This window comes from Ovis canadensis, chromosome 2 (assembly GCF_042477335.2).
Source record: "Ovis canadensis isolate MfBH-ARS-UI-01 breed Bighorn chromosome 2, ARS-UI_OviCan_v2, whole genome shotgun sequence".
In the NCBI taxonomy this organism is placed as follows: domain Eukaryota; kingdom Metazoa; phylum Chordata; class Mammalia; order Artiodactyla; family Bovidae; genus Ovis; species Ovis canadensis.
This window is the reverse complement of record NC_091246.1, coordinates 90,117,492-90,249,917: the sequence shown is the minus strand read 5'-3', so window position 1 is coordinate 90,249,917 and position 132,426 is coordinate 90,117,492. Positions and strand designations below refer to the sequence as shown.

At 43.5% G+C, this 132,426-nt stretch overlaps 13 protein-coding genes and 1 pseudogene across 13 annotated transcripts; all 14 read left to right on the top strand.

The window, feature by feature from the left end:
• Positions 1-17,974: 17,974 nt before the first annotated feature.
• On the top strand, positions 17,975-18,535 carry LOC138433654 (interferon beta-2-like). Its single transcript, XM_069576678.1, has one exon. It carries the CDS (start codon positions 17,975-17,977, stop codon positions 18,533-18,535), a length of 561 nt encoding a protein of 186 aa, XP_069432779.1.
• Positions 18,536-22,882: 4,347 nt separating this feature from the next.
• Positions 22,883-29,453, top strand: LOC138432381 (interferon alpha-2-like). Its single transcript, XM_069573728.1, has 2 exons — positions 22,883-23,083; positions 28,821-29,453. The coding sequence occupies exons 1-2, from the start codon at positions 22,883-22,885 to the stop codon at positions 29,451-29,453; spliced, it is 834 nt and encodes a 277-aa protein (XP_069429829.1).
• A 5,570-nt stretch (positions 29,454-35,023) lies between these two features.
• LOC138433653 (interferon beta-2-like) lies at positions 35,024-36,416 on the top strand. The gene has a single exon (XM_069576677.1). The coding sequence runs from the start codon at positions 35,856-35,858 to the stop codon at positions 36,414-36,416; it is 561 nt and encodes a 186-aa protein (XP_069432778.1). The 5' UTR covers positions 35,024-35,855.
• A 3,727-nt stretch (positions 36,417-40,143) lies between these two features.
• On the top strand, positions 40,144-40,455 carry LOC138432380 (interferon tau-11-like). Its single transcript, XM_069573727.1, has one exon. The coding sequence runs from the start codon at positions 40,144-40,146 to the stop codon at positions 40,453-40,455; it is 312 nt and encodes a 103-aa protein (XP_069429828.1).
• Positions 40,456-46,180: 5,725 nt separating this feature from the next.
• On the top strand, positions 46,181-51,422 carry LOC138432379 (interferon alpha-2-like; annotated as a pseudogene).
• Positions 51,423-54,248: 2,826 nt separating this feature from the next.
• LOC138434592 (interferon omega-1-like) lies at positions 54,249-54,836 on the top strand. Its single transcript, XM_069579405.1, has one exon. The coding sequence runs from the start codon at positions 54,249-54,251 to the stop codon at positions 54,834-54,836; it is 588 nt and encodes a 195-aa protein (XP_069435506.1).
• Positions 54,837-64,724: 9,888 nt separating this feature from the next.
• On the top strand, positions 64,725-65,312 carry LOC138434591 (interferon omega-1-like). The gene has a single exon (XM_069579404.1). It carries the CDS (start codon positions 64,725-64,727, stop codon positions 65,310-65,312), a length of 588 nt encoding a protein of 195 aa, XP_069435505.1.
• A 6,733-nt stretch (positions 65,313-72,045) lies between these two features.
• LOC138432674 (interferon beta-2-like) lies at positions 72,046-72,606 on the top strand. Its single transcript, XM_069574129.1, has one exon. The coding sequence runs from the start codon at positions 72,046-72,048 to the stop codon at positions 72,604-72,606; it is 561 nt and encodes a 186-aa protein (XP_069430230.1).
• A 10,348-nt stretch (positions 72,607-82,954) lies between these two features.
• Positions 82,955-83,506, top strand: LOC138432672 (interferon alpha-1-like). Its single transcript, XM_069574128.1, has one exon. It carries the CDS (start codon positions 82,955-82,957, stop codon positions 83,504-83,506), a length of 552 nt encoding a protein of 183 aa, XP_069430229.1.
• A 963-nt stretch (positions 83,507-84,469) lies between these two features.
• LOC138432666 (interferon omega-1-like) lies at positions 84,470-87,224 on the top strand. Its single transcript, XM_069574122.1, has one exon. The coding sequence runs from the start codon at positions 86,279-86,281 to the stop codon at positions 86,897-86,899; it is 621 nt and encodes a 206-aa protein (XP_069430223.1). The 5' UTR covers positions 84,470-86,278; the 3' UTR covers positions 86,900-87,224.
• A 9,606-nt stretch (positions 87,225-96,830) lies between these two features.
• Positions 96,831-97,418, top strand: LOC138432667 (interferon omega-1-like). Its single transcript, XM_069574123.1, has one exon. It carries the CDS (start codon positions 96,831-96,833, stop codon positions 97,416-97,418), a length of 588 nt encoding a protein of 195 aa, XP_069430224.1.
• Positions 97,419-103,420: 6,002 nt separating this feature from the next.
• LOC138432670 (interferon beta-2-like) lies at positions 103,421-104,706 on the top strand. The gene has a single exon (XM_069574126.1). It carries the CDS (start codon positions 104,146-104,148, stop codon positions 104,704-104,706), a length of 561 nt encoding a protein of 186 aa, XP_069430227.1. The 5' UTR covers positions 103,421-104,145.
• Positions 104,707-123,619: 18,913 nt separating this feature from the next.
• Positions 123,620-124,171, top strand: LOC138434590 (interferon alpha-2-like). Its single transcript, XM_069579403.1, has one exon. The coding sequence runs from the start codon at positions 123,620-123,622 to the stop codon at positions 124,169-124,171; it is 552 nt and encodes a 183-aa protein (XP_069435504.1).
• Positions 124,172-126,727: 2,556 nt separating this feature from the next.
• LOC138432378 (interferon omega-1-like) lies at positions 126,728-127,348 on the top strand. Its single transcript, XM_069573726.1, has one exon. It carries the CDS (start codon positions 126,728-126,730, stop codon positions 127,346-127,348), a length of 621 nt encoding a protein of 206 aa, XP_069429827.1.
• The last annotated feature ends 5,078 nt before the right edge of the window (positions 127,349-132,426 follow it).

The following is a 132,426-nucleotide window of genomic DNA, read 5'->3' as shown; positions in this document are numbered from 1 at the left end:
CTTGTCATATTTACATTTTCATATAAGGATATTTGCCTTCACATTGTATTAGGATTTAGGAAATATGTTCAGCTTTCCATTTCATTAAAGATGATTTTTTATTTATTAAATTCTTATCAAACTTTTAGTTTTCTTTTTGTGTGTGTGAGATCAAATTTATTCTCCTCTCTTTTAGTGGATGGCATTTCCAAACATATTTTTACTGAATGATTGAATAAACCCAAAAATGAACTAATCCAGCAATGAGTATTTAAGTAGAAAATCCTGTGTTTTGATGAAAGAAATCTCCACAGGCGAAGATCTCCACTGCCTCACTGGAAACATATTTGTGCAGTGGTCTCTGTGTAAAAATCCAGACACTGAGTCTGTTTATTCTTAACAACTAAATTCAATCTTCAGTATTCTAAACAAAAGTGAGTAACTCATGGTAACACTTATCTACTCATTCATTCATTCAGTTCATGTCACATGTATTAATTGAGTATCAAAGTGGCAGATGGTGGAATTACCTTTAAGAAACACTGGTAAATAAATCTAATTCAGAATCCCCTATGTTGAAACTTTCAGTCTCATAGAGAACGATACATAAAAATAATGTATTTTTTTAAAATATCAATTATATTAAAAAATACAAAAAGAAGTAATGGAAAACTGGGTTCTCACATCAGAAAATACTTGCAGGTAATTTTTCCAGGTAATTTTCAGGGGAAAAAAGAGGGATACCTTTGCTATGGTACCCGCTGCTGCTGCTAAGTCGCTTCAGTCGTGTCCGACTCTGTATGACCCCAGAGACGGCAGCCCACCAGGCTCCGTCGTCCCTGGGATTCTCCAGGCAAGAACACTGGAGTGGGTTGCTATTTCCATCTCCAAAGCATGAAAGTGAAAAGTGAAAATGAAGTCATTCAGTTGTGTCAGACCCTCAGCGACACCATGGACTGCAGCACTCCAGGCTCCTTCGTCCATGAGATTTTCCAGGCACGAGGACTGGAGGGGGTGCCATCGCCTTCTCCAACCATCACGCTAAGCACATTCAAAATTAACACGTTTTTATTTTCTTAAATAAACCATCAATTTATTTTCACTAGTCTTTTAGACCCTCTTGTCTGTTTATCAGTTCAGTTCAGTCCAGTCGCTCAGTCGTGTCCAACTCTTTGCGACCCCATGAATCGCAGCACGCCAGGCCTCCCTGTCCATCACCAACTCCCAGAGTTCACTCAGATTCATGTCCATCGAGTCGGTGATGCCATCCAGCCATCTCATCCTCTTTCGTCCTCTTCTCCTCCTGCCCCGAATCCCTCCCAGCAGCAGAGTCTTTTCCAATGAGTCAACTCTTCGCATGAGGTGGCCAAAGTACTGGAGTTTCAGCTTCAGCATCATTCCTTCCAAAGAAATCCCAGGGCTGACCTCCTTCAGAATGGACTGGGTGGATCTCCTTGCAGTCCAAGGGACTCTCAAGAGTCTTCTACAACACCACAGGTCAAAAGTACCAATTCTTTGGTGCTCAGCCTTCTTCACAGTCCAACTCTCACATCCATACATGACCACAGGAAAAATGATAGCCTTGACTAGATGGACCTTAGTCGGCAAAGTAATGTGTCTGCTTTTGAATATACTGTCTAGGTTGGTCATAACTTTTCTTCCAAAGGAGTAAGCAGCTTTTAATTTCGTGGCTGCAGTCACCATCTGCAGTGATTTTGGAGCCCCCAAAAATAAAGTCTGACACTGTTTCCACTGTTTCCCCATCTATTTGCCATGAAGTGATGGGACCAGATGCCATGATCTTCATTTTATGAATGCCCAGTTTTAAGCCAACTTTTTCACTCCTCTTTCACTTTCCTCAAGAGGCTCTTTAGTTCCTCTTCACTTTCTGCCATAAGGGTGGTGTCATCTGCATATCTGAGGTTATTGATATTTCTCCCAGCAATCTTGATTCCAGCTTGTGTTTCTTCCAGTCCAGCGTTTCTCATGATGTACTCTGCCTATAAGTTATATAAGCAGGGTGACAATATACAACCTTGACATACTTCTTTTCCTATTTGGAACCAGTCTGTTGTTCCATGTCCAGTTCTAACTGTTGCTTCCTGACCTGCATACAGATACTTGAACATAAATTCATGTGCATACCCATTCCCATCATGTCTCCTATGAACACTTACTCTATTGGCTAAAAGCAAGAGCCCCAATAAGAACTAGAAGGGAACAGTAAAATCGGTTAAAATTACTTTTAAAAATGTATTTATTTATCTTTGGCTGTGCTATGCAGGTGGTGGGATTTTAGCTTCATGACTAGGGATTGAACCCAGGCCCACAGCAGTGGAAGTCCTAACAACTGGACCACCAGTTCAATTCAGTTCAGTTCAGTTGCTCAGTCATGTCTGAATCTTTGTGACCCCATGAATTGCAGCATGCCAGGCCTCCCTGTCCATCACCAACTCCCGGAGTTCTCTCAAACTCATATCCATCAAGTCAGTGATGCCATCCAGCAATCTAATCCTGTGTCATCCCCTTCTCCTCCTGCCCCCAATCCCTCCCAGCATCAGAGTCTTCTCCAATGAGTCAACTCTTTGAAACAGGTGGCCAAAGTATTGGAATTTCAGCTTCAACATCAGTCCTTCTAATGAACACCCAGGACTGATCTCCTTTAGGATGGACTGTTTTGATCTCCTTGCAGACCAAGGGACTATCAAGAGTCTTCTCCAACACCACAGTTCAAAAGCGTCACTTCTTCAGCACTTAGCTTTCTTGACAGTCCAACACTTTCATCCATACATGACCATGGGAAAGACCACAGCCTTCACTAAATGGACCTTTGTTGGCAAAGTAATGTCTCTGCTTTTGAGTATGCTATCTAGGTTGGTCATAACTTTCCTTCTGAGGAGTAAGCATCTTTTAATTTCATGGCTGCAATCACCATCTGCAGTGATTTTGGACCACCAGGGAACTCCCCCAATAGGTTAATTTTTGCAGTTTTAATTTTGCAATTTTTCACTCAAAACTTAAGAGAAACTCTAAATTGCTTTCAAAAGTATACTGGGTTTAAATCAACAGTAATGGAGAATTGAAAGGAGTATGACAAGTGTCAAAAAAAATATGTAAAAGGGCTTCCCTGGTGGTCCAGTGCTTAAGAATCTGCCTTGTAATGCAAGGGACACTGGTTTGATCCCTGGTCCAAGAAGATCTCACATGCCTCAGAGCCACTAAGCACGTAAGCCACAAGTACTGAGCCTGTGCTCTAGAGTCTGGGAGTCGCACTTACTCAGCCCATGAGCTGCAACTACTGAAGCCTGTGCACCTGGAGCCCCTGCTCCTCAACTAGAGAAGCTGCTGCAATGAGAAGCCCAAGCACCACAACTAGAGAAACCTCGCACAGCAACAGAGACCCAGCACAGCCAGATACATAATAAAACAAATTAATTCAGTAGCTTTAAGAATATGTAAAAGTAATATTAACAGTAAAGCAGAAATCAATGCACTTAAGACCCAGATATACAGCACTCAAGATAATAAATACAAGCTACTTATGAATGAAAACATCTGTTGATTGCTTTAAACATAAACCCTACTATTACCTTAAAGAGGAAGAAAAGCCGAAATTCAAATAATACTAAATACTTATTAATACTAAAACTACAACAACAAAAAAGATGGGCAAATACAGAGCAAGAAAATATAATGAAGGATGTAATTAGAGGTGGCAATGTTAACGTCAATGAGATCTTGATAAAGAATTAATATCAATAGTAATGTCATTAACATCCAGGACAATTCAATAAAAACATGTTTCATTTGAGAAACAAGGTCAATATACATGGAAATACAGTTGGATCTATAATTAAATTTTAAGAGCATGGAACTAAATTTCAAATATTATAGGAGGTTTAGTGGGAAAATGCAGCATATGTAGTAACGCAAACAGAAACATGGTAGCACTGACATTTAGTCCAGTGCTGTAAGCTGGTAAAAAAATACAGAAAAATAATAGAGGAAAGAAGGCCTGAAATATGATGTAAAAGACTAAAACCAGAGGTTTATATATAGGGCCACTATCACCTAGACTAGGAAATACAACTTCTATCAAATATTTATAAATCACCCATGAAAGTTATCATATATTAGACTACCCAGAAAATACCTATAATTCCTCCAGAGCAAACATATTATAAGTTGCATGCTCACATCACAATGCCTGCAATTAATATGAAAATAGGTGGCGCTAGTGGTAAAGACCTGCCTACCAATGCAGATAGACATAAAAGACCTGGATTCCATCCCTAGGTCGGGAAGATCCCCTGGAGGAGGGCACAGCAACCCACTCCAGTAGTCTTGCCTGGAGAATCCCTTGGACAAAGGAGCCTGGCGGTCCATATGGTCGCAAAGAGTCAGACACAACTGAAGCAACGTAGCACAAAAGCAATCATTTAGAGATTTGAAATCATCCTGATAAATTATGGTCAAGTCAGAATTAAAAAATGAAATGAGAAATATAGTAAGTAATGGAAATTCAGTCACTATTCTTCAAAGTTGCAGGAGCAAAGTTGCATACTGAGGTAAATTCACAGCCTCGAGTGTGTGCATGCTGAGCTTCTTCAGCTGTGTCTGACTCTTTTGCAATCCCATGGACTATAGCCTGCCAGTCTAGCTAGTCCTTGCCACTAGCGCCATCTGGGAAGCCCGAATTAACAGGTTTAGGAAACATGAACTGAAAATAGATTGGCCTCACTCATTAAAGGGCTTCCCAGGTGACTCATCAGTAAAGAACTAGCCTGACAATACTAGAGATAAAGCAGACGCCAGTTCCATCCCTGGGTTGGGAAAATCCCCTGGAGGAGGAAATGGCAACCCATTTCAGCATTCTTGCCTGGACAATTCCATAGACAGAGGAGCCTGGCAAACTACAGTCCATGGGGTTGCAAAGAGTAGGACACTACTGAGCAACTGAGCAGGCACGCACACACTCGTTCAAGTCAGTAAGAGAACTCAAAAAACAGTAAAAGAAATAGGAAAAGGTAACATTCATTAAACGTTCCCTCTGCACCTGGGACTGTGCTAAACACTTTACAGGAAGTATTTCTATCTTCTGAACAACCACCCAAGCCATTAAACAATAACTGGTTCTCTTCAGTGTGTCCTTTGATACCCTCATTTACTGAGTGCCTACTATGTGCAAGAACAACAGACCATAGGTGCTATGAAGTAGCAGAAATGTGATTCAATTACAGTCAGAATTTTCCCGAATCTATACACATTCCAGTGTGACAGAATTCAAAATCAGATTAATAAACTAATTCATCATGATTAAAAGCAGGAGAACTCCAGAAAAATATTTTTCTACTTTATTGACTACGCCAAAGACTTTGACTGTGTGGATCACAATAAACTGGAAAATCTGAAAGAGATGGGAATACCAGACCACCTGACATGCCCCCTGAGAAATCTATATGCAGGTCAAGAAACAACAGAACTGGACATGGAACAACAGACTGCTTCCAAATAGGAAAAGGAGTACATCATGCTGTATATTGTCACCCTGCTTATTTAACTTCTATGCAGAGTACATCATGAGAAATGCAGGGCTGGAAGAAGCACAAGCTGGAATCAAGATTACCAGGAGAAATATCAATAACCTCAGATATGCAGATGACACCACCCTCATGGCAGAAAATGAAGAACTAAAGAGCCTCTTGATGAAAGTGAAAGAGGAGAGTGAAAAAGTTGGCTTAAAGCTCAACATTCAGAAAATGAAGATCATGGCATCAGGTCCCATCATTTCATGGCAAATAGATGGGGAAACAGTGGAAAGAGTGTCAGACTTTATTTTGGGGGGCTCCAAAATCACTGCAGATGGTGATTGCAGCTATGAAATTAAAAGACGCTTACTCCTTGGAAGGAAAGTTATGACCAACCTAGATAGCATATTCAAAAGCAGAGATATTACTTTGCCAACAAAAGTCTGTCTAGTCAAGGCTATGGTTTTTCCAGTGGTCATGTATGGATGTGAGAGTTGGACTGTGGAGAAAGCTGAGCATCGAAGAATTGATGCTTTTGAACTGTGGTGTTGGAGAAGACTCTTGAGAGTCCCTTGGACTGCAAGGAGATCCAACCAGTCCATCCTAAAGGAGACCAATCCTGGCTGCTCATTGGAGGACTGATGCTGAGGCTGAAACGCGAATACTTTGGCCACCTGATGCGAAGACTTGACTCATTGGAAAAGACCCTGATGCTGGGAGGGATTGGAGGCAGGAGGAGAAGGGGATGACAGAGGATGAGATGGCTGGATGGCGTCACCAACTTGATGCACATGAGTTTGGGTGAACTCTGGGAGTTGGTGATGGACAGGGAGGCCTGGCATGCTGCGATTCATGGGGTCGCAAAGAGTCAGACACGACTGAGTAACTGACCTGAACTAATCTGGATCTTACTTCCTGATAAGAGCAACTTTGAAGGAAGCTTTGCTAGGCTTCTTTTAAAAGGTCTTCTTTCTCCTGCCTCTAGATAGCCTCTTGGAAAAGCTAATTAGGCGTGAAAGATACCTGAGCTTTATATGCATGGATCTCACATTTGGCTCTGCTGCAGAATTTATAATTTGTCATATTTGGTTTCATTTGCCCTCTTCAATTGAGAAAATTTCTGAGCACTTACTCTGTGCCAATCATTATGCTGAACTCAGGCTATATCAAGATGATTAAACCTCCAATGTTACCCTCAAGAAGAGTAAAGTGTAGCCACCACTCCTGTCCAGGTGTTCAAGTGGTTAGAATGACTTGCTGCTTTTTGGGCACCTCTTTGTCTTAGCCAGTACCATTGTCCTAGCTGTGTCCATGCAATGGCTGTTGCTGTCTTTCAGTCACCGAGTCGTGTCCGACTCCTTGGGATCCCATGGACTGCAGTCTGCCAGGCTCCTCTGTCCATAGGCTTCTCACAGCAACAGTACTGGAGTGGATTGTCATTTCCTTCTCCAGGGGATCTTTCCAATGGTTAAGCCACCATTTTTTTATGTGCTACATTTATATAATTTTCATATTGTTACCTCTTGCTTGGCATTTGTAGTTTCAACTTGTAAAAGTGGTCCTAAGGATCCTGCAATCTTTTCTATTTCCACTTTGAGGTTTGTTAACCAAAAAAGGGAAGAGAAAATGTAAGTGAAAAGAAGAGGTAATATATTTCCTCTGTGATTTTTCAAGATATCAAATCTTTCCTCCTTCATTGAACATTCCTGGAAAGTAAAACTAAGTTGTGATCAAATTGCCAACATCTGATGGATCATCGAAAAAGCAGGAGAGTTCCAGAAGGACACCTATTTCTGCTTTCTTGATTATGCCAAAGCCTAATGGCACAGTCAATGTGTGGATCACAATAAACTGTGGAAAATTCTGAAAGAGATGGGCACCTGACCTGCCTCTTGAGAAACCTGTATGCAGGTCAGGAAGCAACAGTTAGAACTGGACATAGAACAACAGACTGGTTCCAAATAGGAAAAGGAGTACATCATGCTGTATATTGTCACCCTGCTTATTTAACTTCTATGCAGAGTACATCATGAGAAATGCAGGGCTGGAAGAAGCACAAGCTGGAATCAAGATTGCCAGGAGAAATATCAATAACCTCAGATATGCAGATGACACCACCCTTATGGCAGAAAATGAAGAACTAAAGAGCCTCTTGATGAGAGTGAAAGAGGAGAGTGAAAAAGTTGACTTAAAGCTCAACATTCAGAAAACGAAGATCATGGCATCCAGTCCCATCACTTCATGGGAGATAGATGGGGAAACAGTGGAAACAGTGGGTGACAATTTTCTGGGCTGCAAAATCACTGCAGATGGTGACTGCAGCCATGGAATAAAAAGCTTACTCCTTGGAAGGAAAGTTATGACCAACCTAGACAGCATATTCAAAAGCAGAGACATTACTTTGCCAACAAAGGTCCATCTAGTCAAGGCTATGGTTTTTCCAGTGGTCATGTATGGATGTGAGAGTTGGACTATAAAGAAAGCTGAGCACCGAAGAATTGATGCTTTTGAACTGTGGTGTTGGAGAAGACTCTTGACAGTCCCTTGGACTACAAGGAGATCCAACCAATCCATCCTAAAGGTGATCAGTCCTTGGTGTTCATTGGAAGCATTGATGTTGAATTGAAACTCCAATACTTTGGGCACCTGATGTGAAGAACTGACTCATTGGAAAAGATACTGATGCTGGGTAAGACTGAGGGTAGGAGGAGAGGGGACGACAGAGGATAAGATGGTTGGATGGTATCATCAGCTCGATGGACATGGGTTTGGGTGGACTCTGGGAATTGGTGATGGACAGGGAGGCCTGGTGTGCTGCAGTTTATGGGGTCACAAAGAGTCGGACACAACTGAGCGACTGAACTGAATGCACAAAGGCAAATGGAAAGTAAACACTGATATTGGGGGAAAAGTGATATAGTCTTCTCCGTGCAAATGACAAAATGTCACTTAACTACAAATCAGGGATGAAGAGCTCTACAGTGTAACAGATTTTAGACCACCCCATGTTGTCACGGTCTTTGTAGACCGGGACCTGGGGACTAGAGTCAACGAGAAGAAGGATGCAGGGAACCCAAGTCTCGAGTGAAACAAGGGTGCTTTATTTGCAGAAATGCATGTTTATATATCTTCATACAAGGCAGATTTAGGTAGTAAAAAATTGAGCAAAAACAAAGCCAAGCAAATAACAATCTTCAAAGGGCCAGAAAGCATTCAATATCCTGAGTAAGAGGGGCATAACTGAATAGATTACGTTTAATTAAGGTCACTGAAGGGAGTCACTGAAGGGATCCAAGCACGTGCCTGCTCTCATGATCTCAGTTGTGAGAACTGCGCACAGCTCTGCTCGCTCCTGTTTTCCAGGAACTAATAAGGGATAGAGAATCCTTGAGCAACGGCACACAAAAGAAAAGAATAACATATTGGATCCCATAAAGCTGAATGTCCCCCAATACCAAGTGAGACTGTTTAGCTGCAGACAGAGCCAGAGCAGGGCAGCAGGCTCCAAGGCAGAGTGTTCACCTAAAAGGCTAGTTGTCAGCTTTGCTGAATCTAAGCATCTATTTATTTGTCTCTGGTTTTCACTCCCTATGGAGGCTATCAGATTCTGAGGATGTAGTCCTATTAACTCACACTGAAAAGAGACTGGGGTACAGCCTGGACAGCCACTTCATTCATGTGTGAGAGGTCAGCTGTTATCTGGAAACTACTAGATGTTAGTTGCTTGGACAGGGCGCCAGGTTCGAGTAAGAGATGAGACAGAAGTGAGCTGAGAATTAAAGGAAGGGAAGAGGTCATCTCAGGGAAATTCTATCCAATGCCCATAGCTGGATGTGTGAATTTTGCCCACAGGGGAACGGCTAAATAATGCCTGCTTATTTGTCCAGGCATTGTTAGAAATACGTGAGGCCATTCAATCATCACGACAAGCCAGTGGAATAGACAGGATTATCACTTCCATGTAACTGGGGAGAAAGCTGAGGTGCTGAAGGTCATAGAACCAATGCAGACTGGAGCTGGGACATCACCCAGGCAGTCCTGCCCCCGTGCCCACTGTCTCAAGCCCTGGATCCAGCCCTCTCCTCTGACAATGTGCCCTCTGTCTTAGAGAAATACTCAGCAAGTTCTTACTTCCCAATTCCCATTCTTCTCTATCACAAAAGTGCCATTCACCATTCCAAAGACATTACAATCATTACAACACTATAATTGAAGAGGATGCAGTTCCCCTTACACTTGCTTATTTCCAGTCTTATCTTTTAGATGGTGTTGTGTTGAGCTCTACACAATCTGTAGAGCTCCTGGTCTGTAGGAGCTCTGGATGTAGGAGATCCTGGTTTGAGACCAAGGTCAGGAACATCTGCTGGAGAAGGGATAGGCTACCCATTCCAGTATTCTTGGGCTTGCCTGGTGGCTCAGCTGGTAAAGAATCTGCCCGCAATGCAGGAGACCTGGGTTTGATCCCTGGGCTGGAAGGCTCCCCTGGAGAAGGGAAAGGCTACCCACTCCAGTACTCTAGCCTGGAGCATTCCATGGACTGTATATATAGTCCATGGGGTCCCAAGCAGTAAGACACAACTGAGCAGTTTTCACTTTCACTTAAACTGGACCTCTGGTCACTTTCACTGGAGCTGTTCCCACCCGAGATATTATTTTTAGAAATTATCCTGAAGGATAAAGCTTCCATTTAAAATTTACTCTTACTACCTTTGTTTTCTAAGATCATCATTTTCTGACACAGTCTTCAAATCCTACATCTACTCACTCTTAGAACTGGCTCTGGGACAGAGGGAGGACTTCCCTGGAGGCTCAATGATAAAGAATCCTCCTGCCAATGCAGGAGACACGGCTTTGATCCCTGATTTCGGAAGATCCCTTGGAGAAGAAAATGGCAACCTACTCCAGTATTCTTGCCTGGAAATTCCCGTGGACAAAGGAGCCTGGTAGGCTACAACAGTCCATGGGGTCGCAAAGAGTTGGACATGACTTAGTGACCGAACAACAACTTGCTGGACACTCCAGATGTGGCATTACTGCCTTATAGTCTATCAGGGCAATCAGGTGTCACATAATTAAATAAGTTACTTAATTCCATTGTACAGAGTATAGCTAAAGGAGATGCTTAAGATTAATGAGAAGTAACAAGGACACGGAACAGTACAGTGGTAAAATACCACTTATATAATTAATCATGACTTAGTAAATTAGGTAACCTCTCTGAGTTTTCAGTTTCCTTATTTGCAAGTAAGTCCATCAGTTGTGTCCAACTCTTTGCAACCCCATGTACTGTCTGTCTCCTGACAGGCCCCTTGGTCCATGGAATTCTCCAGGCAAGAATACTAGACTGGGTAGCCATTTCCTTCTCCAGGGTATCTTCCCAAATCAGGGATTAAACTCGGGTCTCTTGCATTGCAGGCAGATTATTTCCCATCTGAGCCACTAGGGAAGCCCTCCTTAGTTGCAATCATATTAATACTTATAGTAATTACCTCAAAGGGAAGTTGTAGAGATGAAATGAAGTGTTTGTAAAACACTTCCCTGAGAGGTTATGTATAATTAAAGGTTGCTACCATTAATATTATTAAAAATAATCTGTATCTTACAGAGTCAATAAAGATGTATCATTACAAAGTTTGAAAATCATTCAGCCTCATTCTGCCTGAATATGTGGCAGGATACCACCTCTCAGGGAATATATAAGGAGATGAGATTGTACTGCACAATGACGGAGGCAACTGTAGTTGGTAGAGAAGAGTGAGACTCACATACACAGGCAAACTCAAAACTTTTAGGGAAACCAGCACCTAAATGAGTGGCCAGAAGATTATAGGTGCACCATACTTTCCTTTTAACAGATCATCTCAGTGATATTGTTCTCCAACAATGTCTGCAGTGAACTTTAGAACAATTCAGTTGATATTTTTAAGGTATATACATAATTAAAATTTTTACAGAAGGGAGAAAAGGGTCAATAGAGAAAAAGAAGAAAAATCAAAAGTCTTTTATATTGAATATTTCCTTCTGACCCAGAAAATCCACCATATATTGTATGAATGTTTCTCCCTTCTCTGACCTTAACTAGACTCTCCTCTCCAGGAACAACACAGGAGGTGGGAGAAAAGTGTTACACTGCTGTGTAGATATCTCAGTGGCACACGTGATTTGGAGTCCCCCACCTAGGCACTCATGGCAATAAATGCACATTTTTCATTGGCTTCATAAAAAAAAAGTAGAAAAGAAAAGGGGAAAAAATGGCAAAACACAGAAAATCAGTTTCAATACTCAATGTTTAAAATGCACCCAACTCCCAAAGTCCTCAGAACTTGCTGATACCTCTGCTTCAGGCAATCCTGCAGAGCTCCCCAACTTTCCAATGGTCCTCCCAGTTTCTGTGCTTTAATTTACAGAACGTGCTCAGAATGGTACCAGACACTTCCTAAGTGCTCCTTACGTATTAGCTCTTCATTTGAATCTGGTTAGAAGATTATTTTCCGATGTGGTCAGGAAGATAAGGCAGTTCCCAGAGAGCTGTTCAGAGACAGATTCCTGCAGCTCACCCACCACACAGTGAGGGGAGAAATAGCCATTCACTGGGATGAGGAGGCCAAGCCTGTTGCAACAATACCAAGTTCTAGACGGAAACATTCCTACATGGCACACAGGCCAGCTGTCTACAAGGACTCACCCCCACCCTCACTGGATTCTTGGTTCTCCTGGACTTTAGGAGCTCAGAGAATCAACCAGGAAGGAACAGGCATCTGGCAGGCAGTCAGGAGGATCCTCTGCTCTGAGCACTCAACTCAGCCGAGATTCCAGGCCAGAAGGCATTCCCAGGCTGGATCCTGAAATCCCTTTTGGCAGCTTGCATTTAGTTTCCTTTTCACTTGTTGCATCAACTTCGTTGCTATTTTTGCCTTCTGGGGTTCATGACCCAACCTCTGATGATGGAACAAAATTCAAGTCTCTTGTCGGTTTTGAAGTATGTAGAGGGCTTTGCTTTGGGCTATTTCACTTTAAAGATTCGGAAACTGCCTCAGAGACAGGAATCTCACCCAGAACCCACACCAGGAGACCTGCCCTCATGTCAGCAGCGTGGGGCAGGGGCCCAAGGAGGCTTGTTCAGCAGCTGCAGCCAATGTGTTGTCCTTTTAACTCTCTTCTCAACCTTAGGTTGGCCCGACTTAATGCAGCCCTGACAATGATTGTGAGAATTAAATGAGTCCAACTCATAAGATGGCCTGGGATCTGAAGGGAAAAGTAGATGCAAGCTTGATGCAGACGGGCAGGTTGTGAAAGGGCCAGTCTGAGTGTCCAGCAGCAGTGGGTCTGGCAGCAAATACTGAGACAAGGTGTGGGCTACTCCTGCCTGTTCTGGGCCGTCGACCCTCTGATGGGAGCATTCTGAGGGTGACGGGATGCAGAGTGTAGGATCCTCTGGTTGGTTATGTTCTGGAGGAATTAGAAGAGTTAGGCAGAGAGGGTCCCCAGCAAAGTACCTAGTTCCAGCTTGATCCTCAAGTGAGAAGGACAAACACTGGGCAAAGAGTCTAGTCCAAGGCATATGAAAGACGTGCAGAGCGTGAGTAAAGGGAAAACAAAGTGAAAGTGAAAGGCAATCAGCTGTGTCCTGCTCTTTGTGACCCCATGGACTGTATACTGTATAGTCCATGGAATTCTCCAGGCTCGCAGAATACTGGAGGGGGTAGCTGTTCCCTTCTCCAGGGAATCTTCCCAACCCAGGGATCGAACCCAGGTTTCCCACATTGCAGGTGGATTCTTTACCAGCTGAGCCATCAGGGAAGCCCAAAGGGAAGGGAGAAGAGGCTGCAACCAGAGGCACTTAGATCCCTCTGCATGCTGTCCCTCTCCACACCAGATGGGAGGCCTGAGGAGGGGCTCTGGGCCCACCAGCTGTTGGCTGTGAGCACAGGGCAACCCCCGCCTGGGCAGAGTCAGCCTCAGGTGCTGAGAGAGGGCGAGAGCAAGGCCGCAGCTGGAAGGCAGGAAGACACGCTCTTCCCTCAAGCTGGAGACGGACTTTCCATCGTGGTCCTGAAGCTTCACAGGAGCTCTCTAGGTTGCCAGGCAAAATGTCTCAGTCCAGTTTGGCCTATTTTTAAATTTGTATAAATGGTTTATGTTTTTTTTTTTTTTGAGTTTAGGTTCTTTTACTCACTACTATGTGCATTTAGTTGTGTTTCTTACATTTTATTGTTAGTAACAACTGTAGTGTAAGCATAGGTAACGTATTTATTCACGAAATTTTAAGGGATATTCGGGTTGTTTCTAGTTTGCCACTGTTATGAATATTGTTGGTCTTAATATTCTTTACTTATATCCTGATGCAGATTTACATGATTTTTTTAGGTTAATTAAGAGTGGATTTACTGGGTCATAGGCCATGCATATTTTCAGCTTTCCTAGATAATGTTTTTGAAAGTAGTTGTACAAATTAACACACCAAACAGCAGTTGCTACATATAGTCATTACACTTGATATTTTAGGTCCTTTAAATTTATGATTTATAGGCAATGTACTTGTTTATCTAAAAATTTTAAAAATCAAACCCAAAATGTTTATATAGTGTTTCTAAAACTGGCCAGAGGGGAAAAAAAAAACAAAATTAGTTATTTTCATATGTGTGTATATGAAAATGCAAGGAAAACTTAATAGCAAAGTTTTCTATCTATACTTTCTATTTAAAGTTGCTATTTAAAAAGTAGCAAACATCATGAAAAAATTTCATTAATACTTGCAACAATAATAAAGCATAAGTATATTGGAATAAACCTCAGAAAGAATGTGCAAGACACATAATCAAACTAGCAGCAAAAATTTATTGGGAGACAGTTTTAAAATAGTTCAAGAAAATGGAAACATTTGTTTTTCTTTATGACATGGTTAAGAAATGTTTGCTAAGTAAAACTTGTTCACTAAATAACTGTTGTTTCTCAGGAGGAGGTGGCCTTGGCAGTCTCCTATTGCATGCTCTGATTTCCCTCCTCACTGAGGGAGATATGAATAAATAGCTGCTTTCCACCTCATCACATGCTGACATGCCCCCTGCTCCCATGCCCCTTGCTCCCTTACAAAAAGAGAAGTTGCTTAATCCTCATTAGTGATCAAGATTTAAAACATACTGTCTCAATATAAGTGGAAAAACTGTTATATTTTTCACTGGCTTCTGGGCATCTAATATGAATCACAAATGAAATTATGGACTTGTCAGTTCAGTTGCTCACTCATGTCCTAGTCTTTGTGACCCCATGGACTGCAGCACACAGGCTTCCCTGTCCATCATCAACTCCCGGAGCGTGCTCAAACTCAAGTCCATCGAGTCGGTGATGCCATCCTCTGGTGTCCCCTTCTCCTCCTGCCTTCAATCTTTCCCAGCATCAGGGTGTTTCCAATGAGTCAGTTCTTTGCATCAAGTGGCCAAAGTATTGGAATTTTAGCTGAGGTTAAATATGAAGATAAAGTGACCTGTCAAAGCTACTTAAAAAAAAAAAAACCTGAAATCTACACTTTATTCAGATTTCCTTATTCCACCACCTACCCATTCACCCCCGTTGGTTGGAGTAACTTCATTTTTATTTATTTATTTAAGGCTATGAGAACTGTGGGATCTTATTAACTAGATTCTCAACGAGAGATCCAACCTGGGTGCCCTGCAGTGAAAGCATGGAGTTCCAGCCACTGAAACTCAAGGGAATTCCAGATGGCCTTAGTTTCTACCCAATATTGTTTTTCTGTTCTGGTATGCTATTTAGATTGGCACATTTTATTAATTTCCATGTTTCCTTAGGCACCTCGAGGCTGTGACAATTTCTCAGTAATAGACTTTTTATGTTCTTATCAGTGGTATCATTTTGAAATGTCAATTTCCAAGTTTTTATTGCTAGTGTAAAAAGAGGTGATTGATTTTAAAGTTGAACTTCTTTTTGGTGACTTGTTAAATTTATTTTAAAATTCTAATAGTTTATATATTCTTTTGTATTTTTGTATATACACAATTATATCATCTTTAGATAGAAAAAAATTACCTGAGACAGTCAGCAAGGTATTGGAACAGGCCTCTCACAAAGAAAATATCCAAAATGGTCAATAAACATATGAAAATTGTATGGAACCTTAGAAACAATTAGGCAATATGAGTTACATGATGTCTTGATGTAATAAGACATCACTATGCTTCACTAGAATGGCTAAAATTAAGAAGACAGGCAACACCAAGTGTTGAAAAGAAAGTAATGCAACTAACATCCCATTCTCAGATACTGAGACTATAAATCGGTGCAAACCTTTGGAAAATATGTTCGTTATCATCTACTAACTCTGAACATATGTACATTCTGTTACCCAGTTACTTCATCCTAGGCCATATACCCAACAGAAGGCTATAAAAATGTGCACCAAAGGAGAGAAACAAGCATTTTCACAGCAAAATTAATTATACTGACAAAAATCAGTATAAACTCCATGAAGGCAATTGAAAGGTGATATAAACTCCATAAAGGCAATTGAAAGAGACTGATTAAGAAGCAGTTCATAAACACAATAGCAGGGCATGGGAGGAGGACAAAGGGAAGAAAGCCGAAAAGAGAATTCTTATTTACAATTCTGCACCCATCCCCTTCTTCCAGTTCCTCACTCTGGTCTTTCTTTTCAGTCTCTGAGAGATGAGAGCACCTGGGCAGGATTTCTCCCTGCTTCAGTTCCCAACAACATCTGTGCCCATTCTTCTGGCCAGGGCACAACCTAGCAGCCACTCTGCCTGAAGACTTCTCGAATTAACTACAAAGCCACACTCTAGAATTCATGACTGTCCCGAATACATTCTGAGCTGATTTTCCACCATTGATCCCCTTGATTCTTAGCACATAACTCGTCCACAACTTGAAGCTCCTTCTGTGTGGTCCCTGCAAACTCGGGAATTCTCCTGGCTCTCTGATCAAGCTGCTCCCTCCATCTTGAGCTGTGCTGGACACCATGACATCAACCACAAGAGGCCAAATGACCACTTGACTAGTCCAGTCTCAGCTGTACTATGACTGTAAAAGTATGCACTGTATTTTGAAGGAACTATGAAAAAGATGAATGTAGCTATCTCATTATTGATTTTATATTGGTATGTGTTGAAATGATAACATTTGGATATTTCATGTTCAATAAAATACACTGTTAAAATTAACCTCACTTGTTTCTTTTTCCTCTTCTGATGTGGCTACTAGAAAATTTTAAATTAAGAAATTTAAAATTTTTTTTAAAATTTGAAGAAATTATATTTCTTCTGAGCAGTGCTGAATACATTCTCTGGTAGCATATTGGAAAATCACATAAAGGATAAAAATAATGTTAGCCTTAGTTTCACAAGTCAAACTTAATTCCTATTAAAATGTTAGTATATTTCCTTTAGTTTATTTTTTTCCTATATACTGTTACATAGTTGCAGTGTATCTACAATTTTATGCCCTGCTTTTGAATATAACTAGGTGCTTTTTATTTTCTAATAATACCAAAAAATAAATTCCTTATAGAAAAATTTAAATGTGAAAAAAGAAAGGGTAAAAATTACAGGAACATTTATTCAATTCTTTCAAACTAAATTATGAAAATCCCTAAGAATCCTATCTCAGAGATATTCTTTCATTATGAGGAAAAGTTCATGTACAAGCAGTTCCAAAGGTACAAAGTGAGGAGCAAAGAATTTTCCTGCTTGCTGCATCCTTACCCTAGCGTACAAAATCAGATATTTAGATTATTTGAAGTATCTACAAAATAAATATGCATCGGGCCTCAGCAATTGTCACAAAGGATCCCTATAAGAGGAATCATGGACTTTAATGCATGGTCTGTGTAACATTCATTTGCCTGCATAGAGATATTCCTTAATCTTTACTTTTTAGTTATATCTGGAATAGTTTGAGATTGTCAATAAAGCAATAGATTTTGGCTGATAAAGTTATGCAATATCTTGCTGCTTATGGCTGAGGCCTACAAAATATTTCATCAACTTAGCTTATATCATTCTATTTTAGATATAAAAATATATTTTTTCTAAAATTATAAACTCTTAGAAATAAAGACACTTTCACAGAATCTAATAATATGAAAAAACAAAGACAAAGATCTTTTCCCAATGAAAGAAACCTGCTGTAATTCAAATTGACTAAGCTATTTTTTTTAGCATTTAGCAATTCACTGAAAATCTACAGAAACATTAGAAATTCTTCCAGACTGTATGAAAAGCTAGGAGCTTAAAAGAACAAGAGTTTTAAAGGTAACTGATCATTTAAATGACACAGGGGAAAAAAAAGGAGACATGAAACTGGGAAATTCCTCTCAGGAGAGCCATCCTGTATAGGTAGCCCACACTCAAGGAGGAAGGACATTCACTCTGCAAACACTTGAAGACTCAGCTTCAGCACCTACTAGCAGAACAGGCAGACCTGGGCCTGATTTCACCATGACCTACCGGTGCCTCCTCCAGATGGTTCTCCTGCTGTGTCTTTCCACCACAGCTCTTTGCAGGAGCTACAGCTTGCTTCAATTCCAACAAGAGCGGAGCCTTGAGGTGTGTCAGAACCTCTTGTGGCAGTTACCTTCAACTCCTCAACATTGCCTGGAGGCCAGGATGGACTTCCAGGTCCCCGAGGAGATGATGCAAGAACAGCAGTTCCGGAAGGAAGATGCCGTATTGGTCATGTATGAGATGCTCCAGCAGATCTTCAATATTCTCACCAGAGACTTCTCCAGCACTGGCTGGTCTGACGCCATCATTGAGCACCTCCGTGAGGAACTCTATGGGCAGATGAATCGTCTGGAGCCAATCCAGAAGGAAATAATGCAGAAGCAAAACTCCACTATGGGAGACACGACCGATCTTCACCTGCAGAAATATTACTTCAACCACAGGCAGTACCTCAAGTCCAAGGAATACAACAGGTGTGCCTGGACAGTCGTGCAAATGCAATTGCTCAGGAACTTTTCTTTCCTGAAGAGCCTAACAGGTTACCTCCGTGACTGAACATCTCCCACCTGTGGCTCTGGGAAGGGACAATGTGACTTTGAGGTGAGCCTCTTCAGCAGCAGAGGCTCTTGAAGTAAATGACAATGCAATGCACTGATTTCAATGGACAGTTAAAGACTAAGCTGTTTTTAAATTGATTTATGCATTATTTATTTATTTAAACTTTTATATGAGAAATAAACTATGAAACAAAAGTCAACGTTGCAGTTTCAATGTCAACTTGATTTTTGTGACAACACATATTAAAAATTGCAGAGTACCTTGGAGACATTCATTGCAAAACAAGCCTGCAGAGTAGTAGCGTTTCTGGCCCCTGCCTTTGAGGAATTTAAAATACAAGGAAGCCCTGTGGGATGTCCGAGTTATATGCATGCTCTCCATGTATCCACACAGTCTACCCATGCTTGTCTTGTTCACATCTTTAAATGTACCAGACAGCTCATGCCGGAGGGCCCCTCTATATGATGTGGGGCTTTTGTCCTCTCTTTTCTTTTTCAGTTGGGGGAAAATGTACACCACTTTACATTTGAGAGTCTTACAAAGTAAGCCTTCTTAAGCCAATAAAATTTGGCAAATTCCACCTAATTTATAAAATCCTTACTAAAGTAAATGAAAAATTCTGACCTTCTAACTGTCCTCAGTTGCTTGTACACTCCAACCATTATTTCCAACAAGGTAGTCCTCAGAGGTTTCAGGAACATGAGTCAAAAATTACTTAAGACTGTCTTGCGAGTCGTTAGAAATTGTCAAACATGCTAATTCACTCAATTAAAAATAAGTGAAAAGTCATCTAGAAAACATTTAGTTTACATCCATGAAAGATAGAAAAGTAAAACGATATTAAATACTTGTTTTAGTACACAGAAAATATAGTTTAAATAAAGTTTAATAAAATGCTAGTGTTATATACAAAATATATTTTAATATTCTATGCTTAATAGTTAAAATATCTTCTATCAACTTATTACAAAATTGGAAACGTGAAATATTTCATTTAAAATAAGTATATAGTTCAATATAAAATTAATTCAAAAAAATAAAGTGCTGCGCTTTTTAAAATATTCCTAGTTTTCAGCTATTCAACACTTACTCCCCACACTTCAAGGCCGAATCCTTGAAAGACCCTGAAAATTCCAGAGCATTCCAGGGGCGCACACTTCTTTGGTCCCTGACCCAGGTGGTGGCCGCGCTCCTTCTCACCCCCAGAAAGTCCCCCAAACCGTCCCATGCTTGTCTCCTGGCCACCGCTGACTTCTCCTCTGGCTGCAACGCACTCCCAGGGTCCCATGGCCAGTCCCATCGCCTTGGCTGTTTCTCACGTTGTCCAAAATGGCTCTAAGCCTATAGCCTCACTGACTCCCCCTGGCCCCGTTTTGTGCTCAAGGTCCTCCCATCGTCCCATCTCTCACAGTCTCACCCCCACCGCCCGGTTTAACTCTGTCCACACCGCGGTGCCACCGCCCCAAGCCGATTGTCTCATCACCTGTGCTCGCTTTCACTTTGCCCGCAAAGCCGTCCCGTCAACTCGAAGCCAAAAGCCTCAGCGCTGCCACCGTGTTTCATTGTGTGCCCAACGCCTTTCCATCCTGCCTCAGCGAATAGTCTCGTCGCCACTTCCAGGGTCCCCTGTGTGGACCACACCCATCCATCGTCCGGTGGTCTCATCCCTCCGCAGGGTTTGACTTTGTCTCAAAGCTGTCCAATCGTCCCAAGACCAGTACTTTTTCGCCACCGTCCGGTTTCACTTTGTCCGCAACGCGGACTCCTCGTCTCAGAGCCAAGCCGGGCTCCCCTGTGTGAGAAACGCCCTCCCATCGCCCCACAGCCAATGGTCTCATCGCTCCCGCTGTGCTTCGCTTTCAGCGCAAAGCCCTCCCATCGTCCCACAGCGAATAATCTTGGCCACCGAGGCATCTCAAGTGAGGCAACGCCGCCCCCAGTGCCCCACAGCCTCTCGTCTTGTCGGGAAGTCAGCTTTCACTCTGTCCGCAACACTTTCCAACCGTCTTATCTGCAACAGCCTCACCCACTCCCCACCCCCGCCGGATTTCACGTGTTGCAGGACTCTGTCCAAGCGTCCTGTCGCCAATATTCTCATCGCCTCCGCTGTTCTATACTTGTCGCAAGCCCTCTGACTTCTCAGCGCAAACATGGATAGTTTCATCGCCATGCCAGGGTCCTCCTTTGTCCGGAACGCCGTCCGACGGTCCCATCGGCCAAGGTCTCATCTCCCCTGCCGGGCTGAAATGCACTCTGTTTGCAACGCCTTCCCATCGTGCCATAGGGAATGCTCTGCAAGCCACCGCCGAATTCTCTCTTTTTCTGCGATGTTCTGACATGGTCTCATCGCCCATAGGCATCGTCCCAAAGCCAATAGTCTCAAAGCTGTCTATCTCAACGCCCCTGCTGGCTTTCGTTTTGTCCCCAACGCTATCTATCCTCTGAAAACCAAGACTCCTTGCCACCGCCGACTTCCCCTTTTTGCCCAACGACCTCCCATGGTCCCAGCGCCTATAGGCTCATCGGCAAAGCGGTGTTTCACTTCAGCTCCAAGGACATCGCCCAAGGTCTCATCCCACCGCCCTGATTCACTTTGTGGATAACGCCTTCCTCTCTTGCCATAGGGAAGAGTCTCCTGGCCAGCGCCAGGCTCCCCTACATGAGCAACGCCCTCGCATAGTCCCCGTAGACAAATGTCTCATCGCCGATGCTGGCTTTCACTTTGTCCGCAACGCCGTCCACTCTTCTCAGAGCCACCACCACTTTCCCCTTTATGCCCAACGTCCGCCCGTGGTCCCATCGCCTGTAGGCTCACGGCCGCCTCCGGTTTCCCCTTTGTGCACCACATCGCTGTCCTGCCTTCCCATCGCCAAGAATCCCATCTCCCCCGCGGTGGTTCACTTTTCCTCAAAGCTGTCCCATACGCAGATCACCCAAGGCCTCATCCCCACAGCCCGGTTTAAATTGGACCTCAACTCTTGCCATTGTCCCAGGGCAAATAGGCTCATCGCCACCGCCGGGTATCGCCCCGTAGCTAATCCTGTCATTGTAGCCACTGTGTTTCATTTTGTTCCAAACTCCCTCCCATAGTCCCACAGCGAATAGTCTCGGCTCCACCGCGAAATTCGACCGTCCATTCCGGCCCTCACTACGCCCCCCAATCGTGGTAAAGACAATAGTCTCATCGCGGCCACTGTGTTCCACTTGGTGCCGAACGCTCTGCCATCATCCCACAGCAGAGCGCCTCCTAGCCACCGCGGGATTCGACCGTGTGAGCAACGCCCCAGCAGGTCCCACAGCGAATAGTCTCTGAGCCGCCGCGCTCCGTGTGCGCAACGCCCACTCCCCCGTGTTTCACCTGGTGCACGACCCCCTCCCATCCTTCCTCAGCTTATCCTCTTTAAGCCAACGCGGGATTCCAAGATGTTCGCCACGCTCCCTCCCACCCCCCATCAATTGCGGCACAGCTGGTTGTCTCATCCCAGACACTGGGTTTCACTAGGTCAGCAACGGCCCATATGAGCCGGCACCAGGAGTGTCTTGCTCACCCTCTAGTTTCACTTTGGGCACAAGGCTCTCCATCCTCTCATCGCCAATAATCCCATCACCGCTGCTGGTCCCTTTGAGCTGTGGGTTCCCTCGCGCCTGAAGGGAGCGCCAATCTGTAAAATCAGCCTCATCTCGCTCGAACCCCTACCTTGGGGGTTCTGTTCCTCAAACATGGTCAGTTCCGGTTGACATCTGGAAAGAAAGCCCACTATTCATGCGATCTTTCCGGAAATGCAAGATTCTGGCTCCTGACTCAGGACAGGGGAAACCAGACCTTTTCCACAAAAGGGCTAATGATATGCGCACCCTTGAATTAGTGCTCCTGTTAAAAGCTCTGTGGAACCTTTGCGTCCTGTCTCTCCAGCAGCCACACGAGAGTCAACTGAAAACTCTCCCACGATTGCGATTCGAAAGCAAAAACGACGGATACACAGCTTTCGCGCTCTCGCGCTCGCCTGGAGAAGCAGGCGGTCTGCGGGTCCATCTCAGGGCTCTTTCTCATCGTTTCGCGGTGCTCGCGCGCCCCCTGCCGGCCGTCTGCAGAAGCACTGACATTCTCTATGGCCCACATCCACTTGCTGGTGGAAGGAGCTGCTGCATCCCTGCTTGCTCTCTTCGCTGGAACGAGCCTGGGATCCACTGCTAGAAACACAGGGAAATCTTCAAACTCCTGAAATAGATGCAAAGGATCCGCTCTCAGTCGCGCCTAAAGGACAGAGCCGACTTCAGATCTCCTCGGAAAAGAGAGATGATCACTCCAGTGCAGATGACTCAGGGCCCCTGAACCACTATCTGATGCTCCAGCAGAGCTTTCAACTCTTCACCACGGAGGACAGCCGTGCTACTCTGCAGCCCGGATCAGAGCCTGAAACAACTGGAAGGAGATGGAAGGAGACAATCTGTGCTGTTCTCACGGGACTTCCTGCCCGGGAGTATTTCCATGGCATCCATCTCTACCTCAGGGAGCTGGAATACAGCCACTTTGCCTGGGAGGCTGTCAGAGTGGAAGTGAAAAGTGCCTTTCCCTCATGTACGAATCCTGAAAGAAATGGCAACGATAAGGGTGTTTATATTTGTAACACTCGCTAATGAATTCCATTATTGTTTGCTTCCTGTTCCAAAGTGATTGCAGCTCATACTTCCTCAGCCACTGAAAACTGGAATGAAAATCATGATTTTTCAGAAGCAGCTGTGGACAGCAGAGCAGAATGTCTTTTCTTGTATAAAGATCTTTTGATCATCATTGGAAAGATCTCTTGATGTCTGTGGGGCTGGTATTTTCTCTACTCAGTGTTCAGAGTTTCTTTCTCATGGACAGGTTTCTAGGATCCTCTGTTCTTCAATATATTTCTCAGTTAAGTCTAGGTGCTATAGAGATAAAGAATAAACTGTGCAGATTTTCACCATAATAGAAATGTATGTTTCCTTCTCTGAAGAGCACAATGCAGGCCTTCCGGATGAGGTGAATCTTCTGGTTTGCTTGCATTCAAAGGGTAATTCAGGGACATGGGTACCTTCTGTTCTGTGGCTTTTGCCATCATCAATATGTGACTCCAAGTTTGTCTGTGGTACTTGGATCTAGTACACATGGCACTAAAGGGATGAAGTCTGGTAGCTCACAGGGGATGCTTCGAAGCGCCAGGACTATGCAGGGTGAGAGCACTTCCTCTCATGTTCCATGGCCTGGATTTATCCTCATGGGAATCTCAGTGCAAGCAAGCTGGGAAACTATTGGGTGATGAATGGATAAAGAGATAAGTTCAGAGTGCTGACTTTCAAAAATGCCCAACACGAAAGTTGAAAGTTAGTGTCTGGGGGGCAAAATGAGGACTGCAGCCCAGGAGACAGCACCTCAGATAGCTCTGAGAACCTGTTCCAAAGACACACAGAGGGATATGTGTGATTTTGGTGAAGGGGCAATACGTGCAATCAGGTGCCTAGTTTTTGTGGAAGTTTTCTGCCAGTATCGTGAAGGTTTCTTGGAGTCACAAGAAGCAGTCGTCAGTCACCATGAAGGGTTTCCATGCTTTTCTAGATGTGAGGAGATAGAAGAACAATTGAGTTAAAATGGGCTCCTGAAAATAGCTCACCTTCTGAAGACTTGTTCTGCCAGTTTTCCCTGCACACAGAATGCCTCACTTCTGCTTTCCACCCGAGATTCCTTTCCAGGGGTGTTGAAACGCAGCAGCTGCAAGAGCACATGATTTAATCCTTGTAAGGAGATGGCAAGTGCCAATGGCACGTGCTAGTTTGTACTTGACAGGGCATGAGGCCAGGTTTCACGTTTGCACTATTTGTTCAAATGAAGTTCTGGTAGGGGTCGAGGGGAACAAGGATTGTTCTTGCTTGCACACACTTCCTTAAAATACAGTCTGACCCAAATGCTTTTCTCCAAGTTCAGCTTTGGGGAGATGACAAGAATGCCTGTCACAGTTCACAGTATCGTCAGCTGTTTGGAAGAAACGTCCAAGCTGATCCCCGAAGGCGTTGCCTGCAGGGAAATATCCACAGTGTAGACACATTACAGGCTGTTTCCTTACTACCTGAGGGAGACAAGAAAAGAATAATCAGGCAGTTCCTTTCAACTACTTGAGGATGATTGAAGAAAACGTGGTGGAGTGAGTCTTCCATCTGGGTCCAGGCCCAAGAGCCTCATCCTGATCTCCTACATATTGGAAATGGAAAGTTGAAGACAGTCTTCCTAATAATGATCTTCAAAAAATAACTCACACATGCTGTGTGCGAGGACAAAAAAACAAAAGCAAATTTTTGTATCCACAAAGAGTTAAGCGATAAATTTAATCGCAACTGATGAAACACTATATAAAACATTTGACACATTACTCTGCTTAGTCTATTAATACCACTAATAGTCAGTTAATTCGCCTTGCTGTTATCCTGCTGATGAGGTAACATTTATGGTTCTGGAAAATAAATAGTACAAGATAAGATAGTAATTCAATAAACATTTGCTGTTCACCCTATTATGTTAAAGTAGCAGCACACATGTGTATACTTATTTAATATATATTGTACAAGTGTGTGTGTTTATATATGTGTATATATTTTTGTTCAGTCGCTTAGTTGTATCTGACTGTCTGTGACCCCATGAACTGTAGCATGCCAGGCATGCCCGTACTTCACTATCTCCCAAGTTTGCTCAAACTCATGTCCGTTGAGTCAGTAATGCCAATCTCATCCTCCGTTGCCCCCTTCTCCTCCTGCCCTCAATCTTCCACAGCATCAGGGTCATTTTCAAAGGGTCGGTTTCTTCTCAGAAGGTGGCCAAAGTATTAGAGCTTCAGCTTCAGCATCAGTCCTTTCAATGCGTATTCAGGGTTGATGTCCTTTAGGATTGACTGGTTTGAGCTCCCTGCAGTCCAAGGGACTCTCAAAGACTCTTCTTCAGGACCACAATTCAAAAACATCAATTCTTCGGCGCGCACTTTCTTAATGATGCAAATCGCATCCGTACATGACCACTGGGAAAACCATAGCCTCGACTAGACGGCCCCTTGTTGGCAACGTGGCATCTCTGCTGTCTAGCATGCGGTCTAGGTTTCTCACATAATCTCTTCCAGGAGAAGAGCCTTTAATTTTGTGGCTGCAGGCACCATCCGTGGTAAGTTTGGACCCCAAGAAAATGAAATCTGACAGGGTTGCCACTTTTTCCCCATTTATTTGCCATGAAGTGATAGCACTGTTATGCCATGATCTTTGTTTTTTGAATGTTGATGCAACTATATATGCATATGTACATGTATTTTTTTTGCGGGGTCTGGTTTAGCTGTGCCTCAAATTGGTTCTCTAAAAAGGTGGTTAAGTTAGGTCAGGGAAACAATAGTTCTTACAGAGATTCTGTTTTACATGATGGCTGAAGATTTTCAAAATTTGAATTTTTGAAATTGCTATTATAATGGAAAATTTATTTATTGAGATTGGCATATTCATTCCAAAGAATCCTCTCTGTTTTGTTTTCCATGCATACAATCTGAATTGTGATACACAGAATGAAATATTCTAAATACAAAAGAAATGTTTCAACAATTAGAACATTTAAATAGAATTTGGGACTACAACATTTCCATCTTTAATCCTGATGCTTTTCTAAGTTCAAATTAATAAAATAAAGTTTAACCACTACTCCTGTCCAAGTGTTCAAGTGATTAGAATCTGCCTTTCTTAGCCCAGACCATTGTCCTTGCCATGTCCAAGCAACCCACTTTGTTTTAGGTACTTTTATACAGTTTTCATATTGCTGCCTCTTCTTTGTCATTTGTATTTCAGTTTGTAAAAGCTGTGCTAATGCCCCTACAATCTTTTCTATTTCCACTTTGAGGTTTATTGCAAAAGCAGGAACAGAAAACAGACATGAATAGAACAGTTAATGTATTTCCTCTGTGATTTTTCAAGAGATCAAAACTTTCCACTCACTGAACATTCCTAGAAAATAATAGTAAGCCATGAATGAAGAAGTAATGCACCTAGGTAAAGAGAAAGTAAATGATGTAGTTGAAAAACGTACAGTGACATCTCTGCCAAATGACAAAATATCACTTAACTACACAAACAGGGATGCAGAGCTCTACAGATGACAGATTTCAGAGCAGCTTATGTGACACTGTTTAGCTGCAGACAGAGCCAAGGAGGGTGGCAGGCTCTTAGGCACAGTGTTGCCTAAAAGGATAGTGGACCGCTCTGCTAACTCCCAGTATCTATTTATTTATCTTTATTTGTATCTTTATTTGTCTGTTTACATTTCTCACTCTTTGTGGAGGTTATGGGATTCTGAGAATATAGACCCATTAACTCACCCTGAAGAGAGACTTCGGTACAGACTGGACGGTCACCCTATTCATGTGTGAGAGGTCAGCTGTTCCCTGGAAGCTACTAGATGTAGTGTTTGGACAGCACATCATGTTCACACAGAGATGAGATTAGATGTAATAATGTTGACCAGTGAGCTGAGCATTAAGGGAAGGGAGGCAGGTCATCTCAGGGAAATTCTATCCAGTTTCCATAAATGGACGTGTGAATTTTCTGCCTCGTGGGAACAGTTAACAGATACTGAATGCTTATATGTCCAAGCATTGTCAGAAGTACGTTACATCATACAACCTTCAGAAAAATCCAGTGAAACTTCTGTGATGATCAGTTCCATTTAAGAGGAGAAACCGTAGTGCCGCAGGTCACACAGGCAGTGCAGGCTGGAGCTGTGACATCAACCCAGGGATCTTGCCCCATGTCCACTGTCTCATGCACTGGACCGAGCTGTCTGCTCTGACAATGTGCTTCCTATTTTAGAGGAACACTTAGTAAGGTCTTCCTTTCCAATTCCTATTCTTCATTATCACAAAAGTGCCATTCTCTCGTTCCAGGGACGATACAATCATTAGACGAAAGCTGAGTACACAGTTCCCTTTGCACCTGATAAGTTCCAATCGTTAAGTGTTATTTTGTTGAGCTCTACAGAGGAGCCTGGAAGATTATGGCAACTAAACAACAACTCTGAGAGTCTCGGTCTCCACCTGAGATAATATTTTGAGAAATTATCCATAAAGTTGAAAAATCCATTTAAATTTCTCTTACTCTCTTTGTTTTCAGAAGATTCTCATTTTCTGAAACAGTCTTCAAATACTAGGTCTACTCAAACTTTGGTGTGGATAGTTCTCTTAGAACTACTTCTGGGACAGAGTTGAAACTCCAATACTTCGGCCGCCTGATGGGAAGAGCCCACTCACTGGAAAAGACCCTGATGCTGGGAAAGATTGAGGGCAGGACGAGAAGGGATCAACAGAGGATAAGATGATTCGATCGCTTTGGATCAACTCAATGAACATGAATTTTAACGAACTCTGAGAGATAGAGAAGGACAGGGAAGCCTGGCGTGCTGTAGTCCATGGGATCAAAGAGAGTCAGACATGCCTTAGTGACAAACAACAATGGGACAGAAACCCCTTTGTGCACTTCCTCTGGGACAGACACCTTCCTGGATTCTCCACATGTGCCATTACTACCTTTAGGGGGCTTACAATCTCTCAGGGCAGTCAAATGTTGCATAATTAGATGGATTATATAGTTCACTTTCCAGTGAAATATTTAAGGGGATAAGATTATCTGACTATCACACAAAGACTGAAGCAAAGTATCCTGTGAAATATTGCAGTGGTAGAGGAGAAAGAAATAAACACAGGCAAACATGAGTTGTTTAGGACAACCAGCACCTTAAAAAGTGCCTTGTGGATTATAGTTGCAAAATAACTCACTTTTAACAAATGATATCAGTGATATTGTTCCCTATAATGTCTCCAGGGAGCTTAAGGCCTACTCAGGTGATATCGTAAAGGTACATACACAACCGAAACCTTTTAAAGAAGGGAGAAAAGGGTAAATGAGGGACAAATGAGAAAAATCAAAAGCTTCTCTCATAAGCTCTTTTCAGACTAAACATTTCTTGGTGACCTGGAAAAGCCACATTTGTATGAATATTTCTTCCTTCCCCGACTTTGACCAGGCTCTTCTCCCAGGAACAAATAAGGAGGTGTGAAAAGCATAATATACGGCTGTGTAGATATCAACCACAGCGGCACGCATGATTTGATGTTCCCCACCTAGGCACTCATGGCAAAAGTTAGCACTTTTATTGATTTCATTAGAAAGAGTAGAAAAAGAAAGGAAAGGGAAAAATGGAAAAACCCAGGAAATGAAAGTTTCTCGACTCACTCTTTAAGAGCCACTCATCACCCCAAGCACTCAGAACTTGCCTAGACCTCCCCTGCAGGCAGTCCTGCAAGCCCCCAGCATCGCAGTGGCCCTCCCCATCTCTGTGCTGCTGGCCCTGGGGATGCTCTGCTCCAGCCCCACGTGCTCCCTGGGCTGTGAGCTGCCTGCCAGCCGCAGCAATCTGGAAAGCTTCACACGTTCGAATCAGATGGAGAGAGTGCCCACTGTGTCCTGTCTGAGGGACAGGACTGATTTCAGATTTCCTCAGACCCTGGTGCACGGGACCAGGCCTGAGAAGACAGAAGCCACAGCTGTTGTGCATGAGTTGCTCCAGCAGACCTTCCAGCTCTTCAGCACCACGGGCTCTTCTGCAGGTCGAAACGAGAGCCTCCTGGACAGACTCCTCGTGGGACTTGATCAGCAGCTGGAGGACCTGGACGCGTGTCTGAGGGAGGGAAGGACCCTGGAACAGTCACCTCTAGGCAGTGAGAACTCCCGATTGGCTGTGAAGAGTTACTTCCAGCGAATCAGTGTGTATTTCAAAGAGAAAGAATACAGCCGCTGTGCCTGGGAGGTTGTCAGCGTGGAAATCAGAAGGTGCTTGGTCTTTGCCAACAAGCTCATCAGAAAACTCAGGATATAAAAATGACATTGATTCTGAAAACAGTGCATCTGGTCAGCTAAATGGCTATTTTCTAAGAATCAGTGCAACCTTTAACTCTATTTTTGTGTCAGATGAAACATAAATAATAGCTAATATATGGGATTATTTAAATGTTTGTTAAATGTTTTGTAACTGTGCAAAACAGATTTAAGAATCCATTTTCCATGTCTTAAAAACCTGTAATATTTATTTAAATTATAGGAAATACTTAGGCTGTGCATAGCATTTAAACATTTATCTTTCATAAAATATTTGCTTTGTACTATATTTTGTATAAGGCTACTCTTGCTTTTCAGTAGAGAAAATAAAAGTAATTTGAAAAAAGCAAATTGACTTGCACACACCATTGAGTAAAATCTAACCCAAAGCCTGATCCTAGAAGATAAACCTGTACTGAAGTCACCTGAATAAAGAGGGAATGGGGTCACCTACCCTGGGTCATAGAAGGAACAAGGGACAATGTGAGGAGGGACTGAATGTGATTCTTGAGACATAGACTAGAGGTGGGAGGGAGATGAGTGGAGAAAAGGCCAGGTCATGGACTCAGGTGCCAGCTTGGGGCCTGTGAGAACCGGAGCGCCTTCAAGGGTTAGTGGAGAGCCACATACATCATGTGGGGAAGGAAATGGTACCCCACTCCAGTGTTCTTGCCTGGAGAATCCCAGTGACAGTGGAGACTAGTGGGCTGCCGTCTATGGAGTAGCACACAGTCGGACACGACTGAAGCGACTTAGCAGCAGCTGTAGCAGCACATACATCATGGGAGGTCAATCTGCATATGTGGAATCTAGGATCCTGGAGTAGGATGAGGAAGGGAGAGTAATTTTTCTACACTTGGCCATTCCTGAGAAAAGAGTCTTCCTGAACTGTTCAAATGGAGGCAAGAAGAACAAGGCAGGCTGGGGACTGCAGAGACAGCTAAGAGAGGCCATGTGGAACCAGTAGCTACCATGATAAATGTGACTCTAAAGAAGTAAAAGGGTTTCTTGAGCTTATTTATATATCTTAAACACGCATGTCATCGCTAAACTTTTAAATAAATCATACAAAGGAATGCCTACCCTTGACTTCTAGGAAGATGCACTCGAATACTATACTGTTAACAATTTAATGGGTATCCTTCTAGATATTTTCATATGTAGTTAATAAATCTATACATATGGACATACTAATGTATATCACATAAATATCAATTTTTCATATACTTCAGCTTCTCATTTATTTATATTCTTAGCAAATAGGTCTTTGGGATTTTTCTTCATTAGTACATAAATATAGATTGCCTAAGTATAAATTGCTGCATTATGTCTTAACTGCAAAACTAAGATAATCATAAAAGCTTATCTTGAAAGTGTGCTAAGATTAATTGCCTTAATTTATAGCACATGCTCAGCATGGTACCAGACACTTCCCAAGTGCTCCTTATGTATTAACTCTTTTATTTGAATCTGGTTAGAAGATTATTTCCTGAGGTTCTGGGTCTGTGGTCTGGAAGATGAGGCAGTTCCCAGAGAGCTGTTCTGAGACAGATTGCTGCAGCTCACCCACCACACAGTGAGGGGAGAACTAGCCATTCACTGGGATGAGGAGGCCAAGCCTGTTGCAACAATCCCCAGAGTTCTAGACAGAAACATTCCTATGTGGCACACAGGCCAGCTGTCTACAAGGACTCACCCCCACCCTCACTGGATTCTTGGTTCTCCTGGACTTTAGGAGCTCAGAGAATCAGTCAGGAAGACACAGGCGTCTGGCAGGCAGTCAGGAGGATCCTCTGCTCTGAGCACTCAACTCAGCCAGGAGGCCAGGCCAGAGGGGATTCCCAGGCTGGATCCTGAAATCCCTTTTGGCAGCCTGCATTTAGTTTCCTTTTCACTTGTTGCATCAACTTCCTTGCTATTTTTGCCTTCTGGGGTTCATGACGCAATCTCTGAGGATGTAACAAAATTCAAGGTACTTGTTGGTTTTGAGTATGTAGATGGCTTTGCTTTGGGCTGTTTCACTTTAAGGAAGATTCAGAAACTGCCTCAGAGACAGGAAACTAACCCAGAACCCACACAGTGGGACTTGCTCATGTGTCAGCAGAGGGGGGCCTCTAAGGCTTGTTCAGCAGCTGCAGCCAATATGTTGTCCCTTTTAACCATTTTCTCAACCTTGAGGGGCCTGACTCACTGCACCCCTGATAGTGATTCTGAGAATTAAAGTCCAGCTCAGAGAACGGCCTGGGATCTGAAGTAAATGCAGGCTTGATGCAGACGGGCATGTTCTGAAAGGGCCAGTCTGAGTGTCCAGCAGCAGTGGGTCCTGGCAGGAAACAGTGAAAACAAGGCTTGCCCTGTTCCTGCCTGTTCCTGGGCCATCGACCCTCTGATGGGAGCATTCTGAGAGTGACAGGGGTGCAGAGTGTGGGATCTTCTGGTTGGGTATGTTCTGGAGGAGTTAGAAGAGCTAGGCATAGAGGCCTTCAGCCAAGTACCTAGTTCCAGCTGCATCCTGATTGAGCTAGAAAAAAATCGCACAATGAGTCTATCCAAGGCCTGTCACAAGATGTCCAGGCTGTGAGAAAGGGCAAGAGAGGACTGCAACCAGGAGCACTTACATCTCTGTGCACATTGTCCCTCTCCACACCAGGTGGGAGGCCTGAGGAGGGGCTCTGGGCCCACCAGCTGTTGGCTGTGAGCACAGGGCAACGCCAACCTGGGCACAGTCAGCCTCAGGTGCTGAGAGGGCGAGAGCGAGGCCACAGCTGGAAGGTGGGAAGACACGCTCTTCTCTCAAGCTGGAGACAGACTTTCCATTGTGGTCCTGAAGCTTCACAGGAGCTCTCTAGGTTGCTGAGCCAAATGTCTCCAGTTTAGGTTGGCCTATTTTTAAATGCTGTATATATTTATACAAATGGTTTGTGTTTTCTTTTGAACTGAGTTTCTCTTACTCACTACTATGTTTGTGCATTTATTGTGCTTCTTATATCTTATTAACAACCCTATCATAAGCATAGATAACAACTTATCTATTTATGCCATTTTAAGGGATTTTATGTCATTTGGTGTTTAGTACTGTTATAAATAGTGCTGGTATACATGTTCTTTACTCACATCCTGATGCATAATGACTTGATTTTTTTCCCAGGGTGATTGCTGGAGTTACTAGATCATAGGCTATGCATATTTCAACTATGCTACAAAATGTTTTGTAAAGTACAAATTTATACAACAGATAACAGTTGCTCTATATGATCATCACCCTTGACACATTCAGTCCTTTAAAATTTTTATTTGCAGACAATATACTGCTGCTGCTGCTAAGTCACTTCAGTCGTGTCCGACTTTGTGTGACCCCAGAGACGGCAGCCCACCAGGCTCCCCCACCCCTGGGATTCTGCAGGCAAGAACACTGGAGTGGGTTGCCATTTCCTTCTCCAATGCATGAAAGTGAAAAGTGAAAGTGAAGTCACTCAGTCCTGTCTGACTCTTCAGGACCCCATGGACTGCAGCCTACCAGGCTCCTCTATCCATGGGATTTTGCAGACAATATACATTTATTTAAAAATTTGAAAATCCAACCAAATACTTTTAGATATAGTGTTTGTAAAGTTAGCCAGATTAAAAACCAAAATTATTTCAATACGTTTGTGTATGAAAATGCAAGGAAAACCCAGTCCATTAAAAAGTAAAAATGTAATGAAAAAACTGTTTCATTCATTCTTGCAACAACAGTAAATAATAAATATGTTGGGAAAAAACCCTCAGAAAGAATGTGAAAAATATGTAATCAAGCCAGTAGCAAAACTTTATTGAGAGCCATTTTTAAAAATAGTCCAATAAATTGGCAGCATTTGCTTCTTTTGTTTATGAAGTGGTTAAGAAACATTTGCTAACTATTTGCTCACTAAATGACAGTGTGAGCCTCAGTAGGAGGTGGCCTTGGCAGTCTCCTATTATAGACTCTGTATTCCCTTCTCAAGGATGCTGACCACCTCATCACATGTTCACATGTCTTTCACTCACTCAGAAGAATTAGTTGGGAAAGTTGCTTAATCCTTATTGATGATCAAGATGAAAAAAAAGACAATCTCAATGTAACAGAGAAAGCTTCGATTCTTCATTAGTTTCTGGCCATCGAATTTTAATCAAATTTCAATTATACACTTGTACTTAGAGGCCAAAAGTGAAGGTAATTGGGCCTGTCAATGCTACATTGAAAAGGATTAAAGTCTAGGGCTTCCCTGGTGGGCCAGTGGTTAAGAACCACCTGCCAGTGCAGGGGACCTGGGTCCCAGCCCCGCTCAGGGAGGATGACATGTGCTGAGAGGCCCCTGCGCCTGTGCACCACAACTACTGAGCTGGGCCCTGGAGTCTGTGCTCTGCAGCAGGAGAGAGCTCTGTAGGGAGAAGCCTGAGCAGCTCAGCCAGAGAGCAGCCCATGCTTGCTCCAACTGGAGAAAGCCCGCCTGCTGCCACAAAGAGCCAGTCCAGTCATAAACTGATTAATTAAAAATTAGTCTACACTTTATGAAGAGCTCCTAATGCCTCTCCCTCCCCCGGCCCCCTCCCACACACACTCTGGTTGTAGCAACTTTTTATTTAGTTTCTTATTTTTGGTTCTGAGACTTGTGGGATCTTACTTCTCTGACCAGGCATGGAACTCGGGCCTCCTGCCCTGAAAGCATAGAGTCCCACCCACTAGATCTCCAGGGAATTCCCAGATCTCCTTCGTTTTTTACCTAATTTTTTTTTTTCTCTTCTGGGATGTCATTTAGGATGCCCCATTACCTGTAATTGCCACGTTTTCTCAGGCACCTCTGGTATGACAGTTTCTCAGTAGTAGACATTTTATATTATTGTCAATGGTATCATCTTTAAATGTCATTTTGCAAGTTTTAATTGCTCATATAAAAAGAAGTGGTTGAATTTTAGTGTTGATCTTGTTTTCCTATTGCTCCCTCCATCTTGAGCTGTGTTGGTCACCGTGGAGCCGACAGCCCCATGTGGCCAGCTGAGCGCTTGACTAGTCCAGCCTGAGCTGTACTGTGACTAACAGCATGTACTGTCTTTTGAAGGCACTATGAAAAAGAAGAAAGTAACTATCTCACTACTAATATTGTATTGCTTTATGTTGAAATGATAACATTTAGATATATTGTTAAATAAAATATACTGTTAAAATTAACCTTTCTTTTTACTCTTTTGATGTGGCCTCCAGAGAAATTTAAATTGCACATTCATATAAAAAGAAGTGGCCATTTTTAATTTCCTAGCTGCAGTTGCTATCTGCACTGATTTTGGAGCCGAAGCAAAGAAAGTCTGTCACTGTTTCCATTGTTTCCCCATCTATTTACCATGAAGTGATAATGAGTTTGAACAAACTCCGGGAGGTACTGAAGGACAGGGAAGCCTGGCATTCTGCATCCCACGGGGTCACAAAAAGTCGGACCCGATTTAGTGACTGATAGACAACAACAAGGTTGATAAAGTTATGTGATGTCTTGCTCCTTATGGCTAAGGCCTCCAAAACAATTCAGAACAACTTAGTTTAACAACATTCTATTTTGTTTTTTATATACATTTCTTTTAATTAAATATTTTTAGTTTTAATTCAATGATAATTGCTTTACAATATTGTGTTGGTTTCTGCCATACAGCAACATGAATCAGCCACAGGTATACATATCTCCCCTCCCTCTGGAACCTCTCCCACCCCTCTAGGAACATCACTCTATTTTAGAGAGAAAAAAATAGGTGCCTTTTAAAAAATCATAAACTGCATGTATTATATTTAAATCATACGTATATCATGTGATTATTGTTCATCAACTTAGTTTAATATTATTCTCTTTCAGATAGAAAAAAAATGGTATCTTTTTAAAAATCATTAACTGCAAGTATTATTGTTTGGTAATAGCAGATTTGATAATGAAACCTAATTCTTATGAAAAAGAAAACTCTTACAAACAAGGCCTCCTCTCCAAAAATGTCATACTATGAAAAGAAAAAAAAGAAAAATATTTTCAAAATGAAAGAATCCTATAACAATCTAGTTCAAAATATTTGGCTTATATTTTTCTTTAACATTCAGCAATTCAGAGAAACTTTAAATAATGTTAGAAATTCTCAGGTTCTATATCTTTTTTCCCCATGGTATATATAAATTAAAATAGCAAGGGGCTTAACGAAAGCGTTTTAGAGGCAACTAATAATTCAAATGACATGGGAAAACTGAAAGGGAGACCTGAAAGTGGGAAATTCCTCTCAAATAGAAAGAATGGAGAGCCACCCTGTATAAGTAGCCCACACTCAAGGAGGAAGGACACTCACTCTGCAAACTCTTGAAGACTCAGCTTCAGCACCTACTAGCAGAACAGGCAGCCCTGGGCCTGATTTCACCATGACCTACCGGTGCCTCCTCCAGATGGTTCTCCTGCTGTGTCTCTCCACCACAGCTCTTTGCAGGAGCTACAGCTTGCTTCGATTCCAACAAGGGCGGAGCCTTGAGGTGTGTCAGAACCTCCTGTGGCAGTTACCTTCAACTCCTCAACATTGCCTCGAGTTCAGGATGGACTTCCAGATGCCTGAGGAGATGAAGCAAGCACAGCAGTTCCGGAAGGAAGATGCCGTATTGGTCATGTATGAGATGCTCCAGCACATCTTCAATATTCTCACCAGAGACTTCTCCAGCACTGGCTGGTCTGACACCATCATTGAGCACCTCCGTGAGGAACTCTATGGGCAGATGAATCGTCTGGAGCCAATCCAGAAGGAAATAATGCAGAAGCAAACCTCCACTATGGGAGACACGACCGATCTTCACCTGCGGAAATATTACTTCAACCTCGGGCAGTACCTGAAGGCCAAGGAGCACAACAGGTGTGCCTGGACAGTCGTGCAAGTGCAATTGCTCAGGAACTTTTCTTTCCTGAAGAGCCTAACAGGTTACCTCCGTGACTGAACATCTCCCACCTGTGGCTCTGGGAAGGGACAATGTGACTTTGAGGTGAGACTCTTCAGCAGCCGAGGCTCTTGAAGTAACTGACATGCAAGGCACTGATTTCAATGGACAGTTAAAGACTAACCTATTTTTAAATTGATTTATGCACTATTTATTTAAACTTTTATATGAGAAATAAATTATTTATGAAACAAAAGTCAATGTGGCAGTTTCAATGTCAACTTGATTTTCGTGACAACACAGATTAAAAATTGCAGAGCACCTTGGAGACATTCATTGCAAAACAAGCCTGCAGAGTAGTCGAGTTTCTGGCCCCTGCCTTTGAGGAATTTAAACTACAAGGAAGCTGTGTGGGATGTCCGAGTTATATGCACGCTCTCCATGTATCCACACAGTCTACATGCTCTTGTCTTGTTCACTCGTTTAAATATACCATATAGCTCATGCCGGAGGGCCTCTCTATATGATGTGAGGGTTTCTTCCTCTCTTTTTTTTTTTTCCACTGGGGTAAACTGTACACCACCTTATATTTGAGAGTCTTACAAAATAAGTCTTCTTTAAACCAATAAAATTTGGGGAAATTTTACTCTATTTATCAAATTCTTAGTAAAGTAAATGAAAAATTCTGACCTTCTAAATGTCCTCAGTTGCTCGTACACTCCAACCCTTATTTCCAACAACGTAATCCTCAGAAAGAGGTTTCAGGAACGTGAGTCGAAAATTACTTAAGACTGTCTTGGGGGTCATTAGAAATTGTCAAACATGCTAATTCACTCAATTAAAAATAAGAGAAAAGCCATCTTGAAAATATTAAGTTTATATTCATGAAAGATAGAAAAGTAAAACGATATTAAATACTTGTTTTAGTACACAGAAAATATAGTTTAAATAAAGTTTAATAAAATGCTACTGTTATATACTAAATATATTTTAATATTCTATGCTTAATATTTAAAATACCTTCCATAAATTTATTATAAAATTGGAAACGTGAGATATTTCTTTTAAATAAGTATACAATTCAATATAAAATTAATTCAAAAAATAAAGTGCTGTGCTTTTAAAAATATTACTAGTTTTCCGCTATTCAATACTTACTTCCCAACTACAAGGCCGAATCCTTGAGAGACCCTGAAAATTCCAGAGCATTCCAGGGCGCACACTTCTTTGGTCCCTGACCCAGGTGGTGGCCGCGTTCCTCCTCAGCCCCAGAAAGTCCCCCAAACCGTCCCATGCTTGTTTGTGTCCTGGCCACCGCTGACTTCTCCTCTGGCTGAAACGCGCTCCCAGGGTCCCATGGCCAGTCTCATCGCCTTGGCTGTTTCTCACGTTGTCCAAAATGGCTCTAAGCCTATAGCCTCACTGACTCCCCCTGGCTCCGCCTGGTGCTCAAGGTCCTCCCATCGTCCCATCTCTCACAGTCTCACCCCCACCGCCGGGTTTAACTCTGTCCACACCGCGGTGCCACCGCCCCAAGCCGCTTGTCTCATCACCTGTGCTCGCTTTCACTTGGTCCGCGAAGCCGTCCCATCAACTCGAAGCCAAAAGCCTCAGCGCTGCCACCGTGTTTCATTGTGTGCCCAACGCCTTTCCATCCTGCCTCAGCGAATAGTCTCGTCGCCACTTCCAGGGTCCCCTGTGTGGACCACACCCATCGATCGTCCGGTGGTCTCATCCCTCCGCGGGGTTTAACTTTGTCTCAGAGCTGTCCATAGTCCCACCACCAGCAGTTTTCCGCCACCGTCCGGTTTCACTTTGTCCGCAACGCGGACTCCTCGTCTCAAAGCCAAGCAGGGTTCCCCTGTGTGAGAAACGCCCTCCCATCACCCCATAGCCAATAGTCTGCGATGTTCTGACAAGGTCTTCCCAAAGCCAATAGTCTCAAAGCTGTCTATCTCAACCCCCACGCTGGCTTTCATTTTGTCCGCAACTGCTATGTATCCGCTGAAAACCAAGACTCCTTGCCACCGCCGACTTCCCCTTTTTGCCCAACGACCTCCCATGGTCCCTGCGCCTATAGGCTCATCGGCAAAGCGGTGTTTCAATTCAACCCCAAGGACATCGCCCAAGGTCTCATCCCACCGCCCTATTTCACTTTGTCCATAACGCCCTCCCATCGTGCCATAGGGAAGAGTCTCCTGGCCAGCGCCAGGCTCCCCTAAGTGACCAACGCCCTCGCATAGTTCCCGTAACAAATGGCTCATCGCCGATGCTGGCTTTCACTTTGTTCGCAGCGCCGTCCACTCTTCTCAGAGCCACCACCACTTTCCCCTTTATGCCCAACGTCCGCCCGTGGTCCCATCGCCTGTAGGCTCCTGGCCGCCGCCGGTTTCCCCTTTGTGCACCACATCGCTGTCCTGCCTTCCCATCGCCAAGAATCCCATCCCCCCCGCGGTGGTTCACTTTTCCTCCAAGCTGCCCGGTACTCAGATCACCCAAGGCCTCATCCCCACCGCCGAGTTTAAATTTCACCTCAACTCTTGCCATTGTCCCATAGCAAATGGGCTCATCGCCACCGCCGGGTACCGCCCCATAGCCGATATTGTCATTGAGGCCCCTGTGTTTCATTTTGTTCTGAACTCCCTCCCATAGTCCCACAACGAATAGTCTCGGCTCCACCGCGGGATTCGACCGTCCATCCTGGCCCCTATTCCGCCCCCCAATCGCGGTAAAGCCAACAGTCTCATCGCGGCCACTGTGTTCCCGTTTGTGCCAAACGCTCTGCCATCGACCCACAGCAGAGCGCCTCCTAGCCACCGCGGGATTCGACCGTGTGAGCAACGCCCCAGCAGGTCCCACAGAGAATAGTCTCTGAGCCGCCGCGCTCCGTGTGCGCAACGCCCACTGCCCCGTGTTTCACCTGGTGCACGACCCCCTCCCATCCTTCTGCAGCTTATCCTCTTTAAGCCAACGCGGGATTCATGCGTGATCGCCACGCTCCCCTCCCATCCCCCATCAACGCGGCACAGCTGGTTGTCTCCTCCCGAATACCGTGTTTCACTAGGTCAGCAACAGCCCATATGAGTCGGCAGCCAGTAGTGTCTTGCTCACCCTCTAGTTTCACTTTAGGACTCAGCGCTGTCCATCCTCGCATCGCCAATAATCCCATCACCGCTGCGGGTCCCTTTCTCTGAGCTGCGGGTTCCGGAAGTGAGCCCCAATCTGTAAAATCAGCCTCATCTCGCTCAGAAACCCCACCTTGGGGGTTCTTTTCCTCTAACACGGCCAGTTCGAGTTGACATGTGGAAGAAAGCCCACTACTCAGGGGATCTTTCCGAAAAGGCAATATTCTCTCTCCCTACTCAGGACAGCGGAAACCAGGCTTTTTCCACGTAAGAGCTAATGATATGCGCACCCTTGAATCAGTGCTCCTATTAAAAGCTCTGTGGAACCTTTGCGTCCTGTCTCTCCAGCAGCCCCACGAGAGTCAACTGTAAACTCTCCTACGACTGCGATTCGAAAGCAAAAACGATGGATCCACAGCGTGCGCGCTCTCGCGGTCGCCTGGAGAAGCAGGCGGTCTGCGGGTCCATCTCCTCGCTCTTTCTCACCGTTCGCGGTGCTCGCGCGCCCCCTGCCGGCCGTCTGCAGAAGCACTGACATTCTCTATGGCCCACATCCACTTGCTGGTGGAAGGAGCTGCTGCATCCCAGCTTGCTCTCTTCGCTGGAACGAGCCTGGGATCCACCGCCAGAAACACAAGGATATCTTCAAACACCTGAAATAGATGCAAAGGATCCGCTCTCAGTCGCGCCTAAAGGACAAAGCCGACTTCAGATTTCCTTGGAAAAGAGAGATGATCACTCCAGTGCAGATGACTCAGGGCCCCTGCAACCACTATCTGATGCTCCAGCAGAGCTTTCAACTCTTCACCACGGAGGACAGCCGTGCTACCCTGCAGCCAGGATCAGAGCCTGAAACAACTGGAGCCGATGGAAGGAGACAGTCTGTGCTGTTCTCATTGGGACTTCCTGCCCGGAAGTATTTCCAGGGCATCCATCTCTACCTCAGGGAGCTGGAATACAGCCACTTTGCCTGAGAGGCTGTCAGAGTGGAAATGAAAAGTGCCTTTCCCTCATGTACAAATCTTCAAAGAAATGGCAACAATAAGGGTGTTTATATTTGTAACATTCGCTAATGGATTCCATGATTGTTTGCTGCCTGTTCCAAAGCGATTGCAACTCATACTTCCTCAGGCACTGAAAACTAAAATAAAAATCATGATTTTTCAGAAGCAGGTTGTGGACAGCAGAGCAGAATGTCTTTTCTTGGATAAAGATCTTGTGATCATCATTGAAAAGATCTCTTGATGTCTGCGGGGGGGTATTTTCTATACTCAGAATTCAGAGTTTCTTTCCCATGGACAGGTTTCCAGAATCCTCTGTTCTTAAATATCTTTCTCAGTTAAGTCTAGGTGCTATAGAGATAAAGAATAAACTGTGTGGATTTTCATCATCATAGAAAGTTGTCTTTCCTTCTCTGAGGAGCACAATGCAGGCCTTCCGGATGAGGTGAATCTTCTGGTTTGCTTGCATTCAAAGGGTAATTCAGGGACATGGGTACCTTCTGTTCTGTGGCTTTTTCCATCATCAATATGTGACACGTTTGTCTGTGGTACTTGGATCTAGTACAGGTGGCAGTAAAGGGATGAAGTCTGGTGACTCACAGGGGATGCTTCGAAGCGCCAGGACTATACAGGGTGAGAGCACTTCCTCTCATGTTCCATGGCCTGGATTTATCCTCATGGGAATCACACTGCAAGCAAGTTGGGAAACTATTGGGTGATGAATGGATGAAGAGATAAGTTCAGGGTGCTGACTTTCAAAAATGCACAACACGAAAGTTGCAGGTTAAGTGTTCGGGGGGCAAAATGAGGACTGCAGTCCAGGAGACAGCACCTCAGATAGCACTGAGAAGCTGTTCCAAAGACACACAGAGGGATATATGTGATTTTGGTGAAGGGGCAATACATGCAATCATGTGCCTATTTTTTTGTGGAAGTTTTATAACAGTGTCGTGGAGGTTTTTTGGAGTCACAAGATCAGTTGTCACCATGAAGGGTTTCCATGCTTTTCTAGATATGAGGAGATAGACGAACCATTGAGTTAAAATAGGCTCCTGAAAACAGCTCACCTTCTGAAGACTTGTTCTGCCAGTTTTCCCTGAACACAGCCTCCCTCACTTCTGCTTTCCACCCGAGATTCCTTTCCAGGGTTGTTGAAAATCAGCAGCTGCAAGAGCACATGATTTAATTCTTGTAGGGAGATGGCAAGTGCCAATGGCACATGCTAGTTTGTACTTGACAGGGCATGAGGCCAGGTTTCACGTTTGCACTATTTGTTCAAATGAAGGTCTGGTAGGGGTCGAGGGGAACAAGGATTGTTCTTGCTTGCACACACTTCCTTAAAATACAGTCTGACCCAAATGCTTTTTCTCCAAGTTCAGCTTTGGGGAGAATGACAAGAATGCCTGTCATAGTTCACAGTATCATCAGCTGTTTGAAAGAAACTTCCAAGCTGATCCCCGGAGGCATTGCCTGCAGGGAAATATCCACAGGGTAGACACATTACAGGCTGTTTCCTTACTACCTGAGGGAGACAAGAAAAGAATAATCAGGCAGTTCCTTGCAACTAGGTGAGGATGACTGAAGAAAAAGTGATGAGTGAGTCTTCCATTTGGGTCCAGGCCCAAGAGCCTCATCCTGATCTTCTACATACTGCAAATGGAAAGTTGAAGACAGTCTTCCTAATAATGATCTTCAAAAAACAACTCACACATGCTGTGTGCGAGGACAAAAAAACAAAAACAAGTTTTTGTATCCACAAAGAGTTAAGCGATAAATTTAACCGCAATTGATGAAACACTATATAAAATATTTGACACATTACTCTGCTTAGTCTATTAATACCACAAATAGTCACTGAATTAGTCTTGCTGTTATCCTGCTGATGAGGTAACATTTATGGTGCAGGAAAATAAATAATATAGGATAAGACAGCAATTCAAGTAAACATTTGCTGTTCACCCTTTTATGTTAAAGTAGCAACACACGTGTGTACTTATTTAACATATATTGTAATACATATTGTGTGTGTTTATATATGTGTATATATTTTTGTTCAGTCGCTTAGTTATATCCGACTGTCTGTGACCCCATGAACTGCAGCATGCCAGGCTTCCCTGTCTTTCACTATCTCCCAAGTTTGCTCAAACTCATGTCCATTGAGTCAGTGATGCCAAGCAACCATCTCATCCTCTGTTGCCCCCTTCTTCACCTGCCCTCAATCTTCCACAGCATCAGGGTCATTTTCAAAGGGTCAGTTTCTTCTCAGAAGGTGGTCAAATTATTAGAGCTTCAGCTTTAGCACCAGTCCTTTCAATGCATATTCAGGGTTGATGTCCTTTAGGAGTGACTGGTTTGATCTCCTTGCAGTCCAAGGGACTCTCAAGACTCTTCCTTAGTACCACAGTTCAAAAACTCAATTCTTCGGCGCTCAGCTTTCTTTATGGTCCAAATCACATCCATACATGACTACTAGAAAAACCATAACTTTGACTACATGAAGTTTTGTTGGCAACATGGTATCTCTGCTTTTTAACACACTGTATATTTCTCATATAATTTCTTCCAAGGAGAGAGAGTCTTTTAAATTTGTGGCTGCAGTCACCGTCCATAGTAATTTTGGGCCCCAAGAAAATGAAATCTAACAGTGTTTCCACTGTTTCCCTATCTATTTGCCATGAAGTGATGGGACTATATGCCATGATCTTTGTTTTCTGAATGTTGGTGCAACTATCTATGTATATGTATTTGGGGGATGGGGGGTCTGGTTTAGCTGTGCCTCAAATTGGTTCTCTAGAAAGGTGGTTAATTTTGGTCAGGGAAGCAATAGATGTTATAGAGATTCTGTTTTACATGATGGCTGAAGATTTTCAAAATTTGAATTTTTGAAATTGCTATTATAATGGAAAATTTATTTACTGAGATTAGCATATTCATTCCAAAAATCCTCTTTGTTTTGTTTTCCATGCATGCAATCTGAATCGTGATACACAGAATGAAATATTCTAAATACAAAAGAAATATTTCAACAATTAGAACATTTAAATAGAATTTGGGACTACAACATTTCCATGTTAAATCCTGATGCTTTCCTAGTTAAAATTAATGAAACTCTTGTGAACTTCCGGTTTAACAGATGAGACGGCACTAATGGTAAAGAATCTGCCTGCCGCTGCAGGAGACAGGGATGCGGGCTCCATCTCTAGGTTGGGAAGATCCCCTCTACAAGGAAATGACAACCCACTCCAGGATTCTTGCCAGAGGACCCTGAGTCAGAAACGACTGATGGACTAAACAACAACAACCCTGCAGAAAACCATAAAACTAGAGAAACACAAAGGAACGTTTGTGTGTGATTTTAGATGTTCTTATGTTTCACATAAGAAAACAGTATACCTCTTGGAGTTCACAAGTTATCACTGGAAGTCCCAATGCTGGAATGTTTCTACATTTATTTAAAATATAACGATGAAAATGAATCAGTGTCTTATATGTGTAATAAAACTCAAAAAACTTATACTCCTGCGTGGAAACCATGTTAGATCTGAAATACTATCAAGAACATGAGAAAAGTACTTTACCCTATTTTTAAAATTATACATCATTTGTAGCTCATCAAAAACAAATATATGAGTCAAGTATGTTTCATCAAGAAAAATAATAGAACAATAAAATAAATTAATTCACTACATGGAAGTGAAAAATTGGATAGGTGTAATATTCATGAGGTCGCAAAGAGTCGGACACGACTGAGTGACTAAACTGAAATGAACTGAACTGAATGTGTGAAATTGATATATTGGGAAAACGATATGGTCATAAAGTGTCCATGGCTAAGTATATAAAAATAGAGGGAAAATGGCAAATGCATGTAAGAATGAAAGTCCATTTTTTCCCATTACTGAAAAAGAAGATGAATATGTGGGTCTAAGCACATACATTTCACATTACCAGAATCACCACTGTGAATGAGAATTGGTTTTTCTTCACTTCTGTATTTGCTACTTTGTGTTTAAATTGGCAGGTTGGCTAACTGTTCTTTGATTTCTAATTTCTTGCCTTCTACCAGCTGGAATTCACAGGAAACCAATATAGCCAATCTCTAACTTCAATATGCCAGGAAATTTGAAAAACTCAGCAGGGGCCACAGGACTGGAAAAGGTCCGTTTTCATTCCAGTCCCTAAGAAAGACAATGCCAAAGAATGCTCAAACTACTGAACAATTGCATTTATCTTACATGCTAGCAAATTAAGGCTCAAAATTCTCCAAGCCAGGCTTCAACAATATGTGAACCGTGAACTTCCTGATGTTCGAGCTGGTTTTAGAAAAGGCAGAGGAACCAGAGAATAAATTGCCAACATCCACTGGATCATCAAAAAAGCAAGAGAGTTCCAGAAAAAAATATCTTTTTCTGCTTTATTGACTATGCCAAAGCCTTTGACTGTGTGTATCACAATAAACTGTGGAAAATTCTGAAAGAGATGGGACTACCAGACCACCTGACTGCCTCTTGAGAAATATGTATGCAGCTCAGGAAGCAGCAGTTAGAACTGGACATGGAACAACAGACTGGTTCCAAATAGGAAAAGGAGTACGTCAAGGCTCTAAATTATCACCCTGCTCATTTAACTTATACATAGAGTACATCATGAGAAACACTGGGCCAGATGAAGTACAAGCTGGAATCAAGATCGCCGGGAGAAATACCAATAACCTCAATATGCAGATGTCACCACCCTTAAGGCAGAAAGTGAAGAAGAACTGAAGAGCCTCTTGATGAAAGTGAAAGAGGAGAGTGAAAAAGTTGGCTTAAACCTCAACATTCAGAAAACTAAGATCATGGCATCCAGTCTCGTCACTTCATGGCACATAGATAGAGAAACAGTGGAAACAGTGGCAGACTTTCTTTTTTGGCTCCAAAATCACTGCAGATGGTGACTGCAGCCATGGAATAAAAAGCTTACTCCTTGGAAGAAAAGTTATGACCAACCTGGAAAGCATATTATAAAGCACAGACATAATTTGCCAACAAAGGTCCATTTAGTCAAACTATGGTTTTTCCAGTAGTCATGTATGAATGTGAGAGTTGGACTATAAAGAAAGCTGAGTGCTGAAGAATTGATGGTCTTGAATTGTGGTGTTGGAGAAGATTCTTGAGAGTCCCTTGGACTGCAAGGAGTTCCAACCAGTCCATCCTAAAGGAGATCAGTCCTGAAGGTTCATTGGAAGGACTGATATTGAAGCTGAAACTCCAAGACTTCGGCCACCTGATGTGAAGGGTTGACTCATTTGAAAAGACCTTGATTCTTGGGGAAATTTATGGAGGGAGGGGAAGGGGACAACAGAAGATGAGATGGTTGGATGGCATCACCGACTCAATGGACATGAGTTTGCATAAACTCCGGGAGTTGGTGATGGACAGGGAAGCCTGGAGTGCTGCCGTCCATGGGATTGCAAAGAGTCGGATACAACTGAGCTGATGACTGAACTGAACTGAAGCCAGTATTTGACCACAGCCCATAGGTGGAAGTGTAACTCCAGCTCCTGTTTGTTCATGACGGCATCACTCATAGTCCACCAAGACCGCAAGCCTGAGGACCTAGAGCGCAGACGGAGCTGCCGCAGATCCTCATTCTTTCAGTCCTGTAGCTTGCTCCTTCTCTAGTCCAACGCTGGATAATGGATCCCTGAAGAAAGGCCATGAGAGACTTCCAGGAACAGGTGGAGAGCCTGGTGTCATGAAGGAAGCCCTGCCGCTAGCTCTCCTCTCAGACCTCACCTGGTTCACCTGCTTCCTTGGTTAAAGCTTGTGGGGTAGTTTTATGAGAGAGTCTATGTGACACTGAGTGTAGATTTTCCCGTTGTTTCCTTAGTTGTACGTGTACCTGGATGCAGCCTCGATAGAAGTCTTGAAGAACAGGTCAGGAGACGTGATGTCTAATGATGGCAACAGCATCGTCATCACTCAAAAAGATTTTGACTCCCAGGATGAGAACGCCTTCAGAGCAAGTTTACAAGCTAGATAAGAATATGAAACTCATTGCTACATTCTCATATGCTTCACCTTAGAGTGAGAATTGTTTCATTCAAGTTGATTAGGGCCTTACTAACCACAGGACTCCAAAATTTCCAATCATCACATTTGGAATACATGGCACTCGTTTTGCAGACTGCATCCAACTTCCATCATTCTAACAGCATCAAAATTAATGTGTTTTCATTTTCTTAAATGAATAATGTGTTTTCCTTTAAGTTTTAGACATTCCCCTATGTTTACACTTGAACATAGCTTCACATGCATCTCTGTTCCTATCAAGTCTCTTGGGAGCATTTACTGTGTTGATTAAAAGCAACAGTCCTAGTAAGAACTAGAAGTGACTAGTCACATCAGTGGAAGTTACTTTAAAGGGTTTGTTATTATTTTGGCTGTGCCACGTGGCTTAAGAGGCATTAGTTTCCTGACTGGGGATTGAACCCAGGCCCACAGCACTGAAAATATTGAGTTCTAACCACTGAACGGCCAAGGAAGTCTCAAATTACTCTAAATTTTGCAGTTTTAGTTGTTCAGTTTTTCATTCAAGGATTCAGAGAAATGCTAAATTGTTTTAACATTATATATTTACTAAAAGAAATGACTGTTGGAGAACTGAATGGAGTATGACAAGGGTCAAAACCCATGTAAAAGTCATCAGAAAGTAACGCATAAATCCAATACATTTGAGACCCAAACTGATAAAGGTTAAATTAATTTTAAAAATTAATATAATCTGCTTAAACATAAAAGATTCTATCGATTGATTTAATACACAAACTCCATTATTACTTGGAAGAGGAAGAAAAACCTAAAATCAAATAATACTAAATACTCAATACCAAAACAAGGGCAACACAGAAGGGGACCAATACAGAGCATGAAAATATAATGTAGGAAATAATTAGAGGTGGCAATGTTAATATCAACGAGATCTTTGTCATTAATATCAATAGTCATACACTTGAGAATTCCAGAAATAAACACATGAGAAAGAAATTATTCTTCGTGAGAAAGAAGTTCAAAACACGTAAGAAACACTTTGAATCTATAATTAAATTTTTAAAATGCTTGAGCTAAATTTCAAATGGTATGAAACAATGAGTAAAAATACAACATCACATAGCCATGTGAACAGAAACACGGGAGCACTGAAGTTTCCCCTCAATGCTGTGCTTTTGAGCTGAGTCGCTTCAGTCGTGTCTGACTCTTTGGGACTCTGTGGACCATAGGCTGCCAGGCTCTTCTGTCCATGGGATTCTCCAGGCAAGAATACTGGAGTGGGTTGCCATGCCCTCCTCCAGGGGATCGTCCTGACCCAGGCATCAAACTGGTGTCTCCTGAATTGGCAGGCAAGTTCTCTACCATTAGCGCCGCCTGGGAAGCCCAGTACGATGCTACTAGTCTGTAAAAAACCATATATAAACTTCTAAAGAGAAGAACTGAAACTATGATTTAGAGGAGGAAATTCGTGATTAACACTCTTGGGCCCTTAACCTACAATAAGAAATATAACTTGCTTCAAATATCTATAAACCATCCATGAAAATTACCATACATTAGACTTCACAAAAAATATACATAATTCCTCCAGGGAAAAAATATTTGTATAAGTTGTGTGCCCAGATCACAATGCCTGCAATTAATTTTAATATTATTTTAAAGCATCATTTCAAGATGAACATCATCCTGATAATTTATGTAAAGTCAAAATTAAACCATAAATTTAGAAATTTTGTAAGTAATGGAAATTAAATCACTACTCCTCAAATTTTCAGAAGCAAAGACACACACCGAGGTGAATTCATATCCTGGAAATGTGAATTGAAAATAGATTGGCCTCATTCATTAAAGTCAACAAGAATATTCATATACATGAATAGAAATAGTATAAGAAAATATCTGTCAAATGCCCACTTCTGAGTGACCGTGATTTGACTGTCATTCTCTAGAGTAAAGCTTGATTTTATCAAGAGAGTGGTAGATTAGCTTGTAACTCAAATAATCGTCATCCAAGGGCTTCTCCTGAGAACAGTCACCATGCGTGCAGCGGACGTGCTTGCCACACAACATGTCAACAAGACTACAACAGAGAGGATTTTTCAAATGTGTACTCCAAAGTGAAGATTTCATAAAATTCATCATCTTGCTGTCTCACTAGGGATCTTCTTACGGAAAACTGTCCTTTTTTCAAACTTCAAGTATATTATACGTAAGAACAGGACAATCACTAGGCACTGAGGTGCCCCTGCTTTGACCCACACCACAGCACTGGAGCCTTACCCAGCGCTGCATCTGTACCACCAGGAGAAGTTGTTCCCGTGGTGAAAAAGACAGATAAGATCTTGATATCACTATAATAATTATTGTACCTCATGAATCCCTGTAGAGTGTCCTGGGGATCTGCAGGGGCCCACAGACCACACTTTGCGAACTGCTGGTTTCAGGAATTTCCCTGCATCTGCTTTGGTCCCAGTGGCTCTGTAGCTTTAAATTCGCAAGTAATTTCCTTGGTTCCTGAGATAAAATCTGACATCATTCAAAAGTCTATCGCTGGGCCCTTTTCCATGTCTCCAGGGCCAAGCCATGCTATCCCCTGCAGGCATCAATACAGTCTACCTCCGGGCTTGTTCTTGCCTTTAAAGCACCAGAGCCATTCCTGCTGCAGGGACACTCTACGTGCTGCACTTGGTTGTGTATTATTGTTTGCTTATTTTGCTCTTCATGAGTTACTTGACAAATTCATGCTCATTCTTCAAGTCTCATACTTCGGATTACTTCCCTGGGGAGACGGCTGCTGCTGCTGCTGCTAAGTCGCTTAAACGTGGTCCTAATGAGCTTCCCAGGATACTCACTGCCATCAGCATCTGATACTTCTTCTGTGTAGCCCAGGGCCCAGATGTAAACACCTAATTATCTTATGCCCACTTCTTTCATGGCAGTGTCCTTGCTCCAGTGTGAGCTCTGTGCGGTTGGGGCCTCTGCCTCTCGCACTCGAGACTCTCTGCACAAGGCCCGCAGACAAAGGAAGGAGCACACAGCACCTTCTCTCTGTCGCTTCACAGCATTCGGGCCCTGGGAAGAGACCCAAAAGGAAGAGGAGGAAACGTGTCTTCAGATAATGTCATGAGTAAATAAAAGGTACATTTTTATTAAAGAAGATTACATATTCTTATGGAATAAATTGGAGAAAGGAAATGACAACCCACTCCAGTATTCCTGCCTAGAGAATCCTGTGGACAGAGGAGCCTGCTGGGCTGCTGTCCAGAGGGTCGCATAGAGTCAGACACGACTGAAGCAACTTAGCATGCATAGCACGCATGCACGTAATAAACAGAACATAGAAATGCAACTGCCATGAAAATAAATGAATTAAGATAAATAAATGAGTTACATTCGTACAAAAACATGTTATTCCATAAGTTTCAGCCACAGGGCATCAGATATATTTCCTCTAATTATAAAAGCAGCTGGTATTGATATTCTCAACATTAATGTCAATATCAATTGTCACTCAAACTCTTTCATCGCTGAGGCAGAAATCAGAGTTTAGGAAATGACTGAACCTTGAAGTGTCTGAGCTAGGACATGAGTCACTGAGGATCAGGTTCCTTCTAACTTCCTGAGTTTTCTTAGGAACTTGTTGACACAGAAAGCAACTCGTGATTTCCACTCTGACAGTTTCCCAGGCGCAGTCGCTGTATTCCCTTCTCTTGCAGGTAGACATGGATGCCCTGGAAGTACCTCTTCAGTCCAGTCTGAGGTTGTCCTTCCCAGGGCAGAGTCTTCCTCTCCCGTCACCTGCCCCAGGCAGGCATCCAGGTGGTCCAGCTGCTGATGGAGTCCAGTGTGGAGCTGCTCCAGGAGGGTGGTGTCCCAAACAGCAGAGGAGCGCTTTGTGTGGAAGAGGTTGAAGCTCTGCTGGAGCATCTCATGGAGCACAGAGATGGCCTGGGCCTCCTGGAGCTGGCTGCCCTCCACCATCTTTTCATACTGAACATTTCTTGGTGACCTGGAAACGCCACAATTGTATGAATACTTGTCCCTTCTCTGACTTTGATCAGACTCTTCTCCCAGAAACAACTAAGGAGGTGTGAAAAGCATAATATATGTCTGTGTAGCTATCAACCACAGTGGCACGCATGATTTGATGTCCCCCACCTAGGCACTCATGGCAAAAATTAGCACTTTTATTGATTTCATTACAAAGAGTAGAAAAAGAAAGGAAAGGGAAAAATGTGGAAAAACCCAGAAAATGAAAGTTTCTCGACTCACTCTTTAAGAGCCACCCATCACCCCAAGCCCTCAGAACTTGCCTAGACCTCCCCTGCAGGCGGTCCTGCAAGCCCCCAGCATCCCAGTGGCCCTCCCTGTCTCTGTGCTGCTGGCCCTGGGGATGCTCTGCTCCAGCCCCACGTGCTCCCTGGGCTGTGAGCTGCCTGCCAGCCACGGCTATCTGGAAAGCTTCATACATTGGAGTCAGATGGAGAGAGTGCCCATTGTGTCCTGTCTGAGGGACAGGACTGACTTCAGATTCCTCAGACCCTGGTGCACGGGACCAGGCCTGAGAAGACAGAAGCCACAGCTGTTGTGCACGAGTTGCTCCAGCAGACCTTCCAGCTCTTCAGCACCACGGGCTCTTCTGCAGGTCGAAACGAGAGCCTCCTGGACAGACTCCTCGTGGGACTTGATCAGCAGCTGGAGGACCTGGATGCGTGTCTGAGGGAGGGACGGACACTGGAACAGTCACCTCTAGGGAGTGAGAACTCCAGATTGGCTGTGAAGAGTTACTTCCAGCGAATCAGTGTGTATCTCAAAGAATACAGCCACTGTGCCTGGGAGGTTGTCAGCATGGAAATCAGAAGGTGTTTGGTCTCAGCCAAGAAGCTCATCAGAAAACTCAGGAAATAAAGAAGGCGTTGAATCTGAAAACAGTTCATCTGGTCAACTAAACGGCTATTTTCTAAGACTCTAAGTGCAACTTTTAACTCTAATTTTGTGTCCGATGACATATAAATAATAGCTAATATATGGGCTTATTTAAATGTATGTTAAAGGTTTAGTTACCATAATTGTTTAAAACAGATTTAAGAATCCATTTTTCATATCATAAAAAGTTGTAATATTTATTTATTTATTTAAATTATAGAAATATCTAGGCTGTTCATAGTTTAAATCTTTATCATTCATAAGATACTTGCCTTCTACTATATTTTGTACAAGACTACTCTTGTTTTTTAGTAGAGAAAATAAAAGTAATTCTAAAAAAACAAACGGGCTTGCACACATCTTTGAATAAAACCTGACCCAAAGCCTGATCCTACAGGATAAACCTATACTGAATTCACCTTAATAAAGAGGGAACGGGGTCACCCACGCTGGGTCATTGAAGGAACAATGGACAATTTGACGGGGGATTGAATGTGATTCTTGAGACATAGACTAGAGGTGGGAGGCAGATGGGTGGAGAAAAGCCCAGGTCATGGACTCAGGTGCCTGCTTGGGGGCTGGAAGAACCGGAGCACCTTCAAGGGTTAGTGGAGAACCACATACATCATGCAGAGAAGGCAATGGCACCCCACTCCAGTACTCTTGCCTGGAGAATCCCAGTGACAGGCGAGCCTGGTAGGCTACAGTCCATGGGTCGCTAAGAGTCTGATACGACTGAGTGGCTTCACTTTCACTTTTCATTTTCATTCATTGGAGAAGGAAATGGCAACCCACTCCACTGTGCATGCCTGGAGAATCCCAGTGACGGTGGAGACTAGTGGGCTGCCGTCTATGGAGTAGCACAGAGTCAGACAGGACTGAAGCAACTTAGCAGCAGCAGCAGCACATACATCATGGGAGGTCAATCTGCATATGTGGAGTCTAGGATCCTGGAGTAGGATGAGGAAGGGAGAGGAAGTTTTCTACACTTGGCCATTCCTGAGAAAAGAGTCTTCCTGAACTCTTCAAATGGAGGCAAGGAGAACAAGGCAGGCTGGGGACTGCAGAGACAACTAAGAGAGGCCATGCAGAACCAGTAGCTGCCATGAGAAACGTGACTCTAAGGAAGTAAGAGGGTTTCTCAAGCTTATTTATATATATTAAACACACATGTCATCGCTAAACTTTGAATAATTCATTCAAAGGAGTGGCTACCCTTGACTTCTAGGAGGATGCACCGGAATCCTCAGCACTTCCTCCCAGTGTAGAAATCCCCAGCGTGCTCTCCTCACTCACTCTGCATGAAGGCGTCCTCTCCATTCATACAGCTGTGTCCTTCTCCATTACGGTTTCTGGTTGTCAATTTCCCCTTACGACTGCAAACCACCAACTCAAAGCAGAACCAGAGTGAAAGTTCTGGCTCTGTCAGACACTCTCCTATGACTTCACCTGCTCTGCCTGCCAAGCACTGCAGGTCCAGACTGTCCAGCCTCCCAGAGAAACACAGTAAATAGAGGGAACCCTGCCCCACAGTGAGCAATGGTGGAGACACCAGGGGCTCCTCTGACCGTGCACCTAGGTTATTTCATGTGCAGGGCTTTTAATACATTTAATACATTTAGCAACAGGGGGACAGAGCTTTCCTCACAGGACATATGTTAGTAAAGTGAACACTGGAAGAATACAATTTCTCAAAGCAACAAAGATCTTTGTGGGAATTCATGTATTTAATGTAGGCAATCTTCAGGACATTGATGGATCAATCATCTTTCTCTTCCTTCCAGTTGGGACATACCGCACTCAGTAGCTATATGTAAAGTCAGAGGGACTTTTGAAATAATTTTATTCATTTATTCATTTCTCACTGTGCTGTGTCTTCACTGCCGCATGGACTTCTCTCTAGTTGTGGCAAAGGTGGGTTCTCTCTAGTTGTGGGGCACAGGCTTCTCACTGTGGGAGCCTCTCTTGTTGGGGAGCTCAGGCTCCAGTGCACTTGGCTTCGGTGGTGAGGGCCCGGGGTCTAGAGCACAGGGCGGTAGCTGTGCCCCCGGGCTCACTGTCCTGCAGCACACGCAGCCTCTAGGACCACATGTGGTCCTGTTGGCAGGTGGACTCCTCACCACTGAGCCTCCAGGGAAGCCCCTAAGGGAACGTTTAAGTACATTGAGAGGTTTGGAAACCTTCTTGAGGATTAGGGTCCTAAAGAAGTAAAAAACATTCCAATATTACTGTTAAAAATACCATTTCATTAACAGATTATTTTCTAAATAACCTTTCATTCAATACTATAGTATCACCTGAACGGTAGCCTGGTTCTCACCGTCCTTTGTTCTCACAGGAAGAAAGAGACAGAGGAACAGAGATGCCCAGTGGAAGCAACTGCCCGAATGAATGACTGAAACTCACTAGATTCTGTGACATAAGTTTCCAGTGAGAGACACCATCACTGAATGTCCTTCCTCCAGCTCTGAACCTCTGAGCAGAAACGTGCTGAACAGTGTAAATAAAAGTGATGAATAATAAAAACATTCTCATTTAATTGACATATACAATCGGATGGGTACATTTGAAATTATTGGGAAATAGGTAAAATTAATACTTTAAACTGATGACACTTTCTTTGATCATATTGTGAATACATAAATGAAAATCAAAAAAGGAAATGAAAGTGTATTAAAACAATTAGAAAATGAAAATTACCATGTTCACTATTTAAAGGCCTCGCTTAGAAAGCATGGCATCAGAGAACCTACCTCAAGTTTCCCCCAGACGCCGTCTCAGCAGCCCAGCAGCAGCTGCATCTTCCCCATGGCCTTCGTGCTCTCTCTACTCATGGCCCTCGTGTTGGTCAGCTACAGCCAGGGAGGATCCCTGGGCTGTGACCTGTCTCAGAACCACGTGCTGCTTGGCAGGAAGAACCTCAGGCTCCTGGGCCAAATGAGGAGAATCTCCCCTCGCTTCTGTCTGCAGGACAGAAAAGACTTCGATTTCCCCCAGGAGATGGTGGAGGGCGGCCAGCTCCAGGAGGCCCAGGCCATCTCTGTGCTCCATGAGATGCTCCAACAGAGCTTCAACCTCTTCCACACAGAGCGCGCCTCTGCTGCCTGGGACACCACTCTCCTGGAGCAGCTCCGCACTGGACTCCATCAGCAGCTGGATGACCTGGACGCCTGCCTGGGGCAGGTGATGGGAGAGGAAGACTCTGCCCTGGGAAGGACGTGCCCCACACTGGCTGTGAAGAGGTACTTCCAGGGCATCCATGTCTACCTGCAAGAGAAGGAATACAGCGACTGCGCCTGGGAAACTGTCAGAGTGGAAATCATGAGATCCTTGTCTTCATCAGTCAGCTTGCAAGAAAGGTTAAGAATGATGGATGGAGACCTAAACTCATCTTGATATGACTCTCACTGACTAAGAGGCCACATCACCCTTGTATGCTCCCCTGAAGTCATTTTAGAAGACTCTGATTTCTGATTCAGCCACCATGTTTCCTGAATTCAATCAATAGTACTTTCTCAGTAGCAATAAGCAAGTAGATAATAAAAAGAATTCAACTGCACAGGGATCAGTCCATAAGGGATGACTGTCATGATGTTATTTATGTTTATTTATGTTTTTATTTTATCTCATCATATTTATATTTTCATGTAAAAATGTTTTTCTGCATTGTAATAAAATTTAGAAAATATGTTCATTTCCTTAATCTTCTAATTTGTTTTATTTATTAATTTCTTATGAAAGTAATTACTGTTTTCATTATGAAGATCTAAATACATATTTGGTCTACATAAACCTATCATAGAATAGCATTTGTCCATTTATACTACAGAATAGTTGTATCACTTTTCAGGAAATGATTGTCAAAAGGTAGAATTTCTGGATCCCTGGCAGTCCAGTAGAATGGACTCCATGCTTCCAGTGTGAGACGCTCAGGTGCCATGGATACCTGGTCAGGGAACTAAGATCCTGCAAGCTGTGCAGTGCAGCCCCCTCCACCCAAAAGAAACAGGTAGAAAGGAGTCTCTGAAATGGTGGTAGATGAGCAGTCCTGAAGTCACAAGTATAACTAGTTTATACCCAATCAACAGAGAATGGTTGGTGTCAGGATGTGGGGGGAGGACTCCCCTCCTCCAGGGAAGCTGAGAACATGTGGTGCTGACTGGCTGAGCCTGACGCCTGTTACTCTTCCTCCCGCCTTCTCCTCATTCCTGCTTTACTGAACAATCCACTCCCTTACACTATATCTTCACTGCCTCCAACACAGGAGCTCTGTTCTGTGATGGTTTCTGGCTTCAAAGTTTCTCTGAGTGGAAATCACTGGAAGAGAGCACAAGTGAAAGGAGAGTTCTAGAAGTGTCAAAACCTTTGAATGCAGCTCTGCTATTTAACAGCAGTGTGACCCTGAAAAATATCACAAACACTGAGGAGATGGATATGGCAACCCCCTCCAGTATTCTTTCTTGACAATCCCATGGACAGAGGAGCCTGGTGGGCTACAGTCCATGGGTCACAGGAGCTGGACCTGTCTGAACCAACTTAGCATGCATGCAGGCATGCATTCTGTCTTGATCTTCTCAAATATGGGGAAAATAACAGTAGTTTTTCATAGGACTACTGTTTGGATCAATAAGTCCATATTACAAGAAGCAAAAAAGTGTGCTTGGCACAAATAATCAGGACAGTGAGAGTCCCAGAGTAGCTGCCCACAGGGAGCAGACTGGTCAGCTGGCCTGAGGCAGTGACTGAAAGGCAATACCGGAAAGATACTAGGTCTTTGGTAAAAATATTTAACTTGGGGGCTAGTTTCACGGTATATTCAGTGAGTGAACTCTCCTGTGCTCAATGCTGAAGACAATTCCAATTTCTGTGTTTCAGACTTCTAGAAGTATTCTTAGGAAGTCACAGAAATTCTTTGAGAAAGAAGTATTAGTAGAAAATGCTTTGATCTATCATAAAAATGAATAATAGGGAAATCATAGAGATTTCTGCATTCCCATGAATGCAGAAAATCACACACATTACTCCTTAATCATGTTTCTTGCTTCTTTAGTGTGAGTACTACTCTACTACTTCTTGAAGACATTTCTAAAATCACCTTCTCAACTCTCTGTTGGGTTTCCATCTTTCAGCAGCAAGGCAGAGGCAGGAAGAAAAGAGCAAGGGCCATGCAGTGTGAGGTTCTGCTCTCCAGCCCTGGGCTGGCCTGGGTTTGATCCTCGTTGTTTTCCATAAAGACTTCAGTCCCTAAGTGCTGGCAGGGTCACCTCCTAGAGTCGGTCCTTCTCAGAAATCAGTGCCTTTGAGGAGAGACTGCTACAAGTGTATGCAGGTGTCTTATAACGGAAGCGAGAGTCTTTCTCTGAACAAGGGGCCACGAAGTCAATATTATTGGTCAAAACACATAAACCTTGCACATGCATACTGCCAGCTGTCCATGAAAACAATGGATACATTAATCTATATTCAAGACCATATAAGTTCCTATATGTTCTCACACATTGACCAAAACAGGATCTTTTCATCCTTTTTAGTTTTTGCCAATCTGACTGGTGACACAGAGCATCTAGCAGCAATCATTAGTTTTCCTTTTCCTAATTGATGGTGGTTGTCATCAGTCATACACCAGTCTTCTTGTCCATCTCTTGGAATAGGTCTGGAGAACTCTGAAAGAAAAGCAATCTGCAGGCAAAGGAGAAATGTACTGAAAACAACTGGAGCCCCAGCATCCCAGAGTAGAGGTGCGAAGAGCTGTGGAGCTGAGACTTTCATTTTAAGACCAGTATGCTAGAGGAGGTGACAGCATTTCTCCGTCATATCCACTGGAAATGCAGGTTTCTTCTGTGAATTTCTGATCCATAGACAACGAACCCTCTGCTCTTGCATTGTCACTTTACCCAGGTAAGTTCAGTTCAGTTTAGTTCAGTCGCTCAGTCGTGTCTGACTCTCTGCGACCCCATGAATAGCAGCACGCCAGGCCTCCCTGTCCATCACCAAATCCCAGAGTTCATACACACTCACTTCCATCGAGTCATTGATGTCATCCAGCCATCTCATCCTCTGTCGTCCCCTTCTCCTCCTGCCCCCAATCCCTCCCAGCATCAGAGTCTTTGCCAATGAGTCACCCCTTCACATGAGGTGGCCAAAGTACTGGAGTTTCACTTTACCATCTTACCTTCCAAAGAAATCCCAGGGCTGATCTCCTTTAGAATGGACTGGTTGGATCTCCTTGCAGTCCAAGGGACTCTCAAGAGTCTTCTCCAATACCACAGTTCAAAAGCATCAATTTTTTGGTGCTCAGCCTTCTTCACAGTCCAACTTTCACATCCATACATGACCACAGGAAAAACCATAGCCTTGACTAGATGGACCTTAGTCGGCAAAGTAATGTCTCCGCTTTTGAATATGCTATCTAGGTTGGTCATAACTTTCCTTCCAAGGAGTAAGTGTCTTTTAATTTCATGGTTGCAGTCACCATCTGCAGTGATTTTGGAGCCCAAAAAAAAAATAAAGTCTGACACTGTTTCTACTGTTTCCCCATCTATTTCCCATGAAGTGATGGGACTAGATGCCATGATCTTCTTTTTCTGAATATTGAGCTTTAAGCCAACTTTTTCACTCTCCTCTTTCACTTTCATCAAGAGGCTTTTTAGTTCCTCTTCACTTTCTGCCATAAGGGTGGTGTCATGCATACCTGAGGTTATTGATATTTCTCCTGGCAATTTTGATTCCAGCTTGTGCTTCTTCCAGTCCAGCGTTTCTCATGATGAAACTCTGCATATAAGTTAAATAAGAAGGGTGAAAATATACATAGAGCCTTGACGTACTCCTTTTCCTATTTGGAACCAGTCTCTTGTTCCATGTCCAGTTCTAACTGTTGCTTCCTGACCTGCATAGAGATTTCTCAAGAGGCAGGTCAGGTGGTCTGGTATTCCAATCTCTCTCAGAATTTTCCACAGTTTATTGTGATCCACACAGTCAAAGGCTTTGGCATAGTCAATAAAACAGAAATAGATGTTTTTTTGGAACTCTCTTGCTTTTTCGATGATCCAGTGTATGTTCGCAATTTGATCTCTGGTTCCTCTGCCTTTTCTAAAACCAGGTTGAACATCAGGAAGTTCACAGTTCACATATTGTTGAAGCCTGGATTGGAGAATTTTGAGTATTAATTTACTAGCGTGTGAGATGAGTAAAACTGTTTGGTAGTTTGAACATTCTTTGGCATTGCCTTTCTTTGGGATTGGAATGAAAACTGACCTTTTCAGTTCCATGCCCACTGCTGAGTTTTCCCAATTTGCTGGCATATTGAGTGCAGCACTTTCACAGATTCATCTTTCAGGACTTGAAATAGCCAAGGAGTTCATAGTTCATTTCTGTTCAAACTCCGTGATCTCCAGCTAGAAACACACAGATTGCAATGTCCTCAAGCAGATCCCAGGCTCCACACTCACCCTGCACTCCTGCCATCTGGTTGGTATCCAGTCTGAGTTTCATTTGTGACAAAGACACTTGTAGTTTCCTGTGTTCAGGGCCCAGAAGTGTTTTCCGGTCAAACTCATGAAGTAGGTCATGACCTGCTCTAGTTTTCAGGGCTTTAAAAATCTGTCTTGATGCTGATGCCTTTTGAAGATGCATGCTGGAATCATATCCCCAACTGCCTATTTCACAGCTGGTACCTACTGAGCACACATTATGCTGAAATCAAAAGCATTTTGATTGCACGTGTTTAAGCAACTAATCCATATGATTTGACATTTCAAAAAAGTTCATGAAACTCTCCAATGAAAAACTGGCTACATAAAAAAATGGATGTTTGATAGATGATTCCTGATGAAAAGACATGAGAGGAAAAAGGAATTTGTTAGTTGAGATTTGTTATTTGAGAGAAATATCAATAACCTCACATACGCAGATGACACCACCCTTATGGCAGAAAGTGAAGAGGAACTAAAAAGCCTATTGATGAAAGTGAAAGAGGAGAGTGAAAAAGTTGGCTTAAAACTCAACATTCAGAAAACAAAGATCAGGGCATCTGGTCACATCACTTCCTGGGAATAGATGGGGAAACAGTGGAAAGAGTGTCAGACTTTACATTTTTGGGCTCCAAAATCACTGCAGATGGTGACTGCAGCCATGAAATTAAAAGATGCTTACTCCTCAGAAGGAAAGTTATGACCAACCTAGATGGCATATTCAAAAGCAGAGACATTACTTTGCCAACAAAGGTCCGTCTACTCAAGGCTATGGTTTTTCCAGTTGTCATGTATGGATGTGAGAGCTGGACTGTGAACAAACCTGAGTGCTGGAGAACTGATGCTTTTGAACTGTGGTGCTGGAGAAGACTCTTGAGAGTCCCATGGACTGCAAGGAGATCCAACCAGTCCATTCTAAAGGAGATCAGCCCTGGGTGTTCTTTGGAAGGAATGATGCTAAATGCTCCAGTACTTTGGCCATCTCATGGGAAGAGCTGACTCATTGGAAAAGACTCTGATGCTGGGAGGGATTGGGGGCAGGAGGAGAAGGGGACGACAGAGGATAAGATGGCTGGATGGCATCAAGGCTCAATGGACGTGAGTCTGAGTGAACTCCAGGAGTTGGTGATGGACAGGGAGGCCTGGAGTGCTGCAATTCATGGGGTCGCAAAGAGTCAGACACAACTGAGCAACTGAACTGAACTGAACTGAACTGACTGAGTCATAATTTGTCAAATATGGCATTCCCTCAGTGAAGAGAGATATATACGAAGTAGCAATTTTGAAAACATTACTGAGGATTTTGCTTCCGTTAAAGCCAGCAACTTACAAGTTCTGTTGTGGCATAAGGAAAATATTTCAACTTGATGTGAGTTTAAGACGTATATATTTTAAAAGATTTTTCAGACAATTAACATTACAGGAGAAATTTACCTTTTATATTAATAGTGAATGAAATAATTTTCTCTTTCCCTTGGGGCGCCTTTAAGTCTCAGTCTTGTCCCCATGTCTTCCTTCCCACTGGAAGGTCACAGTATCAGGCAGATTTCTGTCTGGACGTCGTCTTCTATTCTTCCACTCATTTCCCATATTCAGGTAATTTGGTAGCAGCAAGTATGCTTTACCTATAGCCACAAGTACCATCAGCTTGGAGTTTTCTACACAGGATTCACTGAATCGTTTGTAATCCAATCTGAGCAGGGGTCATCACTCTCAAGGATCTTGTCCATCATGTATCTCAATTTTATGGTGAGGATCACTTAACAATCTATGAGTCATCTTGGACAGTTAAATGCGATTCTTTTATAATTATTAGAATTATTAATTTTGTCAAGCAGAGTTAGACTCTCAGTAATAACTACCACTTGATAATTTCAGTTTGCTTCTTATACAAAATAATCAGGACACTTTGTAAATCGCTCAGCTTATCGAGAATTTGGAGGGAGACATTAATGGAAATAAGAGATTTGTAACATTGAGGTATGAAATAACAAAGGGACAGCTTGTGTTAAAAGCAAAAGAGGGAAATAAGTGAGAGTTCAGGACATGCAGTGGGCTCAGGTGTTTATGCTGTGGATGGGAGTGTGGAATCTGACCTTCATTATTAGATTAATTCATTCACATAAAGTCTTAGCAGGGGGCTCTTGGAAAGGAGAATATTAACTCATTTCCCTATGTTGGAAGGATTAAGTGAGTCCCTTTAGAGGCTGAGGAATTTGTAGCTGTTGTCACTGTCATTTTTGATGAAGACTGAGTGTCTGGGGAATTTGTCTGGTGAAAGTGTTAGTGGCTCAGTCGAGTCTGACATTTGGTGACCCCCATGAACTGTAGCCTGTCAGGCTCCTCTGCCCATGGGATTCTCCAAGCAAGAATACTGGAGTGGGTTACCATTTCCTTCTCCAGGGGATCTTCCCGACTCAGGGATTGAACCCTGGTCTCCTGCATTGCAGGCAGATTCTTTACCATCTGAGCCACTAGGGAAGCCTGGTAGGTCCTTGGTAATTAGGTTCACAGTATAACATTTATAACATTTAATGAGTAAACAATCCAGGATGGATATGCCATAAAAAGTGAGGGTAGCATCAGGGAATGTGTTCTTTCTCCTCAAATAAATACCAAGAATGAAATAGATCCTAAGGAATCCTTGCCATAAACACAATACCTTGGTATCTTCTTATTACCATGTCACAGACTGAATGTGTGTATGTTCCCCAAAATCACATATTGAAACCCTCCCCCTCGAGACTCCCTGAGGGTCCAGTGGCCAGGACTCCATGCTCCCACAGCAGGGAGCCTGAGTTGGATCTCTGGTCAGGGAACTAGATCCTGCATGTGGCAAGCAAGACTTCCCATGGCCCAAGTAAAAACCCTGGATGAAGCAAGGAAGATCCAAGATCCAGCATGCTTCAACTAAGACGTGGCCCCGTCAAATAAGGACATAAAATAAGTATTTTTAAAATTCTTAAAAAACCTGCAGAAACCCAACCCATCAATATGATCCTATCACAAACTGGAATATTAGGGAGATTGTTAGGGTACAGCTCAGTTCAGTTCAGTCACTCAGTCGTGTCCGACTCTTTGCGACCCAATGAACTGCAGCACGCCAGGTCTCCCTTTCCATCACCAACTCCCAGAGTTCACTCAAACTCGTGTCCATCGAGTCAGTGATGCCATCCAGCCATCTCATCTTCTGTCGTCCCCTTCTCCTCCTGCTCCCAATCCCTCCCAGCATCAGAGTCTTCTCCAATGAGTCAAATCTTCGCATGAGTTGGCCAAAGTATTAGAGTTTCAGCTTTAGCATCATTCCTTCCAAAGAACACCCAGGAATGATCTCCTTTAGAATGGACTTGTTGGATCTCCTTGCAGGCCATGAGACTCTCAAGAGTCTTCTCCAACACCACAGTTCAAAAGTATCAGTTCTTCAGCGCTCAGCTTTCTTCACACTCCAACTCTCACATCCATACATGACTACTGGAAAAACCATAGCCTTGACTAGATGGACCTTTGTTGATGAAGTAACGTCTCTGCTTTTCAATATGCTATATAGGTTGCTCATAACTTTCCTTCCAAGGAGTAAGCGCTTTTAATTTTTGCAATCAATAAAATTCAGCTATTACTTTTAATGTCATAATTTTACTGTTACCCACATTAAGATCAGGATCTTTTGGAATTATTTCATTCCCTGTCATTCTAGTTTTTTCGAAGCATCTTCTCATTACCCAAATGGATTTATCAACTACACAGATGCTAGGCAAGGCTGGTCTCCTAAACCCTGCCAGAAAGGGTTTGTGTTCTAGCAAATGGGGTTCTGAGTGCCCATCTCTCTTCCTTCTCCGCTTATACTGATGACATGTGGATTAAAGAAAAGGAAAATCAGCTAGCTGGTCTTACAAAGCTGAGGGCAGGCAACTGACCCAGGACTTGGCCTTCATTGAGCTTCTGTAAGAAGCAGCCCTGTCCCAGTCTTTCTGTTGTTCATGTTGGCCTCATCCTTCCCCTCTGCCACAGCCTGCTCCCCAGCTGTGCTGCACTGCAGTTTGCTAACTCAGAATAATACATCATTACCTCAGGGGAAAAGCCCTTCCCTTCTTTCATACTCAGGACATTGAGACTTTCCCTTGTTTTCTTCTTGCCCACAAAACAACTGTGGAAGTTTACTTTCTAGGAAAGTTGCAAAGAGAAACAAAAAAGAAATCTAACGTCTTGAAAGTGAAAGAGATGCGGCCTCTCTGGCTTCTTTACTTCCCTTTCTTGTTCTCACCTCATCATGAAATAGAACCAGAGCAGAGGCAGGAATACCAACATTGTCCAATAAGTCACTAAGTGTGTATAAATGTATAAACGAAAAATTACACTCGAGTAAAGGAAAGAAGGCTATTTCTTCTGATCTAGTGCCCCGGATCTCACTGCCCTGCAATCTCAGAGGAGACAGAAACAGAGGAACAGAGATGCCCAGTAGAATCAAGTGCCTGAATCAATGACCGAATCTCATTAGATTCTGAGACATAAGCTTCCAAAAAGAGACAACCCCATCACTGAATCTCCTTCCGCCAGCTCAGAAACTCTGAGCAGAACAAGAGTTGAAGAGTTTAAGTAAAAGTCTTGAATAATGAAACCTATACCTGGCAAAGTAAATATTATTTATCTATTAAATGGAAAATAATTGTAGTTGGAAACTCCTCCACTAACTTGCACAAACACACTTTTGCCCTCAGCATCTGAGCACTGCTGACACTTTAGACACCTGGGGACACGGGTCAGGAGAAGAGGAGGTCACCACTGAGCACTAGGGTCCTTCACACAAAAACTCCAGGGGAGAGGTTGGGGTTTCGGGAAGACAATTCATTTTCCCAACCAGTCAATAAGCCCTCCACAGAAAGGAGGTTTTCGAGTCCTCAGGATGTGGTGAGCCTGCCCTCAGGGAGGGAGAGAGTCCAGCAGGTGAGGAAGGGGACTCAGTCACTCCAGAGGACAGGGGTGGCTCCATGTGATCTCTCCCTTGTGAGTGAGGTGCTGCTGGGAAAATACAATTATCCTGGATGTAGAGTCTCCTCACCCATGTTCCCTGAGAAGAACCAGGATTCTGGTGGGGGTATTGGTCCAGTCTGTGGAGGACGACAGGTCTCCAGCAAGAAAAAGGTGGAAAGAAGGGTGATGTCTGTAATAGTCCTGCCCTCATGGTTCCCTGAAGGGCAGGGATCTGCAGGACATGTTCTAGAAAGAAGAGGAATGTGGGAGGAATTCAAGGACTGATAATAATCAGCCTCTTCTCTAAATCAAACACTAAAGAAAACTCATCATTTGTTTCCAAGAGCTTAACTGCCAGACTGATCTGGTAAATCCCTTATGTACGGAATCCATAGAGCAGACAGAGCCTGGCTTCCTAAGGAACCAAAGAGGGAAAAATGGAGCTTCAGAGCAAGCCAAAAATACATTCTTGGATGAGGGGAGAGCAACACTTATGCATGAGAGATAAAGGGCAATGAAGTGTGTAATTACAGATGTCCATCAATTCTGACTTAAGAGAAAGACTTTCTCATTTGATTGAAAAACATCCATTTGGATGGGCACATCTGAAGTGACTAGGAAAAGGCAAAATTAATAGTCTAGAAGGAAGAACATTTCTTTGACTGTCTTGAGAATACATAACAGAAAACCAAAAAAGGAAGTAAAAGTGCATAGAAATGATTAGAAAATGAAAATTACCATGTCCCCTATTTAATGGCCTCACTTAGAAAGCATGGCATCAGAGAACCCACCTCAAGGTTCCACCAGACACCGTCTCAGCCAGGCCAGCAGCAGCCGCATCTTCCCCATGGCCTTCGTGCTCTCTCTACTCATGGCCCTGGTGCTGGTCAGTTATGGCCCGGGAGGATCCCTGGGCTGTGACCTGTCTCAGAACCATGTTCTCATTGGCAGGAAGAACCTCAGGCTCCTGGGCCAAATGAGGAGACTCTCCCCTCGCTTCTGTCTGCAGGACAGAAAAGACTTCGCTTTCCCCCAGGAGATGGTGGAGGGGGGCCAGCTCCAGGAGGCCCAGGCCGTCTCTGTGCTCCATGAGATGCTCCAGCAGAGCTTCAACCTCTTCCACACAGAGAGCTCCTCTGCTGCCTGGGACACCACTCTCCTGGAGCAGCTCCGCACTGGACTCCATCAGCAGCTGGATGACCTGGACACCTGCCTGGGGCAGGTGATGGGAGAGGAAGACTCTGCCCTGGGAAGGACGGGACCCACCCTGGCTGTGAAGAGGTACTTCCAGGACGTCCATGTCTACCTGAAAGAGAAGGAATACAGCGACTGTGCCTGGGAAACCGTCAGAGTGGAAATCATGAGATCCTTGTCTTCATCAGTCAGCTTGCAAGAAAGGTTAAGAATGATGGATGGAGACCTGAGCTCACCTTGACATGACTCTTTCTGATGAAGATGCCCCGTCATCCTTGGAAACTCACCTGGGGTCATTTCAGAAGACTCTGAATTCTGCTTTAGCCACCAAATTTGTTGAATTAACTCAGCCAATACATGTCTGTAGTAATAAGCATGTAGATATAAAAGAAATCAAGTGCAGGGGTATCAATCCATAAGCGATGACCTCCCTGATGTTATTTATTTATTCTTTATTTATTTAGGTAATGGAATGTTTTATCTTATCATATTTATATTTTCATATAAAAATGTGTATGTTTACATTGTATTAAAATTTAGAAGATATATTTCTCTATTTTATTAAAATTGTCATTTGGTTTATTTATTAAATAGTTATCAAGATAAATTTCTTGAGTTTTTATTTTGAAAACCTAAATTCTTATTTTGTCTTCAAATACCTATCACAAAATGGTATTTCTTCACTTTATACGGTGAAACAGTTCTATCACTTTCTAACAAATGTCTGTGAAAAGGAGGAATTCTGAGACTCTTCTGTGGTGCAGTTCTTAGGACTCTGAGTTTTTCATCCAGGGAGCCTGGTTGAGGAACTGACATCCTATAAGCTGTGGAGGGTGCCCAAAAGAAAAAAGGTAGAAAGGAGATTATGAATCGTAGAAAATGGCTAGTCTCCATGTCATAGGCATAACTAATTTATACCCACTCGTTAAAGACTGGTTGATGTACGTATCTGAGGGAAGCAGTCACCTCCTGTGGGAAAGCTGAGGACACACCCTGGTGACTGGCTGCTCCTGACTCCTGTTGCTCTCTCTCCCGCCTTCTCCTCAGGACTGCCTTACTGAGCAATTCACTCCCTTCCACAGTAACTTCACTGCCTCCACACGGGAGCTCTGTTCTGTGCTGGTTTCTAGCTGCATGGTGTAGTCAGAGTGGAAGCCCCAGGAAGAGAGCCCAAGTGAGAGGAGAGTTCTAGAAATTCCAAAACCTCTGAATCCCAGCTCTGCTAGTTACCAATACTGTAACCCTGAAAAGTCTCACAAACACAACAGGTCAGTTTCCTCATCTTTAATATGAGGACAGTAAGAGTGGTTTTCATACAATTACTGTTTGGATTCAATGAGTCCAAATCACACAAGAGGCATCACGCGCTCCTGGCAGAAATCATCAGGACAGTGAGAATCACTGGCGATGGGGGAGCCTGGTGGGCTGCCGTCTACGGGGTCGCACAGAGTCGGACACAACTGAAGTGACTTAGCAGCAGCAGCAGCAGCAGCACATACATCATGGGAGGTCAATCTGCATATGTGGAGTCTAGGATCCTGGAGTAGGGTGAGGAAGGGAGAGGAAGTTTTCTACACTTGGCCACTCCTGAGAAAAGAGTCTTCCTAAACTGTTCAAATGGAGGCAAGAAGACCAAGGCAGGCTGGGGAATGCAGAGACAGCTAAGAGATGTGAGAACCAGTAGCTGCCATGATCAATATGACTCTAAAGAAGTAAAAGGGTTTCTTAAGCTTATTTATATATATTAAACACACATGTCATCGCTAAACTTTTAAATAATTCATACAAAGGAATGCCTAACCTTTTCTTCTAGGAGGATTCACTGTAATCCTATACCGTTAACAATTTAATGGGTATCCTTCTAGACATTTGATACGTAGTTAACAAATCTATACATATGAACATACTAATGTATACCATATAAACATACATTTACATCCATTTGTCATATACTTCAGTTTCTCATTTATTTATCAGTTCAGTTCAGTCGCTCAGTCGTGTCCGACTCTTTGCAATCCCATGAATCACAGCATGGCAGGCCTCCCTGTCCATCACCAACTCCAGGAGTTCACTCAAACTCATGTCCATTGAGTCAGTGATGCCATCTAGCAATCTCATCCTCTGTCATCCCCTTCTCCTCCTGCCCCCAATCGCTCCCAGCATCAGAGTCTTTTCCAATGAGTCAACTCTTTGCATGAGGTGGCCAAAGTACTAGAGTTTCAGCTTCAGCATCATTCCCTCCAAAGAAATTCCAGGGCTGATCTCCTTCAGAATGGACTGGTTGGATCTTCTTGCAGTCCAAGGGACTCTCAAGAGTCTTCTCCAACACCACAGTTCAAAAGCACAAATTCTTTAGCGCTCAGCCTTCTTCACAGTCCAACTCTCACATTCATACATGACCCCAGGAAAAACCATAGCCTTGACTAGACGGACCTTTGTTGGCAAAGTAATGTCTCTGCTTTTGAATATGCTATCTAGGTTGGTCATAACTTTACTTCCAAGGCGTAAGCATCTTTTAATTTCATGGCTGCAGTCACCATCTGCAGTGATTTTGGAGCCCCTCAAAAATAAAGTCTGACAGTTTCCACTGTTTCCCCATCTATTTCCCATGAAGTGATGGGACAAGATGCCATGATCTTCATTCTCTGAATGCTGAGCTTTAAGCCAACATTTTCACTCTCCTCTTTCACTTTCATCAAGAGGCTTTTGAGTTCCTCTTCACCTTCTGCCATAAGGGTGGTGTCATCTGCATATCTGAGGTTATTGATGTTTCTCCCGGGAATCTTGATTCCAGCTTGTGCTTCTTCCAGCCCAGCGTTTCTCATGATGTTCTCTGCATATAAGTTAAATGAGCAGGGTGACAATATACAGCCTTGATGCACTCCTTTTCCTATTTGGAACCAGTCTGTTGTTTCATGTCCAGTTCTAACTGTTACTTCCTGACCTGCATATATGTTTCTCAAGAGGCAGGTCACTTGCAAATAGATCTTTGAGATTTTTCTTCATTAGCAGCAGCAGTACATAAAAATGGATTGCTAGTTATAAATTGCTGCCTTATGTGTTTACTGCAAAACTAAGATAATCATAATAACTTGTCTTGAAAGTGTAGTAAGATTAATTGCCTTAATTTATAGCACATGCTCAGAATGGTACCAGACACTTCCCAAGTGCTCCTGACATATTAACTGTTTTATTTGAATCTGGTTAGAAGATTATTTCCTGAGGTTCTGGATCTGTGGTCAGGAAGATGAAGCAGTTCCCAGAGAGCTGTTCAGAGACACATTTCTGCAGCTCACCCACCCCCGAGTGAGAAGAGAAATAGCCATTCACTGGGATGAGGAGGCCAAGAAGGTTGCAACAATACCCAGAGTTCTAGACAGAAACATTCCTGTGTGGCACACAGGCCAGCTGTCCACAAGACTGACCCCCACCCTCACTGGATTCTTGGTCCTCCTAGAGTTTAGGACCTCAGAGAATCAGTCAGGAAGACACCGGCATCTGGCAGGCAGTCAGGAGGATCCTCTGCTCTGAGCACTCAACTCAGCCAGGAGGCCAGGCCAGAGGGGATTCCCAGGCTGGATCCTGAAATCCCTTTTGGCAGCTTGCATTTAGTTTCCTTTTCACTTGTTGCATCAACTCCCTTGCTATTTTTGCCTTCTGGGGTTCATGACGCAATCTCTGAGGATGTAACAAAACTCAAGGCACTTGTTGGTTTTGAGTATGTAGATGGCTTTGCTTTGGGCTGTTTCACTTTAAGGAAGATTCAGAAACTGCCTCAGAGACAGGAAACTAACCCAGCACCCACACAGTGGGACTTGGTCACATGTCAGCAGAGGGGGACCTCTAAGGCTTGTTCAGCAGCTGCAGCCAATGTGTTGTCCCTTTTAACCATTTTCTCAACCTTGGGTTAGCCTGACTCACTGCACCCCTGATAGTGATTTTGACAATTAAAGTCCAGCTCAGAGAAAGGCCTGGGATCTGAAGTAAATGCAGGCTTGATGCAGATGGGCATGTTCTGAAAGGGCCAGTCTGAGTGTCCAGCAGCAGCGGGTCCTGGCAGGAAACAGTGAAAACAAGGCCTGCGCTGTTCTTGCCTGGTCCTGGGCCACTGACCCTCTGATGGGAGCATTCTGAGAGTGACAGGGGTGCAGAGTGTGGGATCTTCTGGTTGGGTATGTTCTGGAGGTGTTAGGAGAGCTAGGCAGAGAGGCCTTCAGCCAAGGTCCTAGTTCCAGCTGCATCCTGAAGTGAGCTAGAAAAAAACTGTATGAGTCAATCCAAGACTTGTGACAAGATGTCCAGGGTATGAGAAAGGGCAAGAGAGAAGACTGCAACCAGAAGCACTTAGATGCTCTGCACATTGTCCCTCTCCACACCAGGTGGGAGGCCTGAGAAGGGGCTCTGGGCCCACCAGCTCTTGGCTGTGAGCACAGGGCAGCCCCAGCCTGGATGGATTCAGCCTCAGGTGCTGAGAGAGGTTGAAAGCGAGGCCGCAGCTCGAAGGTGGGAAGACACGTTCTAAATTGGCAGCATTTGCTTCTTTTGTTCATGAAGTGGTTAAGAAATATTTGCTAAATACTTGCTCACTAAATGACAGATAGTGTGAGTCTCAGTAGCAGGTGGCCTTGGCAGTCTCCTATTGTAGACTCTGTATTCCCTTCTCACGGATGCTGACCACCTCATCACATGCTTACGTGTCTTTTGCTCACTCAGAAGAAGAATTAGTTGGGCAAGTTGCTTAATCCTTATTGATGATCAAGAGGGAAAAAAAGACAATCTCAATGTAACAGAGAAACCTTTGATTCTTCATTAGTTTCTGGCCATCTAATCTGAATCAAATTTCAATTCTACACTTGTCCTTAGAGGCCAAAAGGCAAGGTAATTGGGCCTGTCAATGCTATATTCAAAAGGATTAAAGTCTAGGACTTCCCTGGCGGGCCAGTGGTTAAGAACTCACCTGCCAGTGCAGGGGACCAGGGTTCCAGCCCCACTCAGGGAGGATGACGTGTGCTGTGAGGTCCCTGCGCCTGTGCCCCACAACTACTGAGCTGGGCCCTGGAGTCTGTGCTCTGCAGCAGGAGAGAGCTCTGCAGGGAGAAGCCCGAGCAGCTCAGCTAGAGAGCAGCCCACGCTTGCTCCAACTGGAGAAAGCCCGCCTGCTGCCACAAAGAGCCAGTCCAGTCACAAACTATTATTAAAAATTACCCAGTCTACACTTTATGAAGAGCTCCTAATGCCTCTCCCTCCCCCCACCCTGCCCCCTCCCACACACACTCTGGTTGTAGCAACTTTTTATTTAGTTTCTTATTTTTGGTTCTGAGACTTGTGGGATCTTAGTTCTCTGACCAGGGATGGAACTCTGGGCTCCTGCCCTGAAAGCATAGAGTCCCAACCACTAGATCTCCAGGGAATTCCCAGATCTCCTTCATCTTTTACCTAATGTTCTTTTTCTCTTCTGGGATGTCATTTAGGATGCCCCGTTACCTTTAACTGCCACATCTTCTTAGCCACCTCTGGCTATGACAGTTTCTCAGTAGTAGACACTTTATGTTATTGTCAATGGTATCATTTTTAAATGTCATTTTCCAACTTTTAATTGCTCATATAAAAAAAGTGGTTGATTTTTAATGTTAGTCTTGTTTTCGTACTGCTCCCTCCAGCTTGAGCTGTGTTGGTCACCATGGAGCTGACAACCCCATGTGGCCAGCTGAGCGCTTGACTAGTCCAGCCTGAGCTGTACTATGACTAACACCATGTACTCTATTTTGAAGGCACTATGAAAAAGAAGAATGTAACTATCTCATTACTAATTTTGTATTGGTTTATGTTGAAATGCTAACATTTAGAAATATTGTTAAGTAAAATATACTGTTAAAATTATCTTTTTTCTGTTTACTCTTTTGATGTGGCTGCCAGAAAATTGTAAATTGCACATTCATATAAAAAGAAGTGATCTTTTAATTTCCTAGCTGCAGTCACCATCTGCACTGATTTTGGAGCCCAAGCAAAGAAAGTCTGTCACTGTTTCCATTGTTTCCCCATCTATTTACCATGAAGTGATAATGAGTTTGAACAAACTCCAGGAGGTACTGAAGGACAGGGAAGCCTGGCATTCTGCATTTCATGGGGTCGCAAAAAGTCAGAGCCGACTTAGCGACTGAAAAACAACAAGGTTGATAACGTTATGTGATGTCTTGCTCCTTATGGCTAAGGCCTCCAAAACAATTCAGAACAGCTTAGTTTAACAACATTCTATTTTGTTTTTTATATACATTATTTTTTCTTTTTATTTAAATATATTTAGTTAAGTGAATGATAATTGCTTTACAATATTGTGTTGGATTCTGCCATACAGCAACATGAATCAGCCACAGATATACATATCTCCCCTCCCTCTGGAACCTCTCCCACCCTTCTAGGAACATCACTCTATTGTAGATAGAAAAAAATAGGTGCCTTTGTTAAAATCATAAACTGCAAGTATTAATGTTTGGTAATAGCAGATTTGAGAATGAAACCTAATTCTTATGAGAAAGAAAACTCTTACAAACAAGCCCCCCTCTCCACAAATCTCATAATATGAAAAGAAAAATCTTTCGAAATGAACGAATCCTGTAATAATCAAGTTGAAAAGATGTGGCTTATATTTTTCTTTAACATTCAGCAATTCAGAGAAACTTTACAAACATTAGAAATTCTCAGTTTCTATATCTTTTTTCCCCATGGTATATATAAATTAAAATAGCAAGGAGCTTAAAGAAAAAGAGTTTTAGAGGCAACTAATAATTCAAATGACATGGGAAAACTGAAAGGGAGACCTGAAAGTGGGAAATTCCTCTCAAATAGTAAGAATGGAGGGCCACCCTCTATAAGTAGCCCACACTCAAGGAGGAAGGACATTCACTCTGCAAACTCTTGAAGACTCAGCTTCAGCATCTACTAGCAGAACAGGCAGCCCTGGGCCTGATTTCACCATGACCTACCAGTGCCTCCTCCAGATGGTTCTCCTGCTGTGTCTCTCCACCACAGCTCTTTGCAGGAGCTACAGCTTGCTTCGATTCCAACAAGGGCGGAGCCTTGAGGTGTGCCAGAACCTCCTGTGGCAGTTACCTTCAACTCCTCAACATTGCCTCGAGTTCAGGATGGACTTCCAGATGCCTGAGGAGATGAAGCAAGCACAGCAGTTCCGGAAGGAAGATGCCGTATTGGTCATGTATGAGATGCTCCAGCACATCTTCAATATTCTCACCAGAGACTTCTCCAGCACTGGCTGGTCTGAGACCATCATTGAGCACCTCTGTGAGGAACTCTATGGGCAGATGAATCGTCTGGAGCCAATCCAGAAGGAAATAATGCAGAAGCAAAACTCCACTATGGGAGACACGACCGATCTTCACCTGAGGAAATATTACTTCAACCTCGGGCAGTACCTGAAGTCCAAGGAGCACAACAGGTGTGCCTGGGCAGTCGTGCAAGTGCAATTGCTCAGGAACTTTTCTTTCCTGAAGAGCCTAACAGGTTACCTCCATGACTGAACATCTCCCACCTGTGGCTCTGGGAAGGGACAATGTGACTTTGAGGTGAGCCTCTTCAGCAGCAGAGGCTCTTGAAGTAACTGACATGCAAGGCACTGATTTCAATGGACAGTTAAAGACTAAGTTGTTTTTAAATTGATTTATGCATTATTTATTTATTTAAACTTTTATATGAGAAATAAATTATTTATGAAACAAAAGTCAATGTTGCAGTTTCAATGTCAATTTGATTTTTGTGACAACATATATTAAAAATTGCAGAGCACCTTGGAGACATTCATTGCCAAACAAGCCTGCAGAGTAGTAGCGTTTCTGGCCCCTGCCTTTGAGGAATTTAAAATACATGGCAGCCCTGTGGAATGTCCGAGTTATATGCACGCTCTCCATGTATCCACACAGTCTACCTGCGCTTGTCTTGTTCACTTCTTTAAATGTACCAAAGAGCTCAGGCCAGAGGGCCCATCTATATGATGTGGGCGTTTTTTCCTCTCTTTTTTTTTTCCAATTGGGGTAAAACATACACCACCTTACATTTGAGAGCCTTACAAAGTAAGACTTCTTTAAACCAATAAAGTTTGGGCAAATGCCAATTAATTTATAAAATTCTTACTAAAGTAAATGAAAAATTCTGACCTTCTAAATGTCCTCAGTTGCTTGTATACTCCAACCCTTATTTCCAACAACGCAGTCCTCAGAAAGAGGTTTCAGGAACATGAGTCGAAATTACTTAAGACTGTCTTGGGGGTCATTAGAAATTGTCAAAGATGGTAATTCACTCAATTAAAAATAAGTGAAAAGTGATCTTGGAAATATTAAATTTACATCCGTAAAAGAAAAGTAAAACGATATTAAATACTTGTTTTAGTACACAGAAAATATAGTTTAAATAAAGTTTAATAAAATGTACTGTTATATACAAAATATATTTTAATATTCTATGCTTAATATTTAAATGCCTTCTATAAATTTATTATAAAATTGGAAACGTGAGATATTTCTTTTAAAATAAGTATATAATTCAATATAAAATTAATTCAAACAAATAAAGTCTCTGCTTTTTCAAATATTCCTAGTTTTCAGCTATTCAAGACTTACTCCCCCACTTCAACGCGGAATCCTTGAGAGACCCTGAAAATTCCAGAGCATTCCAGGGGCGCACACTTCTTTGATCCCTGACCCAGGTGGTGGCCGCGCTCCTTCTCACCCCCAGAAAGTCCCCCAAACCGTCCCATGCTTGTTTGTGTCCTGGCCACCGCTGACTTCTCCTCTGGCTGCAACGCACTCCCAAGGTCCCATAGCCAGTCTCATCGCCTTGGCTGTTTCTCACGTTGTCCAAAATGGCTCTAAGCCCATAGCCTCACTGACTCCCCCTGGCTCCGCCTGGTGCTCAAGGTCCTCCCATCGTCCCATCTCTCACAGTCTCACCCCCACCGCCGGGTTTAACTCTGTCCACACCGCGGTGCCACCGCCCCAAGCCGATTGTCTCATCACCTGTGCTCGCTTTCACTTTGCCCGCAAAGCCGTCCCGTCAACTCGAAGCCAAAAGCCTCAGCGCTGCCACCGTGTTTCATTGTGTGCCCAACGCCTTTCCATCCTGCCTCAGCGAATAGTCTCGTCGCCACTTCCAGGGTCCCCTGTGTGGACCACACCCATCCATCGTCCGGTGGTCTCATCCCTCCGCAGGGTTTAACTTTGTCTCAAAGCTGTCCAATCGTCCCACCACCAGCAGTTTTTCGCCACCGTCCAGGTCACTTTGTCCGCCGCGGACTCCTCGTCTCACAGCCAAGCCGGGCTCCCCTGTGTGAGAAACGCCCTCCCATCACCCCGTAGCCAATAGTCTGCGATGTTCTGACAAGGTCTCATCGCCCATAGGCATCGTCCCAAAGCCAATAGTCTCAAAGCTGTCTAACCCAACGCCCACGCTGGCTTTCGTTTTGTCCCCAACGCTATGCATCCTCTGAAAACCAAGACTCCTTGCCACCGCCGACTTCCCCTTTTTGCCCAACGACCTCCCATGGTCCCAGCGCCTATAGGCTCATCGGCAAAGCGGTGTTTCAATTCAACTCCAAGGACATAGCCCAAGGTCTCATCCCACCGCCCTATTTCACTTTGTCCATAACGCCCTCCCAACGTGCCATAGGGAAGAGTCTCCTGGCCAGCGCCAGGATCCCCTAAGTGACCAACGCCCTCGCATAGTTCCCGTAACAAATGTCTCATCGCCGATGCTGCCTTTCACTTTGTCCGCAGCGCCGTCCACTCTTCTCAGAGCCACCACCACTTTCCCCTTTATGCCCAACGTCCGCCCGTGGTCCCATCGCCTGTAGGCTCACGGCCGCCTGCGGTTTCCCCTTTGTGCACCACATCGCTGTCCTGCCTTCCCATCGCCAAGAATCCCATCTCCCCCGCGGTGGTTCACTTTTCCTCAAAGCTGTCCCATACGCAGATCACCCAAGGCCTCATCCCCACCGCCCGGTTTAAATTGGACCTCAACTCTTGACACTGTCCCATAGCAAATGGGCTCATCGCCACCGCCGGGTATCGCCCCGTAGCCGATAGTATCATTGCCGCAACTGTGTTTCATTTTGTTCCAAACTCCCTCCCATAGTCCCACAGGGAATAGTCTTGGCTCCACCGCGGGATCGACCGTCCATTCCGGCCCCCACTCCGCCCCGCAATCGTGGTAAAGACAATAGTCTCATCGCGGCCACTGTGTTCCACTTGGTGCCGAACGCTCTCCCATCGACCCACAGCAGAGCGCCTCCTAGCCACCGCGGGATTCGACCGTGTGAGCAACGCCCCAGCAGGTCCCACAGCGAATAGTCTCTGAGCCGCCGCGCTCCGTGTGCGCAACGCCCACTCCCCCGTGTTTCACCTGGTGCACGACCCCCTCCCATCCTTCCTCAGCTTATCCTCTTTAAGCCAACGCGGGATTCCAGCGTGTTCGCCGCGCTCCCCCCACCCTCCATCAACGCGGCACGGCTGGTTGTCTTATCCCAGACACTGTGTTTCACTAGGTCAGCAACGGCCCATATGAGTTGGCAGCCAGTAGTGTCTTGCTCACCCTCTAGTTTCACTTTAGGGCACAGCGCTGAACATCCTCCCATCGCCAATAATCCCACCACCGCTGCCGGGTACCTTTCTCTGAGCTGCGGGTTCCCTTCGCCGGAAGTGAGCCCCAATCTGTAAAATCAGCCTCATCTCACTCAGAAACCCCACCTTGGGGGTTCCTTTCCTCAAACATGGCCAGTTCGAGCTGACATGTGGAAGAAAGGCCACTACTCAGGGGATCTTTCCGAAAATGCAATATTCTCTCTCCCTACTCAGGACAGCGGAAACCAGGCCATTCCCACAAAAGAGCTAATGATATGCGCACCCTGAATCAGTGCTCCTATTAAAAGCTCTGTGGAAACATTGCGTCCTGTCTCTCTAGCAGCCCCACGAGAGTCAACTGCAAACTCTGCCACGACTGCGATTCGAAAGCAAAAACGATCGATCCACAGAGTGCGCGCTCTCGCGCTCGCCTGGAGAAGCAGGCGGTCTGCGGGTCCATCTCAGCGCTCTTTCTCATCGTTTCGCGGTGCTCGCGCGCCCCCTGCCGGCCGTCAGCAGAAGCGCTGACATTCTCTATGGCCCACATCCACTTGCTGGTGGAAGGAGCTGCTGCATCCCTGCTTGCTCTCTTCGCTGGAACGAGCCTGGGATCCACCGCCAGAAACACAGGGAAATCTTCAAACACCTGAAACAGATGCAAAGGATCCGCTCTCAGTCGGGCCTGAAGGACAAAGCCACTTCACATTTCCTCGGAAAAGAGAGATGATCACTCCAGTGCAGATGACTCAGGGCCCCTGCAACCACTATCTGATGCTCCAGCAAAGCTTCCAACTCTTCACCACGGAGGACAGCCGTGCTACCCTGAAGCCAGGATCAGAGCCTGAAACAACTGGAGCCCATGGAAGGAGACAGTCTGTGCAGTTCTCACGGGACTTCCTGCCCGGGAGTATTTCCAGGGCATCCATCTCTATTCAGGAGCTGGAATACAGCCACTTTGCCTGAGAGGCTGTCAGAGTGGAAATGAAAAGTGCCTTTCCCTCATGTACGAATCCTGAAAGAAATGGCAACAATAAGGGTGTTTATATTTGTAACACTCGCTAATGAATTCCATTATTGTTTGCTTCCTGTTCCAAAGCAATTGCAGCTTGTACTTTCTCAGGCACTGAAAACCGAAATGAAAATCATGATTTTTCAGAAGCAGGTGTGGACAGCAGAACAGAATGTCTTTTCTTGCATAAAGATCTTTTGATCATCATTGAAAAGATCTCTTGATGTCTGTGGGGCTGGTATTTTCTATACTCAGAGTCCAGTTTCTTTCCATGGACAGGTTTCCAGGATCCACTGTTCTTCAATATCTTTTTCAGTTAAGTCTAGGTGCTATAGAGATAAAGAATAAACTGTGTGGATTTTCATCATCATAGAAACTTATCTTTCCTTCTCTGAAGAACACAATGCAGGCCTTCCGGATCAGGCGAATCTTCTGGTTTGCTCTCATTCAAAGGGTGATTCAGGGACATGGGTACCTTCTGTTCTGTGGCTTCTTCCATCATCAATATATGACTTCATGTTTGTCTGTGGTACTTAGATCTAGTACACGCGGCAGTAAAGACATGAAGTCTGGTGGCTCACAGGGGATGCTTCCAAGCGCCAAGACTATGCAGGGTGAGAGCCCTTCCTCTCACGTTCCCTGGCCTGGATTTATCCTCATGGGAATCTCACTGCAAGCAAGTTGGGAAACTGTTGGGTGATGAATGGATGAAGAGATAAGTTCAGGGTGCTGACTTTCAAAAATGCACAACACGAAAGTTGCAGGTTAAGTGTTTGGGGAGCAAAATGAGGACTGCAGCCCAGGAGACAGCACCTCAGATAGTTCTGAGAAGCTGTTCCAAAGACACACAGAGGGATATATGTGATTTTGGTGAAGAGGCAATACATGCAATCATGTGCCTATTTTTTGTGGATGTTTTCTGCCAGTGTCGTGAAGGTTTCTTGGAGTTACAAGAAGCAGTTGTCACCATGAAGGGTTTCCATGCTTTTCTAGCTATGAGGAGACAGAAGAACAATTGAGTTAAAATGGGCTCCTGAAAATAGCTCACCTTCTGAAGACTTGCTCTGCCAGTTTTCCCTGCACACAGAATGCCTCACTTCTGCTTTCCACCCGAGATTCCTTTCCAGGGTTGTTGAAAACCAGCAGCTGCAAGAGCACATGATTTAATCCTTGTAGGTAGGTGGCAAGTGCCAATGGAACGTGCTAGTTTGTACTTGACAGGGCATGAGGCCAGGTTTCACATTTGCACTATTTGTTCAAATGAAGGTCTGGTAGGGGTCGAGGGGAACAAGGATTGTTCTTGCTTTCACACACTTCCTTAAAATACAGTCTGACCCAAATGCTTTCTCTCCAAGTTCAGCTTTGGTGAGAATGACAAGAATGCCTGTCATAGTTCACAGTATCATCAGCTGTTTGAAAGAAACTTCCAAGCTGATCCCTGAAGTCATTGCCTGCAGGGAAATATCCACAGTGCAGACACATTACAGGCTGTTTCCTTACTACCTGAGGGAGACAAGAAAAGAATAATCAGGCAGTTCCTTGCAACTAGGTGAGGATGACTGAAGAAAAAGTGATGAGTGAGTCTTCCATTTGGGTCCAGGCCCAAGAGCCTCATCCTGATCTTCTACATATTGCAAATGGAAAGTTGAAGACAGTCTTCCTAATAATGATCTTCAAAAAATAACTCACACATGCTGTGTGCGAGGACAAAAAAAACAAAAGCAAATTTTTGTATCCACAAAGAGTTAAGAGATAAAATTAATCGCAATTGATGGAACAGTATATAAAGGATTTGACACATTACTATGCTCAGTCTATTAATACCACAGTCACTTAATTAGTCTAGCCGTTATCCTGCTGATGAGGTAACATTTATGGTGCAGCAAAATAAATAATACAGGATACAGTAGCAATTCAATAAACATTTGCTGTTCACCCTTTTATGTTAAAGTAGCAACACATATGTATATACTTATTTAATATATATTGTACAAGTGTGTGTATTTATATACGTGTATGTGTTTTTGTTCAGTCGCTTAGTTATATCCGACTGTCTGTGACCCTGTGAACTGTAGCATGCCAGGTATCCCCGTACTTCACTATCTCCCAAGTTTGCTCAAACTCATATCAATTGAGTCAGTCATCCTCTGTTGCCCCCTTCTCCTCCTGCCCTCAATCTTCGACAGCATCAGAGTCATTTTCAAAGGGTCGGTTTCTTCTCAGAAGGTGGCCAAAGTATTAGAGCTTCAGCTTCAGCATCAGTCCTTTCAATGCGTAGTCAGGGTTGATGTCCTTTAGGATTGACTGGTTTGATCTCCCTGCAGTCCAAGGGACTCTCAAGACTCTTCCTCAGTACCACAGTTCAAAAACATGAATTCTTCGGCGCTCACTTTCTTTATGGTCCAAATCGCATCCGTACATGACCACTGGGAAAACCATAGCCTCGACTACATGGCCCCTTGTTGGCAACGTGGCATCTCTGCTGTTTAGCACGCGGTCTAGGTTTCTCACATAATTTCTTCCAGGAGAAGAGTCTTTAATTTTGTGGCTGCAGGCACCGTCCGTGGTAAGTTTGGACCCCAAGAAAATGGAATCTGACAGGGTTGCCACTTCTTCCCCATCTATTTGCCATGAAGAGATGGGACTGTGTGCCATGATCTTTGTTTTTTGAATGCTGATGCAACTATATATGTATATGTATTTTTATGGGGGAGGTCTGGTTTAGCTGTGCCTCAAATTGTTTCCCTAAAAAGGTGGTTAATTTAGGTCAGGGAAACAATAGATGTTCTAGAGAGTCTGTTTTACATGATGGCTGAAGATTTTCAAAATTTGAATTTTTGAAATTGCTATTATCATGGAAAATTTATTTATTGAGATTGGCATATTCATTCCAAAAAATCCTCTCTGTTTTGTTTTCCATGCATACAATCTGAATTGTGATACACAAAATGAAATATTCTAAATACAAAAGAAATGTTTCAACAATTAGAACATTTAAATAGAATTTGGGACTACAACACTTCCATCTTAAATCCTGATGCTCGTCTAAGTTCAAATTAATAAAATCAAGTGTAACCACCGCTCCTGTCCAAGTGTTCAAGTGGTTAGAATGTGCCTTCTTAGCCCAGGCCAGTGTCCTGTCATGTCCAAGCAACCCACTTTTTGTTAGGTACTTTTATACAGTTTTCATATTGCTGCCTCTTCTTTGTCATTTGTATTTCAGTTTGTAAAAGCTGTGCTAATGCTCCTACAATCTTTTCTATTTCCATTTTGAGGTTTATTGCAAAAACAGGAACAGAAAATGGAAATGAATAGAACAGTTAATGTATTTCCTCCATGATTTTTCAAGAGATCCAACTTTCCACTTATTCAACATTCCTAGAAAGTAAAAGTAAGCAGTGAATGAAGAAGTAATGCACCTAGGTAAAGAGAAAGTAAATGATGTAGTTGAAAAACCTACAGTGACATCTCTGGCAACTGACAAAATGTCACTTAACTACACAAACAGGGATGCAGAGCTCTACAGATGACAGATTTCAGAGCAGCTTATGTGACACTGTTTAGCTGCAGACAGAGCCAAGGAGGGTGGCAGGCTCTTAGGCACAGTGTTACCTAAAAGGATAGTGGACCGCTCTGCTAACTCCCAGTATCTATTTATTTATCTTTATTTGTCTGTTCACATTTCTCCCTCTTCGTGGAGGTTATTGGATTCTGAGGATATAGACCTATTAACTCACCCTGAAAAGAGACTGGGGAACAGACCGCACAGTCCCCCTATTCATGTGTGAGAAGTCAGCTGTTCCCTGGAAGCTACTAGATGTAGTGTTTGGACAGCACATCATGTTCACACAGAGATGAGATTAGATGTGATAATGTTGACCAGTGAGCTGAGCATTAAGGGAAGGGAAACAGGTCATCTCAGGGAAATTCTATCCAGTTTCCATAGATGGATGTGTGAATTTTCTGCCTCGTGGAAACAGTTAACAGACACTGAAAGCTTATATGTCCAAGCATTGTCAGAAGTACGTTATGTCCTACAATCTTCAGAAAAATCCAGTGAAACTTCTGTGATGATCAGTTCCATTTAAGAGGAGAAACCGTAGTGCCGCAGGTCACACAGGCAGTGCAGGCTGGAGCTGTGACATCAACCCAGGGATCTTGCCCCATGTCCACTGTCTCATGCACTGGACCAAGCTGTCTGCTCTGACAAGGTGCTTCCTTCTTTAGAGGAACACTAAGTAAGGTCTTCCTCTCCAATTCCTATTACTCAATGTCACAAAAGTGCCATTCACTCATTCCTGGGACATTACAATCATTAGACAACAGTTGAGTACACAGTTCCCTTTGCACCTGATAAGTTCCAATCCTGTATTTCAAGTGGTGGTTTTTTTTTGTTTTTTTTTTTTTGAGACCTACAGAGGAGCCTGGCCGACTATGGCAACTAAACCACAACTCTGACAGTCTCTGTTTCCACCTGAGATAATATTTTGAGAAACTATTCAGAAAGTTAAAAAACCCATTTAAATTTACTCTTACAATCTTTGTTTTCAGAAGATTCTCATTTTCTCTTCAAATACTAGGTCTACTCAAACTTTGGTGTGGATAGTTCTCTTAGAACTACTTCTGGAACAGAGCTGAAGCTCCAATAATTCGGCCGCCTGATGGGAAGAGCCCACTCACTGGAAAAGACGCTGATGCTGGGAATGATTGAGGGCAGGACGAGAAGGGATCAACAGAGGATGAGATGATTCGATCACTTTGGGTCAAATCAATGAACAGGTATTTTAACAAACTCTGAGAGATAGAGAAGGACAGGGAAGCCTGGTGTGCTGTAGTCCATGGGATCAAAGAGAGTCAGACATGCCTTAGTGACAAACAACAATGGGACAGAGACCCCTCTGTCCAGGGACACACACTTTCCTAGGTTCTCCACTTGTGCCATTACTGCCTTTAGGAAGCTTACAATCTCTCAGGGAAGTCAAATGTTACATAATTCGAGGGATTACTTAATTACAACTGTATGTTATGTAGCTAAAGGAGAATGCTTAAGGTTAATGAGGAATAATGTGGAGGCTGAAGAGTACAGTGGTCAAGTACTACTTATACAGTTAATCCTGACTGTTAGCAAGTTAAGTAATCGCTCTGAGTTTTCAGTTTCCTTATTTGCAAACTGGAGAAGGCAATGGCAACCCACTCCAGTACTCTTGCCTGGAAAATCCCAGGGATGGGGGAGCCTGGTGGGCTGCCGTCTATGGGGTTGCTCTGAGTCAGACACGACTGAAGCGACTTAGCAGCAGTAGCAGCAGTATTTGCAGACATGTCAATAATTATAGTAATTATCTCATAGGAAAGCTGTGAAGACTAATTCATGTTTATTAAAAACACTTTGTTGAGAGGCTGCATGCAAAAATTTCTGTCATTAATATTATTAAAAATTATCTGTACCTTACAGAATTGGTAGAGACATGCATTACAAGGAGAAATGTAATTGCAACCTCAGTATCCCTGAATGTATGGTAGATTATCACTTCCCTGTGAAATATCTAAGGAGATGAGATTATCTGCACGATCACACAAAGACTGAAGCAAAATATCCTCTGAAATATTGCAGTGGTGGAGGAGAAAGAGAAATAAACACAGGCAAACATGAAGTGTTTAGGACAACCAGCACCGTAAAAAGTGCCTTGTGGATTATACTTGCAAAATAACTCATTTTTAACAAATGATATCAGTGATATTGTTCCCTATAATGTCTCCAGGGAGCTTAAGGCCTACTCAGGTGACATCATAAAGGTACATAGAGAACCAAAATTTTTTAAAGAAGGGAGAAAAGTGTAAGTGAGGGAAAAATGAGAAAAATCCAAAGCTTCTCTCATAAGCTCTTTTCATACTGAACATTTCTTGGTGACCTGGAAAAGCCACAATTGTATGAATATTTGTCCCTTCTCTGACTTTGATCAGACTCTTCTCCGAGGAGCAACAAAGGAGGTGTGAAAAGCATAATATACGGCTGTGCAGCTATCAACCACAGTGGCACGCATGATTTGATGTCCCCCACCTAGGCACTCATGGCAAAAATTAGCACTTTTATTGATTTCATTACAAAGAGTAGAAAAAGAAAGGAAAGGGAAAATGTGGAAAAAACCAGAAAATGAAAGTTTCACTCTTTAAGAGCCACCTATCACCCCAAGCCCTCAGAACTTGCCTAGACCTCCCCTGCAGGCAGTCCTGCAAGCCCCCAGCATCCCAATGGCCCTCCCCGTCTCTGTGCTGCTGGCCCTGGTGATGCTCTGCTCCAGCCCCATGTGCTCCCTGGGCTGTGAGCTGCCTGCCAGCCACGGCAATCTGGAAAGCTTCATACATTGGAGTCAGATGGAGAGAGTGCCCACTGTGTCCTGTCTGAGGGACAGGACTGACTTCAGATTTCCTCAGACCCTGGTGCCCGGGACCAGGCTTGAGAAGACAGAAGCCACAGCTGTTGTGCATGAGTTGCTCCAGCAGACCTTCCAGCTCTTCAGCACCACGGGCTCTTCTGCAGGTCGGGATGAGAGCCTCCTGGACAGATTCCTCGTGGGACTTGATCAGCAGCTGGAGGACCTGGACGCGTGTCTGAGGGAGGGACGGACACTGGAACAGTCACCTCTGGGGAGTGAGAACTCCAGATTGGCTGTGAAGGGTTACTTCCAGCGAACCAGTGTGTATCTCAAAGAATACAGCCGCTGTGCCTGGGAGGTTGTCAGCATGGAAATCAGAAGGCGCTTGGTCTTTGCCAACAAGCTCATCAGAAAACTCAGGAAATAAAGAAGGCGTTGAATCTGAAAACAGTTCATCTGGTCAACTAAATGGCTATTTTCTAAGACTCAACGTGCAACATTTAACTCTATTTTTGTGTCCGATGAAATATAAGTAATAGCTAATGTATGGGATTATTTAAATATATGTTAAAGGTTTTGTTACTATAACTGTTTAAAACAGATTTAAGAATCCATTTTCCATATCTTAAAAAGTTGTCACATTTATTTATTTCTTTAAATTATTGGAAATATTTAGGCTGTTCATAGAATTTAAATCTTTATCATTCATAAGATACTTGCTTTGTACTATATTTTGTACAAGACTACTCTTGTTTTTCAGTAGAGAAAATAATTCAAAAAAAAAACAAACGGGCTTGCACACATCTTTGAATAAAACCTGACCCAAAGCCTGATCCTACAAGATAAGCCTGTACTGAGTTCTTCTTAATGAAGAGGGAACGGGGTTACCCACCCTGGGTCATAGAAGGAACAATGGAAACTTGAGTGGGGATTGAATGTGATTCTTGAGACACAGACTAGAGGAGGGAGGGAGATGGGTGGAGAAAAGCCCACGTCATGAACTCAGGTACCTGCCTGGGGCCTGTGAAAACCGGAGTGCCTTCAAGGATTAGTGGAGAACCACATACATCATGCTGGGAAGGCAATGGCGACCCCACTCCAGTACTCGTGCCTGGAGAATCCCAGCAACGCGGGAGCCTGGTAGGCTGCAGTCCATGGGTCACTAAGAGTTGGACACGACTGAGTGGCTTCACTTTCACTTTTCATTTTCATGCATTGGAGAAGGAAATGGCGACCCACTCTAGTGTTCTTGCCTGGAGAATCCCAGTGACGGTGGAGACTAGTGGGCTGCCGTCTATGGAGTAGCACAGAGTCAGACACGACTGAAGCAACTTAGCAGCAGCAGCAGCAGCACTTACATCATGAGAGGTCAATCTGCATATGTGGAATCTAGGATCCTGGAGTAGGATGAGGAAGGGGGAGTAAGTTTTCTACACTTGGCCATTCCTGAGTAAAGAATCTTCCTGAACTCTTCAAATGGAGGCAAGAAGAACAAGGCAGGCTGGGGACTGCAGAGACAGCTGAGAGAGGCCATGCAGAAACAGTAGCTGCCATGAGAAATGTGACTCTAAGGAAGTAAAAGGGTTTCTCAAGCTTATTTATATATATTAAACACACATGCCATCACTAAACTTTGAATAATTCATTCAAAGGAGTGCCTTCCCTTGACTTCTAGGAGGATGCACTGTAATCCTCAGCACTTCCTCCCAGTGTAGAAATCTCCAGCGTGCTCTCCTCATTCGCTCTGCATGAAGGCGTCCTCTCCACTCATACAGCTGTGTCCTTCTCCATTACAGTTTCTGGTTGTCAATTTCCCCTTATGACTGCAAACCACCAACTCAAAGCAGAACCAGAGTGAAAGTTCTAGCTCTGTCAGACACTCTCCTATGACTTCACCTGCTCTGCCTGCCAAGCACTGCAGGTCCAGACTGTCCAGCCTCCCAGAGAAACACAGTAAATAGAGGGAACCCCGCCCCACAGTGAGCAATGGAGGAGACACAGGAGCTCCTCTGTGCACGCACCTAAGTTATTCCATGTGCAGGGCTTTTAATACATTTAATATATTTAGCAACATATAATATAATATATTTAGGGGGACAGAGCTTTCCTCGCAGGACATATGTTAGTAAAGTGAACACTGGAAGAATACAATTTCTCAAAGCAACAAAGATCTTTGTGGAAATTCATGTATTTAATGTAGGCAATCTTCAGGACATTGATGGATCAATCATCTTTCTCTTCTTTCCAGTTGGGACATACCGCACTCAGTAGCTATATGTAAAGTCAGAGGGACTTTTGAGATAATTTTATTCATTTATTCATTTCTCACTGTGCTGTGTCTTCACTGCCGCATGGACTTCTCTCTAGTTGTGGCAGAGGTGGGTCCTCTCTAGTTGTGGGGCACAGGCTTCTCACTGTGGGAGCCTCTCTTGTTGGGGAGCTCAGGCTCCAGTGCACTTGGCTTCGGTGGTGAGGGCCCGGGGTCTAGAGCACAGTGCGGTAGCTGTGCCCCCGGGCTCACTGTCCTGCAGCACGTGCATCCTCTAGGACCGCATGGGGTCCTGTTGGCAGGTGGACTCCTCACCACTGAGCCTCCAGGGAAGCCCCTCAGGGAACGTTTAAGTACATTGAGAGGTTTGTAAACCTTCCTGAGGATTAGGGTCCTAAACAAGTAAAAAACATTCCGATATTACTGTTAAAAATACCATTTTATTAACAAATTATTTTCTAAATAACCTTTCATTCAATACTATAGTATCACCTAAATGAGTAGCCTGGTTCTCACCGTCCTTCGTTCTCACAGGAAGAAAGAGACAGAGGAACAGAGATGCCCAGTGGAAGCAACTGCCTGAATGAATGACTGAAACTCACTAGATTCTGTGACATAAGTTTCCAATGAGACACACCATCACTGAATGTCCTTCCTCCAGCTCTGAAACTCTGAGCAGAAAAGTGCTGAACAGTGTAAATAAAAGTGATGAATAATAAGAACATTCTCATTTAATTGACATATACAATCAGATGGGTACATTTGAAATTATTGGGAAATAGGTAAAATTAATGCTTTAAACTGATGACACTTTCTTTGATCATATTGTCAATACATAAATGAAAATCAAAAACGGAAGTGAAAGTGTATTAAAACAATTAGAAAATGAAAGTTACCATGTTCACTATTTAATGGCCTCGCTTAGAAAGCATGGCATCAGAGAACCTACCTCAAGTTTCCACCAGACACCGTCTCAGCCAGCCCAGCAGCAGCCGCATCTTCCCCATGGCCTTCGTGCTCTCTCTACTCATGGCCCTGGTGCTGGTCAGCTACGGCCCAGGAGGATCACTGGGCTGTCACCTGTCTCAGAACCACGTGCTGTTTGGCAAGAAGAACCTCAGACTCCTGGGCCAAATGAGGAGAATCTCCCCTCGCTTCTGTCTGCAGGACAGAAAAGACTTCGATTTCCCCCAGGAGATGGTGGAGGGCGGCCAGCTCCAGGAGGCCCAGGCCATCTCTGTGCTCCACGAGATGCTCCAGCAGAGCTTCAACCTCTTCCACACAGAGCGCTCCTCTGCTGCCTGGGACACCACCCTCCTGGAGCAGCTCCGCACTGGACTCCATCAGCAGCTGGACGACCTGGACGCCTGCCTGGGGCAGGTGATGGGAGAGGAAGACTCTGCCCTGGGAAGGACAGGCCCCACCCTGGCTGTGAAGAAGTACTTCCAGGGCATCCATGTCTACCTGCAAGAAAAGGGATACAGCGACTGTGCCTGGGAAACCATCAGAGTGGAAATCATGAGATCCTTGTCTTCATCAACCAGCTTGTAAGAAAGGTTAAGAATGATGGATGGAGGCCTAAACTCATCTTGATATGACTCTCAGTGACTAAGATGCCACATCACCCTTGTACGCTCCCCTGAAGTCATTTTAGAAGACTCTGATTTCTGCTTTAGCCACCATGTTTCCTGAATTCAATCAATAGTACTTTCTCAGTAGCAATAAGCAAGTAGATATAAAAAGTATTCAACTGCACAGGGATCAGTCCATAAGGGATGACTGCCATGATGTTATTTATGTTTATTTATGTATTTATTTTATCTCATCATATTTATATTTTCATGTACAAATGTTTTTCTGCATTGTAATAAAATTTAGAAAATATGTTCATTTCCTTAATCTTCTAATTTGTTTTATTTATTAATTTCTTATGAAAGTAATTACTGTTTTCATTATGAAGAACTAAATACATATTTGGTCTACATAAACCTATCATAGAATAGGATTTGTCCATTTATACTACAGAATAGTTGTATCACTTTTCAGGAAATGATTGTCAAAAGGTACAATTTCTGGATCCCTGGCAGTGCAGTGGAATGGACTCCATGCTTCCAGTGTGAGACGCTCAGGTGCCATGGATACCTGGTCAGGGAACTAAGATCCTGCAAGCTGTGCAGTGCAGCCCCCTCCACCCAAAAGAAACAGGTAGAAAGGAGTCTCTGAAACGGTGGTAGATGAGTAGTCCTGAAGTCACAAGTATAACTAGTTTATACCCAATCAACAGAGAATGGTTGGTGTCAGGATGTGGGGGGAGGACTCCCCTCCTCCAGGGAAGCTGAGAACATGTGGTGCTGAGTGGCTGAGCCTGACACCTGTTACTCTTCCTCCCGCCTTCTCCTCGGTCCTGCTTTACTGAACAATCCACTCCCTTATACTGTATCTTCACTGCCTCCAACACAGGAGCTCTGTTCTGTGATGGTTTCTGGCTTCAAAGTTTCTCTGAGTGGAAATCACTGGAAGAGAGCACAAGTGAAAGGAGAGCTCTAGAAGTTTCAAAACCTTTGAATGCAGCTCTGCTATTTAACAGCAGTGTGACCCTGAAAAATATCACAAACACTAAGGAGACGGATATGGCAACCCCCTCCAGTATTCTTTCTTGACAATCCCATGGACAGAGGCGCCTGGTGGGCCACAGTCCATGGGTCACAGGAGCTGGACCTGTCTGAACCAACTTAGCATGCATGCAGGCATGCATTCTGTCTTGATCTTCTCAAATATGGGGAAAATAACAGTAGTTTTTCGTAGGACTACTGTTTGGATCAATAAGTCCGTATTACAAGGAGCAAAAAAGTGTGCTTGGCACAAATAATCAGGACAGTGAGAATCCCAGAGTAGCTGCCCATGGGGAGCAGACTGGTCAGCTGGCCTGAGGCAGTGACTGAAAGGCAATACCGGAAAGATACTAGGTCTTTGGTAAAAATATTTAACTTGGGGGCTAGTTTCACAGTATATTCAGTGAGTGAACTCTCCTGTGCTCAGTGCTGAAGACAATTCCAATTTCTGTGTTTCAGATTTCTAGAAGTATTCTTAGGAAGTCACAGAAATTCTTTGAGAAAGAAGGATTAGTAGAAAATGCTTTGATCTACCATAAAAATGAATAATAGGGAAATCATAGAGATTTCTGCATTCCCATGAATGCAGAAAATCACACACATTACTCCTTAATCATGTTTCTTGCTTCTTTAGTGTGAGTACTACTCTACTACTTCTTGAAGACATTTCTAAAATTACCTTCTAAACTCTCTGTTGGGTTTCCATCTTTCAGCAGCAAGGCACAGGCAGGAAGAAAAGAGCAAGGGCCATGCAGTGTGAGGTTCTGCTCTCCAGCCCTGGGCTGGCCTGGGTTTGATCCTCGTTGTTTTCCATAAAGACTTCAGTCCCTAAGTGCTGGCAGGGTCACCTCCTAGAGTCGGTCCTTCTCAGAAATCAGTGCCTTTGAGGAGAGACTGCTACAAGTGTATGCAGGTGTCTTATAACAGAAGCGAGAGTCTTTCTCTGAACAAGGGGCCATGAAGTCAATATTATTGGTCAAAACACATAAACCTTGCACATGCATACTGCCAGCTGTCCCTGATAACAATGGCTACATTAATCTATATTCAAGACCATATAAGTCCCTATATGTTCTCACACATTGACCAAAACAGGATCTTATCATCCTTTTTAGTTTTTGCCAATCTGACTGGTGACACAGAGCATCTAGCAGCAATCATTAGTTTTCCTTTTCCTAACTGATGGTGGTTGTCATCAGTCATACTCCAGCCTTCTCGTCCATCTCTTGGAATTGGTTTGGAGAACTCTGAAAGAAAAGCAATCTGCAGGCAGGGAGAATTGTACTGAAAACAACTGGAGCCCCAGCATCCCAGAGTAGAGCTGAGAAGAGCTGTGGAGTTGAGACTTTCATTTTAAGACCAGGACGCTAGAGGAGGTGACAGCCTTTCTCTGTCATATCCACTGGAAATGCAGGTTTCTTCTGTGAATTTCTGATCCATAGGCAATGAACCCTCTGCTCTTGCATTGTCACTTTACCCAGGTAAGTTCAGTTCAGTTTAGTTCAGTCGCTCAGTCGTGTCCTAATCTCTGCGACCCCATGAATAGCAGCACGCCAGGCCTCCCCGTCCATCACCAAATCCCAGAGTTCACACACACTTATTTCCATCGAGTCATTGATGTCATCCAGCCATCTCATCCTCTGTCGTCCCCTTCTCCTCCTGCCCCCAATCCCTCCCAGCATCAGAGTCTTTGCCAATGAGTCACCCCTTCACATGAGGTGGCCAAAGTACTGGAGTTTCACTTTAGCATCTTACCTTCCAAAGAAATCCCAGGGCTGATCTCCTTCAGAATGGACTGGTTGGATCTCCTTGCAGTCCGAGGGACTCTCAAGAGTCTTCTCCAATACCACAGTTCAAAAACATCAATTTTTTGGTGCTCAGCTTTCTTCACAGTCCAACTTTCACATCCATACATGACCACAGGAAAAACCATAGCCTTGACTAGATGGACCTTAGTCGGCAAAGTAATGTCTCTGCTTTTGAATATGCTATCTAGGTTGGTCATAACTTTCCTTCCAAGGAGTAAGCGTCTTTTAATTTCATGGTTGCAGTCACCATCTGCACTGATTTTGGAGCCCCCAAAAATAAAGTCTGACACTGTTTCTACTGTTTCCCCATCTATTTCCCATGAAGTGATGGGACTGGATGCCATGATCTTCTTTTTCTGAATGTTGAGCTTTAAGCCAACTTTTTCACTCTCCTCTTTCACTTTCATCAAGAGGCTTTTTAGTTCCTCTTCACTTTCTGCCATAAGGGTGGTGTCATGCATACCTGAGGTTATTGATATTTCTCCTGGCAATCTTGATTCCAGCTTGTGTTTCTTCCAGTCCAGCGTTTCTCATGATGAAACTCTGCATATAAGTTAAATAAGAAGGGTGACAATATACATAGAGCCTTGACGTACTCCTTTTCCTATTTGGAACCAGTCTCTTGTTCCATGTCCAGTTCTAACTGTTCTTCCTGACCTGCATACAGATTTCTCAGGAGGCAGGTCAGGTGGTCTGGTATTCCAATCTCTCTCAGAATTTTCCACAGTTTATTGTGATCCACACAGTCAAAGGCTTTGGCATAGTCAATAAAACAGACATAGATGTTTTTCTGGAATTCTCTTGCTTTTTCGATGATCCAGTGGATGCTGGCAATTTGATCTCTGGTTCCTCTGCCTTTTCTAAAACCAGCTTGAACATCAGGAAGCTCACAGTTCACATATTGTTGAAGCCTAGATTGGAGAATTTTGAGTATTACTTTACTAGCATGTGAGATGAGTAAAACTGTTTGGTACTTTGAACATTCTTTGGCATTGCCTTTCTTTGGGATTAGAATGAAAACTGACCTTTTCAGTCCTGTGCCCACTGCTGAGTTTTCCCAATTTGCTGGCATATTGAATGCAGCACTTTCACAGATTCATCTTTCAGGACTTGAAATAGCCAAGGAGTTCATAGTTCATTTCTGTTCAAACTCCGTGATCTCCAGCTAGAAACACACAGATTGCAATGTCCTCAAGCAGTTCCCAGGCTCCACACTCACACTGCACTCCTGCCATCTGGCTGGTATCCAGTCTGAGTTTCATTTGTGACAAAGACACTTGTAGTTTTCCTGTGTTCAGGGCGCAGAACTGTTTTCCGGTCAAACTCATGAGGTAGGTCATGACCTGCTCTAGTTTTCAGGGCTTTAAAAATCTGTCTTGATGGTGATGCCTTTCGAAGATGCATGCTGGAATCATATCCCCAACTGCCTATTTCACAGCTGGTACCTACTGAGCACACATTATGCTGAAATCAAAAGCATTTTGATTGCACGTGTTTAAGCAACTAATCCATATGATTTGACATTTCAAAAAAGTTCATGAAACTCTCCAATGAAAAACTGACCACATAAAAAAATGGATGTTTAATAGATGATTCCTGATGAAAAGACATGAGAGGAAAAAGGAATTTGTTAGTTGAGATTTGTTATTTGAGAGAAATATCAATAACCTCAGATATGCAGATGACACCACCCTTATGGCAGAAAGTGAAGAGGAACTAAAAAGTCTCTTGATGAAAGTGAAAGAGGAGAGTGAAAAAGTTGGCTTAAAACTCAACATTCAGAAAACAAAGATCATGGCATCTGGTCAGATCACTTCATGGGAAATAGATGGGGAAACAGTGGAAAGAGTGTCAGACTTTACATTTTTGGGCTCCAAAATCACTGCAGATGGTGATTGCAGCCATGAAATTAAAAGATGCTTACTCCTTGGAAGGAAAGTTATGACCAACCTAGATGGCATATTCAAAAGCAGAGACATTACTTTGCCAACAAAGGTCCGTCTAGGCAAGGCTATGGTTTTTCCAGTTGTCATGTATGGATGTGAGAGCTGGACTGTGAACAAACCTGAGTGCTGGAGAACTGATGCTTTTGAACTGTGGTGCTGGAGAAGACTCTTGAGAGTCCCATGGACTGCAAGGAGATCCAACCAGTCCATTCTAAAGGAGATCAGCCCTGGGTGTTCTTTGGAAGGAATGATGCTAAATGCTCCAGTACTTTGGCCACCTCATGAGAAGAGCTGACTCATTGGAAAAGACTCTGATGCTGGGAGGGATTGGGGGCAGGAGGAGAAGGGGACGACAGAGGATAAGATGGCTGGATGGCATCACTGACTCGATGGACGTGAGTTTGAGTGAACTCTGGGAGTTGGTGATGGACAGGGAGGCCTGGAGTGCTGCAATTCATGGGGTCGCAAAGAGTCAGACACAACTGAGCAACTGAACTGAACTGAACTGAACTGACTGGGTCATAATTTGTCAAATATGGCATTCCCTCAGTGAAGAGAGATATATATGAAGTAGCAATTTTGAAAACAGTACTGATGATTTTGCTTCCATTAAAGCCGGCAACTTACAAGTACTATTGTGGCATAAGGAAAATATTTCCACTTGATGTGAGTTTAAGACGTATATATTTTAAAAGATTTTTCAGACAATTAACATTACAGGAGAAATTTACCTTTTATATTAATAGTGAATGAAATAATTTTCTTTTTCCCTTGGGGCGCCTTTAAGTCTCAGTCTTGTCCCCAAGTCTTCCTTCCCACTGGAGGGTCACAGTATCAGGCAGATTTCTGTCCGGACGTTGTCTTCTATTCTTCCAGTCATTTCCCGTATTCAGGTAATTTGGTAGCAGCAAGTATGCTTTACCTAGAGCCACAAGTACCATCAGCTTGGAGTTTTCTACAGAGGATTCACTGAATCGTTTGTAATCCAATCTGAGCAGGGGTCATCACTCTCAAGGATCTTGTCCATCATGTATCTCAATTTTATGGTGAGGATCACTTAACAATCTATGAGTCCTCTTGGACAGTTAAATGCGATTATTTTATAATTATCAGAATTATTAATTTTGTCAAGTACAGTTAGACTCTCAGTAATAACTACCACTTGATAATTTCAGTTTGCTTCTTATACAAAATAATCAGGATACTTTGTAAATCGCTCAGCTTATCGAGAATTTGGAGGGAGACATTAATGGAAATAAGAGATTTGTAACACTGAGGTATGAAACAACAAAGGGACAGCTTGTGTTAGAGGCAAAAGAGGGAAATAAGTGAGAGTTCAGGACATGCAGTGGGCGCAGGTGTTTATGCTGTGGATGGGAGTGTGGAATCTGACCTTCATTATTAGATTGGTTCATTCACATAAAGTCTTAGCAGGGGGCTCTTGGAAAGGAGAATATTAACTCATTTCACTATGTTAGAAGGATTAAGTGAGTCCCTTTAGAGGCTAAGGAATTTGTAGCTGTTGTCACTGTCATTTTTGATGAACACTGAGTGTCTGTGGAATTTGTCTGGTGAAAGTATTAGTGGCTCAGTCGAGTCTGACATTTGGTGACCCCCATGAACTGTAGCCTGTCAGGCTCCTCTGCCCATGGAATTCTCCAAGCAAGAATACTGGAGTGGGTTACCATTTCCTTCTCCAGGGGATCTTCCCGACTCAGGGATTGAACCCTGGTCTCCTGCATTACAGGCAGATTCTTTACCATCTGAGCCACCAGGGAAGCCTGGTAGGTCCTTGGTAATTAGGTTCACAGTATAACATTTGTAACATTTAATGAGCAAACAATCCAGGATGGATATGCCATAAAAAGTGAGGGTAGCATCAGGGAATGTGTTCTTTCTCCTCAAATAAATACCAAGAATGAAATAGATCCCAAGGAATCCTTGCCATAAACACAATACCTTGGTATCTTCTTATTACCATGTCACAGACTGAATGTGTGTGTGTTCCCCAAGTTCATATATCGAAACCCTCCGCCTCGAGACTCCCTGATGGTCCAGTGGCCAGGACTCCATGCTCCCACAGCAGGGAGCCTGAGTTGGATCTCTGGTCAGGGAACTAGATCCTGCATGTGGCAAGCCAGACTTCCCATGGCCCAAGTAAAAATCCTGCACGAAGCAAGGAAGATCCAAGATCCAGCATGCTTCAAATAAGACATGGCCCAGCCAAATAAGCACATAAAATAAATATTTAAAAAAATTTTTAAAAACCCACAGAAACCCAACCCATCAATATGATCATATCACAAACTGGAATATTAGGGAGATTGTTAGGGTACAGCTCGGTTCAGTTCAGTCGCTCAGTTATGTCCGACTCTTTGCGACCCAATGAATTGCAGCATGCCAGGCCTCCCTTTCCATCACCAACTCCCGGAGTTCACTCAAACTCATGTCCATCGGTGACTCGGTGATGCCATCCAGCCATCTCATCCTCTGTCGTCCCCTTCTCCTCCAGCCCCCAATCCCTCCCAGCATCAGAGTCTTTTCCAATGAGTCAACTCTTCCCATGAGGTGGCCAAAGTACTGGAGTTTCAGCTTTAGCATCATTCCTTCCAAAGAACACCCAGGAATGATCTCCTTTAGAATGGACTGGTTGGATCTCCTTGCAGGCCATGAGACTCACAAGAGTCTTCTCCAACACCACAGTTCAAAAGTATCAATTCTTTGGCACTCAGCTGTCTTCACAGTCCAACTCTCACATCCAAACATGACTATTGGAAAAACCACAGCCTTGACTAGATGGACGTTTGTTGACAAAGTCATGTCTGTGCTTTTGAATATGCTATCTAGGTTGCTCATAAGTTTCCTTCCAAGCAGTAAGCGTCTTTCAATTTTAGTAATCAATAAAATTAGCTATTACTTTTAATATCATAATTTTACTGTTACCCACATTAAGATCAGGATCTTTTGGAATTATTTCATTCCCTGTCATTCTAGTTTTTCTGAAGCATCTTCTCATTACCCAAATGGATTTATCAACTACACAGATGCTAGGCAAGGCTGGTCTCCTAAACCCTGCCAGAAAGGGTTTGTGTTCTAGCAAATGGGGTTCTGAGTGCCCGTCTCTCTTCCTTCTCCGCTTATACTGATGACATGTGGATTAAAGGAAAGGAAAATCAGCTAGCTGGTCTTACAAAGCTGAGGGCAGGCAACTGACTCAGGACTTGGCCTTCATTGAGCTTCTGTAAGAAGCAGCCCTGTCCCAGTCTTTCTGTTGTTCATATTGGCCTCATCCTTCCCCTCTGCCACAGCCTGCTCCCCAGCTGTGCTGCACTGCAGTTTGCTAACTCAGAATAATACATCATTACCTCAGGGGAAAACCCCTTCCCTTCTTTCATACTCAGGACATTGAGACTTACCCTTGTTTTCTTCTTGCCCACAAAACAACTGTGGAAGTTTACTTTCTAGGAAAGTTGCAAAGAGAAACAAAAAAGAAATCTAACGTCTTGAAAGTGAAAGAGATGCAGCCTCTCTGGTGTCTTTACTTCCCTTTCTTGTTCTCACCTCATCATGAAATAGAACCAGAGCAGAGGCAGGAATACCAACATTGTCCAATAAGTCACTAAGTGTGTATATAAAATGTTTAAATGAAAAGTTACACTCGAGTAAAGGAAAGAAGGCTATTTCTTCTGATCTAGTGCCCCGGACCTCACTGCCCTGCAATCTCAGAGGAGACAGAAACAGAGGAACAGAGAAGCCCAGTAGAATCAACTGCCTGAATCAATGACCGAATCTCATTAGATTCTGAGACATAAGCTTCCAAAAAGAGACAACCCCATCACTGAATCTCCTTCCTCCAGCTCAGAAACTCTGAGCAGAACAAGAGTTGAAGAGTTTAAGTAAAAGTGTTGAATAATAAAACCTATACCTGGCAAAGTCAATATTATTTATCTACTAAAAGGAAAACAATTGCAGTTGGAAACTCCTCCACTAACTTGCACAAACACACTTTTGCCCTCAGCATCTGAGCACTGCTGACACTTTAGATGCCTGGGGACACGGGTCAGGAGAAGAGGAGGTCACCACTGAGCACTAGGGTCCTTCACACAAAAACTCCAGGGGAGAGGTTGGGGTTTCGGGAAGACAATTCATTTTCCCAACCAGTCAATAAGCCCTCCACAGAAAGGAGGTTTTCGAGTCCTCAGGATGTGGTGAGCCTGCCCTCAGGGAGGGAGAGAGTCCAGCAGGTGAGGAAGGGGACACTGTCACCCAGAGGACAGGGGTGGCTCCATGTGATCTCTCCCTTGTGAGTGAGGTGCTGCTGGGAAAATACAATTATCCTGGATGTAGAGTCTCCTCACCCATGTTCCCTGAGAAGAACCAGGATTCTGGTGGGGGTATTGGCCCAGTCTGTGGAGGACGACAGGTCTCCAGCAAGAAAAAGGTGGAAAGAAGGGTGATGTCTGTAATAGTCCTGCCCTCATGGTTTCCTGAAGGGCAGGGATCTATAGGACATGTTCTAGAAGGAAGAGAAATGTGGGAGGAATTCAAGGACTGATAATAATCAGCCTCTTCTCTAAATCAAACACTGAAGAAAACTCATCATTTGTTTCCAAGAGCTCAACTGCCAGACTGATCTGGTAAATCCCTTATATATGGAATCCATAGAGCAGATAGACCTGGCTTCCTAAGGAACCTAAGAGGGAAAAATGGAGCTTCAGAGCAAGCCAAAAATACATTCTTGGATGAGGGGAGAGCAACACTTATGCATGAGAGATAGAGGGCAATAAAGTGTGTAATTACAGATGTCCATCAATTCTGACTTAAGAGAAAGACTTTCTCATTTGATTGAAAAGCATCCATTTGGATGGACACATCTGAAGTGACTAGGAAAAGGCAAAATTAATAGTCTAGAAGGAAGAACATTTCTTTGACTGTCTTGAGAATACATAACAGAAAACCAAAAAAGGAAGTAAAAGTGCATAGAAATGACTAGAAAATGAAAATTACCATGTTCCCTATTTAATGGCCTCACTTAGAAAGCATGGCATCAGAGAACCTACCTCAAGGTTCCACCAGACACCGTCTCAGCCAGGCCAGCAGCAGCTGCGTGTTCCCCATGGCCTTCGTGCTCTCTCTACTCATGGCCCTGGTGCTGGTCAGTTATGGCCCGGGAGGATCCCTGGGCTGTGTCCTGTCTCAGAACCATGTTCTCATTGGCAGGAAGAACCTCAGGCTCCTGGGCCAAATGAGGAGACTCTCCCCTCGCTTCTGTCTGCAGGACAGAAAAGACTTCGCTTTCCCCCAGGAGATGGTGGAGGGGGGCCAGCTCCAGGAGGCCCAGGTCATCTCTGTGCTCCATGAGATGCTCCAGCAGAGCTTCAACCTCTTCCACACAGAACGCTCCTCTGCTGCCTGGAACACCACACTCCTGGAGCAGCTCCTCACTGGACTCCATCAGCAGCTGGATGACCTGGACGCCTGCCTGGGGCAAGTGATGGGAGAGGAAGACTCTGCCCTGGGAAGGACGGGACCCACCCTGGCTGTGAAGAGGTACTTCCAGGGCATCCATGTCTACCTGAAAGAGAAGGAATACAGCGACTGTGCCTGGGAAACCGTCAGAGTGGAAATCATGAGATCCTTGTCTTCATCAGTCAGCTTGCAAGAAAGGTTAAGAATGATGGATGGAGACCTGAGCTCACCTTGACATGACTCTTTCTGATGAAGATGCCCTGTCATCCTTGGAAACTCACCTGGGGTCATTTCAGAAGACTCTGAATTCTGCTTTAGCCACCAAATTTGTTGAATTAACTCAGCCAATACATGTCTGTAGTAATAAGCATGTAGATATAAAAGAAATCAAGTGCAGGGGTATCAATCCATAAGCGATGACCTCCCTGATGTTATTTATTTATTCTTTATTTATTTAGGTAATGGAATATTTTGTCTCATCATATTTATATTTTCATATAAAAATGTGTATGTTTACATTGTATTAAAATTTAGAAGATATATTTCTCTATTTTATTAAAATTGTTATTTGGTTTATTTATTAAATAGTTATCAAGATAAATTTCTTGAGTTTTTATTTTGAAAACCTAAATTCTTATTTTGTCTTCAAATACCTATCACAAAATGGTATTTGTTCACTTTATACGGTGAAACAGTTCTATCACTTTCTAAGAAATGTCTGTCAAAAGGTGGAATTCTGAGAATCTTCTGTGGTGCAGTTCTTAGGATTCTGAGGTTTTCCTCCAGGGAGCCTGGTTGAGGAACTAAGATCCTATAAACTGTGGAGGGTGCCAAAAAGAAAAAAGGTAGAAAGGAGATTATGAATTGTAGAAAATGGCTAGTCTGGATGTCACAGGCATAACTAATTTGTACCCACTCGTTAAAGACTGGTTGATGTAGGTATCTGAGGGAAGCAGTCACCCCCTTCGGGAAAGCTGAGGACACGCCCTGGTGACTGGCTGCTCCTGACTCCTGTTGCTCTCTCTCCAGCCTTCTCCTCAGGACTGCCTTACTGAGCAATTCACTCCCTTCCACAGTAACTTCACTGCCTCCACACACGAGCTCTGTTCTGTGCTGGTTTCTAGCTGCATGGTGTAGTCAGAGTGGAAGCCCCAGGAAGAGAGCCCAAGTGAGAGGAGAGTTCTAGAAATTCCAAAACCTCTGAATCCCAGCTCTGCTATTTACCAACACTGTAACCCTGAAAAGTCTCACAAACACAACAGGTCAGTTTCCTCATCTTTAATATGGGGACAATAAGAGTGGTTTTCATACAATTACTGTTTGGATTCAATGAGTCCAAATCACACAAGAGGCATCAAGCGCTCCTGGCAGAAATCATCAGGACAGTGAGAATCACTGGCGACGGGGGAGCCTGGTGGGCTGCCGTCTACGGGGTCGCACAGAGTCGGACACGACTGAAGCGACTTAGCAGCAGCAGCAGCAGCACATACATCATGGGAGGTCAATCTGCATATGTGGAGTCTAGGATCCTGGAGTAGGGTGAGGAAGGGAGAGGAAGTTTTCTACACTTGGCCGCTCCTGAGAAAAGAGTCTTCCTAAACTGTTCAAATGGAGGCAAGAAGACCAAGGCAGGCTGGGGAATGCAGAGACAACTAAGAGACGTGAGAACCAGTAGCTGCCATGATCAATATGACTCTAAAGAAGTAAAAGGGTTTCTTAAGCTTATTTATATATATTAAACACACATGTCATCGCTAAACTTTTAAATAATTCATACAAAGGAATGCCTACCCTTGACTTCTAGGAGGATTCACTGTAATCCTATACCATTAACAATTTAATGGGTATCCTTCTGGACATTTTCATATGTAGTTAACAAATCTATACATATGGACATACTAATGTATACCATATAAATATACATTTATATCCATTTGTCATATACTTCAGTTTCTCATTTATTTATCAGTTCAGTTCAGTTGCTCAGTCGTGTCCGACTCTTTGCAATCCCATGAATCGCAGCATGCCAGGCCTCCCTGTCCATCACCAACTCCGGGAGTTCACTCAAACCCATGTCCATCGAGTCAGTGATGCCATCTAGCCATCTCATCCTCTGTCATCCCCTTCTCCTCCTGCCCCCAATCCCTCCTAGCATCAGAGTCTTTTCCAATGAGTCGACTCTTCGCATGAGGTGGCCAAAGTACTAGAGTTTCAGCTTCAGCATCATTCCCTCCAAAGAAATTCCAGGGCTGATCTCCTTCAGAATGGACTGGTTGGATCTTCTTGCAGTCCAAGGGACTCTCAAGAGTCTTCTCCAACACCACGGTTCAAAAGCACAAATTCTTCAGCCCTCAGCCTTCTTCACAGTCCAGCTCTCACATTCATACATGATCCCAGGAAAACCACAGCCTTGACTAGACGGACCTTTGTTGGCCAAGTTATGTCTCTGCTTTTCAATATGCTGTCTAGGTTGGTCATAACTTTCCTTCCAAGGCGTAAGCATCTTTTAATTTCATGGCTGCAGTCACCATCTGCAGTGATTTTGGAGCCCCCCCAAAATAAAGTCTGACACTGTTTCCACTGTTTCCCCATCTATTTCCCATGAGGTGATGGGACCAGATGCCATGATCTTCATTCTCTGAATGCTGAGCTTTAAGCCAATATTTTCACTCTCCTCTTTCACTTTTATCAAGAGGCTTTTGAGTTCCTCTTCACCTTCTGCCAGAAGGGTGGTGTCATCTGCATATCTGAGGTTATTTATATTTCTCCCGGCAATCTTGATTCCAGCTTGTGCTTCTTCCAGCCCAGCGTTTCTCATGATGTTCTCTGCATATAAGTCAAATGAGCAGGGTGACAATATACAGCCTTGACGCACTCCTTTTCCTATTTGGAACCAGTCTGTTGTTTCATGTCCAGTTCTTACTGTTACTTCCTGACCTGCATATATGTTTCTCAAGAGGCAGGTCCCTTGCAAATAGATCTTTGTGATTTTTCTTCATTAGCAGCAGCAGTACATAAAAATGGATTGCTAGTTATAAATTGCTGCCTTATGTGTTAACTGCAAAACTAAGATAATCATAATAACTTGTCTTAAAGTGTGGTAAGATTGCCTTAATTTATAGCACATGCTCAGAATGGTACCAGACACTTCCCAAGTGCTCCTTACATATTAACTGTTTTATTTGAATCTGGTTAGAAGATTATTTCCTGAGGTTCTGGATCTGTGGTCAGGAAGATGAAGCAGTTCCCAGAGAGCTGTTCAGAGACACATTTCTGCAGCTCACCCACCCCCGAGTGAGAAGAGAAATAGCCATTCACTGGGATGAGGAGGCCAAGAAGGTTGCAACAATACCCAGAGTTCTAGACAGAAACATTTCTATGTGGCACACAGGCCAGCTGTCCACAAGACTGACCCCCACCCTCACTGGATTCTTGGTCCTCCTAGAGTTTAGGACCTCAGAGAATCAGTCAGGAAGACACTGGCATCTGGCAGGCAGTCAGGAGGATCCTCTGCTCTGAGCACTCAACTCAGCCAGGAGGCCAGGCCAGAGGGGATTCCCAGGCTGGATCCTGAAATCCCTTTTGGCAGCCTGCATTTAGTTTCCTTTTCACTTGTTGCATCAACTTCCTTGCTATTTTTGCCTTCTGGGGTTCATGACGCAATCTCTGAGGATGTAAAAAACACAAGTCACTTGTTGGTTTTGAGTATGTAGATGGCTTTGCTTTGGGCTGTTTCACTTTAAGGAAGTTTCAGAAACTGCCTCAGAGACAGGAAACTAACCCAGAACCCACACAGTGGGACTTGCTCACATGTCAGCAGAGGGCGGCCTCTGAGGCTTGTTCAGCAGCTGCAGCCAATGTGTTGTCCCTTTTAACCATTTTCTCAACCTTGGGTTAGCCTGACTCACTGCACCCCTGATAGTGATTTTGACAATTAAAGTCCAGCTCAGAGAACGGCCTGGGATCTGAAGTAAATGCAGGCTTGATGCAGATGGGCATGTTCTGAAAGGGCCAGTTTCAGTGTCCAGCAGCAGTGGGTCCTGGCAGGAAACAGTGAAAACAAGGCCTTCGCTGTTCCTGCCTGGTCCTGGGCCATTGACCCTCCGATGGGAGCATTCTGAGAGTGACAGGGGTGCAGAGTGTGGGATCTTCTGGCTGGGTATGTTCTGGAGGTGTTAGGAGAGCTAGGCAGAAAGGCCTTCAGCCAAGGTCCTAGTTCCAGCTGCATCCTGAAGTGATCTAGAAAAGAACTGCATGAGTCAATGACTTGTGACAAGATGTCCAGGGTGTGAGAAAGGGCAAGAGAGAAGACTGCAACCAGGAGCACTTAGATTGCTCTTCACATTGTCCCTCTCCATACCAGGTGGGAGGCCTGAGAAGGGGCTCTGGGCCCACCAGCTCTTGGCTGTGAGCACAGGGCAGCCCCAGCCTGGGTGGATTCAGCCTCAGGTGCTGAGAGAGGTTGAAAGCGAGGTCGCAGCTGGAAGGTGGGAAGACAAGCTCTAAATTGGCAGCATTTGCTTCTTTTGTTTATGAAGTGGTTAAGAAACATTTGCTAAATACTTGCTCACTAAATGACAGATAGTGTGAGTCTCAGTAGCAGGTGGCCTTGGCAGTCTCCTATTGTAGACTCTCTATTCCCTTCTCACGGATGCTGACCACCTCATTGCATGCTTACATGTCTTTTGCTCACTCAGAAGAATTAGTTGGGCAAGTTGCTTAATCCTTATTGATGATCAAGATGGAAAAAAAGACAATCTCAATGTAACAGAGAAAGCTTCGATTCTTCATTAGTTTCTGGTCATCTAATCTGAATCAAATTTCAATTATACACTTGTCCTTAGAGGCCAAAAGGGAAGGTAATTGGGCCTGTCAATGCTACATTGGAAAGGATTAAAGTCTAGGACTTCCCTGGTGGGCCAGTGGTTAAGAACCCACCTGCCAGTGCAGGGGACCTGGGTCCCAGCCCCGCTCAGGGAGGATGACATGTGCTGAGAGGCCCCTGCGCCTGTGCACCACAACTACTGAGCTGGGCCCTGGAGTCTGTGCTCTGCAGCAGGAGAGAGCTCCGCAGGGAGAAGCCGGAGCAGCTCAGCCAGAGAGCAGCCCACGCTTGCTCCAACTGGAGAAAGCCCGCCTGCTGCCACAAAGAGCCAGTCCAGTCACAAACTATTATTAAAAATTACCTAGTCTACACTTTATGAAGAGCTCCTAATGCCTCTCCCTCCCCCCGCCCCACCCCTCACACACACTCTGGTTGTAGCAACTTTTTATTTATTTTCCTATTTTTGGTTCTGAGACTTGTGGGATCTTAGTTCTCTGACCAGGGAAGGAACTCGGGCCTTCTGCCCTGAAAGCATAGAGTCCCAACCCCTAGATCTCCAGGGAATTCCCAGATCTCCTTCATCTTTTACCTAATGTTCTTTTTCTCTTCTGGGATGTCATTTAGGATGCCCCGTTACCTTTAATTGCCACGTCTTCTTAGCCACCTCTGGTATGACAGTTTCTCAGTAGTAGACACTTTATGTTATTGTCAATGGTATCATTTTTAAATGTCATTTTCCAACTTTAAATTGCTCATATAAAAAAAGTGGTTGATTTTTAATGTTAGTCTTGTTTTTGTACTGTTCCCTCCAGCTTGAGCTGTGTTGGTCACCATGGAGCTGACAACCCCATGTGGCCAGCTGAGGGCTTGACTAGTCCAGCCTGAGCTGTACTATGACTAACACCGTGTACTCTATTTTGAAGGCACTATGAAAAAGAAGAATGTAACTATCTCACTACTAACTTTGTATTGGTTTATGTTGAAATGATAACATTTAGAAATATTGTTAAGTAAAATATACTGTTAAAATTATCTTTTTTCTGTTTACTCTTTTGATGTGGCCTCCAGAAAATTTTAAATTGCACATTCATATAAAAAGAAGTGGTCTTTTAATTTCCTAGCTGCAGTCACCATCTGCACTGATTTTGGAGCCCAAGCAAAGAAAGTCTGTCACTGTTTCCATTGTTTCCCATCCATTTACCATGAAGTGATAATGAGTTTGAACAAACTCCGGGAGGTACTGAAGGACAGGGAAGCCTGGCATTCTGCATTCCATGGGGTCGCAAAAAGTCAGACCCGACTTAGCGACTGAAAAACAACAAGGTTGATAACGTTATGTGATGTTTTGCTCCTTATGGCTAAGGCCTCCAAAACAATTCAGAACAACTTAGTTTAACAACATTCTATTTTGTTTTTTATATACATTATTTTTTCTTTTTATTTAAATATATTTAGTTTTAACTGAATGATAATTGCTTTACAATATTGTGTTGGATTCTGCCATACAGCAACATGAATCAGCCACAGGTATATATATCTCCCCTCCCTCTAGAACCTCTCCCACCCCTCTAGGAACATCACTCTATTGTAGATTAAAAAAAAATAGGTGCCTTTGTTAAAATCATAAACTGCAAGTATTGATGTTTGGTAATAGCAGATTTGAGAGTGAAACCTAATTCTTATGAAAAAGAAAACTCTTACAAACAAGGCCCCCTCTCCACAAATCTCATAATATGAAAAGAAAAAAAAGAAAAATCTTTCGAAATGAACGAATCCTGTAATAATCAAGTTCAAAAGATGTGGCTTATATTTTTCTTTAACATTCAGCAATTCAGAGAAACTTTACAAACATTAGAAATTCTCAGTTTCTATATCTTTTTTCCCCATGGTATATATAAATTAAAATAGCAAGGAGCGTAAAGAAAAAGAGTTTTAGAGGCAACTAATAATTCAAATGACATGGGAAAACTGAAAGGGAGACCTGAAAGTGGGAAATTCCTCTCAAATAGTAAGAATGGAGGGCCACCCTCTATAAGTAGCCCACACTCAAGGAGGAAGGACATTCACTCTGCAAACTCTTGAAGACTCAGCTTCAGCACCTACTAGCAGAACAGGCAGCCCTGGGCCTGATTTCACCATGACCTACCGGTACCTCCTCCAGATGGTTCTCCTGCTGTGTCTCTCCACCACAGCTCTTTGCAGGAGTTACAGCTTGCTTCGATTCCAACAAGGGCGGAGCCTTGAGGTGTGCCAGAAACTCCTGCGGCAGTTACCTTCAACTCCTCAACATTGCCTCGAGTTCAGGATGGACTTCCAGATGCCTGAGGAGATGAAGCAAGCACAGCAGTTCCGGAAGGAAGATGCCGTATTGGTCATGTATGAGATGCTCCAGCACATCTTCAATATTCTCACCAGAGACTTCTCCAGCACTGGCTGGTCTGACACCATCATTGAGCACCTCCTTGAGGAACTCTATGGGCAGATGAATCGTCTGGAGCCAATCCAGAAGGAAATAATGCAGAAGCAAAACTCCACTATGGGAGACACAACCGTTCTTCGCCTGAAGAAATACTACTTCAACCTCGGGCAGTACCTGAAGGCCAAGGAGCACAACAGGTGTGCCTGGACAGTCGTGCAAGTGCAATTGCTCAGGAACTTTTCTTTCCTGAAGAGCCTAACAGGTTACCTCCGGGACTGAACATCTCCCACCTGTGGCTCTGGGAAGAGACAATGTGACTTTGAGGTGAGACTCCAGCCAGCAGAGGCTCTTGAAGTAAATGATGATGCAATGCACTGATTTCAATGGACAGTTAGTTAAAGACTAAGTTGTTTTTAAATTGATTTATGCATTATTTATTTATTTAAACTTTTATATGAGAAATAAATTATTTATGAAACAAAGGTCAATGTTGCAGTTTCAATGTCAACTTGATTTTTGTGACAACACATATTAAAAATTGCAGAGCACCTTGGAGGCATTCATTGCAAAACAAGCCTGCAGAGTAGTCGAGTTTCTGGCCCTTGCCTTTGAGGAATTTAAAATGCAAGGAAGCCATGAGGAATGTCCGAGTTATATGCATGCTCTCCATGTATGCACACAGTCTACCCACGCTTGTCTTGTTCACATCTTTAAATGTACCAGACATCTTTAAATGTACCTCATGCCGGAGGGCCCCTCTATATGATATGGGCTTTTTTCCTTTTTTTTTTTCAGTTGGGGGAAAATGTACACCACCTTACATTTGAGAGTCTTACAAAGTAAGCCTTCTTTATGCCAATAAAATTTGGGCAAATTCCAATTAATTTATAAAATTCTTACTAAAGTAAATGAAAAATTCTGACCTTCTAAATGTTCTCACTTACTTGTACACTCCAACCCTTATTTCCAACAATGTAGTCCTCAGAAAGAGGTTTCAGGAACATGAGTTGAAAATACTTAAGACTGTCTTGAGAGTCATTAGAAATTGTCAAACATGCTAATTCACTCAATTAAAAATAAGCGAAAAGTGATCTTGGAAATATTAAATTTACATCCGTGAAAGATAGAAAAGTAAAACGATATTAAATACTTGTTTTAGTACACAGAAAATATAGTTTAAATAAAGTTTAATAAAATGCTACTGTTATATACAAAATATATTTTAATATTCTATGCTTAATAGTTAAAATATCTTCTATAAATTTATTGTAAAATTGGAAAAGTGAAATATTTCTTTTAAAATAACTATATAATTCAATATAAAATTAATTCAAACAAAGTGCTGCGCTTTTTAAAATATTCCTAGTTTTCAGCTATTCAACACTTACTCCCCCACTTCAAGGCCGAATCCTTGAGAGACCCTGAAAATTCCAGAGCATTCCAGGGGCGCACACTTCTTTGGTCCCTGACCCAGGTGGTGGCCGCGTTCCTTCTCAGCCCCAGAAAGTCCCCCAAACCGTCCCATGCTTCTTTGTGTCCCGGCCACCGCTGACTTCTCCTCTGGCTGCAACGCACTCCCAGGGTCCCATGGCCAGTCTCATCGCCTTGGCTGTTTCTCACGTTGTCCAAAATGGCTCTAAGCCTATAGCCTCACTGACTCCCCCTGGCCCCGTTTTGTGCTCAAGGTCCTCCCATCGTCCCATCTCTCACAGTCTCACCCCCACCGCCCGGTTTAACTCTGTCCACACCGCGGTGCCACCGCCCCAAGCCGCTTGTCTCATCACCTGTGCTCGCTTTCACTTGGTCCACGAAGCCGTCCCGTCAACTCGAAGCCAAAAGCCTCAGCGCTGCCACCGTGTTTCATTGTGTGCCCAGCGCCTTTCCATCCTGCCTCAGCGAATAGTCTCGTCGCCACTTCCAGGGTCCCCTGTGTGGACCACACCCATCCGTCGTCCGGTGGTCTCATCCCTCCGCGGGGTTTAACTTTGTCTCAAAGCTGTCCATAGTCCCACCACCAGTGTTTTTCGCCACCGTCCGGTTTCACTTTGTCCGCAACGCGGACTCCTCGTCTCAGAGCCAAGCAGGGCTCCCCTGTGTGAGAAACGCCCTCCCATCGCCCCACAGCCAATGGTCTCATCGCTCCCGCTGTGCTTCGCTTTCAGCGCAAAGCCCTCCCAACGTCCCACAGCGAATAATCTTGGCCACCTCGGCACCTAAAGTGAGTGCAACACCGCCCCCAGTGCCCCACAGCCTATCGTCTCATTGCGACGTGGGCTCTCACTGTGTCCGCAACACTTTCCAGCCTTCTTATCTGCAACAGCTGAATCCACCGCCTACCCCCGCCGGATTTCACGTGTGGCAGGACTCTGGCCCAGTGTCCTTTAGCCAATATTCTCATCGCCTCCGCTGTTTTACACCTGCCAGAAGACCTCCGACTTCTCAGCGCAAACATCCATAGTTTCACAGCCATTTCAGGGTCCTCCTTTGTCCGGAACGCCCTCCGACGGTCCCATCGCCCAAGGTCCCATCCCCCAAGGTCCCATCCCCAGGGCAGGGCTGAAATGCACTCTGTCGCAGCGCCTCCCCGTGGCACCATAGGGAATACTCTGCTGCACCCCTGCTTGCTCTCTTCGCTGGAAGGAGCCTGGGATCCACCGCCAGAAACACAGGGAAGTCTTCAAACTTCTGAAATAGATGCAAAGGATCCACTCTCAGTCGCGCCCAAAGGACAGAGCTACTTCACATTTCTTCGGAAAAGAGAGATGATCACTCCAGTGCAGATGACTCAGGGCCCCTGCAACCGCTATCTGATGCTCCAGCAGAGCTTCCAGCTCTTCACCACGGAGGACAGCCCTTCTACTCTGCAGCCCGGATCAGAGCCTGAAACAACTGGAGCCGATGGAAGGAGACAGTCTGTGCTGTTCTCATGGGACTTCCTGCCAGGGAGTATTTCCATGGAATCCATCTCTACCTCAGGGAGCTGGAGTACAGCCACTTTGCCTGAGAGGCTGTCAGAGTGGAAATGAAAAGTGCCTTTCCCTCATGTAAAAATCCTCAAAGAAATGGCAACAATAAGGGTGTTTATATTTGTAACACTTGCTAATGAATTCCATGATTGTTTGCTTCCTGTTCCAAAGTGATTGCAGCTCATACTTCCTCAGGCAATGAAAACTGAAATGAAAATCATGATTTTTCAAAAGCAAGTGTGAACAGCAGAGCAGAATGTCTTTTCTTGTATAAAGATCTTTTGATCATCATTGAAAAGATCTCTTGATGTCTGTGGGGCTGGTATTTTCTATACTCAGTGTTCATAGTTTCTTTCCCATGGACAGGTTTCCAGGATCCTCTGCTCTTAAATATCTTTTTCAGTTAAGTCTAGGTGCTATAGAGATAAAGAATAAACTGTGTGGATTTTCATCATCATAGAAACTTATCTTTCCTTCTCTGAAGAGCACAATGCAGGCCTTCCAGATCAGGTGAACCTTCTGGTTTGCTCTCATTCAAAGGGTGATTCAGGGACACGGGTACCTTCTGTTCTGTGGCTTTTTCCATCGTCAATATGTGACTCCATGTTTGTCTGTGGTACTTGGTTCTAGTACACCCGGCAGTAAAGGGATGAAGTCTGGTGGCTCACAGGGGATGCTTCCAAGTGCCGGGACTATACAGGGTGAGAGCCCTTCCTCTCGCATTCCGTGGCCTGGATTTATCCTCATGGGAATCTCACTGCAAGCAAGTTGGGAAACTATTGGGTGATGAATGGATGAAGAGATAAGTTCAGGGTGCTGACTTTCAAAAATGCACAACACGAAAGTTGCAGGTTGAGTGTTTGGGGGGCAAAATGAGAACTGTAGCCCAGGAGACAGCACCTCAGATAGCTCTGAGAAGCTGTTCCAAAGACACACAGAGGGATGTATGTGATTTTGGTGAAGGGGCAATACATGCAATCATGTGCCTATTTTTTGTGGACGTTTTCTGCCAGTATCGTTATGGTTTCTTGCAGTCACAAGAAGCAGTCGTCACCATGAAGGGTTTCCATGCTTTTCTACCTACGAGGAGATAGAAGAACATTTGAGTTCTTAAAATGGGGTCGTGAAAACAGCTCACCTTCTGAAGACTTGCTCTGCCAGTTTTCCCTGCACACAGCCTCCCTCACTTCTGCTTTCCACCCGAGATTCCTTTCCAGGGGTGTTGAAAATCAGCAACTGCAAGAGCACATGATTTAATCCCTGTAGGTAGATGGCAAGTGCCAATGGCACGTGCTAGTTTGTACTTGACAGGGCATGAGGCCAGGTTTCACCTTTGCACTATTTGTTCAAATGAAGTGCTGGTAGGGGTTGAGGGAAACAAGGATTGTTCTTGCTTGCACACACTTCATTAAAATACAATCTGAACCAAATGCTTTTTGTCAAAGTTCAGCTTTGGGGAGAATGACAAGAATCTTTTAATTTTAATTTTAATCTTTTAAAAGAGTCTTTTAATTTTATGGCTGCAGTCACCATCTGTAGTAAGTTTGGACCCCAAGAAAATGAAGTCTGACAGTGTTGTCACTTTTTCCCCATCTATTTGCCATGAAGAGATGGGACTGTGTGCCATGATCTTCTTTTTTTTGAGTGTTGGTGTAACTATATATGTATACATACAATTATTTTTTGGGGGGGGGTCTGGTTTAGATGTGCCTCAAATTGGTTCTCTAAAAAGGTGGTTAATAGGTCAGGAAAATAATAGATGTTATAGGGATTCTGTTTTTCGCGATGGCTGAAGATTTTCAAAATTTGAATTTTTGAAATTGCTATTATAATGGAAAATTTATTTACTGAGATTGGCATATTCATTCCAAAAAATCCTCCCTGTTTTGTTTTCCATGGATACAATCTGAATTGTGATACACAGAATGAAATATTCTAAATACAAAAGAAACGTTTCAACAATTAGAACATTTAAATAGAATTTGGGACTACAACATTTCCATCTTAAATCCTGATGCTTTTCTAAGTTCAAATTAATGAAACTGTCTGTGAACTTCCAATTTAACAGATGAGATGGCACTAGTGGTAAAGAATCTGCCTGTCACTGCAGGAGACAGGGATGCGGGCTCCATCCCTAGGTTGGGAAGATCCCCTCTACAAGGCAATGACAACCCACTCCAGGATTCTTGCCAGAGGACCCTGAGTCAGAAACGACTGATGGACTAAACAACAACAACCCTGCAGAAAACCATAAAACTAGAGAAACACAAAGGAACGTTGTGTGTGATTTTAGATGTTCTTATGTTTCACATAAGAAAACAGTATACCTCTTGGAGTTCACAGTTATCACTGGAAGTCCCAATGCTGGAATGTTTCTACATTTAGTTAAAATATAACAATGAAAATGACTCAGTGTCTTATATGTGTAATAAAACTCAAAAAATGTATAATCCTACTTGGAACCCATGTTAGATCTGAAATACTGTCAAGAACATGAGAAAAGTACTTTACCTTATTTTTTACATTGTACATCATTTGTGGCTCATCAACAACAAATATATGAGTCAAGTATGTTTCATCAAGAAAAATAATAAAACAAAAGAAAAATAATGAATTCACTATATGGAAGTGAAAATGGATAGGTTTAATGTATGAAATTGATACACTGGAAAAAATGATATGGCCATTAAATGTCCATGGCTAAGGATATAAAAATAAAGGAAAATGGCAAATGCATGTAATACTGAAAATCCATTTTTTCCCATTATTGAAAAAGAAGATGAATATGTGCGTCTAAGAACATACATTTCACGTTTCTAGAATCACTACTGTGAATGACAATTGTTTTTTCTTCACTTCTGCATTTGCTGCTGCTGCTGCTGCAGCTAAGTCGCATCAGTCGTGTCCGACTCTGTGGGACCCCATAGACGGCAGCCCACCAGGCTCCCCCATCCCTGGAATTCTCCAGGCAAGAACACTGGAGTGGGTTGCCATTTCCTTCTCCAATGCATGAAAGTGAAAAGTCAAAGTGAAGTCGCTCAGTTGTGTCTGACTCTTCGTGACTCCATGGACTGCAGCCTACCAGGCTCCTCCGTCCATGGGATTTTCCAGGCAAGAGTACTGGAGAGGGGTGCCATTGCCTTCTCCAAATTGGCAGGACAGCTAACTGTTCTTTGGTTTCTTATTTCCTGCTTTCTTCCCAGCTGGAGTTCAGAGGAAACCAATATAGCCAATCTCTAAGCTCAATATGGGACAGGGAAGCCTGGCGGGCTGCTGTCTATGGGGTCACACAGAGTCGGACATGACTGAAGCAACATAGCAGCAGTAGCAAGCTCAATATGCCAGCAAATTTGGAAAACTCAGCAGTGGCCACATGACTGGAAAAGGTCAGTTTTCATTCCAATCCCTAAGAAAGGCAATGCCAAAGAATGCTCAAACTACTGCACAATTGCACTCATCTTACACGCTAGTAAAGTAATGCTCAAAATTCTCCAAGCCAGGCTTGAACAATCCATGAACCGTGAACTTCCAGATGTTCGAGCTGGTTTTAGAAAAGACGGAGGAACCAGAAAATAAATTGCCAACATCCACTGGATCATCGAAAAAGCAAAAGAGTGCCAGAAAAAACATCTATTTCTGCTTTATTGACTATGCCAAAGCCTTTGATTGTGTGGATCACAAAAAACTATGGAAAATTCTGAAAGAGATGGGAATACCAGACCACCTGACCTGCCTCTTGAGAAATCTGTATGCAGGTCAGGAAGCAACAGTCAGAACTGGACATGGAACAACAGACTGGCTCCAAATAGGAAAAGGAGTACGTCAAGTCTCTAAATTATCACCTGGCTCATTAAACTTATATACAGAGTACATCATGAGAAACACTGGGCCAGATGAAGCACAAGCTGGGGTCAAGATTGCCGGGAGAAATATCAATAACCTCAGATATGAAGATAACACCATCATTAAGGCAGAAAGTGAAGAACAAAATAGCCTCTTGAGAACGTGAAAGAAGAGAGTGAAAAAATTTGGCTTAAACCTCAACATTCAGAAAACTAAGATCATGGCATCCGGTCTCATCACTTCATGGCACATAGATGGAGAAACAGAGGAAACAGTGGCAGACTTTATATTTTGGGGCTCCAAAATCACTGCAGATGGTGACTGCAGCCATGGAATAAAAAGCTTACTCCTTGAAAGAAAAGTTATGACCAACCTAGACAGCATATTAAAAAGCAGAGAAATATTTTGCCAAAACGGTCCATCTAGTCAAAGCTATGGTTTTTCCAGTGGTCATGTATGAATGTGAGACCTGGACTATAAAGAAAGCTGAGTGCTGAAGAACTGATGCGCTTGTACTGTGGTGTTGGAGAAGATTCTTGAGAGTCCCTTGGACTGCAAGAAGATCAAACCAGTCCATCCTAAAGGAATCAGTCCTGAAGGTTCATTGGAAGGACTGATATTGAAGCTGAAACGCCAATACTTTGGCCACCTGATGTGAAGAGTTGACTTGTTTGAAAAGACCTTGACACTGGGAAAGATTTATGGAGGGAGGAGAAGGGGATGACAGAAGATGAGATGGTGGGATGGCATCACCGACTCAATGGACATGAGTTTGCATAAACTCCGGGAGTTGGTGATGGACAGGGAAGCCTGGCGTGCTGCCGTCCATGGGGTTGCAAAGAGTCGGATATGACTGAGCTGAGTGACTGAACTGAACTGAAGCCAGTATTTGACCACAGCCCATAGGTGGAAGTGTAACTCCAGCTCCTGTTTGTTCATGACGGCATCACTCACTAGTCCACCAAGACCGCAAGCCTGAGGACCTAGAGCACAGACGGAGGTGCCGCAGATCCTCATTCTCTCAGTCCTGTAGCTTGCTCCTTGCTCTAGTCCAACGCTGGATAACGGATCCCTGAAGAAAGGCCACGAGAGACTTCCAGGAACAGGTGGAGAGCCTGGTGTGATGAAGGAAGCCCTGCCGCTAAACTCTCCTCTCAGACGTTACCTGGTTCACCTGCTTCCTTGGTTAAAGCTTACGGGGTAGTTTTATGAGAGAGTCTATGTGACACTGAGTGTAGATTTTCCCGTTGTTTCCTTAGTTGTACGTGTACCTGGATGCAGTCTCGATAGAAGTCTTGAAGAACAGGTCAGGAGACATGATGTCTAATGATGGCAACAGCATCGTCATCACTCAAAAGGATTTTGACTCCCAGGATGAGAACGACTTCAGAGCAAGTTTACAAGCTAGATAAGAACATGAAACTCATTGCTATATTCTCATATGCTTCACCTTACAGTGAGAATTGTTTCATTGAAGTTGATTAGGGCCTTACTAACCACAGGACTCCAAAAATTTCCAATCATCATATTTAGAATACATGACACTCATTTTGCAACTTTCCATCATATTAACAGCATCAAAATTAATGTGTTCTCATTTTCTTAAATGAACAATGTGTTTTCCTTTAACTTTTAGACATTCCCCTATGTTTACACTTGAACATAGCTTCACATGCATCTCTGTTCCTATCAAGTCTCTTGGGAGCATTTACTGTGTTGATTAAAAGCAACAGTCCTAGTAAGAACTAGAAGTGAATAGTCACATCAGTGGAAGTTACTTTAAAGGGTTTGTTATTATTTTGGCTGTGCCACGTGGCTTAAGAGGCATTAGTTTCCTGACTGGGGATTGAACCCAGGCCCACAGCACTGAAAATATTGAGTTCTAACCACTGAACGGCCAAGGAAGTCTCAAATTACTTCAAATTTTGCAGTTTTAGTTGTTCAGTTCTTCATTCAAGGATTCAGAGAAACTCTACATTGTTTTAACATTATATATTTACTAAAAGAAATGACTGTTGGAGAACTGAATGGAGTATGACAAGAGTCAAAAACCATGTAAAAGTCATGTTAAAAGTAAGGCATAAATCCAATACATTTGAGACCCAAACTGATGAAGGTTAACATAATTTTAAAAATTAATATAGTCTGCTAAATCATAAAAGGTTCTATTGATTGATTTAATACATAAACTCCATTATTACTTGGAAGAGGAAGAAAAACCTAAGATCAAATAACACTAAATACTTAATAGCAAAACAAGGGCAACACAGAAGGGGGCCAATACAGAGCTAGAAAGTATCATGTAGGAAATAATTAGAGGTGGCAATCTTAATATCAACGAGATCTTTGTCATTAATATCAATATTCATACACTTGAGAATTCCAGAAATAAACACATGAGAAAGAAATTATTCTTCATGAGAAAGAAGTTCAATATACCTAAGAAACACACTGAATCTATAATTAAATTTTTAAAATGCTTGAGCTAAATTTCAAATGGTATAAAACAATGAGTAAAAAATATAACATTATATAGCAATGTGAACAGAAACACCAGAGCAGTGAAGTTTCCCCTGAATGCTGTGCTTGAGCTAAGTCGCTTCAGTCGTGTCTGACTCTTTGTGACTCTGTTGACCATAGGTGCCAGGCTCTTCTGTCCATGGGATTCTCCAGGCAAGAATCCTGGAGTGGGTTGCCATGCCCTCTTCCAGGGGATTTTCCTCACCCAGGCATCAAACTGGTGTCTCCTCTTGTCTCCTGAATTGGCAGGCAAGTTCTCTATCATTAGCTCCACCTGGGAAGCCCAGGACAATGCTACTAGTTTCTAAAAAACCATCTATAAAGTAGTAAAGAGAAGAACTGAAACTATGATTTACAGGACGAATTTCGTGATTAACATTCTTGGGCCCTTAATCTACAATAGGAAATATAACTTGATTCAAATATCTATAAACCATCCATGAACATTATCATACATTAGACTTCACAGAATATATCCATAATTCCTCCAGGGGAAAAATATTTGTATAAGTTGTGTGCCCAGATCACAATGCCTACAATTAATTTTAATATTATTTTAAAGCATCATTTCAAGATGTATCATCCTGATAAATTATGTCAAGCCAAAATTAAACCATAGAATTAGAAATTTTGAAACTCATGGATATTAAATCACTACTCTTCAAATTTTCAGAAGCAAAGATACACACTGAGATGGATTCATATCCTGGAAACATGAATTGAAAATAGATTGGCCTCATTCATTAAAGTCAACAAGAATGTTCATACATTAATAGAAATAGTATAAGAAAATATCTGTCAAATGCCCACTTCTGAGTGACTGTGATTTGTCTGTCATTCTCTAGAGTAAAACTTGATCTTATCAAGGAAGTGGTTCAGCTCAGTTCAGTCGCTCAGTCGTGTCTGCTCTTTACGACCCTATGAATCCCAGCACACCAGGACTCTCTCTCCATCACCAACTCCGGGAGTTCCCCAAACTCATGTGCATCAAGTTGGTGGTGCCATCAAGCCATCTCATCCTCTGTCATTCCCTTCTCCTGCCCCCAATCCCTCCCAGCATCAGAGGCTTTGCCAATGAGTCACCCCTTCACATGAGGTGGGCAAAGTACTGGAGTTTCAGCTTTAGCATCATTCCTTCAAAGAAATCCCAGAGCTGATCTCCTTCAGAATGCCTGGTTGAATCACCTTGCAGTTCAAGGGACTCTCAAGAGTCTTCTCCAACACCACAGTTCAAAAGCATCAATTCTTCGGCGCTCAGCCTTCTTCACAGTCCAACTCTCACATCCATACATGACCACAGGAAAAACCATAGCCTTGGCTAGACGGACCTTAGTCGGCAAAGTAATGTCTCTGCTTTTGAATATACTATCTAGGTTGGTCATAACTCTTCTTCCAAGGAGTGAGTATCTTTTAATTTCATGGCTGCAATCACCATCTGCAGTGATTTTGGAGCCCCCCAAAATAAAGTCTAACACTGTTTCCACTGTTTCCCATTTATTTCCCATGAAGTGATGGGACCAGATGCCATGATCTTCGTTTTCTGAATGTTGAGCTTTAAGCCAACTTTTTCACTCTCCTCTTTCACTTTCATCAAGAGGCTTTGGAGTTCCTCTTCACCTTCTGCCATAAGGGTGGTATCATCTGCATATCTGAGGTTATTGATATTTCTCCCGGCAATCTTGATTCCAGCTTGTGTTTCTTCCAGTCCAGCGTTTCTCATGATGTACTCTGCATAGAAGTTAAATAAGCAGGGTGACAATATACAGCCTTGATGGACTCCTTTTCCTATTTGGAACCAGTCTGTTGTTCCATGTCCAGTTCTAACTGTTGCTTCCTGACCTGCATACAGATTTCTCAAGAGGCAGGTCAGGTGGTCTGGTATTCCCATCTCTTTCAGAATTTTCCACAGTTTATTGTGATCCACACAATCAAAGGCTTTGGCATAGTCAATAAAGCAGAAATAGATGTTTTTCTGGAACTCTCTTGCTTTTTCTATGATCCATCAGATGTTGGCAATTTGATCTCTGGTTCCTCTGCCTTTTCTAAAACCAGCTTGAACATCAGAAAGTTCATGGTTCACGTATTGCTGAAGCCTGGTTTGCAGAATTTTGAGCATTAATTTACTAGTGTGTGAGATGAGTGCAATTGTGCGGTAGTTCGAGCATTCTCTGGCATTGCCTTTCTTTGGGATTGGAATGAAAACTGACCTTTTCCAGTCCTGTGGCCACTGCTGAGTTTTCCAAATTTGTTTGAATATTGAGTGCAGCACTTTGATGGCATCATCTTTCAGGATTTGAAACAGCTCAACTGGAATCCCATCACCTCCACTAGCTTTGTTTGTAGTGATGCTTTCTAAAGCCCATTTGACTTCACATTCCAGGATGTCTGGCTCTAGATTAGTGATCACATCATCGTGATTATCTGGGTTGTGAAGATCTTTTTCGTACAGTTCTTCTATGTATTCTTGCCACCTCTTCTTAATATCTTCTGCTTCTGTTAGGTCCGTACCATTTCTGTCCTTTATCGAGCCCATCTTCGCATGAAATGTTCCCTTGGTATCTCTAATTTTCTTAAAGAGATCTCTAGTCTTTCCCATTCTGTTCTTTTCCTCTGTTTCTTTGCACTGATCGCTGAAGAAGGCTTTCTTATCTCTTCTTGCTATTCTCTGGAACTCTGCATTCAGATGCGTATATCTTTCCTTTTCTCCTTTGCTTTTCGCCTCTCTAGTTTCGCAGCTATTTGTAAGGTCTCCCCAGATAGTCATTTTGCTTTTTTACATTTCTTTTCCATGGGGATGGTCTTGATCCCTGTCTCCTATACAATGTCACCAACCTCATTCCATAGTTCATCAGGCACTCTATCAGATCTAGGCCCTTAAATCTATTTCTCACTTCCACTGTATAATCATAAGGGATTTCATTTAGGTCATACCTGAATGGTCTAGTGGTTTTCCCTACTTTCTTCAATTTCAGTTTGAATTTGGTAATAAGGAGTTCATGATCTGAGCCACAGTCAGCTCCTGGTCTTGTTTTTGTTAACTGTATAGAGCTTCTCCATCTTTGGCTGCAAAGAATAGAATCAATCTGATTTCGGTGTTGACCATCTGGTGATGTCCATGTGTAGAGTCTTCTCTTGTGTTGTTGTAAGAGGCTGTTTGCTATGACCAGTGCATTTTCTTGGCAAATGTCTATTCGTCTTTGCCCTGCTTCATTCCGCATTCCAAGGCCAAATTTGCCTGTTACTCCAGGTGTTTCTTGATTTCCTACTTTTGCATTCCAGTCCCCTATAATGAAAAGTACATCTTTTTTGGATGTTAGTTCTAAAAGGTCTTGTAGGTCTTCAGAGAACCATTCAACTTTTTTGTCTTCAGCGTTACTGGTTGGGGTATAGACTTGGATAACTGTGATATTGAATGGTTTGCCTTAGAGAAAATGGAGTGGTAGTTTAGCTCGTAACTCAAATAATGGTCATCCAAGGGCTTCTCCTGAGAACAGTCACCATGCATGCAGCGGACCTGCTTGCCACACAGCATGTCAACAAGACTACAACGGAGAGGATTTTTCAAATGTGTACTCCAAAGTGAAGATTTCATAAAATTCATCATCTTGCTGTTTCACTAAGGATCTTCTTATGTGAAACTGTCCTTTTTTAAAACTTCAAGTATATGATAGGGAAAAACAGGACAATCACTAGGCACTGAGTGCCACTGCTTTGATCCACACCACAGCACTGGAGTCTTGATATCACTACAATAAGATCTTGATATCACTCTAATAATTACTGTACCTCATGAATCCCTGTAGAGTGTCCTGGGGATCTGCAGGGGCCCACAGACCACACTTTGCGAACTGCTGGTTTCAGGAATTTCCCTGCATCTGCTTTGGTCCCAGTGGCTCTGTAGCTTTAAATTCGCAAGTAATTTCCTTGGTTCCTAAGATAAAATCTAACATCATTCAAAAGTCTATCGCTGGGCACTTTTCCATGTCTCCAGGGCCATGCCATGCTACCCCGTGCAGGCATCAGTACAGTCTACGGACTCCGGTCTTGTTCACGCCTTTAAAAGCACCAGAGCCATTCCTGCTGCAGGGACACTCTACGTGCTGTGCTTGGTTGTGTATTATTGTTTTCTTATTTTGCTCTTCATGAGTTACTTGACAAATTCATGCTCATTCTTCAAGTCTCATACTTCGGATTACTTCCCTGGGGAGACGGCTGCTGCTGCTGCTGCTAAGTCGCTTAAACGTGGTCTAAATGAGCTTCCCAGGATACTCACTGCCATCAGCATCTGATACTTCTGTGTAGCCCAGGGCCCAGATGTAAACACCTAATTATCTTACGCCTACTTCTTTCACGGCAGTGTCCTTGCTCCAGTGTGAGCTCTGTGCGGTCGGGGCCTCTGCCTCTCACACTCGAGACTCTCTGCACAAGGCCCGCAGACAAAGGAAGGAGCGGCTCAGCACCTTCTCTCTGTCGCTTCACAGCATTCGGGCTCTGGGAAGAGACCCAAAAGGAAGAGGAGGAAACGTGTCTTCAGATAATGTCATGAGTAAGTAAAAGGTACATTTTATTAAAGAAAATTATATATTCTTATGGAACAAATTGGAGAAGGAAATGACAACCCACTCCAGTATTCCTGCCTAGAGAATCCTGTGGACAGAGGAGCCTGCTGGGCTGCTGTCCATAGGGTCGCATAGAGTTGGACACGACTGAACAACTTAGCATGCATAGCACGCATGCATGTAATAAACAGAACATAGAAAGGCAAGTGCCATGAAAATAAATGAATGAATATAAATAAATGAGTTACATTCATACAAAAACATGTTATTCCATAAGATTCAGCCGCAGGGCATCAGATATATTACCTCTAATTCTAAAAGCAGCTGGTATTGATATTCTCAACATTAATGCCAATATCGATTGTCATTCAAACTCTTTCATAGCTGAGGCAGAAATTAGAGTTTTGGAAATGACTGAACAATGAAGAGTCTGAGCTAGGACACGAGTCGCTGAGGATCAGGTTCCTTCTAACTTCCTGAGTTTTCTTAGGAACTTGTTGACACAGAAAGCGCCTCGTGATTTCCACTCTGCCAGTTTCCCAGGCGCAGTCGCTGTATTCCTTCTCTTGCAGGTAGACATGGATGCCCTGGAAGTACCTCATCATGGCCAGGGTGGGGCCCGTCCTTCCCAGGGCAGAGTCTTCCTCTCCCATCTCCTGCCCCAGGCAGGCGTCCAGGTCGTCCAGCTGCTGATGGAGTCCAGTGCGGAGCTGCTCCAGGAGGGTAGTGTCCCAGGCAGCAGACGAGCGCTCTGTGTGGAAGAGGTTGAAGCTCTGCTGGAGCATCTCGTGGAGCACAGAGATGGCCTGGGCCTCCTGGAGCTGGCCGCCACTCACCTGCTCCTGAGGGAATCTGAAGTCTTTCCTGTACCCCAGACAGGAAAGAGAGAGATTGTGTTTATTTGATTCAAATGTGAAGGTCTCCTGCTTTTCCAAGTCAAGGCTCTGAGGCAGTTCATAGACTCAGAGGAAGAGATGCAGGTAGAGACGAGCATCATGAGTGTCACCACTGAGGAGATGAAGAGCCACTGGTCAATTCCACAAGGAAGCATTCCGGTTGAGATGAGCGATTGTGGGCTTTGTTTCATCTTCATTTCATCTAAGGATCTTCTGCTGTGTGCCTCTTAAATATGAAGTCCAAAGTTTTCACATTCTGAGTTTACCCAGATTCATGAACTACCTCATTTTGGGCTTGTCTTTCACTTCAAGAGCCTGGAAATCTGTCATGAGTTTCTGCTCTTCTGTATTCTTTATGTTGAAGTAAAATGTATTCATTAAAAAAGTAAAATGTATTCATTAAAAAAGTAGACGTTCTAAGTCAATGGAATGCTTATCATCTCAGTAACTTTGAACTAGTGATATATTAAGAGTTATTGGATCTTTCTTCCTGATGCTAAGATCAACTTTTCGGGAAACGTTGTTAGACTTCTTTTTCAAATCTTTTTTTGCTCCCTCTGCATATTCCTCTTGAAGGATTTGATCAGATGTGAAAAATATCTCACTTTATATGCACGGATCTCACCTTCTTCTCTGCAGCAGAGCTTTTAATTTGCCAATTTTGGTTTTATTTACTCTCCATAACTGAGAAAATTACTAAACACTTCTTAGGTGCCAATCACTATGCTGAGCTTGTTACAGAGGCCAGGTGGCTCTGCTTGCAGCAGGGTAAATCAGTGAATCCAAGACGAGGTGTTGGGATCAGGAAAGGACTTCATTCTGGAAGTGGCTGACTGAGAAGATGAAAGGCCAGTGCCTCAAATTAACCATCTTGTGGGGATCCTGGATGTCAGACTCTCTTTTCAATCAGAGATGGCGGGAGGTGAGGAAATAAAGTAAAAGACTTTTATTTCCCAAACATATCTCCCAGAATAGCAAGCAAGCCCCAGGTAGGAGGATGTGTTGATTGCACTACCTTACAGTCACTTCATGGGTGGTGTGAAATGGAATATCTCATGTCATGTCAACAAGGATGTCATATCTATCTGTGATTCTGGCCTTCCCAAATGTGAATTTCTGGGATGAAAAGAGTTGAAGTCACAGAAGCAGAACCAGTATAAATTCAAAATTAACTCTTCCTGGTTACAAACTAAGCTTATACCAAGATGATGAGTCCTCCAAAGTCACTCTCATGGAAATAAAGTGTAACCACCGCTGCTGTCCAAGTGTTCAGTGGTTAGAATGTGCCTTCTTAGCCCAGGCCAGTGTCCCGCCACGTCAGGGAACCCGCTTTTTCCTTAGGTACTTTTATGCAGTTTTCATATTGCTGCCTCTTCTTTGTCATTTGTATTTCAGTTTGTAAAAGCTGTGCTAATGCTCCTACAATCTTTTCTATTTCCACTTTGAGGTTTATTGCAAAAGCAGGAACAGAAAACAGAAATGAATGGAACATTTAATGTATTTCCTCCGTGATTTTTCAAGAGATCCAAATTTTCCACTCATTCAACATTCCTAGAAATTAAAAGTAAGCAGTGAATGAAGAAGTAATGCACAAAGGTAAAGAGAAATGAATTGATGTAGTTGAAAAATGTACAGTGACATCTCTGCCAAGTGACAAAATCTCACTTAACTACACAAACAGGGATGCAGAGCTCTACAGATGACAGATTTCAGAGCAGCTTATGTGACACTGTTTAGCTGCAGACAGAGCCAAGGAGGGTGGCAGGCTCTTAGGCACAGTGTTGCCTAAAAGGGTAGAGGACCGCTCTGCTAACTCCCAGTATCTATTTATTTATCTTTATGTGTCTGTTTACATTTCTCACTCTTCGTCGAGGTTATTGGATTCTGAGGATGTAAACCTATTAACTCACCCTGAAAAGAGACTGGGGAACAGACCGCACAGTCCTCCTATTCATGTGTGAGAGGTCAGCTGTTCCCTGGAAGCTACTAGATGTAGTGTTTGGACAGCACATCATGTTCACGCAGAGATGAGATTAGATGTGATAATGTTGACCAGTGAGCTGAACATTAAGGGAAGGGAGGCAGGTCATCTCAGGGAAATTCTGTCCAGTTTCCATAGATGGATGTGTGAATTTTCTGCCTCGTGGGAACAGTTAACAGATACTGAATGCTTATATGTCCAAGCATTGTCAGAAGTATGTTACGTCCTACAATCTTCAGAAAAATCCAGTGAAACTTCTGTGATGATCAGTTCCATTTAAGAGGAGAAACCGTAGTGCCGCAGGTCACACAGGCAGTGCAGGCTGGAGCTGTGACATCAACCCAGGGATCTTGCCCCATGTCCACTGTCTCATGCCCTGGGCCGAGCTGTCTGCTCTGACAAGGTGCTTCCTATTTTAGAGGAACACTAAGTAAGGTCTTCCTTTCCAATTCCTATTCTTCATTGTCACAAGAGTGCCATTCTCTCATCCCAGGGATGATACAATCATCAGATGACAGCTGAGTACACAGTTCCCTTTGCACCTGATAAGTTCCAATCGTTAAGTGGTGTTTTGTTGAGCTCTACAGAGGAGCCTGGCAGATTATGGCAACTAAACAACAACTGTGAGAGTCTCAGTCTCCACCTGAGATAATATTTTGAGAAATTATCCAGAAAGTTAAAAAATCCATTTAAATTTCTCTAACTATCTTTGTTTTCGGAAGATTCTCATTTTCTGAAACAGTCTTCAAATCCTAGGTCTACTCAAACTTTGGTGTGGATAGTTCTCTTAGAACTACTTCTGGGACAGAGCTGAAGCTCCAATACTTTGGCTGCCTGATGGGAAGAGCCCAGACCCTGATGCTGGGAAAGAGTGAGGGCAGGACGAGAAGGGGACAACAGAGGATGAGATGATTCGATTGCATTGGATCGACTCAATGAACATGAATTTTAACAAACTCTGAGAGATAGAGAAGGACAGGGAAGACTGGCGTGCTGTAGTCCGTGGGATCAAAGAGAGTGGACATGCCTTAGTGATGAAAAACAATGGGACAGAGACCCCTCTGTGCACTTCCTCTGGGACAGACACCTTCCTGGATTCTCCACATGTGCCATTACTGCCTTTAGGGAGCTTACAATCTCTCACGGCAGTCAAATGTTACATAATTCGAGGGATTACTTAATTACAACTGTATGTTATGTAGCTAAAGGAGAATGCTTAAGGTTAATGAGGAATAATGTGGAGGCTGAAGAGTACAGTGGTCAAGTACCACTTATGCAGTTATTCTTGACTGTTAGCAAGTTAAGTAATCTCTCTGAGTTTTCAGTTTCCTTATTTGCAAACTGGAGAAGGCAATGGCAACCCACTCCAGTACTCTTGCCTGGAAAATCCCAGGGATGGGGGAGCCTGGTGGGCTGCCATCCATGGGGTCGCACAGAGTCGGACACGACTGAAGCGACTTAGCAGCAGTAGCAGCAGTATTTGCAAACATGTCAATAATTATAGTAATTATCTCATAGGAAAGCTGTGAAGATTAATTCATGTTTATTAAAAACACTTTGCTGAGAGGCTGCATGCAAAAATTTCTGTCATTAATATTATTAAAAATTATCTGGACCTTACAGAATTGGTAAAGACATGCATTACAAGGAGAAATGTAATTGCAACCTCACTATCCCTGAGTGCATGGTAGATTATCACTTCCCTGTGACATATCTAAGGAGATGAGATTAGCTGCACGATCACACAAAGACTGAAACAAAATATCCTCTGAAATATTGCAGTGGTAGAGGAGAAAGAGAAATAAACACAGGCGAACATGAGTTGTTTAGGACAACCAGCACCTTAAAAAGTGCCTTGTGGATTATACTTGCAAAATAACTCATTTTTAACAAATGATATTGGTGATATTGTTCCCTATAATGTCTCCAGGGAGCTTAAGGCCTACTCAGGCGATATCATAAAGGTACATACAGAACCAAAATTTTTTAAAGAAGGGAGAAAAGGGTGAATGAGGGACAAATGAGAAATATCAAAAGCTTCTCTTATAAGCTGTTTTCATACTGAACATTTCTTGGTGACCTGGAAAAGCCACAATTGTATGAATATTTGTCCCTTCTCTGACTTTGATCAGACTCTTCTCCCAGAAACAACTAAGGAGGTGAGAAAAGCATAATATATGTCTGTGTAGCTATCAACCACAGTGGCACGCATGATTTGATGTTCCCCAATAGGCACTCATGGCAAAAATCAGCGCTTTTATTAATTTCCTTACAAAGAGTAGAAAAAGAAAGGAAAGGGAAAAATGTGGAAAAACCCAGAAAATGAAAGTTTCTCTACTCACTCTTTAAGAGCCACTCATCACCCCAAGCCCTCAGAACTTGCCTAGACCTCCCCTGCAGGCGGTCCTGCAAGCCCCCAGCATCCCAATGGCCCTCCCCGTCTCGGTGCTGCTGGCCCTGGGGATCCTCTGCTCCAGCCCCACGTGCTCCCTGGGCTGTGAGCTGCCTGCCAGCCATGGCTATCTGGAAAGCTTCACACGTTGGAGTCAGATGGAGAGAGTGCCCACTGTGTCCTGTCTGAGGGACAGGACTGACTTCAGATTTCCTCAGACCCTGGTGCACGGGACCAGGCCTGAGAAGACAGAAGCCACAGCTGTTGTGCACGAGTTGCTCCAGCAGACCTTCCAGCTCTTCAGCACCACGGGCTCTTCTGCAGGTCGGGACGAGAGCCTCCTGGACAGATTCCTCGTGGGACTTGATCAGCAGCTGGAGGACCTGGACGTGTGTCTGAGGGAGGGAAGGACACTGGAACAGTCACCTCTAGGGAGTGAGAACTCCAGATTGGCTGTGAAGGGTTACTTCCAGCGAATCAGTGTGTATCTCAAAGAATACAGCCGCTGTGCCTGGGAGGTTGTCAGCATGGAAATCAGAAGGTGCTTGGTCTTAGCCAACAAGCTCATCAGAAAACTCAGGAAATGAAGAAGGCGTTGAATCTGAAACAGTGCATCTGGTCAACTAAATGGCTATTTTCTAAGACTCAACGTGCAACATTTAACTCTATTTTTGTGTCCGATGAAACATAAGTAATAGCTAATATATGGGCTTATTTAAATGTATGTTAAAGGTTTAGTTACCATAATTGTTTAAGACAGATTTAAGAATCCATTTTTCATATCATAAAAAGTTGTAATATTTATTTATTTATTTAAATTATCAGAAATATTTAGACTGTTCATAGAGTTTAAATCTTTATCATTCATAAGATACTTGCTTTGTAATATGTTTTGTACAAGACTACTCTTGTTTTTCAGTAGAGAAAATAAAAGTAATTTGAAAAAAACAAACGGGCTTGCACACATCTTTGAATAAAACCTGACCCAAAGCCTGATCCTACAAGATAAACCTACATTGAATTCACCTTAATAAAGAGGGAAGAGGGTCACCCACCCTGGGTCATAGAAGGAACAATGGAAAATTTGAGGGGGGATTGAATGTGATTCTTGAGACATAGACTAGAGGTGGGAGGGAGATGGGTGGAGAAAAGCCCAGGTCATGGACTCAGGTGCCTGCTTGGGGCCTGAAAGAACCGGAGCGCCTTCAAGGATTAGTGGAGAACCACATACATCATGCAGAGAAGGCAATGGCACCCCACTCCAGTACTCTTGCCTGGAGAATCCCAGCGACACAGAAGCGACTTAGCAGCAGCAGCAGCACATCCATCATGGGAGGTCAATCTGCATATGTGGAGTCTAGGATCCTGGAGTAGGATGAGGAAGGGAGAGGAAGTTTTCTACACTTGGCCATTCCTGAGAAAAGAGTCTTCCTGAACTCTTCAAATGGAGGCAAGAAAAACAGGAACGCTGGGGACTGCAGAGACAGCTAAGAGAGGCCATGCAGAACCAGTAGCTGCCATGAGAAATGTGACTCTAAAGACGTAAAAGGGTTTCTCAAGCTTATTTATATATATTCAACACATATATCATTGCTAAACTTTGAATAATTCAATCAAAGGAATGCGTACCCTTGACTTCTAGGAGGATGCACCGGAATCCTCAGCACTTCCTCCCAGTGCAGAAATCCCCAGCGTGCTCTCCTCATTCACTCTGCATGAAGGCGTCCTCTCCACTCATACAGCTGTGTCCTTCTCCATTACGGTTTCTGGTTGTCAATTTCCCCTTACGACTGCAAACCACCAACTCAAAGCAGAACCAGAGTGAAAGTTCTAGCTCTGTCAGACACTCTCCTATGACTTCACCTGCTCTGCCTGCCAAACACTCAGGTCCAGACTGTCCAGCCTCCCAGAGAAACATAGTAAATAGAGGGAACCCCGCCCCACAGTGAACAATGGTGGAGACACCAGGGGCTCCTCTGTGCGTGCACCTAAGTTATTCCATGTGCAGGGCTTTTAATACATTTAATACATTTAGCAACAGGGGGACAGAGCTTTCCTCATAGGACATATGTTAGTAAAGTGAACACTGGAAGAATACAATTTCTCAAAGCAACAAAGATCTTTGTGGGAATTCATGTATTTAATGTAGGCAATCTTCAGGACATTGATGGATCAATCATCTTTTTCTTCTTTCCAGTAGGGACATACCGCACTCAGTAGCTATATGTAAAGTCAGAGGGACTTTTGAAATAATTTTATTCATTTATTCATTTCTCACTGTGCTGTGTCTTCACTGCCGCACGGACTTCTCTCTAGCTGTGGCAAAGGTGGGTCCTCTCTAGTTGTGGGGCACAGGCTTCTCACTGTGGGAGCCTCTCTTGTTGGGGAGCTCAGGCTCCAGTGCACTTGGCTTCGGTGGTGACGGCCCGGGGTCTAGAGCACAGGGCGGTAGCTGTGCCCCCGGGCTCACTGTCCTGCAGCACGCGCATCCTCTAGGACCGCATGGGGTCCTGTTGGCAGGTGGACTCCTCACCACTGAGCCTCCAGGGAAGCCCCTCAGGGAACGTTTAAAGTACATTGAGAGGTTTGGAAACCTTCTTGAGGATTAGGGTCCTAAACAAGTAAAAAACATCCCGATATTACTGCTAAAAATACCATTTTATTAACAAATTATTTTCTAAATAACCTTTCATTCAATTCTATAGAATTACCTGAACGAGTAGCCTGGTTCTCACCGTCCTTCGTTCTCACAGGAAGAAAGAGACAGAGGAACAGAGATGCCCAGTGGAAGCAACTGCCCGAATGAATGACTGAAACTCACTAGATTCTGTGACATAAGTTTCCAGTGAGAGACACCATCACTGAATGTCCTTCCTCCAGCTCTGAACCTCTGAGCAGAAACGTGCTGAACAGTGTAAATAAAAGTGATGAATAATAAAAACACTCTCATTTAATTGACATATACAATCGGATGGGTACATTTGAAATTATTGGGAAACAGGTAAAATTAATATTTTGACGACACTTTTTTGATCATATTGTGAATACATAAGTGAAAATCAAAAAAGGAAGTGAAAGTCTATTAAAACAATTAGAAAATGAAAATTACCATGTTCACTATTTAATGGCCTCACTTAGAAAGCATGGCATCAGAGAACCTACCTCAAGGTTCCACCAGACGCCATCTCAGCCAGCCCAGCAGCAGCCGCATCTTCCCCATTGCCTTCGTGCTCTCTCTACTCGTGGCCCTGGTGCTGGTCAGGTACGGCCCGGGAGGATCCCTGGGCTGTGACCTGTCTCAGAACCACGTGCTGTTTGGCAAGAAGAACCTCAGACTCCTGGGCCAAATGAGGAGACTCTCCCCTCGTTTTTGTCTGCAGGACAGAAAAGAATTCGCTTTCCCCCAGGAGATGGTGGAGGGCAGCCAGCTCCAGGAGGCCCAGGCCATTTCTGTGCTCCACGAGATGCTCCAGCAGAGCTTCAACCTCTTCCACACAGAGCGCTCCTCTGCTGCCTGGAACACCACCCTCCTGGAGCAGCTCCGCACTGGACTCCATCAGCAGCTGGACCACCTGGATGCCTGCCTGGGGCAGGTGATGGGAGAGGAAGACTCTGCCCTGGGAAGGACGGGCCCCACCCTGGCCGTGAAGAGGTACTTCCAGGGCATCCATGTCTACCTGAAAGAGAAGGAATACAGCGACTGTGCCTGGGAAACCGTCAGAGTGGAAATCATGAGATCCTTGTCTTCATCAGCCAGCTTGTAAGAAAGGTTAAGAACGATGGATGGAGACCTAAACTCATCTTGATATGACTCTCAGTGACTAAGATGCCACATCACCCTTGTACGCTCCCCTGAAGTCATTTTAGAAGACTCTGATTTCTGCTTTAGCCACCAGGTTTCCTGAATTCAATCAATAGTACTTTCTCAGTAGCAATAAGCAAGTAGATAATAAAAAGTATTCAACTGCACAGGGATCAGTCCGTAAGGGATGACTGCCATGATGTTATTTATGTTTATTTATGTATTTATTTTATTTCATCATATTTATATTTTCATGTAAAAATGTTTTTCTGCATTGTAATAAAATTTAGAAAATATGTTCATTTCCTTAATCTTCTAATTTGTTTTATTTATTAATTTCTTATGAAAGTAATTACTGTTTTCATTATGAAGAATTAAATACTTATTTGGTCTACATAAACCTATCATAGAATAGCATTTGTCCATTTATACTACAGAATAGTTGTATCACTTTTCAGGAAATGATTGTCAAAAGGTAGAATTTCTGGATCCTTGGCAGTCCAGTGGACGGACTCCATGCTTCCAGTGTGAGACGCTCAGGTGCCATGGATACCTGGTCAGGGAACTAAGATCCTGCAAGCTGTGGAGTGCAGCCCCCTCCACCCAAAAGAAACAGGTAGAAAGGAGTCTCTGAAACGGTGGTAGATGAGTAGTCCTGAAGTCACAAGTATAACTAGTTTATACCCAATCAACAGAGAATGGTTGGTGTCAGTATGTGGGGGGAGGACTCCCGTCCTCCAGGGAAGCTGCGAACATGTGGTGCTGAGTGGCTGAGCCTGACACCTGTTACTCTTCCTCCCACCTTCTCCTCGGTCCGGCTTTACTGAACAATCCACTCCCTTACACTGTATCTTCACTGCCTCCAACACAGGAGCTCTGTTCTGTGATGGTTTCTGGCTTCAAAGTTTCTCTGAGTGGAAATCACTGGAAGAGAGCACAAGTGAAAGGAGAGCTCTAGAAGTTTCAAAACCTTTGAATGCAGCTCTGCTATTTAACAGCAGTGTGACCCTGAAAAATATCACAAACACTAAGGAGATGGATATGGCAACCCCCTCCAGTATTCTTTCTTGAAAATCCCATGGACAGAGGAGCCTGGTGGGCTACAGTCCATGGGTCACAGGAGCTGGACCTGTCTGAACCAACTTAGCATGCATGCAGGCATGCATTCTGTCTTGATCTTCTTCTCAAATATGGGGAAAATAACAGTAGTTTTTCATAGGACTACTGTTTGGATCAATAAATCCATATTACAAGAAGCATAAAAGTGTGCTTGGCACAAATAATCAGGAGAGTGAGAGTCCTAGAGTAGCTGCCCACAGGGAGCAGACTGGTCAGCTGGCCTGAGGCAGTGACTGAAAGGCAACACCGGAAAGATACTAGGTCTTTGGTAAAAATATTTAACTTAGGGGCTAGTTTCACAGTATATTCAGTGTGTGAACTCTCCTGTGCTCAATGCTGAAGACAATTCCAATTTCTGTGTTTCAGACTTCTAGAAGTATTCTTAGGAAGTCACAGAAATTCTTTGAGAAAGAAGGATTAGTAGAAAATGCTTTGATCTACCATAAGAATGAATAATAGGGAAATCATAGAGATTTCTGCATTCCCATGAATGCAGAAAATCACACACATTACTCCTTAATCATGTTTCTTGCTTCTTTAGTGTGAGTACTACTCTACTACTTCTTGAAGACATTTCTAAAATCACCTAATCAACTCTCTGTTGGGTTTCCGTCTTTCAGCAGCAAGGCACAGGCAGGAAGAAAAGAGCAAGGGCCATGCAGTGTGAGGTTCTGCTCTCCAGCCCTGAGCTGGCCTGTCTTTGATCCTCGTTGTTTTCCATAAAGACTTCAGTCCCTAAAGGCTGGCAGGGTCACCTCCTAGAGTCGGTCCTTCTCAGAAATTAGTGCCTTTAGAGGAGAGACTGCTACAAGTGTATGCAGGTGTCTTATAACGGAAGCGAGAGTCTTTCTCTGAACAAGGGGCCATGAAGTCAATATTATTGGTCAAAACACATAAACCTTGCACATGCATACTGCCAGCTGTCCATGATAACAGTGGTACATTAATCTATATTCAAGACCATATAAGTCCCTATATGTTCTCACACATTGACCAAAACAGGATCTTATCATCCTTTTTAGTTTTTGCCAATCTGACTGGTGACACAGAGCATCTAGCAGCAATCATTAGTTTTCCTTTTCCTAATTGATGATGGTTGTCATCAGTCATACTCCAGCCTTCTCGTCCATCTCTTGGAATTGGTTTGGAGAACTTTGAAAGAAAAGCAATCTGCAGGCAAAGGAGAAATGTACTGAAAACAACTGGAGCCCCAGCATCCCAGAGTAGAGCTGAGAAGAGCTGTGGAGTTGAGACTTTCATTTTAAGACCAGGACGCTAGAGGAGGTGACAGCCTTTCTCTGTCATATCCACTGGAAATGCAGGTTTCTTCTGTGAATTTCTGATCCATAGGCAACGAACCCTCTGCTCTTGCCTTGTCACTTTACCCAGGTAAATTCAGTTCAGTTTAGTTCAGTCGCTCAGTCCTGTCTGACTCTGCAACCCCATGAATAGCGGCACGCCAGGCCTCCCTGTCCATCACCGAATCCCAGAGTTCACACAGACTCACTTCCATCGAGTCATTGATGTCATCCAGCTATCTCATCCTCTGTCGTCCCCTTCTCCTCCTGCCCCCAATCCCTCCCAGCATCAGAGTCTTTGCCAATGAGTCACCCCTTCACATGAGGAGGCCAAAGTACTGGAGTTTCACTTTAGCATCATTCCTTCCAAAGAAATCCCAGGGCTGATCTCCTTCAGATTGGACTGGTTGGATCTCCTTGCAGTCCAAGGGACTCTCAAGAGTCTTCTCCAATACCACAGTTCAAAAGCATCAATTTTTTGGTGCTCAGCCTTCTTCACAGTCCAACTTTCACATCCATACATGACCACAGGAAAAACCATAGCCTTGACTAGATGGACCTTAGTCGGCAAAGCAATGTCTCCGCTTTTGAATATGCTATCTAGGTTGGTCATAACTTTCCTTCCAAGGAGTAAGTGTCTTTTAATTTCATGCTTGCAGTCACCACCTGCAGTGATTTTGGAGCCCAAAAAAATAAAGTCTGACACTGTTTCTACTGTTTCCCCATCTATTTCCCATGAAGTGATGGGACTGGATGCCATCATCTTCGTTTTCTGAATATTGAGCTAAGCCAACTTTTTCACTCTCCTCTTTCACTTTCATCAAGAGGCTTTTTAGTTCCTCTTCACTTTCTGCCATAAGGGTGGTTTCATGCATACCTGAGATTATTGATATTTCTCCTGGCAATCTTGATTCCAGCTTGTGCTTCTTCCAGTCCAGCGTTTCTCATGATGAAACTCTGCATATAAGTTAAATAAGAAGGGTGACAATATACATACAGCCTTGACGTACTCCTTTTCCTATTTGGAACCAGTCTCTTGTTCCATGTCCAGTTCTAACTGTTGCTTCCTCACCTACATACAGATTTCTCAAGAGGCAGGTCAGGTGGTCTGGTATTCCAATCTCTCTCAGAATTTTCTACAGTTTATTGTGATCCACACAGTCAAAGGCTTTGGCATAGTCAATAAAACAGAAATAGATGTTTTTCTGGAATTCTCTTGCTTTTTCGATGATCCAGCGGATGTTGGCAATTTGATCTCTGGTTCCTCTGCCTTTTCTAAAACCAGCTTGAACATCAGGAAGTTCACAGTTCACATATTGTTGAAGCCTGGATTGGAGAATTTTGAGTTTTACTTTACTAGCGTGTGAGATGAGTAAAACTGTTTGGTAGTTTGAACATTCTTTGGCATTGCCTTTCTTTGGGATTAGAATGAAAACTGACCTTTTCATTCCTGTGGCCACTGCTGAGTTTTCCCAATTTGCTGGCATATTGAATGCAGCACTTTCACAGATTCATCTTTCAGGACTTGAAATAGCCAAGGAGTTCATAGTTCATTTCTGTTCAAACTCCGTGATCTCCAGCTAGAAACACACAGATTGCAATCTCCTCAAGCAGATCCCAGGCTCCACACTCACCCTGCACTCCTGCCATCTGGTTGGTATCCAGTCTGAGTTTCATTTGTGACAAAGACACTTGTAGTTTTCCTGTGTTCAGGGCCCAGAAGTGTTTTCCGGTCAAACTCATGAGGTAGGTCATGACCTGCTCTAGTTTTCAGGGCTTTAAAAATCTGTCTTGATGGTGATGCCTTTCGAAGATGCATGCTGGAATCATATCCCCAACTGCCTATTTCACAGTTGGTACCTACTGAGCACACATTATGCTGAAATCAAAAGCATTTTGATTGCACGTGTTTAAGCAACTAATCCATATGATTTGACATTTCAAAAAAGTTAATGAAACTCTCCAATAAAAAACTGACTACATAAAAAAATGGATGTTTAATAGATGATTCCTGATGAAAAGACATGAGAGGAAAAAGGAATTTGTTAGTTGAGATTGGTTATTTAAGAGAAATATCAATAACCTCAGATATGCAGATGACACCACCCTTATGGCAGAAAGTGAAGAGGAACTAAAAAGCCTCTTGATGAAAGTGAAAGAGGAGAGTGAAAAAGTTGGCTTAAAACTCAACATTCAGAAAACAAAGATCATGGCATCTGGTCAGATCACTTCATGGGAAATAGATGGGGAAACAGTGGAAAGAGTGTCAGACTTTACATTTTTGGGCTCCAAAATCACTGCAGATGGTGACTACAGCCATGAAATTAAAAGATGCGTACTCCTTGGAAGGAAAGTTATGACCAACCTAGACAGAATATTCAAAAGCAGAGACATTACTTTGCCAACAAAGGTCCGTCTACTCAAGGCTATGGTATTTCCAGTTGTCATGTATGGATGTGAGAGCTGGACTGTGAACAAACCTGGGTGCTGGAGAATTGATTATTTTGAACTGTGGTGTTGGAGAAGACTCTTGAGAGTTCCATGGACTGCAAGGGGATCCAACCAGTCCATTCTAAAGGAGATCAGCCCTGGGTGTTCTTTGGAAGGAATGATGCTAAATGCT

Excerpts from the sequence above, each read along its gene's own strand:
- LOC138433654 (XM_069576678.1), top strand. The coding sequence starts at position 17,975 with ATGACCTACCGGTGCCTCCTCCAGATGGTTCTCCTGCTGTGTCTTTCC.
- LOC138432381 (XM_069573728.1), top strand. The coding sequence starts at position 22,883 with ATGCTCCAGCAGAGCTTTCAACTCTTCACCACGGAGGACAGCCGTGCT. Across the intron at positions 23,084-28,820 it reads GCCACTTTGCCTGGGAGGCT|CCACTCATCACCCCAAGCAC; the intron begins GTCAGAGTGGAA and ends ACTCTTTAAGAG.
- LOC138433653 (XM_069576677.1), top strand. The coding sequence starts at position 35,856 with ATGACCTACCGGTGCCTCCTCCAGATGGTTCTCCTGCTGTGTCTCTCC.
- LOC138432380 (XM_069573727.1), top strand. The coding sequence starts at position 40,144 with ATGCAAAGGATCCGCTCTCAGTCGCGCCTAAAGGACAAAGCCGACTTC.
- LOC138434592 (XM_069579405.1), top strand. The coding sequence starts at position 54,249 with ATGGCCTTCGTGCTCTCTCTACTCATGGCCCTCGTGTTGGTCAGCTAC.
- LOC138434591 (XM_069579404.1), top strand. The coding sequence starts at position 64,725 with ATGGCCTTCGTGCTCTCTCTACTCATGGCCCTGGTGCTGGTCAGTTAT.
- LOC138432674 (XM_069574129.1), top strand. The coding sequence starts at position 72,046 with ATGACCTACCAGTGCCTCCTCCAGATGGTTCTCCTGCTGTGTCTCTCC.
- LOC138432672 (XM_069574128.1), top strand. The coding sequence starts at position 82,955 with ATGGCCCTCCCCGTCTCTGTGCTGCTGGCCCTGGTGATGCTCTGCTCC.
- LOC138432666 (XM_069574122.1), top strand. The coding sequence starts at position 86,279 with ATGGCATCAGAGAACCTACCTCAAGTTTCCACCAGACACCGTCTCAGC.
- LOC138432667 (XM_069574123.1), top strand. The coding sequence starts at position 96,831 with ATGGCCTTCGTGCTCTCTCTACTCATGGCCCTGGTGCTGGTCAGTTAT.
- LOC138432670 (XM_069574126.1), top strand. The coding sequence starts at position 104,146 with ATGACCTACCGGTACCTCCTCCAGATGGTTCTCCTGCTGTGTCTCTCC.
- LOC138434590 (XM_069579403.1), top strand. The coding sequence starts at position 123,620 with ATGGCCCTCCCCGTCTCGGTGCTGCTGGCCCTGGGGATCCTCTGCTCC.
- LOC138432378 (XM_069573726.1), top strand. The coding sequence starts at position 126,728 with ATGGCATCAGAGAACCTACCTCAAGGTTCCACCAGACGCCATCTCAGC.